We start from the raw sequence: 107,300 nt of genomic DNA, 5'->3' as shown, positions 1-107,300 counted from the left end.
AGAACAAAGGATTCCAACACCAAGAAGTCTGCAACAACCAACCACGCCCCTCCCTTACCTTGCCTTTAAAAGCGCTTTCCTGAAACCCTTCAGGGATTTGGGCTTTTCTGGGCACGAGCCACCCCCCACCCCTTGCGTGGCCCTGCAATAAACCTTTCTCTGCTCCAAACTCCGACATTTCAGTTGGTTTGGTCTCGACGTGTGTCAGGCACACGAACTTGCATTCGATAACATCTGGAGGCCAGACATCTGGGTTCTCCTTCCCTTCTGCAAACACTCTAGCTGCAGTGTTGCAGGAAAAGGTTTAGGAAGAGGAAACACAACTCACACTATTACCCCAGCCCCAAATGACCCACTGGAGGAGTGAATCCCAGCTGCTACATACAGAGAGGAACTTTCTGAGGTTCCTGATGACGAGGACACCACTCTACACCCATCTCTCTGCTGGCCTGGTATCTGGGCCCTGCTGGCAGACTAGGGTAGGGCAGGGAAGAATTCGTTTCCCCTCTACCCATCTTAGGTTCACTGGCTGGGGCCCACCAATCAAACTGATGAAAGAAAGATTAATAGGAGGACAAAATCTTTTAATTTCATACCTGTGCCCAGGAGTTCACAAAGAAAACTGTGGCTCAAGAAGGCAGCCAGATGAATGAGGCTTATGGAGCATCTTAGACAAAACAAAGGGATTTGGGGCTTCCCTGGTGGCGCAGTGGTTGGGAGTCCGCCTGCCGATGCAGGGGACGCGGGTTCGTGCCCCGGTCCGGGAGGATCCCACATGCCGCGGAGCGGCTGGGCCCGTGAGCCATGGCCGCTGAGCCTGCGCGTCCGGAGACTGTGCTCCGCAGCGGGAGAGGCCACAGCGGTGAGAGGCCCGCGTACCGCAAAAAAACAAAAAACAAAGGGGTTTGGGCTTTGGGGGATGGGGGCAGGGCAGTTACAGGGAAGTAACGGGGACAAGTCCAATGAACTAGAGCTGTTGAGGAGGGTTTGTTAGGCAGGTTTAAGGCCAAGCGTTCTCCATTAATCACAGTTATTAAGGGTCCTCCTCTTCAAATGATGAGACAGGGAGCTACCTTTACAGATAGAAATTTCCTTTGTGAATCCAAACGTCCTTCTGCGTCCTGTTTTCACAGCTTTTCCTGCATCTGCTGCTTCTTCATGGCCTTCAGCTCATTTGGGGGTGGTGCATTCCCACAAGCATCCTTAACCTAGACCTTTTCTAGCCAGGGCCCTCTTTCTTGGGGGTTCTTAGATAGGGGACAACAGGGAACCGGCCCAGAAAGCAGAAAGCCTGGGCTCAGCCCTGGGCTCTCCTGCGCCCCGGAAGTCACGGGAGCTCTCTCACCTCAGTGTCACCTGCAAAACGGGGCTGAGCGTCCCTCACGCCCACGCCTCAGCACTGCTGTGGACCAAATGGGAGACAGGATGGGAAGGGTGTGTGTGAATCGTAAAGAGCCCTATTCACGCACAGTCTGCTTATCTGAGATTCTCAGAAGAAATACTGGCTTTCTCCCGATCCGGTTTGAGATGAACATTCTTTCAGCAGCCCCTAACGGGCTAACTCAGGCACGTGCAAACATTTTTCGAACTCTTCATGTCAATGATATTTATACAGCTTCCTTGTATATGAAATCAATTAAAGCAGGGCTGTAGCACGAGCTACAGGCAGGCAGCCAGAGACTCACCCAATCCACTTATGCATCAAACTGACGGCAACAGCTGAGGCCTCCCCTCAGACCCCAGGGCTCCCAGGAACCGGGGGGGGGGGGGGGGGGTAGCTCTAGACCATATCGTGCCCTAAGGCTCATCCTTGAGAGACAGGAACAGAAGCCAGACCCATCTCCTTCTGGAAGTTCCTTAAGGAAGGACGTTGGGAGAGAAGAGAAAGCAAAACAGACCATTTATTTGACCACATGGTTCAAATCAGAGGGGCGGAAAGGGGTGTCACTGGGGGAGAGGACTCCGAAACGTCCAGTGGCCTGAAACGAGGCTGGCAACTTGGGCCCAGGTTGTAAAGGTCAGGTTCATGGCTCCCCTTCAAGTCCTGTCAAGCTCAGCCTTTCGTCACACGCTGCAAGCGAAAACTACCACCCAAGCTCTGTCCAGACAGCCCGCGTGGTGATGGATACGAGGGGAACGGAGGGAACTTTCCACGTGTTCGATTTTCTTAACCAGCCAACCAGGTGGAGAAGCATTTTGGCCCTGGGGCAGCCGGTTCCCAGGCCAGCTTCAGGGTCTTGCAGGTAGAGGACTGGGGCCCCATCCCACCCATGATGCTGACGTCAGGAGGCGAGCTAGCCTCGAAAAGGACCTGGAGCTACCCTGGGGGTCGCCCCTTCTGTCTGACCGGCCTCAGACTCGATCAGGAGACAACGGGTCCTAAACGTGAAACACGATCACAGCTCCTGGCCTCACATAATTAGCAAGGGCTACTAGCTCAGTCCCGGTTTTCCCCCAAACCGACACACCCTGTGGCTCTTGCAAAAGCAAGCTCAAAACAACTGTGTTTATTTCCTTGATTGTGTCACTGAACATTGCCAGATATCCAGTGTGGAGCTGAGGAAGATTACACCGGGGAAAATGTAAGGACAGTTCAAGTAGGCAGGCGTTACTGTACGGTAACGCAGCCTAGAAACACTGTTTCTGGGGACCCTCACACATGTCCTACCTACACCGCAGTAGGGGTGACTCATCTCCTTTTTGCAAACGATAAAACTCTGGCTCAGGGCTTCCCTGGTGGCGCAGTGGTTGAGAGTCCGCCTGCCAATGCAGGGGACACGGGTTCGTGCCCCGGTCCGGGAAGATCCCACATGCTGCAGAGCGGCTGGGCCCGTGAGCCATGGCCACTGAGCCTGCGCGTCCGGAGCCTGTGCTCTGCAATGGGAGAGGCCACAACAGTGAGAGGCCCACATACTGCCAAAAAAAAAAAAAAAAAAAAACTCTGGCTCAGACAGGTTATGGAACAAGCCGAGGGTCACTTGGTGGAGAGCTGGCAAAGCAGGAGAGGTGATAACTTCTGTGGTAGGGATTTTATACATGAGGAAACTGAAGCCCCAAGACAACTGTGACTCGCTCAGGACCACACGACTGGGACGTAGCAGAGCTGGGACTGGACGCCCGTTTTCCTGGTTCCCGGTCCTGAGATTTTTCACCTCCTCTGTAAAAGCAGTGCTAATAACCGGTGAAGCAAGTAGCAATTATTAAGGATGTGTTTGTCACTATTTCTGTTGTCTTCCTTGTAATTTTTTGACCAAAGGTCAGAGAATTTAATTGAGGTTGGCAAGCAAAGGAGGAATTGATCCCAAACACACACTCATTTTTCTTGTTTTATTATAATTCTGCCCATACATTCTGCCTGCAGTTCAATTTGGTCCTCTGCTCTCAATTTAAAAGTAAACAAAATCCCACCACCCCAGTTAGTTTCATCCACATTGGCCCGGTCCCCAGGGGCTCACAGAAACCCTGTGTTAGCCACTTTGACTGCAGTTCAATGAACCAAGAGGCAAATATGACCTCCATTCTCACAGACTCCACATTAAAATATTGGCTGGCCCGGCAAACACTTCTGAGCCTCGTACTCCAATGAGGACGTGTTAACAGGAGGCAAGAAAAACGGCTCACGTCCCCGGCTGAGCCGCCCAGATCAAGGCACCAGCCCAGGTTCCTGGACTCTGTTCACAGTTCACTCCAAGGGCAGTGGAGCGGGAAGCTCGGGGCCCAGGACGTTCCATCATGGGCTCTTCCCTGGCACTCAGGGAAGAGCCCAGCTTTGCCAGGCCTCAAGAAGGCTCTGCAAGGGGCCACTTTATAAGAAGCATTGCTGGTTTCCCAGCAGGGGAGCAATGTTGAAGAGAAAGTTGAGCACTCTGGGAACCCCATGGCCCAGTGAGAAAGACGAGCTCACCAAGCCAGCACGGGGTGGGGGGATGTCTCTGTCCCCGGTTTGTACGGGTCTGCTCCCTGGTGCTCTGTTCTCCACTCAGTCCGGAGGACCTGTCCTGGGGCACCCTCATCGTCCGGCGTAGCACCTGGCACTTGTCGCCTCCCAACTAGTCTGTACCCTTGTCCCCCCATGACCCGTTCTCCACAGCTGGTGATTGACACGCCTAAGTCCCTCCCTACTCACAGCCCTGTGGTGTCTCCCATACAATCAAGTCCAGTCCCCGTGTCACGGCCTGGATGATCTGGTGCCCGCCAACCTCCCCAATCTCGTCTCCCACCACTCCCTCCCTTACTCACTACGCTCCAGCCACACAGGCCTCTCCATGGCACTGAGATGTAACAGCCTCAGGACCTTTGCACTTGCTGTGTAAGGGGATGCTCCTTCTTCCCCAGATCGTCACACACATCTTGCCATTGGGCATCGACTCAGATGCCAGCTCTTCAGAGAGGCCGTCCCCAGTCATTCTTTTTTTTTTTTTTTTTCTTATTTTGGCTACTCCGTGTCTTAGTTGTGGCACACAGGATCTTCGTTGCAGCATGCAGGATCTTTTAGTTGCAACATGCAGACTTCTTAGTTGCGGCATGCAGACCCTTAGTTGTGGCATGTGAACTCTTAGTTGCGGCATGTGAACTCTTAGTTGCAGCATGTGAATTCTTAGTTGCAGCATACATGCAGAGTCTAGTTCCCTGACCAGGAATCGAATCCAGGCCCCGGGAGCACAGAGTCTTACCCACTGGACCACCAGGGAAGTCCCGTCCCTGGTCATTCTGCGCCATATCCCTCCCTGGGATGGAAAAAGTCCTCTACACCAACTGAAGGAAAACCCTGTTTGTCCAACTCAGGATGCTGGCTGTTCACAAAACCCTCCTGTACCCAGAGCCCTCCCAAATTATCCAAACTACCCAGCCCTCGGCAGCAGAGCTTACTCACCCTGCCTCCCGTGCCTTCCCATGAAAACCACAGTAAAGGACCCTGCCCACGCCTTCTCGCTCCTTTCGCCTGATGAATGTGGCGCTCCCCTGCCTAGCCCCCCATGGCGTGGTGTGCCCCCTCCACTTGGGAATGAGTAACAAACTCTATTTTTTTTCTTTTTTCAAGATTTATTATCTGTTTACTTATTTATTTATTTTTGGCTGCATCGGGTCTTAGTTGTGGCACATGGGATCTTCGTTGAGGCATGTGGGATCTTTCGTTGCAGCGCGCAGGCTTCTCTCTAGTTGTGGCGCGCGGGTTTCCACGGTGCGTGGGCTCTGTAGTTTGCGGCGCGCAGGCTCTACAGTTGAGGTGTGCAAGCTCAGTAGTTGTGGCGTGCAGGCTTAGTTGCCCCACGGGGTGTGGGAGCTTAGTTCCCCAACCAGGGATTGAACCCGCGTCCCCTGCATTGGAAGGCGGATTCTTTATCACTGGACCACCAGGGAAGTCCCCCCCAACTCTCTTTTCAATGGCCATCTTCTCCTGATCTGTTGGCCTCATCCTACATAAATAGTAATGAAACCTACATTTTCATGCAGTCTCCTACCCCCAAACACAGAGCCTGGCACTCAACAAACATGCCACGAAGATCACACGAGGGCAGAAGCCATGCCCACCCTGCCCACCGCTCTACCTCCAGAGCCTAGCGCACTGCCCACCCCACAGCGGGCACATGAGAAATACCAGTTGAATACATGAATAATAAGGGCGGACTAAGTGCCAGGAACATTCCCATCTGGGAGGATAGCACAGTGGGTGGGAGCACGGATCTCGAAGCCTGGGTTGAATCCTGTTCTGCCACGTGCTAGCTGTGTAGACTTGGACAAGTTACTTAACTTCTCTGTGCGTCCTCATAGGGAAAAGGGATAGGTAATAATGCCCTCAGAGAGTCGCTGTGACTGTTAAGTGAATTTGTTTAGGCAGGGGGTACAGAGCTGCGTGTGGCACGTGGGCATCACCACATATGTAATTACATGTCCTTGTTTTCTCCACCAACCAGCTCTGAGGACAGATTACTATTCCCATTTTGCAGAGAAAGACATTGAAGCGAAGAAGTGGCAGAGCTGTACCTTGACTATTCATCGTGTATTAGAATCCAAGGTTCCTCCAGTCAGGGCCAAGAGCTGGGCCTCCACCCCCCGAGGGCCCCCAGCCCGCTCTGGCTCCTCGCCCGCCCACCTCCTGACCTGCTCTCCTGAGTGCCGTATCTTGGGCTGCACACACAAGCCATTCGGAGCAATGACCTTGTGTGTGGATTCCGGGTGTTCAAGTTAAACTACAATTACGCCTGTGAAATCATGACTATATTATGCTTGGCAGAGAGGCTGTCCAATGGGACTCAGGCCATAGCCCAGCCCCACTCCCCACCAACAGAGTTTAAGCATTTTTTAGCTGCCAACAATGAAAACTTGTGAGATTCCACAGAAAACATTTAAATGTCCACATTCTGTTGAAAAATCAGAAGGTCTGGTCTTATCAGAGCTCAGAGACCCGCCTCCCCATTCCCACTGACCCTTTGTCCACCCTCACTCAGACGGTCACAGCCTCAGATGCCCCTGTTTTCACCCCCTCTAATCCTCCCTTGAGACATCTCCCAAAGAAGAATTTTACACCATTGCCCTTGTCACAAGAATCTTTTAGAAAATATCAATTGTATCAGGTCATGCCCTTGCTGTGAACTTCTGATTCTCTGTTTCTCTACAACTTCATATCTAAACTCCTTACTGGGGCATTCTAACCCGCTATGGCCCAGCCTCTGGCTACTTTTCCAGCCTCAATTCTTCTGGCTTTCTTCAAAGCCATCTTAAACTATAATCATATCCTAATGTGGAAGACAGACAATGAACAAAGAAAGAAACAAATGAACAAGATTATAAAAGAGATATGAAAGAGCTGAACAGGGCAGTGTGATAAATGGTCATTGTGGGTCACCTTGAGGTAGAGCCATCTGGGAAGGCTTCTCAGAGGAGGTGGCCTTTGACCTGAAACTCGCATGGGCAGAGTTATCTCCTGAGCGCTCCCAATGAATCTTAAAGGTGGATCTTCATCCATCCTTCCTCATGAAGGATTCCAGTCCTTTGTGTCTCCCTGTCTCCACACTCCTTGCAATGCAAATGTGCTGCCCTCCCACCAAGAGATATAGTCTATTTCCCTATTCCTTGAATCTGGATTAGCCTTGGGACCTGCTTTGGCCAACAGAATGCAAAGACCATTCTTTCCCAATCCAAATGCTTAGGCGCCTTTGTTGAAAATCAGTTATCATATGTATGTAGGTCTATTTTGGACTCTCTTCTGTTCCACGAATCTATGTGTCTACCCTTTACCAATACTACACCACTGTCTTGACTGTTCTGATATAGTAAGTCTTCAGACCAGGAAAAGGAAGTTTCCCAACTTTGTTCTTTTCCAAAATGGTTTTGGTTGATTCTAGGTCATCTGCATTTCCATATAAACTGCAGAATCAGCTCATCAATTCCTACAAGAGTACCTGCTGCGATTTTGATTGGGACTATGTTGCTCAATTTGGGAAAAATTATCTCAACAACACTGAGTACCCCAATCCATGAATATGGTATACCACTCCATCTATTCAGGTCTTCCTTCATCCTCTTATTGCAGATGTCTTCCATTACAAAAGTCTTGGCTATCTTTGGTTAAATTTATTCCTAAATTGTTGGTGATACTGTAATTTCTAAAAATTTCATTTTCTAATTGTTTACTGCCAATACATAAAAACACAGCTGATCTTGTTTAGCCTTAGCTGGAAGCTGCCTACATCTGCCCTGCACATGTATTTTCAGGTTCAGCCAGAGACATTTGGGAGAATACGGAGAATTTAGGGGTTCTCCCCTCCAGCTCTCTCCTGCCCAGGACTCCGTCACTCTCCAGTGGCCACAGTAGCCCCACAGAACCAAGCTCTGATTCCCAGCCCAGAGATATGGCAGGATTTCTACTGGAGTTTTAGCTACTGTTTATTTCACCATGACTGCACCCTACCTTCAAGCTAAAGCCATAAAAACTGGAAATTACTCAATGTTGGGTCCCTTCTTTCAAGTTTTCTCCAGAATCTACTTACTTTGTGCACTTTCCAGAGGCTTGAGGTCCTGGTTATATTTTGTTTTGTTTTTAAACAGTCAGCTTTCCTCTGGCTGACCTTTCTTCTTTTTCTTTTTAATAAATTTATTTTATTTATTTTATTTTTGGCTGCGTTGGGTCTTTGTTGCTGCACACGGGCCTTCTCTAGCTGTGGCGAGTGGGGTCCACTCCTCGTTGCAGTGCGCGGGCCTCTCATTGCGGTGGCTTCTCTTTTTGCGGAGCACAGGCTCTAGGCACATGGGCCTCAGCAGTTGTGGCTTGAGGGCTCTAGAGCACAGGTTCAGTAGTTGTGGCACACGGGCTTAGTTGCTCCGTGGCATGTGGGATCTTCCCAGACCAGGGTTCGAACCTGTGTCCCCTGCATTGGCAGGCAGATTCTTAACCACTGCGCCACCGGGTAAGCCCATGGTTATGTATTTTATTCAGTTTATAGTTGTTCTCTGAGGGAGGATCAGCCTGTCAGGAGCCTACTCTGCCATCCCAGAAGTGGAAGTCCTTGTTGATTTTAACATCTCTGATGGAACAAAGAATTTTAAAAGAAACATATCTTAAAAAAAAAAAAAAAGGAAAACAACAAGTGTTGGCAAGGATGCGGAGAAATTAGAAAACTTGTGCTTTGCTGGCAGGAATGTATAATAGCACAGCCACTGCAGAAAAAGAGTTTGCCAGTTTCTCAAACAGCTAAGCATAGAATTACCATACAATCCAGCTATTCTCCTCCTGGGCATATACCCAAAAGAATCAAACGCTGAGACTCAAGGAGACACCTGTACACCAATATTGAAAGTGGCATTATTCACAACAGCCAATAGATGGAAATAACCCAGTGTCTATCAACAGATACGTGGATAAACAAAACGTGGTCTATACACAAATGGAGTATCTTTCAATCATAAAAGGGAAGGACTTTCTATTACATGCTGTTTGCTAGAGCTGTCGTAACGAAGTACCACAGACTGGGTGGCTTAAACAACAGAAATTTATTTTCTTCCGTGCTGGAGGCTAGAAGCCCAAGATCAAGGTGCTGGTAGAGTTCGTTCTTGCTGAGGGCTGTGAGGAAAGGGTCTCCTTGGCTTTTTGGTGGTCCTCTTCTCCCTGTGTCTTTATATGGTCTTCCGTCTGTACACGTCTGTGTCCAAATTCCTTCTTCTGGTCAGGACACCAGTCATACTGGATCAGGGCCCATCCACATGACCTCATTTCAACTTAAGTACCTCTGTAAAGACCCACTCTCCAAATGTCGCTATATTCTGAGGTACTGAGGGTCAGGACTTCAGCTCATGAATTTTAGCAGGTGCGGGGAGGAGAGATACCAAATCCTGCTCTAACATGCAGCAGCATGGATGAACCTTGAAAACATTACACTAATAAGCCAGACACAGAAGGACAAATATTATGTGATTTCACTTATATGAGGTACCCAAAATAGTCAAATTCATAGAGACAGAAAGTAGACTAGAAGTCAACGGGGGCTGAGGGCAGGGGGAGTGGGGAGTTAGTACGGAACGGTTACAGAGATTTTGTTTGAGATGATGAAAAAGTTCTGGAAATGGATAGTCACGATAGTTGTACAACACTGTAAATGCTGCACATTTACAGATGTCACTGAATTGTACACTTAAAAATGGTTAAAATGGGCTTCCCTGGTGGCGCAGTGGTTGACAGTCCGCCTGCCGATGCAGGGGACACGGGTTCGTGCCCCGGTCCGGGAAGATCCCACATGCCACGGAGCGGCTGGGCCCGTGAGCCATGGCCGCTGAGCCTGCGCGTCCAGAGCCTGTGCTCCACGGCGGGAGAGGCTACAACAGTGAGAGGCCCGCGTACCGCAAAAAAAAAAAAAAAGCCAGGTCTTCCGTTTGACTAGCGGGGGCATCAATAACCTCGGGTGATCTACTTTATTTAATTTAAATAGTTTACTTGAACTTTCCCAGGGTGGCCAGCTGGGTGTCCCTTTGCCCCAGTAAGGTATCATCTTTTGGGCTACAGACTCAGAAGAATGATTTCTCTCGGTGTCAAATGGTATCGTTACCCACTTAGAACACAAAACGTCGTGGTCCTGGGAGCTGGACATGCAAAGACATACAAAGCGTGGACAGCACTTCCGGGGCAAGGCATTTTCACTTCATATTCAAAACCACCTTGAGAGAATTACAATAGTCCCCATAGAACAGATAAGAAAACAGGCCTCAGTCTTCCTTCGGGAGCCTACACGAGCCCTGGAAAGTCTATGTGTATTAAAAATTATTTGAGGAAAATTTGTATCCTTTCCTCTGGTGGTTCCAAAATAACTGCCTTTTCTTTTATTTTTATTATTATTATTTTTTTTACGGTACGCGGGTCTCTCACTGTTGTGGCCTCTCCCGTTGCGGAGCACAGGCTCCGGACGCGCAGGCTCAGCGGCCATGGCTCACAGGCCCAGCCACTCCGCGGCATGTGGGATCTTCCCAGACCGGGGCACGAACCCGCGTCCCCTGCATCGGCAGGCAGACTCTCAACCACTGCGCCACCAGGGAAGCCCTGCCTTTTCTTTCCACTGGACAAATAAGAGGGGAAGGAGGTGATGGAGATACATATATAATATACCTGTATTATAAACCTTAAATCCTTGCTCTATCACCTTATGAACCGTGTAACTTTAGGCAAGTGACCCCACTTCCTTACACTTAGTTTTTCTCAGCTGTAAAACGGAGATACTAGTGGAACTTGACCGAAACATAGGAAGCACTTAATAACTATTAGCTAGTATTATTACTGTAATGGTGGTTCTTCTTTTTTTTTTTTTTGCGGTACGCGGGCCTCTCACTGTTGTGGCCTCTCTCGTTGCAGAGCACAGGCTCCGGACGCACAGGCTCAGCGGCCATGGCTCACGGGCCCAGCCGCTCCACGACATGTGGCATCTTCCCGGGGGGCACGAACCCGTGTCCCCTGCATCGGCAGGCGGACTCTCAACCACTGCTCCACCAGGGAAGCCCATTGGTGGTTAGTCTTACGTTCTCAGCAGTATGTCAAGGGCTTTAAGCATATCATTGTCTATTGTCTCTCTTTCTACAGATAGACGTCTATCTATTAATATCCAGCTACCTCATTAAACCCATCTCAGCAACTCTGCAGAACATATTCTCTCATCCCCCTTATCGGAGGGAAAACTCAGGTTTTGCAACATTAAATAAACTTCCCCGAAGTTTGCAGTTTATTGGCTGAGAAGTTCAGGGTTTAGAAAATGCTGTGACTTGGAGGACCTGGTTCCGACACTGGTTTGTGATTGTCAGCAAGTCACTCTGCTTTCTCCCCAGGCTGTTTCCTCATCTGGAAGCTGGGAGTAACCGATCCCTGCATCCTCAGCGTCCTTGCTGAGACTGTGGCTGTGCAATCCTTTGTCGTGATGAAAGAGAACGCAAGCTGCCTGGGAAGTCTGCATCTGTTGTGTTCCTGATTGTGCTCCCAGTCGCTAGCACTTTGGATGGGGACGTAGCAGGTACCCAATTTAAAGAAGCTGGATGAAGGGGCAAATTAATTGTTTTGCTCAGAGCGGAAGTTTCCTGAATAATTCCCCAAATCCCAGCAATCCTGTGGTTCTCAGGACAAGAGCCTGAGAGGGTGATCACAACATCTGTCCCAGGTCTAGCTGTGATTCCAAAGAGGAAAAATCCAGGAGAGATCAGGACACCTTTCTGCCCGCAGCAGCTGTGCCAGAGGGAGGAACGGTCGGTATCCTTGCAAAGGCCGTGGCGCTTGTACCCCGCCTGCCCTCGGAGGCCCCCTCCACAGGGCGGGGAGAGTCTATGGGGCGTCTCATGAACCGAAGTTCACATAGAAAACTAAACGCCAATTTCACTCAGGACCTTATTTTAGCAGTTCAGAGCTCAGCCCCTGTTTCGAAGCCCACACTCAGGTCATGTAGAGAAGCATTCCAACTCTCCCACTGGCTGCCCTGTGGCCATCCTTGCTTTCAACTTGGGTTTTTCCTACTCCGCTCAGCAGAGATTAAATTCTCATTAGTTTTCTACTGTATCTTGAGGATGTGTATATCTGACAATGAATCATGCCTGGAAAAAACGAAGGAAACCCTCCAGAGGCAGCCATTTATTTGTCGTCAGATAAAGCTGCAAAGGAACCTAATTAAGGCTTTTATTTTTAATTTGGGTTCAATTTTGGAATGCTCCATTACCAAGAGTCCAGAGGAATCTACTTTCAGGATCCTGAGGGCTTGAGCAGCTAGACCAGAGGAGAAAGGAGCTGGGAGTCAAAGAAGATGCAGACCGCCTTCCAGGGACATCGGGAGAGGTCCTGGGGCTGAACAAGAGCCCCCTGCCTGAAGGAGCATGACCTTCCCGGTCACAGAGATGGTCATTCACAATATTATTACCCCCACATGACACAGCGGGCAGACTCAACTGCAAGTTCTTATGAAATGTTTCAGCTGCAAGGTGCTTAGCCCTTTGGGCCTCAGTCTTCTCATCTGTAAATGGGGATCATAATGCTTGCCTAGCTCAGAGTTGTTCTAAGCAGTCCAATGACATGCTGAGTGACAAGGCAACTTTAGAAGTGGGACCTTGCTTCCCCAAGTTTGGGCATTCTTTAACTGTCTCATGTCTCCCCCCTCTCCCACCCCTCCTCCAAAGAAACAATGAGCTCTTTCAGGGCCAGGTCCATGGCTTATCTAGCAGTGAAACACAGCTCAAAGTGAACAGGCTTTGACACAAGACATACCTGGGCTTCAGTTCTATCCCTGCCATATTCTGGCTGTGTCAACATGGGTCCATTTCTTAATCTGAAACTCTCACTGGATAAGGGGGGTCATAACATTTTCCTCCTAGGGTGTCGTGAGGATAAAATGAAATCAGGGATTGACAGCGTGTGACGCTTAGTAAAAGTTCCCGTGGAGGGTCATTCTCCTCTCCTCGTTCTTCCCCTAATACACTATCCTTATGACCTCACAGTTATCAGGGCAGGGCCTCTGCACATAGAGTGGGCAAATTAATGTTTGCTCCATAGATGATCGGTGTTTGATCAATACTTGTTCGAGACCAGCTGGCTAATTCACCCGACCTTGTCATGCAAAAAGAGTACTTTCCCATAAAGCAGCCCAGCCCCCAACCTACTACTCTCTTTGTGGGAAGCCCAGAGGGAACTAACAGAAGTGATATCCTTTCATCAGTTGATAAAAGCAATAAGCTAGATTTCAATGATCTGATGTGGAAATCATCATCATCACCGTCATCGTCACTTATGTAGCTCTAACTCCATGGCAGTCACTGTCCTAAGAGCTTTACAAATATTCATCTGCTCATCAGAGCAGCCCTATAGATGCCTGTGCTGCTATTAACCCCATTTTACACATTAAGTAAGACACAGGAGCCTTAAAGAAGGTCTCCTAGCATATGAAAGATGAAAGGATTCAAGTCCCAGAACTATGAAGAGAATTCCCAATTATGCACTTTTCAACACACACACATACATGTAAATTCACACACTGCGATGAGTATAAGTCAAATATAGAGTTAGAGGGCACTGTCCCCAAGACCACCTTCACTTCTGACACCAGCTGCAAACTTGGAGTGGTTCCCGAAACCCTCAGGTTCAATACTTTGCTAGAACCCACAGAACTCATGAAAGCTCTTAGACTCACAGGTATGGTTTACTGCAAGGAGAGGATACAGACTGAAATCAGCCGGGAGAGGAAGTGCGTAAGGCAGAGCCCATGAGAGATGCCAAACGTGGAGCTTCCACTGCCCCCTTTGCACGGGGTCATGGACAGTTTATTCGCCCGACGTTGACATGGGACGACATGCAGAGTGTCACCAGCAAGGGAAGCTCACCCAAGCCTCAGAGTTGAGGACGTTCACTGCGGCGCCATTAGACCCGATTGATTAATTGATTGACTGCCCCGTGGTTGGTCTAATCTTCAGGTCAACTGGTAGACTGACCTACCCACCCTAAATCACCTTGTTGGTCTTTCTGGAATGGCCAGCCCCACCCTAAATCACACTGTTACTGTCTGGCTGACCCAGGCAAACAAAGATCACCTCCCAGGAGCCGAGGGTAAAGGTCAGACCTCCCCTGGGGCAAGGCGAAACTCTTGACTACCTATACACACATGTATTTGCTTGTACTTACACAGATACGTATATAAATGCCTAGAAGAAAGACTGGAAGGAAACTTACAGACTGTGCACAGTCAGAATAGAAGGAAGTGTAACCTAAATATTTCACTCTGTTTTCTTTCTGCATCTCTCTATCTTTAAAATCTTTTCTGGTGAGAATATATATGCATATCACTTGTGAGAATAGTTACTTTTAAAACCTCAGAGAATAAAGAAAAAAGAGGAAAGAAAACAAAGTCCATTGTGGCTGCCAGGTCTGAAGTGCCTCATCCTATAAATAGGATGAAATCTGCTGCCTTGGCCCAGTGAGGAATGGCATGGGCTGACCGTGTCATGGAATTCGGAGTTGGGAAATGCTAATAAAACGGTGCACGGCCGGGACCCAGGAGCAAGGGGAAGGAAGGAGGTGACTCCAGGAGAGTAACGACCCTCAGACAAGGGTCCGTTTGACCTCCAGCGAACTGGCAGCCAGGCTGCGCTGAGTCCTGGGAGGAGATAAGTGGGGATGGTGGCTGGGATGGAGAACATGGAACTCAGATCTTGGCCTTGAAAACGGGGGAGGGAGGTGAAGGTCAGAGGAGCACGAGGATGTCCCCACTTTGACACTCCTCCACCCCAAACCCTAGACAGGAGGAGCCCAGGAGAAGTCAGTGGCGAAACCCCAAGTCCCTCCTGCGTGGCACTCCGTGGCACTGATCTGTCCTCTTGTCCTAGCCATGCAAAAGCTCTTCTAGCTCAGCACCCCGGGGGCGCCCTGATTTCCCCCAATCTCATAGCACAGGTCAGGGCAAGCCCCGGCCCACCTGTCACTGTCATCAGGACAAACTCCCAGACCTCTGCTCCGTGGCGTCCAGCTGTCCCAAACAAAGGCAAGGCCTGCATTTTTCTTTTGAGAGGCAGTTGTACTTTCCCCTCTGAAAAGACTCTAACAAAACCGAAGAGCAAAGAAAGGCCAATTTACAGTTACCTGCATAAAAAACACAAATCAGAAATCACTTCGAAACCGTAATTCAAGCACCCTATGGGATCTATATTATTCATGTTCTCCAACATTTTGTTTTCTTTTTAGAAGAGTCAGATTTTCTGAAAGAGCTCACAGTGTTATTAGAGGCATAAGAGTGAAGTTATAAATACAATGTCTGCTATATACCAGAAACTGCACTAACTCAATTAATCCTCACGGTTAATGCTGCAAAGTACTACCCCCATTTTACAGATATGGAAAACTGAGGCTCAGAGAGGTTAAGGGGCTCAAGGTCACACAGACAGTGAAAGGAAGAGCCACGATACAAACCCAGGACTGATGTGAGCATCTGTACTCTTTCCATAAGGTCCTAAGAGTTCCTGGCTCTCCCAGGCTCCTAGCAACCTAGGAGGTCCTGGTTCCAATTTATCACAGCGACCTATAGTTTATCAGGCTTTGTTCCCAAATTCAAAAGCATTCGGAATCCCAAAATGACCTGGGCTGACTTTAAGGTCACCTATTACAGGGACACATTTTCCAAACCAAAAAACAAGCTCAGAGTCTAACAGATGAATTTTATTCTCCTTCAAGCGTGAAGTCAATCTAGGAAGGTGTCATTTGGACACCAAAGTGTGATGCTTCCAAGGAGAGTTCAACGGTTTACGAAGACCACGGGACAGAACTTCAGACACTGGGATTACCCAGAAACCCCGCGTTCCCGTAGCATCCCGTGACACCTTGGGCCCGCCTCGCACCGGGTCATGGATGCTGGTGACTGACATGTGCCTCACCCAGTGGCCTGCAACCTGGAGGACAGAGGCATCTTGGGTGATGGCGAGTACAGAGACAAACTGTGCTGGGGGCGCTGGGGATGGGGGCGCTGAAAGAAAGGAGAAAAAGAAAAGGAAGTCAGGGAAAGCGGAAAAGGAGGGAAGGAGCAAGAAAAAATAAACCCGAGAAATGTGAGACCTACAGTCACTCTAGTTATAAAACCACTGAGTCCAACCCCTGGAAAAGGTTCCACACGTGAACAGACCTGCAGGCAGGAGGCTCCCTTTTCCCTGCATCTGTCACCCCCGACCCAGCCCTTCCTGGTGACCTCAGGCCCCAGGACCCACACAGGCGGCGGCTGTGTCAGGCTTGCCTCCCTCTGGGTTCCAGGGCCACCTGAAGACCTGGTCCTCCAGACAGATGGCGAGGGCTACCAGGAATAGCACAGCTAACCGTGCACAGGACGACCCCCTCCCTGCTTTAACACAACGACAAGTCACTTTGGTGGGGGTTATGCATACACACAGACTACCTGGTTCACAGCCCGGCTTCCCCAAGCACCCGTGGGTGGGTGAAGAAACGGGAGCTACTTGATGTCCGGCCTGTAAGGTGCTGAATGACCACCCAGCAAAAGGGCGCTGAATGAGGCTTCACCAGAGCCTGACAGGGACGCACGTGCCCAGCCCCACAGATCGTGTTTCTCAGCCACGGGGCGAGCACAGCCGCGTGCTCATCCATGGTGTGGACAGCACAGAGCTGAGAGGGGCTGCCAACCTCAAGAGAATTAGGACCCAAAAATATCCAGACGGCCTGAAGAGAATGAATCCAACAAGGCGAAACTTTAATGAGACAGACGCTTGGGAGCCCTGTACTTGGGCCCCGAAATGCAGCTGCCCAAATCCCAGAGGGGGCGGAGCACCTGACAGCAGCAGCGTGTGTGAGAAAGGCATGGGGGTTGCGCTGTGTGTCCAGAGCCGGGGTGTCTGCCAAGCAGGGCTGTGACCGTAGCTATGCGAGAGTGGGAATAAAGGAAGTGCCCGGCTTCTCTCTGCTCCGAGCAGCGCCTCCAGGGCCTCACGCTTTCAGAAGGACAGCAAAGAGCTGGTACCCATCCACAGGAAAATGATGAGGACAGTGGGGTGGACTGAAGTCATGTCATACGAGCGATGGCAGCAAGAGCTATGTTTAGTCTGGAGAAGCAGCTCAGAGGGGACAGGAGAGCAGCTTTCCAATATCTGAAGGGCTGTCACAATGAAGAGGGATTTTAGTGGGTTCCCTGTGGCTCCACAGGGTGAAACCAGGGCAACGGAAGTGGCATCAAGGCAAACTGGCCTGTCAGAAGTCAGGTTGGTGCTGTCTAGCACTTCAAGTTGTCTCCAGAGAGAATGAGTTCCCCGTCATTGGAAGTAATCAAGTACAAGAAGAATGACCACCTCCTTAGGGGTGTTGGGAAGGGTACTGGCCAGCCAAGATGACCTCTGTGGGACCTTTCATCTCCGAGTTGAGCCTTTCCTGGGAGACCTTGGGAGGGAAGACCTCTCTCTTGAGTGGCATGTCTCCAAAGGCCTTTCCCTTAAATTCCCTGGCTAAAGGCAGGAGCCAAGCACTTTCAACAGCTGCCATCCCACTGATTCCTTTTCCTAAATTAGGCTCCCTGGGGCCTCACACCGGCTGGAGACCAGAGACAAGGGCCCTACGTGCTCTAGAAAGTAATTAAGTCCATGATATCAGCACTGACTTGTCCCAAGAACACCGAAGCCCCAGGGGCAGGGCGCCAAGGGTCCTCAAATTACCATTCTTGTAGCAGATTTTGGCCTTTTGTCCCCGAGAGCCCAGGACCCTGTAAGGCGACCCATGCCAAACGGCAACCGAAATAGAGCTGAGTGCTGGAATACAGGCTGTCATCCAGGAAGGGGACGTCCAGTCAAGGACACTGGGGACGTGGCCTCCAACATCCCTGCCTACCTCTTCTCCCTCCACTGTTGTATGCAGTTGTTTTCTCCTCAATCAGCCAAGCAAAGTCAGATATGGGAGATGCCCCACAGCCAGGAGTAGGACGAGAAACATCCTGAAGTGGGGCAGGACTGGCGCGTCTTGGGCATCTGACCCACTCACCCAGCGGATGAGTGAGCACTCCCTACGTGCTAGGCATTCTGCTACAGTGATTCGAGTCTAACAGTAGGAAAAGAAAGGAATAACCAGTGAACAGATATTCTCTCTTGCCGCATTTGAGGCAACTACAGCCCAGAGAGGTTAAGTGACTTGGCGAGGGTCACAGAGCAGTGCTGAGGCCTCAGTCAATTCTTAAACAGAACTGTCAGCCCCACTAGGCCCAGAAGTACCAAGAAGGCCCTTCTACCAAGCAATCCACTGGCTCTCTCATCCCTGGATCCTCTTCTTCTTCAGGGGATCAGAATTTGCTGGGAATCAAAGTTCCTAGGCAGGTAAAGGAGGTGGGTGGGAAGCCCGCAGAGCAGATAACCCCCAGAAGAGCTTGGGGGTTCCAAAGACAAATCTACCTCCTTCCCAAATTCCCATCTTGGAATGACTATAAACCTGGGGGACATGAGAAAAAGGATGGAGACACGACACGTGGTGGGAGGAGAAGAAGCAACATGAAGGACCACGTTCAAATCCTCACTCAAGCAAACCAACTATACAGAAATATGTTTGTCGATTAGTGATTGCATATGGTTCCGTCTAATACTGTACATTCAGAAGTATCTGTGGATGAAATAACACAATTCTAGGATTTCCTTCCAAATAACCCAGTGGGATTAACAGAAGGAGGGAGGTGGTAAGAGATGAAACGAGACTGGCCCTGCGTTAATAATTGCTGAGATCAGGTGTCGGGTGCAAGGGGCTCATTATACTTAACCATTCTCTCTACTCTTGGATATGTTTGGAATTTATTCTAATTAAAGATTTAGAAAGGAGATGTTGCCAATATTTTGAGCATCACCGCTAATGTCACAGCCTAGAAAGAGAATCTGTAAAGGATGCAAATATTGTGCAAAGGTCAATTTTGGGGTCCGTGATTATGTTAGCGCTTATTAGTCTTTCTGGAAGGCATGTGAGCACATTCTGATTGAGCAGAACGGGAATTGAGAAAAGCGCTCATTAAAGACACGGCCAAAGCGTCGTTCATCCTCACTTCTCTTTTCCAGGAGACCAAGGTGCTGGTTTCAGCCTCCTTCATAGGAAGGGAGTACCTCTGGGGAAGCTCCTAGAAGATGTGGCGGGTCTCCCGTCCCTTTAATCGCTCCGTGGTGGTCTCGGAGCAGGGCTATTGCACCCTGGCTCCAGTGACGTCACCAGCAAGCCTGATTTGGAGATTCCAGCAACCCCTCCACAGAGCCTGGCCCATCCAAACCCAGTTGCTCAGATGCCTTCTCTAAATAGAAGGCTTGTGTGATGATGCCTCCCTTTGCCTGCTTGAGGAAGCCAGGCCGGCAGGCCACGCTGATTAATCCTGAGCTTATTTTTACCTGCATCCACCTGTCAATGTCAATTTCCAGAGGTCCTGAATCATGCAGCCATGTGGTGTGGTGATAGGACAGCCTGACTTCAGGACAGGACTGTCCCTGGTGTAGGGTGAATTCCACTGGCAGCTCAGGGATGGCTCTGGGTGGTCCACAGACCCAGCATGAAATGACACTCACACAGCAGGAGATTTACCATTCTCATCGTCAGTTCTCTCCAAATCATGCTGGTTACTGCAAGGAAAAGTCTCACTTTGCTGCCAGTAAGCCTTTAATTCTAAGAATAGTTAATTTCCCTTTTAACAAACAGAGAGCAAACCTCAGGTTTGGGGTCCTTGCAGACAACAAGATCTACCTAAGATAGAACAACTTTGATTTTCATCATGTCTAATTCTGCAGCCGCTTTCCATGTATGGAAATGATGCTGGCGTCCCATGCACAACCGTAAGACAAGGCAAAGAAATGTTCAGCAAATATAATTCAGGTGTTCTGCAAAGTGTGAAGAAACAGACAGAATTAACATGGAGCTAATGAAGTTTGCACGGGCCCCTCCAGCAGCTGCCCCACCTCCACCCAACGCAAGGGACAGTGCGCAGAGATCAGAGAGGACAGGGAAAGCATCTTCACTGACTGGGGTTAAGATATCCCACAGCCAACTTTTCAAATTCTACAAAAGCATAGAACCATCTGAATATATTCTATTTGGGTTTTATTTTCTCGGTCGCCAGGAGTCATCCCTGACTTTTCTTTCAAACCCCACTTGCCATCCCCATTCCTGTTATCACCATCATTATCACCATCACCGTCATCTTCACTAGCATCACCGTCAGCAATGGATGGCATCTACTGAATGCTTCCTAAGAGCCAGGCACTTATCTCAGTAAATCCTCCCAACACTCCCCAAGCAGAGATAATCGCATCCAGCGTATCTTAGAGATAATGAAACAGACTTGGAGAGGTTAAGTGACTCGCCCATGTTTACACACCAAGTAAGTGGTGGAGTCAGGATTTGAACCCAGGTTTGCCATCAGAGACCAAGCTCTTAACCATGACAAATTCCTGCCTTTAATGCAATCGATCACTGACCTAGCTTAGGCCTTTAGCATTTCTTTTCCGGTCATCAAAACTATCTAACCAATCTACCTGCCTCCTATCTCCCACCCCTATCCCCATAGGAACCAAGCCATCCACCGTTCGGCACCAGCCTGACCTATATAACACTCAAATCTGCCCCAGAGACTCCCCTGCCTAAAACCTTCCAAAGCTGTTTCACCACTAGATGGTATAAACCCCCTGCACCTATTGGGGCTCCTTGATAGAAAGTGATACAAAGATTCTGGGTAATTTAAGAAAGGAAGAAAGGCAAGGGCAGGGAATGTATCAGAAAGACACGAGGTAGCTCACTTAAGCATGGGGCCAAAGAGAAAATAAGCACTCATCTCACGTTTGCTGGATGGATAAATGAATGAGAGAATAAGAGAATGAATAGGGCAGGCTGCTTGGTGAACATCATTGGTTTTTAGTCCGATGTGGAATTGCTTCAAAAGCCCCCAGTGGATGAGGCTCTGAACCACACGTAGCCCCCTCCCCACTACTCCCATCTGTTTCTGAGTTGTAAGGACTCCCAGAAAACATTCACAGGTAAGATAAGTAAAGCGCCAGCCTGGAACCTGGCGATTTACACGTTAGTCCTGGCTCCACCACTCACTGGGTGGGCATTCTTGGGCTAGACACGTCCCCTCTCTCAGCCTCAGTTTCCACATCTGTAAGGTGGACACATCCAGCAACTCCAAGTTGCCGGTGCTCAGAGGGAAAAGTAATGGAGTGTAATTGCATAAACCCTGGATAAATCCAAACACAAGCTCTGAGAATCAACTTTCTCACTTGTATTTTGAGTTACTATTAAAATAGTAAAATAAACTCATTTTATTAAAATTAAATAAACTCGAGTTCATTAAAATGAACTCTACCCAGCCAAGAGAAACGATGGGGCCACGGCGGGCACTCACAGGAAGAGGGCTTTGTTCAGGGGAAAGGTGGCCCTGTGTTTCCATAGCTGCTACTAAGAATCCACCAAGTGCATCTACAGCACCAGGGCAGCAGGAGGAGGTTGAAAATTACAGGTGAGTGAGCTGGGATCTAGCTACTATCCGGCAAGTGGATTATACAACAGAACATACATTTTGTTTTCTTTTTTTTTTTAGAACATATATTTTGGACGCGTGTGTGCACGCACACATGCGTGCATGAGTGTATGTGCACTCGATGGAAAAGGCCCTAGAAACCCTTCCAGCACTAACCCACACAGGTGAGGAAACTGAGACTCAGGAAGTCTCAAATACCTGCTTTTGACGTGACCACTGATTTTGCACCAATGGTCTCTACAGCCCAGGTGTCCTGATTCCGCAGCCAGTGCGTGCCTGCTCTCTCATAAAACTCCCACCCATGAATTCTTTCTACAACACATCCCGCTGCTTCTCCTCCATGGGGATTGGCTGCCCCCTCAGTCTCCTGGTATGCCCGAGCCCATGGGAGGCAGGTGCAGACACGTTCTGCCACGTGAGCACAACATACAGTGTTTTTTGTTCTAAGTGGATTGGCACCAACCCACTCTCAACCTGCCAAAAATCTCCTGTGTTCTTTGGGCTCAAGCCCAAGGTCATCATATCACTTTCCAGGGAGCCATGGAATTGGCCCCAGAGAGAAGAAACATCTGGAAAGTAGAAAATGGATACGTATTACTCTTGGAAGCAGAGCAGCTCTCACCCACCGCACCTCACGACAGGCATTTGGCTCCCCTTCAAGACCTATGGAGGTGGGACCTGGGGGAGGTGGGGCTGGGGCCTGGGGGCGGGGCCAGGCCCTGAGGAGAGGTTGTACCAAATTCCCCATAGGCAAAGCCACCTTGAGACCTGCACCCTCCTGGCTGACAGGCAGTTGAAATGGGGCTAGTACAGCTCCTCTGCAAGGCATGACATCAGCATACAACAGGGGACTTCAAAAACGACATACAATGCTGCACACAAACTTTGTGTTTATCTGATTATTTCCTTCATTCAGAATTTAAAAGTGGAATGACGGCATCAAAGGCCATGAGCATATATATGTGTACTGAACAATATATACTACATATTCAACATATATTATATATTCAATATATATTTTATATTCAACATATATATTGAACAATATATATTATATATGTGCATATATAGATATCATATATATATGTATCTACAATAACAGAAAAATAAAAATTAGAAAAGAAAAAAATTAGATGCCTCCTGTCACAGGAAGAGTTACATAAACAAATTTTGTCAATTTATATGATATTTAAAATTTTTGAAAGCTTAAAAAATCATGTTTATCTATAATGTTTGCTCATAACACCAGGAGAAAGAAGAAGAATGCAAAGTTATAAGAACGGAACAACTACTTTGTGGAAGAAAAAAGCCTCTAAGAAATAAACCAAAATAGTAACTACGGTATGCCTAGGTGGTAAGATCCTGGATGATTTCTATTTTATGCTGTGCTTTTCAAATGGCCTGTAATGAATCTGAATTGCTTTTATAATCAGAAAAAGGGAGGAACATCTTTTCAGTCTCAGCACCGCAGAGCCCTCTGAGCTGCCCTGCCCTGCAAGCCCTGTAAACGCCCTGGCTCTGCCCCTCCCTTACCTGGGGGCTCCATTCTGGGTGGGTTTTTTATTTGGTTTTTTTTTTGTTTTGTTCTTTTGGCCATACCTTGTGGGATCTTCATTTCCTGACCAGGGATCAAACCCGGGCTCTCACCGCTGGACCTCCAGGGAACTCCCAGCGGCCCCATTCTGAATTTACGTCTGACATCTCCTCTGATCTTGGGCCAGGCCCCGTTTTCACTCCAGCTCCTTCAATGCTGTCTTCTACTTGACATGTAACCTTGAACCACTTAGAGCCTCAGTTTCCACATCAGTGAAATGACCACACCCAGCTAATCTCAATTCCCCACCCTCTGTGTCTTAAGATCCTGGCTGTTCCCAGCCTTCGCCAAAGGAGGACCACTCCATAATGGCCCAAGGGGTCCCAGCCTGGGTGACCTCCCGGAGCCACTCTGATGTTCTGTGACTCACATTTCCAAGTGACCATGGCCGCGAGGGGCAGCCAGGATGCCAGCAGATCCCCGGAGGGCTTCTGAATGTGTTTGCTGTAACCCAAGTCAGCTCTTCCTTCATCTGAGTGACCTCCTGCTTCAGCCTCTTGCCTGGGATGCAGAAGCCATCCCTTTACAAACCTCCAAGAGAAATGCACTCACCCCATGTGGGTTGGCCAGAGTCCCGGCAGGAAACAGCCAGCATGCTCTAATTAGGATCATTTAGGGAATGTTTAATTGAGGGAAATTTTACAAAGGTGTGGGCAGGGTGCAAAGACACCCCCAGGGACCATGTGCTTCTCTGTCATTAGCAACAGCCCACCCAAGGTGATGAGGATGTAGGAAAACAAATATCCCCCCTCATCGCTCTCCTCCTTCCCCCTGATGCCCTGACCAGATGTAAATGGGGACCCCCCACTGGCCGAACCCAAACCTCCCTGTTGGCCAAACCCAAAGGAAGCCAGAGGGCAAGGAGCCCATGCAGGCTGGCCTCCCGGGGCGAGGGGAGCAAAGAGAAGAGATGCTGCCCACCAAGCATTAGGAGATTTCTTAATAATTTCTAACGGCAGCGTGTGTGTTCACAGGGAAGGCCCACGTCAGCCAGCACACCCTGAGCTTCCCTTGGGAAGTTCCCCACCTGGCAGTCTACGTTCCTTAGGCCCCTCTCACCTCAGCAACGCTATTTCTCCCTCTCTCCTGCCCTTCCTCCACCTGGTGGCCAGTTTTGTAAACCAGTCGCTCCCTCCCCAGCTGCAAACCTCTCCCTCCTTCATCATGCAGAGCAGCTTAGAGAGCATCCTGCCCTCTGGTCCAAGGGGTCACCACGCCTGTCTTCCCGACCATACAGCGCTCTTCTCAGGAGGCAACCTGGCAAACTGTCTTCTCGTCTCATTTCACGTTTCTGTCATTCGCGCTGCACAGCTCAAACTCCTTATTTGCTGCAAAGCCTTATCTGGGGAGTGTTGCAAAACGTATTTTCCCTAATTGATCTGGATAAACATGTGTCTGTCGATACAGATCCCATCCCTTCACGGATCATTTGCTGCGTCTCCAGCTATACACCCCAGGGAAACGCCAAGCAGGCTCAGTGGATTTGTCTTTGAGAAAGTCCTCTGGAGGAACGAGAAAAATAAGCAGGTGCTTGGAGCTGGAAGGAGTTTCATGCTGGTATCATCAGATCTGGTCTGTCCCCTGCAAGAATCTAGATCCCCTGGCACCCACCAGGAGACACAGCCCCGGAGCCACCCGCCCAGCGCCACGCCACACTGGCTCTGCAGCCCAGCTTGACCTCATTCTGTCTCTAAGTGACAGCTGTCCTCAGCGCACCCTCCTCTTTCATCTCTGGGTATCCGGCCTTGATCTACAGGCAGTGGGATGTGATGGGCACGAGTCTGAGCTCAGCCACACGGTGGACAGGGGACAGCAAGCTGGGGGCTCCGGGACGAGAGCATGGAAGCTGGACCCAGGGATGGTCAGGGGTCAGACACCAGGAAACGAGGCTGGGGATGTCCAAAGGGGTCTGTGCCCTGAGAAGTGAGGCGAGTCTGGGCTCTAGGTCATGGCTGGCTCACCAGGAGTCATCAGTTACAAGAGGGGACAGAGCTAGAATCAGAGGCAGTGACCTCACGGGCAATCGGAGCGGCCAGGGTGGCCAGGGAGGCAAAGACGGGGAAGGAAGCACCATGCTCCATGGAGGCAGGAGCTTCTTGGAACACGCAAGCCTTTTGTTTTTGTGGCCATGCTGCGCGGCATGTGGGATCTTAGTTCCCCGACCAGGGATCGAACCCGCGCCCCCTGCAGCGGAAGCGTGGAGTCTTAACCTCCGGACCACCAGGGAAGTCCCAAGCCTCCTCTGGGCTTAAAGGAGCTCCCTTCAAATCCACACAAGGGAACTAGAAACCAGAAGACCTGGCCCCAGTCCGACCTGCCACGTGACTGCAGGCAGGAAGCTCAACCTCTGTGAACCTGTTTTCTCATCTTTGAAATGGGTCTTAAAGCAAATGGGCTTCAGAGGACTAAAAAGTGAATCAGACTGAGATGGCAGACAGAAAAACGTTTTGTAAATAGGCAGCTGGTAGCTGATATGGTTTAAAACGTTCTTTCCCGCCTAACAGGAGGGCCCCTTGAAGGAGCCGTCAATGCTTCATCCCAAAGTAGGAATGCATGGCGGTTGGGAGGAGGGACGAAGGATTCTGAGCCTGAGTACTGTGAATTTTAGATGTGACTGTGACCCTTACTCTTTAGGAAACCTGGAACAAGACGTTTTGGGTTTCTCTGCATCTGTTTCAACATTTTTCAAGTGAGAAAAAGAATTCCAGCTTTCCCTCAGATCTAGAGTGAGGACCAAATGAAGACAAAAGAATTCAGTAAAATACAGTAACAGAAAAAGAGTAGTACCTACCCTTTAATAAGCACTTGCTCTGGGCCAAGCACTGTCTCACCTACGGCCCACAGCAACGCTCCCAGATATAACGGTAGTAATAACGACAATCGCTGACGCTGGACTGATGACAGTACTCGTTACTGAGCACTCACCATGCACTAGGCCCCGTTCTAAGGGCTTTCCAGGTAATTCCTACCTCTAGCTCCCCCAGTGGCTCTAGGAGGAGTAGGAACTAATTAACTCCCCATCCTGTAGCTGGACAGGCTGAGTTCACAGGCATTGACAAGCCAAGGTCACAGGGCCAAGCACGGCACAGCTGGGATTCACTCAGATGCAGGGCTGGTTCTCCAATGTATCATATGTACATTGTGAGCGTGTGTGCTACAGCTATCATATACTGTCTGATACCTAAGTAATTCTAGTCCCGAGAGTGATGGGCAAGAGAAGGATGACACGGGGCTCTGTCAGTCACCTCGCCCGGGACAATGACACCAACAGGAAGCCACAGACAGGACCCTTATGTGCGTTCCAAAATGAAGCCGTTCCTGTGTAGCTGAAGAGGTGACCTGGAACCAACCCACCCGGAGAAACTTGGGGCCCAAACCTCTACCCAAAAAGAACAACTCACTTCCACTCAGCAGCTGCCCCCAGTCACCCCCGGGCTGCTCTGCCCACCCAGCCGAGGGCAGGCCCTAGACGGGGAGCCTGCTGTCGCACTGGCTGCTTTGCACATTTATCCCCAGGGGTGCCGGGGGCTCGCCCCTTCTCACACCCACACAGAAGCATACCATCTACACCGGCACACTGCATGTGTATGTGATAGCCTGGCTCTACGCCCTTGCTCTGTGACTTTGGGAGAGTGATTTAAACTCTCTGTGCCTCAATCTGCTCACCTGTAAGATGGGAATAAAAAAAGTCCCTCCTTGTAGAGAAAAGGGAACCGTCCTACACTGTTGGTAGGAATGTAAATTGGTGCAGCCACTATGGAGAATAGTACAGAAGTTCCTTAAAAAACTAAAAATAGAGCTACCATATGACCCAGCAATCCCACTCCTGGGTGTATACCCAGAAAAGACAAAAACTCTAATTCGAAAATATACATGCAGCCTAATGTTCACAGCAGCACTGTTTACAATTAAACAACACATGGAAGCAACCTAAATGTCCATGAACAGATGAATGGATAAAGATGACATGGTACATATATACAATGGAATATTACTCAGCCATAAAAAAGAACGAAATAATGCCATTTGCAGCAACATGCATGGACCTAGAGATGATCATACTAAGTGAATTAAATTAGACAGAGAAAGATAAATATCATATAATATCACTTATATGTGGAATCTTAAAAAATGATGCAAATGAACTTATTTACAAAACAGAAATAGACTCAGACATGGAAAACAAACTTATGGTTACTAAAGGGGAAAGGCGGGTACGGATAAACTAGGAGTTTGGGGTTAACAGATACACACTACTGTATATAAAATAAACAACAAGGACCTGTTGTATAGCACAGGGAACTCTACTCAACATCTTGTAATATCCTACAATACAGCAGAATCTGAAAAAGAACAGATATATGTATATAGGTATAACTGAATCACTTTGCTATACACCTGAAACTAACACAACCATACTTCAACAATAAGTAATCAACTTATTTCTGAAGTCAGTCAACTATACTTCAAGAATAATAATAATAAAGTTAGAGTTAAGGCTTTGAACAAGAGGACTGGTTTTCCTAAACAAACAGTACAGTTTAGGAATACCTTAAATAATCAATAGAAAGTGTTGGAGGAGTACATTAATCATGATAAAGAAAAACAACTCCCTCCTTCCTACAACTGTTGAGAAGATTTAGAGTCTAACACGTATAAAATGGTTACAGCAGCACATGATAAGCTTAGTAAAGTCTTATATTTGCCATAATTACTCCCGGTTGCAATCAGTAAAAAAGCGAAACAGGAACTGGGAGGGGTCACAGCACCTCCCAAGGCTAGATTAGACGAATCTCACAGAGCTTTGTAATATGACTGAGGTGGGAAGAGACAACAGTTCTGTCAGTATAACAAGGTTCGGACACTGGGCTGGGTCTCCTGCATGGAACTGCGATGACTGGCCACAAGCCCCTAAGGTGAGAGGCTTGGATTTCTACCAGGTACCTGGGGGCAGCCGAAAAAAAAAAAAAACTGAATGGGACTTCCCTGGCGGTCCAGTGGTTAAGACTTCACCTTCCAATGCAGGGGGTGCGGGTTCGATCCCTGATCAGGGAGCTAAGATCCCACGTGCCTCGTGGCCAAAACACCAAAACATAAAACAGAAGCAATATTGCGACAAATTCCATGAAGAGTTTAAAAAATGGTCCACATCAAAAAAAAAAAAAAAAAAACAAGCAAGAAGTAGCGTCTCTCTCCTTCTGATCTCTTGCAGGAACCCGCAGCGCCACAGGGAGGGCAAGGATCAGATTGAAGGGCTACCCGGCACCCAGGGAGGGGGGTGAAGGTGGGCAGCTAGTCACCGAGCTACCTTCCTTCACAAGATGAGAGCCCCACTGTCTAGCTCAGGAAGCCGTCAGCAGCAGGCCTGGGGACAAGGAGTGACAAAGGCATGAGTCTCCCATCATGCTTATCGCTAAGTCATGGTCACATCTCCCTCCCCCACCAAACAAGACAGAGCATGGGCTCTGGAGCCAGACTGCCCCTGTCCAAATGTCCAAATCCCTGCTTCTCCCCTCGATGTGGGACTCTGACTTAACTCCTCTGGGCCTTAGTCGTTCCTCTCTCAAGTGGAGGTCCGGTTCTTACTCCCCTTGCAGTACTGACATCAGACAACACGTCAGGAGCCCAGAGAGCATCTGACACGTGGGTGGTACTCCCGAAACGCTCACCATCATTTTGAACACTAAGGGTCCTCAAGGCAAGATCAGGGCCTGATCCACCTCTGCTTCCCCTTGTCCCTTAGATTTGAGAGCTAATGTGTTGACCTGAAGTCCTAACTTCCACTCCGGCATCTCAAGTCTGCCTTCCTAAATGTCACTATTGACTTCCATGGTGTCTTTTTGGAAGGATAAAGCAGTTTTAACTGCAACCAATGAATAATGGAAGATATATTAAATACACCTCTGAAGAAACTTCCTGGAGCCACCCTGAGTTCCCTGAGATGACCCAATAGCCCAAGGACCGCTGAGAGTGAGAGGCCCTCACAGGGTTCTGATTTTACTGGATAAGGCACTCCTCCCACGTGCGGGAGAAACGCTCTGAGGTTTCATGTGTGTGCACCTGTGGCACCCTGGTGGAGAGAGTCGAAGGCAGCAGGAAGCCTTGGAAACCGTGGAGGTTGTCTTTCCCACTCCTAACATGAAACATACGTGTGCAGTACTGTAGTCTGCAAAGCTCTTTCCCATTCCCTGTCTTATATGAGCCTTCAAACAACCCTGCAAGGGAGGTAGGACAGGGATTCTCCCCACTTCACAGATGAAGAAACAGGTTTAGAGAAGGTCAACCCACGGTGAGCTAAGAACTGAAATTTCAGGCTCCAAGTTCTGATTCCAAAGCTGTTTTTTGACTCCAAATGTCAATTTCCTGTTCTAGCCATTTGTAAGAATCATCTTGGGACACTGGGTACAACTACAGAATCTCAGCCACTAAAACCCCAGATACCTAGGGCTGGGACTGGGAATCTGCATTTTCGACAAACTTTCTAGGTGACACTAAGTGCAGTCAGGTCCAGATACTTTTGGACCTGACTGCAGATGGCTTTTGGAACACACTGCCTGATATCACACCACCTTAGACTCTGTGCTTAGACACCTTCTAAGTTTGTGTGGGTTGCTAGAACAGAGTATCATGGACAGGGTGGCTTACAAACAAAAGAAATGCATGTCTCACAGCTCTGACGACTGGAAGTCCAAGACCAAAGGGCCAGCGAGTCGGTGTGTGGTGAGGGTCTGCTTCTTAGTTCAGAAACAGCCATCTTCTAGCTTAACCTCACGTGACAAGGGAGCTCCCTGGGGTCTCTTTGATAAGGGCACTGATCCCATAAATGGCAGCTCTGCCCTCATGACCTAAGCATCTCCCCAAGGCCCCACCTCCAAATGCCATCACATTAGGGGGTTAGGATTTCAACATATGAATTTGGGGGTAACATTCAGTTTACAGCACCCTCCTTCTGCTCTACCCCCAATGCTAAGGGTCTATCTCTTCCTCCCAACACGTGCCTCTCCCTGGATCCCCTCATACTACTAACAGCCCAAATCCCTTGAGAACTCGCGTGCCATGCATACCCTGCACACTATTCATTTCGTCTCCCCACAGCCCTAATGGTCAGGACTCCCGTCTTACAGATGGAGGCCTCTGGGCAAGCATGAGTGAGCTGCAAGCTGTGAACCCCAGGCCGTGACCACGGAGACCACACTGTGTGGCTTTGTGCCACACTGTAATGCCCCATCCTGTGTCCCAGCCCCCTTAAAGTTCTGCCAGATTTTCTGATCATGGGACAAAAACAGATTGTCACTAAAATGACAGTGACTTATTCTGGCCTCAAAGATGAGCTCCCCATGTCCAGGTCCCATCTTTCTTTTAGCAGGAAACCCCAATTCCATCAGCCGATGGGGAAAAAGCGAAGACATGCCCCAGACTTGAAGACATAAAGACAAGTAGCAACACGCTCCTACAGCTTGGGGACCAGGCTAGAGGGAGGGGACCCCAAGTCTGGACGCCCCAGGGCCATTCTGCTCCAAAGTACAGGAAAGTTATCAACTGCTTAGAGCACCGCTAGACAGAACATTCTGTGGTGCCTTCCTCTACGCATGTTTCACTCTGAGGAATATACAATCAGAACATAAGCTCAGGTCAAAGGTTTAATTCTTTGAAGGAAAAAAAATAAAGACAGAGGAATTTCTCAGGATTGGCCTGCAGTCTGTTAGAGATGCAGCCCACCTCCCAGAACAGGAGGGAGAGGCTTGCCTGGCCGTGTCCCGTGGGCTCCCAGACGCCGGAGGTTGGAGGCGAGGAGGGGGCAGGTTCCCGGGAGGCCGCTGGGCCCCCCTCACCAACCACAGCAGCCCCACTTGATCTGTGAGCCGGGTTTATGTATCTGGGTCCCACAGATTTGCGGGAGAAAAGGTGAAATTTTAAAAGGAAAACTGGGATCAGATGCAACTCTCCAAAGTACACAATGAAAACTGAAGCCCCAGAGGGGCCTGAACGACTCGTTCAGGGCCACACAGCTGACAGGCCAGACTGGAATTAAAATCCGGTATTTTTTGTGTTAAATCAACGTGTGGCACCTCCTCCTAGCCCTTGGGTCACGCTTGGCGGTCATCACTGACATGCACCACTCTCACGTAAGGCAGTGACAAGCAAAAACCCAGCCGCCGGCCGGCCGGCCGGCCGGTGGTCCAGCGGAGGCCGAGACAAGGCAAATCAGGGACCAGTGCACGCGCATGTGCCCCGCATGAGCGCAGAGGAGGGGTCGCTGGATGCTGCCCACCCGAGGGCAAGGTGAAAACGACGCGGGGAAGTAGTTCGTGTGAGCTGAGCTGAAGGATGAGGAAGGGGAGCTGGCGGAATAGAGGTCACTCGCACTCACTCTGGTGCACGAGGGCCTGCTCACGGGTCACCTGGAGAGGCGCTGTGACAAGCATTCAGGCCCTGCCCGTCGCCACAAAGGAGGTTCCTTCTGGGAAGAGATGGCCTTTCCAGGTACTGAGCACCTACTGAGGCTGAGCTCTGCCCACCTGATCTCTCTTCAACCCGCCCTGCAAAGCAAGTGGTATCATCCCATCTCACAGAGGAGGTAACTGAGGCTCAGTAAGGTTAAGAGAACTGCCCAGTGTCACACAGCTGATTAACGGGCAGGGCCAGAATTTGAACCAGAGTGTATATGCTCTTTCCACAATCCCTGACTATGAAATGTAAGCAAAAGGAGACTGGAATTCAAGCTGAACGTCCCAGCCACTGAATCTAGAAGGGTCTTTCCTGCTGAGAAACGTAACGCCACAGTCCTGACTGAGAAAACACAATTCTCTCATCACGCTCCGTATCAAGGGTTGCACATGAACTAGAAATTGAAGTTGGCTGTGGTACAACAAGCTGATAGGTGTTGAAGGCCAGGGTATAGGGAACTAGAGCAAATGACAGGGACCAGGAGAGAAGGGAGGAAAACCAGGTGGGGGAGAAAGTCCCTCCTGCCTTCTAAGCAGTGATCCTCTCCCCCTGGCAAGCAAACACACACACACACACACACACACACACACACACACACACACACACACACACACACACACACACACACCCCATGCACATGCGACATGCAATACACACAAATACACACACATCGTGCATGCACACATACCATGTGCACACACATATACACATATGCTCATGCTCATGTACAAATGCATGCACACATATATACACACAGGCACATTCATACACATGCTTGTAACCACTACCGCCATCTTGCCTCTTAGGCATCCTCATCTTGTAAAGCCACCTGACTCACATGGATTCTTTCCTTATCCTCTGCTTACAGACAGCCTCTCCTCCCATCCTGTAGTCGCAGGGCAGAGACATCAGATCCGCGGGAAACCCTCACCAAGGCCTGAGCGGCTCCGGCCGCCAGGCAGAGGCCCAGCGTCTGCCAGTGACTGGTAAAGAACAGAGCTGGTGTTCTCCTTTGGCAGGGCCACAAAGAAACAGCCAGCCGCTTGAGGCTCACGTCCTTCTCCAGCAAAACTGAATCGGGACCAGAGCCACCTTCTGCAGTGGCCAGTTTGGGGGTTACAGCTGCCCTTGCATTCTGTTCTCTGCCCTCCAGGGACTCCAGCTGGGTCTGGGCTTACCAGCAACAGCCAACTCAGCCCTAGGATAACAGGCAGAAAGAGCAAATTAAGTCAGATCCTGGCTGCAGCAAAGGTCATAAAAACAGACAACACTGCAGGGGAAACCACGCAACAGTTATCAAACAGCCAGAGGACCCAGTAACCATCTGGGATTTTGCCAGAACCACCAGAACTAAGGGGCCCTACGGCTGGTGGCTCACTGAGGCTCAGTTAGAACAGTGTCCCCATGACCCACTTTATTCCAGCCAGATTTTCTTGCTGGGTCCAGTTCACATGCCAACAGCGTGTACGGGCCACGTGGCCTCAACCCTAACATACGTGAGGGTCCCTTTTTATCCTAAAATGACATTTAGACATAACCCACTTACAGACCATTTTTAAAAAGCAATTTAATGCCCAGACGGAAACATAAAGGAGAAATAAGAAGAAAGCAGTGTTTTAATACATGTATTTCAGTCTGTGAAGCTCAAGCGCAGCGGCCCGCGGAACCCCAACGAAGGCGCCACAGTTCCAAGTTTGTACGTGAGAGAAGGGAGAGGATCAGAAGCCGTTTCAAACAAGACACACCAGAAAATCAAACAACAGAGGCGAACACCAAATAAGAATCTGCACTGCATTAAGTAATAACCGATGAGACCTTGTAGAAGTAATTTCTCCGTGAGTGTCAGCGGGGTATCTGCCAGCCCTGTAACACGTGGAATGCCACTGCACTGCGCTGATGTCCCCGAGCACTGCTGGATGCCCCGCTTTCCTGGGCTCCGTCCACCAATGATGGCAGCAGCCAAAAACCGTCCCCTCCATTTGTACGAGGCCCCAGGGGAATGGCCTCAGACCACCCCTCCCCCACCTGAGCCTCCCCCAACCAGGCCTCTTATGTCCACGTGCTTCTACCCTATGGGGGACGAGGGCTGCAGGCCAGCAGGAGCTTGGGGACCAAGAGGGTACGGACTGGTCCTCCTGGGGTGTAGCACTCCCCTTCCGGGTGGGGGCAGGCATTGTAAGATGACAGGGACATCCGGTTACTCACAATCAGGTACACGGTGGCTCACGCAGCCCCCGAACCACCCCTCCAAAGCCAACCGGGCATTCAGTGTGCAGGGTGTCCCCTCCACCCACCCAGCCTCACTGCACCAGGTGGGAGTTCCTGCCTGGGACTGGGTACACAGGACATCCAGGTCACCTTCTACTCGGTGCGCAGGTTCTAAGGTCAGCACGTGATGTAAGAACCTGCATATACCCAAAACCACTCTCTAAAATTTACCCATGCACAGGCACCATGTTAGAGATTAGCATACACACCCTTGGTCTATCCAACACAGCGGGTTTGTTCTCCAGTCTGGGAACAGATCTCTCTTTAATTGGGGCACACGTGTGGGGCACTTACCCTGAGAGCCGCCATGCTGTGAGGAAGCCCACGCCGCATGGGGATGCCACACGTAGGTGTTCCAGCCGAAAGCCGCCATCGACCACCAGGTATCTGGGTGAACCAGGCTTCAGCGCCCCTGCCCTTGAGCCACCCCAGCCTTTGATACTTCCAGGTGAGGCACCAGACGTCATGGAACAGAGATAAGCCATCCCACCATGGCTGTGTCTGAATTCCTGACCCACAGAATGAGGAGTAAAATGGTGTACATTTTTGCCTAAGTGCACTATTTGGTGTGCATAAGAGGCAGCTAATTTCTGTCTGTCTTTCAACATTTCAGAATCACTCAGCTCCACAAAAGGCCCAGACTAGCAGAGACACACCAGAACTGAGACTGACCGAGGGAAAAGTAAACTCAACCCCACGCTCAATCAGGGCTTTAGTTCACAGGCCAGAGGCAAAGCCCCCACTGCTTATTTCTCCTAAAGCAATGTGTGTAGATGAATTCTTGTAGGTTAGACACGTGATAGATTCCGCCAGACAGGCTCCAGAAGGACTTGTAGCTTGACAGAGGAGCTGAATTCTCTGGAAGGACACACCAGGGTTTGCATGCAATTGTCCAGAGGAGCCAACAGTGAGTCAACTCAGAGACCTCGGCCAATCTCCTGGGCAAACGTGAGTGGCGGGCTCTGGGGGCAGATGTGCGACGTCAGATGATGGTGCAGCCACAGCAATACCTCTCGGGGTAATCCACCACGTACACCTTGTGGTCGGTGCCGTAGATGTAGTAGACGTACGTCTTTCCTTGGTACCAGTAACGAACTTCCGTGAGGGGGACCAGTTCAATGGTCTGGCGCTGAGGAAACAATTGGCCAAGAAAAACCTCAGGGTTCTGTTCAAGTCACTCGCCTGCTCAAGAACCTTCAGTAGCTCCCTACTACCTGTGGAATGAAGTTCAGGCTCTGGACTTGGCGTTTTGCCTCCCACCTGCCTCCCAGATGTATCTCTTACTACGCTCCTTCACATACCCTAAGCTCTGGCCCAAACCGACTTCTCATCTTTAACCACCACCTCATTCTAAGTTTCATGAAGCGGTGGGGGGGAGGGGGCGCACAGGCAATCCCCAGGGGAGTTGCAGGATGTAAGGAAATCCACCAGCCGAACAGGACATCTTCCAGAAGCGGTAATTTTTAGATGGGAGGGTGGACAGAGTGGAGTGGAGAAAAGTGGAGGACAAAGTCATTTTAAAAATTTTTCTATTAAAACAACCATTGAGATATTAGGGAATGTATTATGCAATTTGAATTAAATTTTAAGATAAAATGTTGACACCAAAGCAATTCCAAAGTTTGGTGGGCTGCTTCAGGCTATCTTCTCAGACGTTTCCCTCCCTGCACCAGAGTTTTGCATCAACCCTCCTTTGAGAAAAGTCTTTCTCAAGTTTTCCCCTCCTTTCACACATGGGGAAACTGAGGCCCATGGAATTTCAAGCTTGCAAGATCATCCAGGTCAAGTCCCACCTCCTGGCTGGACCTATTTCAGGCTCAAACCTCCTCCCTGGCATCCCCGTCTACTTGAGAGCCCTGGGCACTCACTCCCCCGCTGAAGAGGGGTCCTAAATCCCTTGTTCTCTAGCCCCTTCTCGGAGCACTTACTCAACAATCTTCCAGAATCACGGGGCAGTGAACAGGATGCCCTGCCGCCTCGGAGCTGACACTGACTCCTGCTGAGACACCCAGGTCATTGGATTTGCTACGGAAAACTACGGGTGTAACCCACAGAGCAAAGTGACTCCTCAGCCCCAGCAAAGCTTTCTCGGGACGCACCGTGGGCCAGGCTCGGCGCCCAAACCCTAAGTTCTTGTGCACAAGCTGCTCCCCTGTCCCAGACTCGGATGTGGGAACCCCAACCCCAGAGGGAGGTGGTGTGCTTGGCCCGGGGTCACACCCTCCTACTTGCAGGAAGATCCCCTCCTTGGGAAAAGAGCCCAAGTCCTCTCGTGGGAGATGATGGTCCTGAGGCCCCTGGGGAAAGTGGGGAACAGGCCGGGAGAGGATGTTGGGCAGAGGGCTCCCTACGCTGGGAGGTGCGGGTGGGAGGGGTGGCAGAGGGAGTGACACTGTAGCAGGAGGCGGGGGACTCAGGGTCAGGGCATGCACTTCCCATGAAGCCGTATGCGTGACCTCCCACTTCCTCTCTCTGGGCCTCCGTTTCTTCATCTGCGAAATGGGTACAAAAACTTCTATGTCATGGAGTTGCTGAGAAAACCAAATGAGACGGTGAGACTGAGTTTTCTCCGCGTGCCGGAGAGCGGCCTCCAAGGGGGATAACTACGGAACGAAAAGGTAGACGATCCCTCTTGCCATGTTGGCACAGGAGACCCAACATGGGAACCACGGGGCAAGAGGGGAGGGGAGCCAGCCTCTGCTCAGAAAGCCTGGGCCGCGGGTCAGACCACTCTTGTTTCCAAACTCTTCTACTACCCGACACAGAGCAAAACCACAGCAGCCCCACCCCACGTGCCTCCATTTGGATTCTAAAGGTCTCCAGGTTGGGGACATCAACGGCCATCCAGTGGTCATCTCGTAATCGGACGTGAATCTGCTGGATCCCCTTGAATGTGCCCCTGGGACGAGCAGATTCCAGGTCTGAGAGGAGGGGCCGGGTCCCCTCCCTGGATTCTACTCGCTAACTTCCCAACCCTGAACAAAATATCGGCATGAACCTTTGTCTATAGATCCTGGGCCCAAGGACGATTTAGGACAAAGAGTCACAGAAGTGGCCTCTTCTCCCTGTATGCTCCCTTTTAAAGAAACATGCACGTCTGCCCCTGGTGCACCCCTCCCTGCTCCAGGTCTGGTCCACAGATGGCTTGTGTCGCCCGAGACGGGGCTGTACCATCAGGGAAAGCCCGGGAGCCTCAGGGTCTAGACGGAGGCCTGCCGCCAACACGCAGTGTGATCTTGGGCAGGCACTGCCCCTCTGCCAAATGAAGGGTCCAAAAAGGACTCAAAATTGTCAGCCTCAGCAGCAGAAACGTCCCAGGAGAAGCACCTGTGTCCGCAAGCTGCTGCAATCCTGCCTCGTCCTCCGGCCAGTCCTACAGTAGTGCTACAGTACACAGCTCACTACTGGGCGGTCTTCACTGTAATGCCCACCAGACTGTACCAGGGCTGCAGAAGCAAGGCCCCTTAGAGACCGGGCTGGGGTCCTCCGTGGATGGGGCTGAAGAACAAACGTCAGCTCCAGGCAAACAGCCGCTGAGGTATGGGTGACACTCAGAGCGTCACTACCCTCACCGCCCCCTTGTCTGACCCTCTTCCTGTTCCGGCTCCCCCACCCCTTTACCTGTTTCCCCTGGGAGCCCTTCCTTAACAAATGTCTTGGGCTTCCCTGGTGGCACAGTGGTTAGGGAGCCGCCTGCCAATGCAGGGGACACAGGTTCGAGCACTGGTCCAGGAAGATCCCACACACCGTGGAGCAACTAAGCTCTGAGCCTGTGCTCTAGAGCTCATGAGCCACAACTACTGAGCCCATATGCCACAACTACTGAAGCCCGCACACCTAGAGCCCATGCTCCACAACGAGAAGCCACCGCAATGAGAAGCTCGCGCACCGCAAAGACCCAACGCAGCCAAAAATAAAATAAATTGATAAAAAATAAAACAAACGGGCTTCCCTGGTGGCGCAGTGGTTGAGAGTCCGCCTGCCGACGCAGGGGACACGGGTTCGTGCCCCGGTCCGGGAAGATCCCACATGCCGCGGGGCGGCTGGGCCCGTGAGCCATGGCCGCTGGGCCTGCGCGTCCAGAGCCTGTGTTCCGCAACGGGAGAGGCCACAGCAGTGAGAAGCCCGCGTACCGCAAAAAAAATAAATAAATAACAAACAAAAAATGACTTGCACACGGATCCTCGTCTCAGAGCTGCTTCTGCGGAGCCCAACCTAAGGTAAGGTCCAACCGCGCCCCTTTTACAGATGAGGACATCGAGGCCCGTGAATGGAAGGGCCAGGAGCCATGACTATGTGCCAGAGCTGGGAAGCAGGACATAACCTGGGAAGTGACTCGCCCCTGCAGTGTCTGCCGGGCGAAAAGGGCGCTGCCTCGTCCGGCTGATAGCCCTGCAAACCTACGCTGGCTTTCACAGTCGCTTGTGTGCCTTGAGTGCGGCAGATAATAACATTTCCCTTGGAGTTGGGAAATCTGAGTTCTACTCCTGGGCTCTTCCACTGAAAAGCTGTGTGACCTTGCCTAAATTACTTCCACTGTCTGGGCTTCCTCTGATTTATCGGCAAAGTCATGGGTTTGGACTAGACCAGGGGTAGCCGAGGATGCCCACAGGCCAAAGCTGGCCCAGCAGCCCATACAGTGCTCTTAGCATTTTTAAAATTTTGCTTTCAATATTGAAAAACTGGAAGATTTCATGTAAAAATGTGTATTTCAGAAGGTCTGAAATCTCTGCCCCTGCACTGCACAGAGCTGAGGGGAGGCGGGGCCCTTTGGATAACGGGGCCTCCTACCCACAGCACCCCCCACCCAGGCCTTTCAGTTTGCAGTGCCCCCGTTTCATCCTCTCTGAGGTGCATTCCAGCTCCAAGACGGTCATTATTAACTTTAAATTAAATGCATCCTTTTCTCTCCTGCAAACAGGGTAAGCATGCAGGAAGAGAAGCGGAATACTCATTGCAAAGGGAACGGAAGGCACAGGGACATTTTGAGCACCGGGTTCCACGCACTTAAAGCAAATGATCTCATCCCTACCAAGCCCTCTGAGGCGGTAGTAATATCTCTTTTTCACGGGTGAGAAACTGAACTTCAGGAAGGCGTTTGTAGCTGGCCCGGGACCACTGTGGGACGTGGAAGAGCCAGGATCTGCGCCCAGTTTGTAAGACTCGGACCCCCGACAGAGCCCTCACGGAGCTCAGTGGGCTTTCCCTTGCCAACCCCCCGCCCCATCTTCCATCCCCGTTTCCTTTACCCCCGGCCCCTGCCGCACACGCCCCGCCCACCGCGGCTCCCGGGGACGCGACGGGCACCACCGCCACCTAGTGGCCAGCAGGATAACAGCCGCACAGCAGCGCGGGCCGTCAGCCCTGCCCTTGGGGGCCTGGGATTTGGGAAGTGCCCCGGGGGGCCAGACGCTGGGTTCCAAACCTGCTTTGCACCCTATATCTCGAGCTTTCCCTCCCCTTCCCTGAATACCGGGGGGGGTGAGAATCGAAACGACACTGAGCCACATTCCTGCGTGAAACCCTGTAAGCTCCCTGTCGCTCGCAGAATATAACAGTCCAAACTTCTCCCTGAGACCTTATGTCTGACCAGCCCTGCTCTCTGACCTCCGGTCACTCTGGCCCCACGTCAGTGCCTAGTACCTCTGTGCTCCTCCGACTGGGGCTCCACCCCTCCCCCCCTTCCTTCTGCCCTGCCACTCTCAAGAAGGAACCTCCCCACAAAGGGAGGGGCCCGTTCCCTCCTTTACGTCCACGGGGACAGTGTCCTGGAGCCCCAGCCGACCCGGCACCTCACCTTCCACCAGCCCCGGTCCCCACCCCACCCCCCTCAGCTCACCTGCTGCAGGACGCGGGCTCGGGAGGCCAGCGCAGCGCTGTGCTCGGCGATACCCCGCTGGGAGGCCAGAGAGATTTCCCGCAGGGGGAAGTCCACGATGGGGTACACCTGGGGGGAGACGCAGACCACCTGACCCGGAGCCTCAGCACCTGGAGCCTTGGAGGGCTGATGGGAGCACGAGGCCGGAAAGGGACGGGCCCGGGCCAGGGGCGAGCGGGATGGGTGGGGCTTGTTAAACCCAAGCGGACCATTGATCATCCACCTTATAGCGTCGGGAACTCCAGCCAATAAACGAGGGCCGTAGACAGACTACCCGCCCATCCGGCGCGCCTTCCCTGCTGCCTAACTCAGGCTAGGATTGGACGCAGGGTTTCCTAGAGGGGTGATGCCTGAAGTGAGCCTTTAGAGAGCCTAGTGATTGGGGCAAAGAAAGGAAGCTGAGGACTATTATGAAGCCATAAAGAAGGAATTCCTGCCATTTTCAACAACATGGATGGAAGAGGGCATTATGTTAAGTGAGATAAGTCAGAGAAAGATACACACCCTATGATCTCACTTACATGTGGAATTAAACACAAACTCCTAGATACAGAGAAGAGACTGATGGTTTCCAGAGATGGGGATTGGAGGGGTGGGCAAAAGGGGTGAAAGGGGGTCAATTGGTACAAACTTCCAATTATGAGATAAATAAGTCTGGGGAGTGTGAAGTACAGAATGGTAACTACAGTTGATAATACTGGATTGGATATTTGAAAGTTGCTGAGAGTAGCTCATAAAAATGTCTCATCACAAGAAAAATCATTTTAACTGTGTGGTGATGGACATGAACTGGATTTATTGTGGTGATGATTTCACAGTAATATACAAATAGCAAATCATGATATACACCTGAAACTAATAAGCCAATCTGAAACAGCTACATACTGTTAAAAAAAAAAAAGAAGGAAGGAAGGGTGGGAAGAAGAAAGGGAAGAAAGCAAAACCAAAAAACACTGTCTGAGGATGTCCCAAAAGGCCAAATTCCCTTCCCAGGCCGACAGCAGGGAGCCACAGATCTTCTCTGTAAAGGGCCAGAGTAAATACTCACGTTTGAAGGCCATAGGGTCTCTGTCTCGACTACTCAACTCTGCCCTCGAAGCACGATAGCAGCCACAGACAATACATAAACAAGTGGGCTGTGCTCCAATAAAACTTTATTTATAAAAGCAGGCCAAGGGCCGGAATTTGCCAACTGCTAGTGTACAAGACCCTCCCTGATCTGGCTGCTGGCACCTGTCATGTCTTAGCTCCTTGCTCCGCCCAGCTCGCTGCCCTCCAGCCCCCTGCCCTCTGCCGCTCCTCGAGGCCTCTGTCGTGCTGCTTCCTCTGCTGGACACCCTGACTCCCATACTGTCACACCATCCACTCCCCCAAGGCACTGCTCTCCACCACCGACACCCTGCCCCTTCCTGTCTCTCTACCTCGCTTGTGTATTTCTCAATGGCTGACAGTGTGGTGAAAATGCTCTTATTACCCTCTCCCTCACCGACTGTGAGATGGGGGGCAGAGATTCTGTTTTATGGTATCCCCATGGCCTAGAATGGTGCCTGGTATAGGAGGAGGGTCTCAAGATTTGTCCAAGGGAAGGAGGGAGGAAAAGAGGGAGAGAAAATGAACAGGGGAAGAAAGGAGGGTTGAATATGTAAAATTCAAGACAGAAACTGCCCCATGGGGTCCCAGCAGCCTCTGTCCCCGCCCAGCCTTTCTGAATGAATGCATCACCTGCAGAACCAGAAGACCCGGCCTCACAGGTGGAGGAGGGACCCAGCTCCCTTTAGGGCGGTAGCAAAGCCCTCCTTACCATCGTGTTTTCATCCTTAAAGAGTGTCTCTCCTCTGGCTTTAGCAAGCAGGTCCCCAGGGCAGGCCAGCTGGTGCTCAGACACAAACTCAAACAGGCTGTTCTTCCTGGAAGTGAAGAGGATGAGAGACAGAGCCCGGGGGTCGGGTTAAGCCCTGGGTTTGGAATCAGGCAGATAGGGGCTGGACGGCTTGCCGTGCTACCGGTGGGACCTTGGGGAAGTGCTTTAGCCTCTCTGGGCCTCAGCATTCTCACGCGCAAGATGGAAAACTAGTAAAGTACGGACAGTTCTGTTCTAGCAAGGTACCCGATAGGAGAAACCCTTAATGCGTGGGAGCTTCCCTGACGTGGGGCCTTAGGACCCTGGGACTCCGTCTCTCCCAGCAGGTCCCTGCACTGTGAAAGCCCCAACCAAGTGGAGCTTCTCTGCAGAAACCAATCCAGGCCACGTCTCCCCCACCCCGGCCACCCCACCAGGCCATGGCATTGAGAGGTGCCACGGCATTGAGAGGTGCCACGTACCACACGATGACCAGCTGGAGGAAGTGCAGCAGTTTCTTCTCGCCCTTGCAGGTGGCACAGGTCTTGTTCCCCCTCCCTGAGCATGTGCTGCATCTGAGAGGGGCCCCATCAGTACCACTCAGATGGTCGTGGTGTCCCAGTGGCTCCGGAGGCCCCTGCCTCACATCCTTCCTCATAGAGGTGCACTGTGGTGGGCACGGATTGCTTCCGCGTGCCCACCATCTAGACCTCCCACTCCTCGTAGCAGTGCCCCAATCTCCCTTTGGAGACATGGTTTGTGGGCTTGCCCCCATCCCTTCTATGACCAGCTTGGGACCTCAGCCTGGCCAATCAGAGCATTCCATCTCTCTGGCCATAGTGGCTGATACAGAGATTGACACATGACCCAGGGGAGTGCACTGAGATCCACCCCACAACTTTTGCTGGAACTATCAGGAAAGGGCCATCCTTTTCCACTGAGGTCACCAAGCTTGGAGCTGCTGGTGGCCTCCTCTGGCACCACAGGAGACAGCCTGCCTGAGGATGAAGCCAACATGAAGGAAAGCAGAGTGAGGGACAGAGACAGATTCCTGGTGACATTGTTTAAGCACCTGGATCCAGCTGTACCTGAAGTCATCCCAGAAATCTATTCCTCGACTTTTCCATTACATGGGCCTATAAATTTACTCTTTTGCTAAAGCCAGTTTGAACTGGAGTTCTTTTACTTGTAAGTGAAAGAAATCAAAGTTTCTTTCCAAATCAAAGAGCTCCTTCACCAACCACAGGTGGCAGGTCCACCAAAGCTTCGCCATCTGGCTTGTTAGAAGGATGGCCTGGGACTGGATGAGCCACAGGTATCATTAACCCAACACAACTTTGAAGAGTTTCACTCCTCATGGCTTCTTGTTTCCCTTTAAAGATTTATAAATACATGAAAGGACGTCAAGCCCAAAGGGCAGCAACCCACTGTTTGCAAAGCCCTGTGAACAGGCACTTTGTTTAGTCAATCAACCAACCTTCCTTCACTCTTCCTCCATTTAGTCCCTGCAATGGGTTATAAATAAGGGTTTGCCCGGGCCCGGATCCTCAGAGAGATAAGAATCTCACCTTGGGTGCTCTTCTGTATTCACTTCCCCTCCACGTGAGCACGAAGCGGTCTCCTCTCTGAACCCATGGCCTCCCTTCCTCCCTGCAGACCCTCGTACCTCCCCCCGCCCCCGACCCACAGATTGCTTGATGGGCTCCACTTGGTCTCGAGAAACACTCACTGAGGTGACAGGGCACCTACAATGCACAGAGCTCTGGGGACACAGGGGTGACGAGATAGTGCACCCGCTTGCCTTCCTGAGGGCAGGCAGTAAAAAGCAAGACCGCCCGTGAGAGCACTCAGCTCGGGGCCGGGGAGCCCCGTCTTACCTCTGCCTGCCGGACCCCGAGCACATCTGACACCGCCGGGCGGGCCTGGCTCTGCGCTTGGCCCGGCTGCATGAGGGGCACCGCACCTGCGGACACACGTGGCCTCAGCCCTCACCCGCCTCCCGGGGAGCAGGCAAAGGGCAACCTGAGACCTGGCTCCAAGCCAGCCTGTGACCTTCCCCAAGCTGTCACTTCCCTACTTGCTCTCCCTGGGCCTCGCCCCTTGTCTGTAAAATGCAGTGTATCTTTGGACCCCTCCAGTTGTAGCTTCAGAGACTCTGCATCCTCACATCCCTGTTTCTCCTGAGACCTCAGCCTCTCCTGCTCTTCTCTCAACCCCATGACCCTTGGGACCGTCCCCTGACCAAACAGCCATGGCCGGGGCGGGGGGAGAGGGGCAGGCTGGCCCTCTCTGGTGCTGGAGAAGCCCCCAGAGATGGACCAGGCTATGCCCTCACAGAGGGCTTGGGGTGCGCTCCGGAGACATTCCAGGGAAAGCCTGAGGGACAAGGGGGGAGGAGGAGGCGGGGCGGGAGGGAGCAGCAAAGGCCACCAGCGAAGGCCACCGGAGGACACAGAGCGGGTGCAGCCACCGCGGAGCCCCACGGTGGGTGCGGAGCGGGCAGAGGGACGAGCACGCAGCAGGCGGAAGGTGGGTGCAAGGGCGCGTGGGCAGAGAGAGGACAGAGGAGGCCCGTTTACTGCAAGTGGTCAGTGTGTGTCCAAGGGGTTAGGCACAAACGGGGAGGTGGGGAGAGCTGAGAACACGCGAGGGGCGTGGCCTTACTGCCGGGAAGGCTAGTAGCCTAGAGGATCCTGCAAAGAACGCTGAGGCCACGAGGGCCTGGCTGGCGCTGAGGGGCCCGCGCGGGGCTGAATAGTATACGTGGTCGTCCCCGCCCGGATTTACATCTTCCAGGACCTCAGAATGTGACCTTATTTGGACCTCATCTTTGCAGATGTAATTAGTAAAGGTGAGGTCATACTGCAGAAGGGTGGGCCCTACATCCAATGACTCGTGTCCCTATGGGAAGCCCGTGAGGAGACAGAGACACACACAGACAAGCCAGGAAGCAACACGGAGGCAGAGATGGGGGTGAGGCAGCTATAAGCCAAGGACTGCCAGCCGCTGCCGAAGCCAGGAGGAAGGCATGAGATGGCTCTTAACCCTGCCGACACCTTGGTATTGGACATCCAGCCTCCAGAACTCTTAGGGGAATAAATTTGCTGCTTTAAGCCACCCAGTTTGTGGTCATTTATTACGGCAGCCCCAGGAAGCTAATCCAAGGCCCGAGTCTATCGTGTCCCTCAAAGGCCCTGAACTTCACTTCTCGGCCGGCACGGGCCCCTGCACTACAAGTGCTGGTCACTTGCCAGTCTGCCCCTCGGACAGAGGGTCCCTGTGAGAAGGACCCCAGGTCTCAGTCCTCCTGCACCCAGCAGGTACTCAATAAATGTTTGTAGGTGGAGGAGAAAAGGAGAGAAGAATGAAAATCATAAACCATCAAAGTGAAATAAGGTCAACAGAGACCACCCACTCCAACATTCCCATTTTACAGGTAGGAAGATGGAGGCCCAGAGAGGGAGGATGACTTGTCGGAGGGCCCACTGTTGGCGCAGGGAGCCCCAGGCTGCCAGCTCAGCCCTCCATCCCCACATGGCCCTGCTCCACATCACGTACTCACCAACGGCCACATGTGACTCACCGTGCCGGCCCCGTGGCAGCTGCTGCACTTGTAGCGCCCATGCCCGTGGCATTTGTGGCATTCCTGAGAGTGAACGCTATCCTTGGTCTGGTTTTCCAAGTACCAGCAGCTCCTGATTTCACCAACCCCACCCCCATGATGTCAGCATCCCACGTCGAGGTATAACAATCCAGGCCATGGTGGGAAGACGACCATTTGTGACTAGGCTTCCAAAGGGCCTTGAACACCAAGCCAAGGAGATCACATTACCACCTCCTCAGAGCCTCAGCCCAGTCGGTCCTGGATGCTAAGACGGGGAGACCAGGTCTCCGACTCCCATGTCCTAACTCACACTCCCAGCCTAAACCACAAAAGCCAGTATCCTTTGCCCATTAGGTGGCTAAAGTGGTCTTTGGGAATAGAAGCCATAAAAAAACAGAGGGTGCTTTTGCAAAAGGCAGTGAGCGAGCTACTGGAATTCAATGGCTGAATCAAAACAGCTTTTCCACCCTGGAGAACAGAATGAAACACTCTCTTGATCTCTCAAAGTCTTCTTCGTCTTAGGATGCTATGAAAACTCAGAGGGTAAAATGACACGCTTGAATCAAGCTCTAAAGTGAAAACAAGGCAGTTAATTAGATGAGCACATAACATAAAACATCTCAGCTGTGGTTTTGTAACACATTAGGTTACCCTCACTACCTGTCCTGATTATATTTCTGTAAAACAGCGTGGATGTCAAATTCTACTCCCGTAATGACTTCCATAAAAAAAAATCCCAGGGATGCTTTAATTTTATTTTATATGTTTCATTCAGCTGTTTCCCAACAGGTCAAAAAAATAAAAAAGACAAAAACCCTCAGATGGTCTAGGAATGTGAATGCTCGCTATTTAAATCTGGTGACAATGTCGTACCAGCCTGTTGCTATGTGAACGCTCCCTAATTTGCACGGAATTTCGTAGGGGACTACATCCCATACGCTGGGTTTTCTTAGAATTCTGCTTATTTGATGGGCAAGGAATAAACCACCAGCCTGGATTTTGGGTTTCCTTTTTAAAAGGATAAAGTTTGAAGAAACTACGGTGCCCGGAAAACCAGCTCCGAGAGAAGGGCAGAGACTCCAATGAACACATTACCTTGACCAACGATGAGTGAGGGACTTGGAACTTCCTGGTATCTTCCTGAAACATCGGGGGAACCTGGACCTTGATGTCCCAAAGCCTGGGGGAGGTCCCTCTTTGCGGCCCATCCACGGAGTGGTCTGACAGAGAAAGGGGCTGTTCAAAGAGCAGCAAATGGCTGCAAGGACCAGCCTTCATTTATTCACCAAATAGTACGGAGCCTTCACCTGGTGCAGGCGTTAAGCTAGAACCTGGGGCCGAGGGACTGGTAGGTAAGGGTCCCCTTAGAGCCTGTGGCTAGGCAGCCAAGCATCAGAGTTGAACAGACCCGGCTGCCTCCTGCTTCTTGTACTTCCTGGCTGCGGAACTCGACACCAGCTCCTCCACCTATATATACCTCTCTGCCCTGCAATCCTCTCCTCTCTAACCAGGGATAACGGTGGCACCCACCATGGAGGACGGTAGTAAAACTGAACAGCAGAAGGCGTACCAAAGCTTAGCCCAGGGCTGGCACATGCCGACGGAGCAATAAACCAGGACTGTCATCACTACTGTCACCATCCCCATCATCTTCTTTCTCCTCCTCCATCACAGTACAACAGAATATGACATGGGAAGTGCTTTGGACAAGAGCTGCATAAGGCGTTCTGAAAAACTCAGAAGACTGACTCATTCTGCTGGGGAGGGGACAGCAGGGAAGAAATCCTCAAAGGCTTCATAAAAGAGGGGACCCTTGAGCTAAGTCTCAAAGGATGAACCAGAAAACAGATAGGGCACAGAGCTCCCCAGAAAGAGAGCCTTAAGCCTCTAGGGGGTCCAGCAGAGGTGACATAGCGCACTGAATGGGGTGGGGATCTAGAGACTCGGGGAGGCGCTGGGGGTGGCCCAGGAGGCAGGTAGACGCCCGAGCACACTGGCTGCCTTTGCAGTCTGGCCCCGTGTGGCAGCACCAGCCTGTGGCCAAACGCAAACACTAGACTTTTGCAGGACCTCCTGCAAGCCACTCCCTGGACAGGAAGCGTCTGCTAACGTCAGCCCTGGAAGGTCTCCAGGAGGAAAGGCCACCCTCTCTTTTGATGGGGGATGGGAAACTGAGGCTCCGAGCAGCAGAGCATCTTCCTCGGGGTTGGCGGCTAAGTCAAGTCCTGACATTCTCCACCAATCCCTGCCATATTCACTCCGAATTAAACTGATTTCAGACAACTCACTTACTGGTAAAGGGCTGAAAAGTCCATTCACTTATCCTGGATTCACTGAAGGTTTCTAGTCGATACTACAAAGGAAAAATAGTGTGTTCACACTCGTGCCCTTAGGAAGACAGAGCCTCATGAGAAAGGATGAAGCTCCCCACCCCTGGGCTCAGCAGGGAGAACAGAAGTTCCCAAGCACGGCCAGCGCCCGAGGGCTGCTCAGAACAGGCTGGCAGCAGCAAGGACTCGTGTCGCAGATGCCCTGGGACATATCTGCCGGGGGTCATTCAGCCCCAGGAAACCTCCCCTGACAGACACACCACTGGGCACCTTCAGGATAATGTGTATAATTTCTTTATACACAGAAATGGTCTATGAGGCAAGTTCTGAAGCAAAAATTGCCCTCTGACAGATGGAGGCTGCTGGAGTCAGCCACTCCGAGCACCCCTGGGGGAATGTATCTGCCTGAGGTCGAGATCCTCCTTCTTGATCCTCATCCACGGGATCTCGGACATCGCCTGGCTCCTCCTTTTCCATGTGAGGAAAGGGATGCTCAGAGAGGTCAGGTGACTTTCCCAAGGTCACACAGCTACACAGAGACCTCGTACCTCAAATTCCTGCTCTGACCACTCCCTGCGAGGCTGATTTCTGCAACTGTGTGCCCTCCAGGGGACGGCTATGCCAGTGACACTAGGAAATGTGAACTTAAACTTGTCCCTGTCAAGGCAGAAGGTGACACAGGTGGGGTCTTGGTACCAAGCACAGGACCTCCCTGGAGCCTCAGGCTTGGGGGTGATGAATAAATACCCCTGGCACAGATGAAACTTGGGGGAGGCAGAGGGAGCTGGGATCAGGGGAGGAGACGGCCCTTTCCAGGCCACGCCTCCAGGAAGCAGGTAAGTTGTGTCTTTAAAAACAAGGCTTCGGTGCCCGCAAACCTGTGTTTGAATCCCAGCTCGGTCACTTCTAGCTGCGTGTTTGGGGACAAGTAACTCCACCTCTCTAAATGTCCAATTCCTCCTAACTGGTGACGATGATACCTACCATGAAGGGTAGCTATGAGGATTCGGTGAGACATATAGGTAATGCGCTATCCATGACGCCTAGGGCATTCGAGCTGTTCTCTGGTGATTGACAACCATGATTCCTCGTATTATAACTCACTACAATGTCACCGCTATTCACACGCACTGTTCCCCAAGACTCCTTTCTCCCCGGCCTCGCCAGGCGCCCTCCAGCCAGCCCTCACCCTGCGCAGGACCTGCTGCTTCAGCTCCAGGATGATGAGGTCACCGGCGGCCGCACTGCCGTAGCAGCACTTGGAGTCCACGAAGCTGAGGAGGGCTTCCCGGGCCACCTCCTCTGTCACCACGGGGACTCTGGTGGGGACCGAGCAGAGGGGCGGTGGGTCGGGGAGAGCCTGCGGGCTCACCCAGGCCAGCCAGCCCCCTCACGGTGCCGATGGAAACTAAGGCCCGGAGACAGGGGTCCCCCGGCCGTGTCCACAGCAGTGGTAGAGCCCTCGGGCACCCAGCTGGTGAGCGCATCTCTGGCATCAGGAACTGTGTGAACAGATGCCCAGTGGGAAAGTGGCAGGTCCTTCTAGAGGACAGCAAAACCACTTTAGCTGAGGTCTGGAGCTGCGGAGAAGAGCTGATGGGGTCTTAGAACTCAAATGAAAAAACAGAAACAAAAAACTGAAAGATGAATTATGCCACTTTACAGATAAGGAAAACTGAGGTCCAGAGATGTCACACAGCTAGGAGGAGGCAGAGTTAGGACTAGACGAGGTTCCTGCCCTCTGGGACCTTGACTTCAGCCAGAGGAGTTGTGAGTAACGCTCAGGGGAAGACCCCAGCCGAGAACCTTCTGACAGTGGCGCCCACAGAGACCCGCCGTGAGCCCGCTGGACGGCAGTGGTGCAGGCTGGGAGGGCAGACTAGGAAGGACCCTTTCTCGGCCCCCTCTCGGCCCCCTCTCGGGACACCTCTCCTCCTCCTGGAAGGGGACCCTGAGGCCCAACTGCCCTGTCCCTCCTCGGCAAAGCCCTCCCGCCAATGCCATGAGCCGAGGCCCCTTCCTCCGCCCTGGCCCCCATCTTCACATTCTTCTCCACGGCAGCCTGCCTCCAAATGTAAGCCCTCACCAACGCACGCTGTGTCGCCGACACCCCCGGCCCAGCGCACAGAGGGGCCCGTGTGCCCACAGACAGTGCCCAGCAGATGCAGGGCGTGGGCGCAGCAGTGGCCGGGACGACTCCACGGAAGAAGGGGCGTCTGCAGGCACGCAGGGAGGGCGGCCAGGGAGGAGAAGGGAGGTGGTCCAGGCAGCAGCGGGGCCAGAAGCACCAGGAAGGCACCCTCGACGGCAGGACACGGCCACCCTGGACCCAGCATGGGCACGGCTCCTCCTCCTGTCCGCACAAAGCTGGCCGGACAGCCGGAGCTCTGCCCCGAGTCCTCCAAGCAAGCGGACTTTCGGTAAAGGGCGAGATAGGAAATACTTTAGGCTTTGTGGGCCACGTGGCCTCTGTGTCACCACTCAGCTCCTCTGTCACGGTGTAAAAGCAGCCACAGACAGTAAGGAAACAAAAACACACGGCCGTGTGCCAATAAAACCTGATAGACAAAAAGAGGCAGTGAGCTGGATCTCGCCCGGGGGCCGCAGTTTGCAACCCCTGATCTAGACTAGAGTTTTCAACCCTGGCTTGTAGCCAAACAACCTGAAGAGCTTGGAAAAATACACACTCCCAGGCTCCATCCCTGGAGACTCGGATCCACTGGGTCTGGAGTCCTGATGCACTGTCTGGGTTGAAATCTGTGGCCCCTGAGATCCCCGAGGAGGGCTGTCGGGGGACAAAGGTGACCTGAGGATCATCTCACGTGATCCCGCGCAATGGCTCCATGGGGGCTGCCAGGGCTCACCTGTGCTCCAGAAACGAAGACCAGCACCTTTGTTCCTGGGGCCTCCCCGGGGCCTCCGAAGGTGGGAAGAATACCTGGCATCCTGGAGGAGAGGGGGGCAGTCAGGGCTCGACAGCCCGGCTCCAAGGCACAGGTATTTGTGGTACGAAAGGAGAAAAGATGGGCCAAATGTGAGAAAGGACAGACGAAGAATGAGGGTTCCAAGACCGGCAGCATCCTGGTCGTAAGTGGAGATGGACGTGGTCACGGAATGTCCACGGACACAGGGCCTATGCCCCGTCCTCCCGTGCCCTCCCGATGGCGACAAGGGGCTTCCCAGGGCCCCCAGGGGACAGGGGAGCTCTCCCAGCCCGGCCTGTTCCAGAGATGCCCGCACAACAGCATAAGCCCCAGGAAGAAGCTGCGGGACCCAAGCCCCCAGGGACACAGACTCACTGTCCCCTTGAAGAAGGCAGTCACAGCTGGGCAGCCTCTCCAGGAGTTCAGCCGGGGGCGCCAGAGGACTCTCGGCCTCGAAGCTGAGGTCCATCACACCTGGGGAAGAACGGGCAGTGCTGAGCCTCGGGGAGGAGGGGGTCGAAGGCGACTCCTGTCAGCTACCTGACGGGTGAGGGCAGGTGCGTCATAGAGAGGCTCACGGTTTCAGTCAGTCTCACTCCGGCCCCCTCAGGACACACAACATATGTGTAGGGCGACCAGCAATGGGGTTGGGGGTATGACAGTAGCAGCGGTAATAATAATGATGAGACAAACATTCGGAAGGGCAGCTCCTATCTGCTGGGCACCTACTCTGTGCCAGTCAGCGGGACAGGTGCGGTATAAACGGTATCATATTCCCCAGCCCTAGGAGACAGACACTGAATAACAGATGGGCACACTTCTTTGCTGCTCCTCTCATCAACAGACAGGTCTCCGTTTCCTCCCCTTGAACCTGGGCAGGCTTGTGACCGCTTCACCAAGGGAACACAGCAAGCAAAGAAGAGACTGCAGCTCCTACTTCTGGCCTCCTGAAGCCGTCCCTCTTGACGCCTGAGCTGCCAGGTAAGACATTAGACTATCCCACTGGAGAGGCCACGAGCAAATGCCCTGAGACTACGTGGGGAGGGGCCCAGTGGAGCCTGGCCTTCCAGCCACCCTGCCAAGCCACCAGGAACATGAGCAAAGCCATCTTGGACCCTCCAGTCCAGAGCAGCTGTCTGCTGAATACACTGAGGGACCCTTTCATGGACTGCATGTCTGCATCCCCCCAAATTCATATGTTGAAACCCACAGCCCCAGTAGAGCTGGGTTTTGGGGGGTTTCGTTAACACTTTAAAAAAATCTATTTATTTATTTATTTGTTTGTTTCTGGCTGTGTTGGGTCTTCGTTGCTCCACTTGGGCTTTCTCTAGTTGCGGCGAGCGGGGGCTACTCTTTGTTGCGGTGCGCGGGCTTCAGTAGTTGTGGCACACAGGCTCAGTGGTTGTGGCTCGCGGGTTCTAGAGTGCAGGCTCAGTAGTTGTGATGCACGGGCTTAGTTGCTCCCGGCATATGGCATCTTCCCGGATCAGGGCTCGAACCCGTGTCCCCTGCAATGGCAGGCGGATTCTTAACCCCTGCACCACCAGGGAAGCCCTTGTGAGGGGATTAGGTTTAAATGAGGTCTTACGGATGGAGCCCATGATGGGATCAAGGTCCTTATAAGAAGAGAAAGAGGCTAGGGCTCTCTCGCTCTCTCTACTATGTGAGCACCCAGTGAGAAGGCGGCTGTCTACAAGCCAGAAGTGGGCCCTCACCAGATGCTGGGTCTGCTGATGCCTTGACCTTGGACTTCCCAGCCTCCAGAACTGTAAGAAATAAATGCTTGTTGTTTAAGCCAACCCAGTCTATGGTGTTTTTGTTACAGAAGCTTGAACCAACACAGACCCTAATCAGTTACAACACGGAGCACCCACTGAGCCCTGCTGAAATTTCTGACCCACAAAATCATGAACTATATTAAAGTGGTTGTTGTTTTAAGGCACTAGGATGTGGGACAGTAGGTCATGCAGCTTCCTCCATCAGCCAGTCTTTACTCTGAGACTCTCCCCAGACCCACACAAGACTTTCTTGGAGTCACACCAGGGTCTCAGGCTCCCCTGCTGCCCCCTCTCCTCTCACAGGTGTCTGACCTACACTGTGGTCCAAAGACGGTCCCTGACTACGCCTGCCCCTTCTCCCCCTTTCCCTTCACAGGTCTCCAAGGGACGTCTGGCATGTCTCAGGCCATCCTGGTGTCTGCTTCCTGGATGACCCAAACTGACACACCAGCACAACCACATTCTGCCAATGTGACTCGCGCAAGATTGCCCAGCCGGTGAGTGATAGAGCTGGATTCAAACCAAGGTTCTTCTCTCTCCAAAGCTGGTGTTCTTTTCCAAGTACTTTTTACAAGGCAAACCCTATGGAAGAAGCACTGATTATATAACTGTTTTTAAAACCTCATCTTGATCTGTCAGGCTGTGACATCTATACATAGGGACGGAGACTCCAAGTAGGAAAGCATAATACTAGAACTGGCTCCTGGAAACTCAGGACTACTCACGAAGCACCTCCCACACCTGATGCCTCACCCCACCATCCCACCTAGAGGTGTGGAAGGCAGGGCGTCTAGCTCCACTTGACACGAGGAGTCTGAGCCTCAGAGAGGTTACTCCAGTACTCCTAGGGTGCACAGCGCTGGAGTTAGAGCAGGCCAGAGGCTCCTTGCTCCAGTTCCAGCCCAGTGGGCCACCTGTCAAACCTGTTCCGTGAAGTCCCCAGGCTGGGGGACAAGGATCCCTCAACTGTGTCTTTCTAGTGGCCAGCTGACCACAAGAAGTTGACTTTAAAGGGTGAGCTGATAAACAGTCAGTGGAAGGGGATTCTCTCTGCCTTAAGTCACTGAAGGCCACTTGGGTCAAACTTCCAGCTGATCGACCTCATCTCCGAGATCCTCCTCTTTTCTGCAGCTCTCTAAAACCTATAGCTCTTTATCACTACAAAAAATAAAGATATTATGTCCTGTTCTTTAGAGTTTTATAAAAGCAGAGGCCAGAAGAATAAGTAGATCTTGTTCAAAACCGGAACAGCTTAGGTTATCTGGAAGTAGAGATAAGACGCTGGACGGTGAAGAAGCCTGAGATTCTGGCATTCATGGCCGAGAACAGTGAGGGAGGAGGCGGTGTCATTGAAACAAATAAACAACCCTGCTCCACCACCCCTCCCCCATGAGGGGTGCACTTGTCCTCTGATGATAAGCACTACATATGCGTCTCTAAGGTTCTGTCTCCTTGCAGAAAACTTCCAAAGGAAGCTGAAATAGAAGAACGTTTGTGGATATAGAGAGTACCTTTCTTAGCAGGAAAGCTTATCTTTGTAAGCAAATGATTCTGCCAAGAAGCAGGTGAGAGGCCTGGGAGGCATGCGAGTGCGATGTAAAGTGACGTCATCCCAAAGCGGCAACGCCTGCCAATGTGTCCTGAAATCCCCAGGATGAGATTTCCCCCGGAATTATTCTTCGAACCTTGGTTCTCAATATTGTTTCGCTTCTAATAAGTTTATTAGCATTCTCTGCTACTCCAGCCACCAGGGACCCAGGGATCAGCAAACATTTTCTACAAATAGCCCGGTGGTAAACAGTTCAGACTATGGGCTGTACAGTCTGTCTTAGTTACTCACCTCGGCCGCAGTGCCCTGAAAGCAGCTATAGACAACAGACAACTGAATAAGTGTGGCTCGTTCCAATTCAACTACAAAACAGGCGGTGGGTCAGCTTTGGTCCGTGAGGCGTATTTTGCCCACCCTGACCTGACACCCACCTGTGCGGGGGCACTCTGAGGGAGATCCGGAAGGTGGCGGCTGGAATTTGAACCTGTCTGGGGCAGGGTCCATGCAGTGTCTGTGAGCGCAGTTAAAAGAATTAAAGGTGAGGGGCAGGGTTGGACTGCAGCCAGGGTGGGGATGGGGGTGACTGCACTCAGAATCCCTGGGCATTGTGTTTAGGAACCCGGGCTCCGATATGCTGCCGTCTGAGCCAGGTAACACATGGCACTGTGCCAGACACGCATCCTCCCAGCACTCAACTCTTCCAGCTGGGAAAGAGAGCGGGTGGTATTAGGGCCCACCTAACGAGACAATGTGTATACAGCTCTCAGCCCCGAGCCTGGCATGTAATAAATGTTCGGTCAGTGCCTTGGACCGAGGAGGGCGGGTCTTCCTCTTTCCTGGTGCTCCTTTAAGCCAGTGCACAAGAGTGAAAATGTCAAGCGTGGAAAGAAAGGCAAGGCCATCACAGCCCCCTCCCCTGGGAGGGCCCCCGCCTGCCCGGAAGTCTTGTCTCCGCTGGGGCATCAGTGCTCCCCTGGACAAGAAGACGCCACGTGGCTGCTCTGTCCTGCTGGAAACCCAACAACAGTGCAGGAAGACGGGAAGAATGAGAGGCGGGGCACTCAGAGCTCCATCCATCAACTGGGAGCCACAATGACCTCTGGCAACTCATCAGAGCTAAATTAAACTCCCCATTATGTTGTGGACGAAAATAAAGGCCTCCAGGCTGAAGCACGGGCAGACACGTCATTTCCTGGGCAGATCTCAGCGGGCACAACAGGAATGCGGACGTCACGGGACATTGTGTGGCGCCCAGCGTGGGGTGCTCCGATGGGGGCCACCAGCCGTGTCACCATTTCCACGGTGTTGGGCTGAGTTCCAGGGTGGCCGTCCAGCTGGACCACTGCCCCCTAATTCACGCACTGCCTCGGTGAGGGACGCTCCATGATCTCTCTTGCACCTCATGACAACCACTATTTTCCCCATTTAGTAGAAGGACGAGATGAGGCTCAGAGATGTGATTTGAGACAGCAAAAGCTCACAGGCGCATAGCAGAGACAGAAACAGTACTTAGAACTCAGAGCCTGACTCCAAGCCCCAAGGCCTTTCTACTCGGGTGAATACCCCAGTGCTCCAGGCACACACGTCGAGTGGTTGCCGAGAGAGCTTTGCAAAGTGCCACCCAGGTCGTGTTTCTGCTCACCAGACGCCAGCTATTTTTCTTTTGTATAGGAAGGAATTTTTCTGGTGGAGAAAGGCACAATTCGTGGTTAACCCCCTTATCTTTCTCTTTTTTTTTTTTTTTTGGCGGTACGCGGGCCTCTCACTGTTGTGGCCTCTCCCGTTGCGGAGCACAGGCTCCGGACGCGCAGGCTCAGCGGCCATGGCTCACGGGCCCAGCCGCTCCGTGGCATGTGGGATCTTCCCGAACCGGGGCGCGAACCCACATCCCCTGCATCGGCAGGTGGATTCTCAACCACTGCGCCACCAGGGACGCCCTATCTTTCTCTTTTTAAAATGCCATTCCCTTGATTTCAGGTGATCAAAGGAGTGCACGTCTCCTGCCCCTGATTAATCATTGTTAAAGCACTGAAATCTGACAGAGGTGGTGCTGAAAGTGACTTCCAAGTGGATGCAACACCCAGAATGTCCCTATCCATGCCTACTTCGGTACCAAACTATGTCACTGGAGGAAGATATTCTCTCTCTGAAGCTTCCCCACACTGTAGACTCAAAAACTAAGGGGACAACACTTTATTGACTGGGAAGGGTAACTCAACTGGCTAAAGTGGACAACCATCTCTCACCTAAGAAGGGACATTTAAATTATAGAAGTCAGGCTTCCCTGGTAGCGCGGTGGTTAAGAATCCACCTGCCAATGTAGGAGACACGGGTTCAAGCCCTGGTCCGCGAAGATCCCACATGCCATGGAGCAACTAAGCCCGTACAACACAACTACTGAGCCTGTGCTCTAGAGCCCGTGAGCCACAACTACCGACCCTTTGTGCCACAACTACTGAAGCACACACCACAACTACTGAAGCCCGTATGCCACAACTACAGAAGCCTGTGAGCCTAGAGCCCAAGCTCTGCAACAGAAGCCACCGCAATGAGAAGCCCACGCACCACAATGAAGAGTAGCCCCTGCTCACTGCAACTAGAGAGAGCCTGCACACAGCAACGAAGACCCAACACAGTCAAAAATAAACAATAAATAAATTTATTTTTAAAAAAAAGAAAGAAAAAGCTTTAAAAATAAATAAATAAATTACAGAAGTCCCATAGCAGGCTCCCTTTCTGAAACCAGGAGAAAACTTTACCTAGTTTCAGATTTCATCAATCTTGTTTCTAAAAACTCTCTGGACAATCTCACACCTTGCAGTAGACCCTAAATGCCGGCCTGAGGTTTGATTATGTTGGAAACCAGCACATAGGGTGACCCTACGGCAGAATCAGAGTTTTTAGAATTTTAAGGGAACTAAAAAGAGTTCACCTTCCTCTTACCTTGCTTACCAAAAAGCTTGATGCCAAAACAGAAACACCACGGTGGTAATATTTTCCATTAATAGCAGTTTAATTTTAAAGCTCTCGGGGACATAATCTGATAATTCTCTAGAGTCAACATTTACTCCATGCCTACTCTGGGCTGAGTGATATATTAGGCACTTTACATCCAATTAATCTTTTACCAGTTCTGCAAGATGACACCATCTCTATTTTTATTGGGGGAAATAAAGCTCAGAGAGGTCAAGTGACTTAGGCGAAGTCACCCAGCAATTAGAAGGCAGAGCTTGGATTTGAATCCAGATCTGACATAGCCCATGTCTACTACAACAAACTCCAAGAATAAACTGAAAGAATGCTAATGAGCAGTATTTTTTAAGAGGAAAGACTGCATTCGACTGTTAGTAGAAGCTTATCAGAATAAGGCTATGGATACACAGTTTCCAATATATCAGAGATCAGAGTCGGTCCTCCTCAAATACATGCTAAAATATCTAGGTACAGTCTCTCACTTCAATATGAAAAAGGACTCCAACAAAATTTAAACTGAGCTCTCTCAGATTAGCATGGGTTCATTTCATATCCCACTGCAGCTCTGAGGCTTAAAGCTCAGACACCCCAACATTAAGGACAGGAAAGAGTGTTGGGCCTGCAAAGGACCTTCAAAGTCACCAAGCTCGGTAACTCTGAAAATGTACTAGGGTCACGGGCCTCTCTGGGATTCAAGTGAAAGTTGTGGATGCCTTCCCCTCCCCCTCCCCCTCCCCCCCCCCCCACAAAGCCCACATACAGTATTTTGCCTTCACCTTCATGGTCCTCAAATTAAGAACTCCTGACCAATCTCCTTTTACAGATGGGGAAACTGAAGCTCAGAGAGGTTAAGTGACTTGACCAAGATCACAGAGCCAACTCACAGCAGGGCTAGGACTTGAACCCTAGCCTGCCAATTCCCAACCTGATACTCCCCACGTTGTCCATTCCAAACTCACTCTCCAACTTTCTTGTTTTAAAACACAGCACATTTCTTCTTAAAATACCACTTCCTTCTTCATCTCTTTAATTAGTTCTTAGATTCCATTGTATTTCCGTCCCACTAATGACAAGATGGGGTCACCTGGACTATGTTTCCTGAGCAGTAATGAACAAGTGAGCTTTTTGCTAGAGGGAGATCGTGCGTAAAGACCTTTCACTGACATTGCTTTAAAATTAACCTCATCTGGGCTTCCCTGGTGGCGCAGTGGTTGAGAGTCTGCCTGCCGATGCAGGGGACGCGGGTTCATGCCCCGGTCCGGGAAGATCCCACGTGCCGCAGAGCGGCTGGGCCCGTGAGACATGGCCGCTGAGCCTGCGCGTCCGGAGCCTGTGCTCCGCAACGGGAGAGGCCACAACAGTGAGAGGCCCGCATACCGCAAAAAAAAGAAAAAAAAAATTAACCTCATCTAAGAACTGATGCAACTCTGACTGAAATAAGAATCCTGAAATAAGAATCCAGGCTCACATTTGGCTTGGGCGGGGGAGGGGTAACTATCAATCGGAGAAAGGAAGGATAGAGAATCTAAGATTTGGACAGTGTTTCGTGGTTAGGGAGGAAAGTCCTCACCTTGGATTTCTACCTTCCTTTTCCACTGCCCCGAGGCACCTAATGGAAGAACAGCCTGCAGGCTGCAAACGGGCTTTACTGTGAAAGGAAGGAAGGAAGGAAGGGATGCTCTAGCAGCACAGACGCAGAACCAAGACAGTGCTGAGGGCAGCGGGGATATTTCAGCTCAGCCACCCACGGAGGGGGGCGCCCCTCTCCCTGACAGGCTGTACTTACTGTCACCGTCACTGAGATCCCTGTCCATCGTCGAGACGTCCAGCCAGGGAAGCGTCTGCCCTCCCAGTGGGCTCAGGCTGCTGGGATCTGAGGGACCACCCCAGGCCCCGCCCAGAACAGCGGGCCCATTGTTACCTGATCTGAATACAACAGAGGGAAACATCTGTGGGGAAGCCCCGAGGCCATCAGAGCGGCTGCTCTGGCCCCAGTCTACGGGTTCTTGGGGCTCCTCCTCACAAGACCCTCTACTTGCCGGGCTCGGCTGGCGCTCCTGATCACCTGCATCTTCACGCAGCCCTGAGATGGGCACTTTCATGGAACCCATCTTCCTGAGCTGGGATTCAGACTCTCGTCTGCTTGGCTCTCAGGTCAGAGCTCTCGACCCCCGTGCCACATGGCTCGTCTATAGGGAGGCAGGTTCCGGAGCGCTGGGCAGGCGGGGTGGGGGAGGGGGCAGAGAACGATGTAAAATGCAGTAACCGCAGGGAGGTTACGTCCCCAACGGCAAGGGGAGAGGCAGGTGGGAGCTCTCAAGTCGTGAGTGTCAACCTCCCGGGCTCGCTGGGGGAGAGTCGAGGCCGGGACGAAGAGGTGATGCTCCCAAGCTGCTCAGCACAGCATGGGCAGAGCCGGCTCCCAACCCAGGCTGCGTGGGCCGCTGATGTCACCACACCAGCCCAGCTCTCTGGGAGACATCTGTGGGTTTCTAAAGGCCTCTTCCTGAGCCTCCTGCATCAGGGCTCGAAACACCTGCAACCCCGACCCTTGCAAGACGACACAAGATCACCCCTCTCCTCTAGAGGAGTCTAAACCATGAGCACCTGGACCTGGGTCACCTGCTGGTGGAGGCAGAGGGCCCTGAGCTGGTACCACCTGCACCGCATCCTTGGCAGTGACGTTCACAGCCGGGCCTGGAGTTCTCTAGCCAGGACAGCCTCGCTCCGTAGGGCAAAGCATGTACCCTATGCCCTGCCTGCCCAGCCCAGCGATGCCCATGGGATGTGTCACGACGCCCACAGTGAAGACCGGCTGTCGCCTTCACCTGGGGAGTGCTGTGACTGATGTGTCCATGGCCTGGCTTCAATGGTCACACTGGGCACAGAGAGGGCTCCGAGGCGACCACAAAGCGCCCTCGGTCTCCCTCTGCTGCGCTAACCCTCCTCATTTACCGCCCGCCCTCAACAGAATGCTGGTGACAACCGTGAAAGCAGTAGTGATAATTTAACAAACGCTTCTTAAATACAGTCAGATGCTTCAACGCCCACAAATAGGTTTTTATGGTTGATCGGAGCACTAAATTCCTTAAACTTGAGAGTTATGTAAGTTTCATTACTGCATGTTCATGACAAAGACCGAGATCCTAATACAGCCTTTAATACCTTTAGACATTAAGCAATGATTTGAAGCCCTCGTAGAACTGTCCCCAGGTAACAGGATTACCATGGATGTGTATGCCTGGGTGTGTATTTTACTCTAAACATAACATGTGTGTGTGTCTATGTCTATGTCTGTGTCTGTGTGTATGTATAGTTGAGCCTAAACACGGTAGATGATAGATAAATACATAGACACATACATGGATAGACAGACAAACTACCTGTGGCTTAACTAAAACAATATACCACTATTACATGTTGAGTACTTTTTAAGAAACAATATATGCATGCCCAAAACCCTCCTCAGCATCTGAAAGAAAGAATCATAGGAAATTATTAAATGGCAAATAGAAGCACAGAATGTTAAACAGAGCTGAGCACTAAGGGGTCCGGAAGCCTTGAGGCTGCAAAAAGGCAGACAACCATGAGTTGTATCTTAGGAACCAGGGAGTGTTGATCAAAGGCAGTGAAAGTCCCTTGCTGCACACTAGTTAGATCACATAGTAATGGGATCATACATATCTCTTAAAATACATGGAAAGTGAACAAACCAACTGCTAGACCTTTCTAATCTTGCTTAGGCATCAAGACAGGAATGCTGTCTGCAACTACAATGGCACGCGTGAGTGGCTCGGGCCAAACAATGTAACCATCACCACCTAGTATTCAGATGTCAGGAGAAACGCGCATCATTCATTCTAGGCTCCAGGCCAGCATGAAGCTAACACTGGTTCCCACTTCCTGCTAGTATCAGAGGGGCTTCGGGGAGGGAAAGAGAAGCATCAGATGCGTTCCGGACACTTTACAGTCATTCTGTATCTGTGCTGTTGGTATCAAGAAGGGGGCGCTTTGAGCTCTTCTTCCTGAACCGGTCCACAGTAGTCCATGGATACGATCCATCATCACACTCTTCAGGTCTTACACATGGTTAAATACTCATGAGACATTTGTTGAATGAACATAACTGTCGAAGAGCTAACTCTATCCATTTACTGCTGTCTGAGAATCTCGTTTGTTCTTGGAAATAAAGGCTATTTGATCTCATAGTTTGGTCTCTGAGTCCTGAGGGTACCTCATGGCTGTGGGAATCATGTCAGGGCAGTATAGGGCTTTAGAAGAGAAACCAGACATCACAGTGCCTGGCTACAGCTGAATACGATGCTGAGAGACATTCCTAGAGGTCGGGCTCAGCCAGTACCTGCAAGTATTTACAGGGCTGTCCTGAGGAGGTGAGTCTCAGGACACTCATTCTACGAGCAGGCATGCTGGGAGCCGATCCAGGATGGGGGACCATTTCAACTTACCAGAGAGAAAATCTGTCTAGTGACAGATCCTTCCACTGGGTTGAGCCTCTCCAAAGAATATTAAAGCAGAAGCTTGCCGATAAAACCAAGTGGGCAGTAGTAGAACCCAACAGTTTATGACTTCAGAATCAATGTAAACTGGGTTCAAAATTCAAAGGTGGATGCTACAGCACGACAGTCCCTTTTTGGAGCATCCCCAGGGGACAGTGGAAGGAAATCCTCCTGGTGGGGAAAATTCTGAACAGTGCACCTGGCTGTGCATTTTGCCTGGAGGAAGAAATGGCCACAGATAACAGTCTATACCCCTGTTGTATAGCACAGGGAACTCTACTTCACTTCGCTATACAGTAGAAACTAACACAACACTGTAAAACAACTATACCCCAATTTTAAAAAAAAAAGAGTCTATACCAATTTATAGGCTATGGAAAATGGTTCTGCTGGATGGCCAGGAACTTTGGAAGGAATATCACTGGAACACTGATGACAAGGAGGTCTGGGAAACCCGTATATTGATAGATTTCTCTGAATGGGCAAAGAATACGAAAACATTTGTATCTCATGTTAATGCTCATCAAAGGGTAACTTCAGCAGAGGAGGATATCAATCATCCTTTAAAGTTGAGGTGTGACCCATCCCATGGGGACCAGTCAGGCTCCCTCTGCAGCCACTTCTGCCATTGCCTAGTGGGTCACAGTGGAAGGGATGCAGGTCATGCGTGGGCTCAGCAACATGGGCTTCCAATCACCAAGGCTGGCCTGGCTACTGCTGAGCGCCCAGTCAGCCAGGGGCAGAGACCAACACGGAGTCCCAATATGGTGACCAACCAGTTACCTGGTGGCAGGTTGATTACACTGAACAGCTTCCATCAGGGAAGAGGTAGTGCTTTGTTCTTCTGAAACAGACACTCTGAATATAAACGTGCCTTCCCTACACACCATACTTCTATCATCTCCAGAGTCTAGCAAAAAGAGCAGAGGCTGCATCCTCTAAGATGAAAGAAATCATCAGACCAGTCTGGATGAGAGACAGAGGTTTCTGGCAAGCAGGTCTCATGTTTAAGTCACCAGGAAGTTCACCAGATGCTCCTTCAACAGTTCAGGAAGTGCTTACTGTGTGCCCAGCCCTGAGAGGTAAACCAGGTAATTCCTGCCCTTGAGGAACTCCTGGTATTAAGTGGGAGACAAATTCATAACCAGGTACTTAAAATTCAGAGGCCCAAAGGCGGCAGCAGAGGAGCAGACAAGATGTTCTGGAACATCGAGGATCAGGTATTACGTGGGATACACACATTGGCACGGTAGTGGCAGAAAATGCACCGCCCACTAGGCACTCGTAACACCTCAACTGTCGGCTGAGTACTGGGTGAACTTCCTGGTTACTTAAACATCAGACCTCCTTGTGGGGGACCCTTGCCCCTCAGCCAGTCTGGGCGGTTGATCGCTTTGTATCAGAGGAGGCCGCTTCTGACAAGCACTGGCCCCTGCTTGCCTCCCCCTGTGACTACACCTCAGACCCCTGGAGGCCGTGGCTGGTTTTTCTCCCATCAACATGGCAGCCACCCAACATGGTGTTTGTCCCTGGCTTCCCAATTAATCTGCTGGGGCTGGTCCCAGGCTCTCGCTTCTCAGTCAATCAACAGGAATCACCAAGGGTCTTGTCAATATTACACATTCCCAGGCTCTGTCCCCAGAAATCCTGAGGTGGAAGCCTGGACTGTGTCTCCTTTTATAAGATCTCTTGATGATTCCAACTCAGGTGGTCTACACTTTAAAAACCGCTGACTTAAGCAACAGCAGAATTCAGCATCTTAACTTCCTTCTTACGAGTGTCATTTCAAGATACAATCAGTAGCAGATTAATGAGGCTACCCACCATCTACCTAAGATATTTTTCCTTTTGATGGGAGGCAGTTTCTTGGCCTCAAGATAAAGACATAATATTGGGTTAAGTTCTTTAGTGAGATCATTCTCCTATCAACCCACAGGTTTTCATTTTCCTCCCTCAAGGGCACAAATCTTGGGACTTCCCTGGTGGCGCTGTGGTTAAGAATCCGCCTGCTAATGCAGGGGACACGGATTTGAGCCCTGGTCAGGGAGGATCCCACATGCCGCGGAGCAACTAAACCCGTGCGCCGCAACTACTGAAGCCCGCGCTCCTAGAGCCCGTGCTCCACAACAGGAGAAGCCACGGCAATGAGAAGCCTGCACACTGCAACAAAGACCCAACACAGCCCCAAAAATTAATTAATTACTTTTTTTTTAAAAGGCACAGATCTTACAGGGGTAACAGCAAGCACCGCAGTGAGAACAGGTGAAGCTTTTTAGAATCACCGAGCGTTTTCAGATGTTCTCTCATTTGCTGGCAGCCTCAACCTGAAGCATCCTAGGACATTCAAGTACAGAAGCCCTACCTATTTCATGTCTCCTCTCCTCTTCTGAGCCCGGACAGCTGCCATAACCACATGGTGAGCTGATGGCATCAAGAATTCACCCAGAAATTCAAATTATTCAGGATTCAGCCATTCTACACGTAGATAAACAGAAAGGCTCAATTCCAGTCAAAGCAAATTGTTTTCATGAAGGTGGTGGTGGTTATACAGCACTTTAACTTTTTTATTGTGCACGTAACATAAAATTTACCATCTGAACCTTTTTTTTTTTTTTTTTTTTTTTTTTGCGGTACGCGGGCCTCCCACCGCTGCGGCCTCTCCCGCTGCGGAGCACAGCCTCCGGACGCGCAGGCTCAGCGGCCATTGCTCACGGGACCAGCCGCCCCGCGGCACGTGGGATCCTCCCGGACCGAGGCACGAACCCGCGCCCCCCGCATCGGCAGGTGGACTCCCAACCACTGCGCCACCAGGGAAGCCCCCATCTGAACCATTTTTAAGTGTACAAGTTCAGTGGTATGAAGTACATTCACATTGTACAACCGTCACCACCATCCAGCCACAGAATTTTTTCTTCATCCCCAGCTGGAACTTTGTACCCATTAAGCAGTAACTCCCCAATCCCTGTTCCCCACAGGGCCTGGTAATCACCATTCAGCTTTCCATCTCTATGAATCTGACTACTATAGGTATCTCACAGAAGTGGAATTGTACAGTATTTGTCATTTGGGGACGGGCTTATTTCACTTATCACGTAGGGTCTTTTTATTAAAATTTATTTATATTTGGCTGCATTGGGTCTTCATTGCAGTGCATGTGCTTTCTCTAGTTGCGGCGAGCGGGGGCTACTCTTCATGGTGGCGCGCGGCCTTCTCACTGTGGTGGCTTCTCTCGTTGCGGAGCACGGGCTCAGGCGCGGGGGCTTCAGTAGTTGCAGCATGCGGGCTCATTAGTTGTGGCGCACGGGCTTAGTTGCTCCGCGGCATGGGGGATCTTCCCGGACCAGGGCTCAAACCCATGTCCCCTGCATTGGCAGGTGGATTCTTAACCACTGCACCACCAGGGAAGCCCCTCATATAGGGTCTTTAAGGTTCACCTATATTGTAGCATGTATTAGAATTTCCTTCCTTTTTAAGGCTGAACAGTATTCCTTTGTATGTTTACACTACAATAATATTCCTCTGTATGTTTATATCACCCTTCCATGGACAATTGGGCTGCTTCCACCTTTTGGCTACAGCAAATCATGCTGTTAGGACCATGGGTGGACAAATATCTCTTCAAGACCCCACTTTCAGTTCTTTTGGGTATATACCAAGCAGTGGAATTGCTGGATTGTACGGTAATACTATGCTTAATGCTTTAAGGAACTGCCATGTGATTTTCCACAGCAACTGTAACATTCCCAGCAACAGTGCACAAGGGTTCCAATTTCTCCACATCCTCACCAACACTTGCTTTCTGTTTATACAGTACTTTACAGTTTACAAATTATTATTACCTCCACTTGACAGATATTTTTAAAAGGCTCAGAGATGTGACGTGACCTGCCCAGGATCACACAGTAAGGAGCCAGGCCGGAGCCTCCTAACTCCTGGTGCTACATTGTCCCCCTGCCACACAGCTACATGTGAGCACTGGCTCCAAATCCAGTCTCACTCTTTCCAGATGTGGGTCTTGCCCCACCAACTACAGAGCTCTCACCACTCACTCACTTGTCCATCCAGTGAATACTCCCTGAGCATCTACTAGGAGCCAGGCCCTGCCCCAGACCCTCTCAACAGCCCATGTAAATAAACCTGAATCCACCCAGAACCCCCGAGGGAGCCAAGACTGCCCAACAAAGGAATTCTACCCCACAGGGCCTGGCAGCTGCGATAACATTGTTCCTGGCTTATCGGCAGGCTGGGTGGATGGAGACCAGTGGTGCCCATGGCAGGAATCGAGGACGGAGGGGAAGAGAATGGTCTTGACACAAATAAGAAATGTGCCCACGTGGGAGGTTCCTGGAACACTGTGCCCAAGCACCCTCCTCTCCCTGGGAGCCAGGGAAATTGGCACATCCCTTCAGGGTCCAATCGTGAGCTCCCAGCTGCAGGGACAGAAAAGGGACTGAGATCGTTTGAAGCCTCCCAAATGCCAAGGATGAAGGGAGATGCTTTCATAGGTGTCTTCCCACCTAAGCCCTTACAGAAACATGTAAGGTAGATATTGTTCTCTTTATAGGTGAAGAAGCAAGGGCTCAGAGAGGGTGAGTGACTTACCCAAGGTCACACAGCTCATGTATGGCAGAGGCAGGATTTGAACAAGATCTGTTGGCACCAAGGCCCTCATGTAGACTACCAACAATTCCACACATTACTACCTGTCATTGTTAGAATCTGGGGGAAGAGAGAATGATGTGGTTTTCACTGACCTGGCTAGAAAATGGCTCCATCCTTGTAAGCCTGGCTACCCAATCAACCAAACAAGTAAACCACAGAGGAAAGTTTTCATGGAAGAAAGTGAAACTCTGAGGCTGTCAATTCCCTGGCCTTCAGAAGGTCACTCTTCCAGCTTCCCTTTTCTCACGGAGTGCTGATAATCTGAACCTCTGTCTCCCTGACAACAGAAGAGCCGTACTTCAACAAGTGTCCCTCCCTGGTCTTCCTGCAGGTTCCCGAGGGTCACCCACGATGCACTAATCCTCGCTGTGTGTGCTGCCCCTCGGCACCTTGGCCGGATGCCCCTGGGTTCTCCCTTCCACGTCCTCCGGGTCTCTGCTCACCATCCCTTACCATCTTGACTTAAGTGAGACCCCTCCTTCAAGTCTCTAGAACCGGGCTGCCTCACTTTACAAAATTCAGCTGCAGAAACTATGGAACACAAAGGAAAACCTAACCCGGAAGTCGGACGCATCACAGCTGCAGGGTTCCATCAACCTTGACTCTCCAGGGAACCCCAAACTCGCCAACTCTTGTAACAGACCCTGGCGTGCCACTGTCTTACAAGGGCCTGGCCACGTCCCCCAGTGGATGGGGGGTGGGGGTCGCTGCGCCGCAACCCCAGGTCCCTCAGGACTTACTCCCCAGCCCGGGGGCATCCCCGCTCAATGCCCAGAGGGAACCCTTCTGGAATGGCCCTGGGCAGAAGGGAGCTGCCCGGCCCCAGGGCATGCCCCACCCTCCGGAGCGCCCCAGGTCCAAGGACCGGTCCATGCAAGGCCGGCTTGCCCGAAATCGGGGCAACTCTGAAGGGACCCCCGACCGCGGCCCCTGAGGGAATCAGCTGAGGCCTTCGCTGTGACTGCCCTGCAGCTCCAATCCCCTCCCCACGGGCCTGCCGCCTCTGCTCCCTCCCAGGACCTACGGGATCCCCGGAGCACCGCCCTCAATCCACACACCACCACCCCCTGACCCCCTCCCCCACCCGTCTCTAACTCTGGGGGCCTGGACTCACCTTGTGTCCGTCAGCACTCACTCCTGGGTGACCTCATGTCGCTCCCAGACCACAACCGACTTCCAACTTTGCACCCTCCTCTGAGCTCCAGGCCCCTCTCCAGCTGGGACATGTCCGCTCAATGTAACAGACTCTCCAGCTGAACTCCTGACCCCTGTCCCCCCCACTCCCCGCCTGCCACTCCCCTCTGCTCCCCACAGAGCACGTCACATCTACTGTCCGGGTCGCGTCACAGTGTGGCCACTTGCTCCCACTGTGTACACTGCGCCCCTCCTCCTCCTCCCGGGGTCCTGCTGCTGCTGCTTGCCTCCCTGCACCTCTCCGAGCCTCTGCTAGACAAAGCCCTCAGACGCATCCTTCTATACCTGCAAGTCACGTGACGGCCCTCCTCTGTTCAACATGCCCCTGGCCGCCATCTCACAGGTCCTGAAAGCTGAGCCCTTGCCGTGGCCTGTGAGGGGCACCCTGCACCCCTCCACCGTCCCTGCCCTGGTCCCCACTATTCAGTCTCCTCCTTGCTCCAAAGCCACACCAAGCACAGTCCCACCTCAGGGCCTTTGCACTGGCTGTGCCCTCTGGCTGGAATTCCAGATCCCACAACTCGCTCCGTCACCTCTTTTAGGCCTTGGCTCAAATGTCACTTTCCCAGTGAGGCCATCCCTGGCCTGCTACTTAAAATTGGACACCCCTTGGGGCTTCCCTGGTGGCACAGCAGTTAAGAATCCGCCTGCCAAGGCAGGGGACATGGGTTCGAGCCCTGGTCTGGGAAGATCCCACATGCCGCGGAGCAACTAAGCCCGTGCGCCACAACTACTGAGCCTGCGAGCCACAACTACTGAAGCCCACGAGCCTAGAGCCCGTGCTCCACAACAAGAGAAGCCACCGCAACGAGAAGCTCATGCACTGCAATGAAGAGTAGCCCCTGCTCACCACAGCTTGAGAAAGCCCACGCGCAGCAATGAAGGCCCATTGCAGCCATAAATAAATAAATAAATAAGTTTATTAAAAAAAAAAACTGGACACCCTGACGCCACCCTCACCAACTCTGCAGCTCCCCAGTCCTACTTCCAGCTTTTGTGTTTCTTCACAGCACCTATTACTATCCAGCACTTTAACTATCTTACTGTTGTAACATCTGTCTCACCACCCTATACTCAGAATATAGGATCCATGAGGACAGATTTTCGTCTGTTTTGCTCCCTGCTGCATGCTTAGCACGCTGAACAGAGCCTGGCGAATACCAGGTGCTCCACGAATGAATGAATAAATAAAGGAATGAATGAATGAATACACAGTCAATATTATTATGCAGTAACTTCATCATCCCATTGTTCTGGGCTCTGAGAAGATTTCTCAGATGAGTCTGTTTCATCTATGGAGCAATAGCAAGACAAGGAAAGGAAAGACGACTAGTAATTTTTAAAGATCAGTTTGTATGACTTTCTAGACCATGACACTTTGAAAAACAGAGGACCCTGGTCTCACAGTGCCTCGTTACGAGGACAGCAGGAGGAAATTCACTGTGACCCTGAGGCTTCAATGCTCAACTAAGGATGTTTCCCCAGACGCTGGGAATGAGGAAAGCTCTGTCCCCACGGGGTCGGAACACAGACGGGTGACAGCTCGAGAGCCATCCCATGGCTACAACTCCAAAGGACATTTCTCACGGAGCTCTTTAGCAGGTCCAAGCAGATACGCCACCTGGGTGCTTCATATTCCACCAGCCAGAACCAGCTTCTGTGGCCTGGTTGCCATCTGCTCTCTGGGCTAGAACCTGGGGGAGGTTTTCACCCCTGGCTCCTGGCAGGCAAGGAGGACAGAGTGGTGTGTTCCCAGCAGAAGTCCCAGAATCGAATCTCATACCACAAGGCTGCTGCTGCCAGCAGTTCCCTCCCTGCCTCCTTCCTTCCTACCTATCCAATCCATCTGTCTCCACGACCAATTTGGAATTTTTAAAGGCCAATCTATTTGGTCACTTACATTTTCAAACACAAATTCAATTTGCCCTGTGAGGCGCCGCCAGCTTCCCAGGCCTCAGGACAGCTCCTCCCCCAGCCCGTGTGACCACAGAAGGGGCTTCCACCGTCAAGCCTCCAGGTCCCGCCTGCACCTCCCTGCACAGCCCTGGGTAACAGCTGGCGGGGCGGGGGGGGTGGGGGGGGAAGGGCGGTGGTCGTCATTGTTGGGAGTGAACACGTGTTGGCATCTCAGAAATCCTCTGGTCCTACCTCCCCACTGTACACGTGGGAAAACTGAGACCAAGAGAAGGGAAGGGACTTGCCCAGGGTCACGTGGCAGGGAGAAGCAAGCCAGCGACCAGGATTTCTTCCACGACAGATACGCCTCACAATTTGCCCTGTGGTCCCCCAGACATGAAGTGGCTTCTGCGGGCCACGCGGGGAGCTGGGAGCAGGGTGAGGCACTGGAATCAGGTAGGTACCTTTCACTCATCATCAGTAACAAGCTCCGACCCTTGCAGAGACCTTGGCAGGTGCTGGAGCCATTAAGTAACAGCAGACACGTCCAGCTGCCTCCCGCAAAGCCGAAAGTGGCAGAAATGATTTCTCCTCCACCCCCTGATGTTGGGCTCCCATCTTACGTCAGCTGGAGACACAGTCCTGAGGAAGGACAGACGTGCGGCCACGACTCTAATCTAATTGCCTTCCTCCCCAGGCCAGTCCCTCCCTCCTCGGCCTCTTCTGGCCCCATTGCTCCACCATGCCCCCCACCCCACGCCCACCCCCCGGCCACACACACTGGAAACCTCTAGCTTTCCTCATCTCCTGCCTCTCTTCGCCCCCGACGCCTCCTGCCCATCTCTCCTGCCCCATCTCGGCCGCACCTTCCTCATCCTGGCCGTCACCACCCCTCCTCCCTGGGGCCTGGGCCCCCGCTCACCTGCTCTGCAGCGCCAGCCCAGGAGCCCGTCTAAACCATGCGCATGTGCTCCGCGGTGACCCCAAGGGTGGAGGTAACCGGTCCACCGCCAGATCCTGGAAGGGAAACCGAGTGATCAGACGACCCTGAGTAGTTTAGGGTCTGGAGAATGCGACACAAGACGCTTCCCTTTTCCTGCTGAGTCACCCAAGTAGCCCACCTCAGCCCCTTCTCCCTGGTCTCCTCCCCAGCCCCGCACCACTACCTCCCTGACACCCGGCGGTCTCAGGTGCTCTGGGAAGGGCTAGGCAACCTTCTGGATCTGGAATGTAAATGACTTCACCGGCTCTAGATTCCTCCAAATAAAACCACCACAAGGCCAGCAAACCTTTGCGTCACTAGTAGCGGCCGCGTTCCATAGCATAAGCTCCACGCTTGTAGCATCTCCCAAGACTCTGTCTTTTTCTCCTACTGATGGGAGTCCCTCTCCCCGAAAGGAAGGATGGGAGAAAGGGGGGAAAGAGGGGGAAGGATTGGAAGTTCCTTTCTGCCACACTTCAGTCTGAATAAGTTTCCGGCTTCAAATCTTCTATGGCTCCATATCACCCACAGAATAGAGTCCAAAGTTTCAATCTGGCTCCCAGGAGCTTTCCCAGCTTCATCCCTCACACTTCGCCCTGACCCACTCACGCCCTGAGCTCTCGGGCACGCTACACTCCTACATGCCCCCAACAGCCAAGTCAGTCACAACACCAAGACTTTGTGCATGCAGATCCTCCCATTCCTAACGTTCTCCTCCTCCACCCTCTGCCTGTCAAACACCTGCTTATCCTCCAAGGACCATCTCAGATGCCCCCTCCTCCAGGAAGTCACCCTGATTTCCATGGGCAGAACCAACTCTTCTATCCTCTGTGTCTCCACAGGGCCATTATTTATGGATAGGAGCATGTGACTGCCTCCCTGACACCCCAGGACATCTCCCTGAGGTGTGTCGGGGGGGTGCCAAACTGGGTATCACTTCCAGAATGGCCATCCTGAGGCTCGTCCATGGCGACTTGCTTCCAAACATCAAACCTGACTTAGAGAAAGAATCCACAGAGAAAATTCAGGACAACAGCCACAGGAATGGACAAGGCTGAACACATTTGTGGGTCTAACTTGAGAACCACAAATGGAGATTTAGGGCCATACAATTCAAAACCTGGACCCCTGGAGGGGTTCAGCCTTAATCACAGACCCCAGAGCAGGAAGGGGGGACTTCAGATATCATCTGCTCCAAACTTCTCACTTATTTGCCCCTTTTATTTACCTTCCCTATCTATCTATCTATCTATCTATCTATCTATAAAGGAAATACCCTGATGCTGTGGGAAAAAATCAAACCTACAAAAGATTAAAAGTTAAAAATTAATAGACCTGCCCCACACATGAAAAAATGCTCAACACCACTAATCATCAGGGAAAAGCAAACCAAAACCACAAAGAGATATCACTTCACGCCTGTCAGAATGGCCATTATTAAAAAGACAATAAATAACAAGCATTGGCGAGGATGTGGGGAAAAAGAAACCCTTGTGCACTGTCGGTAGGAATGGAAATAGGTGCAGCCACTGTGGAAAATGGTATGGAGACTGCTCAAAATATTAAAAGTAGAACTACCATATGATCCAGCAATTCCATTCCTGGGCATTTATCCAAAGAAAATGAAAATATTAATTAGAAAAGATATATGCACTCTACGTTCATGTCAGCATTATATACAATAGCTAAGATATGGAAGCAACCTAAGTGTCCACTGATAGATGAATGGATAAAGAAGATGTGGTAAACATATACAATGGAATATCACTCAGCCATAAAAGAGAATAAAATCTTGGCATTTGCAGCAACATGGATGGACCTAGAGGGTATTACACTAAGTGAAACAAGTCAGACAGAGAAAGACAAATACTGTATTCTTTCACTTATATGTAGAATCTAAAAAACAAAAGAAATGAGCAAACATAACAAAACAGAAACAGTTATAGATACAGAGAACAAACAGGTGGTTGCCAGAGGAGAGGCAGTTGAAATAGGTGAGGAAGATTAAGAGGTACAAACTTCCGGCTGCAAAATACATGAGTCACACGAGTCACGGTATGAAATGTACAGTGAGGGGAACATAGCCAATTACTAAGTAATGTCTTTGTAATATCCTAACTAGACTTATGGTGGTGATCATTTTGAAATGTATAAGAAAAAAATCCCTATGTTGTGTAACAGGAACTAACATAGTGTTGTAAGTCAATTACACCTGAAAAACAAACAAGCAGACTCAGAGAAAGAGATCAGATTTGTGGTTACCACAGGCAGGGGAAGGGCGGAGGGGGAGCTGGATGAAGGTGATCAAAAGATACGAATTCCCAGTGATAAGTACTAGGGATGTAACGTACGACATGATAAATACAATTACCACTGCTGTATGTTAAATATGAAAGCTGTTAAGAGAGTGTTAAGAATCCCATGAGTTCTCATCAAAAAAAATTTTTTTCTTTAATTCTGTATTTGCATGAGATGATGTATGTTCACTATGCTTATTATAATAATCATTTCACGGTGTAAGTAAGTCAAATCATTATTCTGTACACCTTAAACAGTGCTGTATGTCAATTATATCTCAACAAAACTGGAAGAAAAACAAAGAAAAAATTAATGGTCCCCACCTCCAATGTCCATATATAATTTATATATAGATCTGCATATAAATGTACGTGACCTTAGAGCTTTTATTATATTTTTACTAAATGAGATACTATAAATATTGCTCAGCACCTTTTATTAAAAACAAAATATATCATGGATCTCCTTCTGGGTCAGCACACATAGTTTTACCCTGATCACTTTTTTACTGTTGTAGCAAATTTTACATTTATGTACACTTACCAGGGTTAAGTCCAGGCACCCGGCTTGATACCAATAACAGAGAAATGACTGAAATATTGTTCATGAGTCTTTTGCTTTTATTATTAATCATTTTTAGTTGGGCAGGTTTTTTTCTTGCTGTTTTATTGAAATAGAACATGCGCCATAATAATGCACAAATTTAAAACACACAGCTCAGTGAATTTTCACAAAGTAAAGGCACCCATGTGACCAACCGTCCGTTCAAGGACAGAATGTGACCAGATCCCAAAGCCCTCTCTCGCCTCTTTTTGGTAACCACTCCCCTGACTTGTAACACCAAAGCTCAGTTGGCCTGTTATTGAACTTTACACACTTGAATTTATACGATAGGGACTTAGCGTTAGTCATCTCAGGCTGCTGTCACACTAGCCTGGTGGCTTACACAACACACATTTATCTCCCACAGTTCTGGAGGCTGGCAGTCCGAGATGCGGGTGCCAGCATGGTGGGCTCTGGTGAGGACTCTCTCCCTGGTGTGCAGACATCTCCGCTGTATATTCACATGGTGGAGAGAGAAGGGGGGCGAGCTCTCTGGTCTCATCTTTCAAGGACACTAATCCCATTATGGGAGCTCTAACCTCATGACCTCTTTGAATACTAATCACCTCCTCAAGGCCCCACCTCCAAATACCATCACGTGAGCATGGCTGGTGCTTCCATGAACGGATCTGGGCCTCTTTTGCGTCTGGCTTTTTTTTAATTAATTAATTAATTATTTATTTGGCTGCATCCCGTCTTAGTTGTGGCGCTCGGTATCTTCGTTGCAGTGCAGGGGCTTCTCTCTAGCTGTGTTGCGCTAGAACACCCGAGCTTAGTTATCCCGCGGCATGTGGGATCTTAGTTCCCCGACCAGGGATAGAACCCGTGTCCCCTGCATTGGAAAGCGGATTCTCAACCACTGGACCACCAGGGAAGTCCGTGTCTGGCTTCTTTTACACAACATTACACTTGTAAGAATTATCCCTGGTATCTCAGCCCCATCCATTTTTAACACTTCATTGCATCCCGTTGTACGGATGTACTGTGATGTATTCAACCATTCTCCTCTTGATGGACTCCCAAACTGTTTCCTATTTCTTTTTTTTTTTTTTTTTTTTTTTTTTTTTTTGCGGTACGCAGGCCTCTCACTGTTGTGGCCTCTCCCGTTGCGAAGCACAGGTTCCAGACGCGCAGGCTCAGCGGCCATGGCTCACGGGCCCAGCCGCTCCGCGGCATGTGGGATGTTCCCGGACCGGGGCACAAACCCGTGTCCCCTGCATCGGCAGGCGGACTCTCAACCACTGCGCCACCAGGGAAGCCCTGTTTCCTATTTTTTGCAATTACGAAAAGCATTGTGATTTTTTAAAAATCCTTATACATATGCCTGCATTGGCGTGTTTCCACATGTTAAATGATTAGAAATAGAACTGTTGTAACTACCTCATTTCACACACAGATGCCGGGACTCGGGGAAAACGTGAACACCTCAATGTTTCAGTGGGTGACCTCCCCAGGTTCACTGTGGGTGACCTCTCCAAGGTCACACTGAGGGAGTAGTCTGTCCAAGGTCACAGGGAGTGGTGTCCCCAAGGTCACAGTGAGGGAACGGCAGAGGCAGGGCTCGCAGCACACTTCCCTAACCTCCCATGCCTGCCCCATGGAGTCCACACAGTCTCCGTGGACTTCATTTCATTGAAAATATTCACTTGGAATTATTTATGCACACAACTTCTTGGAATCTCAAACATGCCTCAGGCCAGTTTCCTGACTGACACTAGAGCTGACAGCGCAGAGAGAAAACACTGCTGTTCCTTTATTAAAAGCAAATCAGGCAGCCGAACAGTACAGCCTCTTAACCATTTTGCGTTTGTCCGACTTAATGCCTGACAGGATCTAAAGCAAAAGACTTGGATCTCTGGTTAATGGTAGGGGTTGAGGAGACAAACAGACATAGATGGAGATTCTGAAAGTTCACTGTGTTCCTTTTCAAGGTCAGGACATTGGGGATTTTTCAGATTTCTCCACTGTTTTTCCTTCGCCTCGCACCACTGTGGAGTAAGAGAAATTGAATTTCCAAGGGATATTTTTCTAACTAAACATAAACCTGTGCCACTATAAAAACAGGGTTGTTGGTTTTTGTTTCTTATTTTAATAATAATTTATGTCCCATTTCAGCAATGGTCGAGGGAATAAGACTTTAAGGGAGAGAGAGAGAAAGACTGGATTAGTGCAAATCTCAAACCAAGCACACAACTCAAAAGGCTTCATATTCAGACTCAGAACTGAGAAGCTCACATCTCTGGCAACACACACCCTCACCCCTTCTCATCTCCTACAGCTCATTTCCCATCAACAAGTCTAATGGGAAAGGGAACAAAAGGTCCAGCCCAGGACAAATGTTAGTTAGTATTTATTCCAACAACACCTGGGAAACCTCTTGGAACTCACTGCCACCATCCCTGTCCTGAGTCCCAAGGTCCCTCTGTTCAGGCAGCAGGGCTCTGCTGCTCAAGAGAGAAGGCACCTTCCCTCCATTCACTGGGAAGACACCATTCCAAAGCTTCCAAGGAAAACGAACTGGTTCCGGGAGCTGTGGAATGGTGCACGCAGACCAAGGTGGTAGGGAGTCTCCTGTGGAAAATACGGGGAATCAGGGGATGCAAAGAGCCGGCCCCATGGTGACCTTGCCATCCTCCGCCTCCTTGCAAGAGCAAAAGCAAGTAGATGAGCCAAAGTTTGGATCTGAACTTTAAACGTGACCCCAGCAGGTTCTGTCCTCCTGCTCTGGGCTTCAGTTTCTCTGCTTGTGAGGTAAGGCTTAGCTAGTCCAGGCAAAGGGGACCTCCAGAAACTGCCCCCTCTCTCCCTAAAAATGTATTATACAGACCAGGGGTAGGAGAGAAATAAAAAAGACTGATCAAGCTGAAGTTTGATGCAGAGGGTCTTTGGGACCATTCTGGCAAAAAGCCTGCTTGCGGATGGATCATTTCAACTCCCAGGCTCTCAGCTCCCCTGGACCAGCCACAGGCAGCCACTGCCTGGGACTCAGGGATGGAGAAACAGCTTCTCCACAAACAGTGATCACACCCCCACCATGTCCCTGCCTGTGAGGAACGAATGTGATAGAAAGGAGTGGGGGCCAGGTGCCTCACATGCATCAGCTCACTGAGTCCTCACTACACCCTAGTGAGGTGGGAACTACCATTATCCCCATTTTAGAGATAAGGAAACTGAGGCACAGGGAGAGAACTGACTTGATCAAGTCCTGCAGGTGGGAAGTGGCAGAGTATGACTCGAATATGGGTTTCTCTGACTCTCACAACCTTCTCATTCTTAGGATTTACCATCCTGTTTTATCTTTTCATAAATTTATTTATTATTTTTGGCTGCGTTGGGTCTTCATTGCTGCGTAGGCTTTCTCTAGTTGCGGGGAGCGGGGGCTACTCTTCATTGCGTTGCGCAGGCTTCTTGTTGCAGTGCCTTCTCTTGTTGCGGAACACGGGCTCTAGGCACGCAGGCTCAGTAGTTGTGGCTCACGGGCTTAGCTGCTCCGCGGCATGTGGGATCTTTCCGGACCAGGGCTCGAACCCATGTCCCCTGCGTTGGCAGGCGGATTCTTAACCACTGCGCCACCAGGGAAGCCCCACCACCCTGTTTTACAATTGCTTCCCTCATTACCAAGATCCTTTGGTACAGGCTAATGTCTCCCCACATCTCTAACACTGCACTCAGTAAGTATTTATTGAATGGGTGCATGGACAGATGGGTGGATGAGTGGGTGGGTGAGTGGGCTACATGGGTGGACAGAGGGATGGATGGGTGGATGGGTGGATGGGTGGATGGATGGATAGATAGATGGGTGGACAGCTAGGTGGGTGGATGGATGGATGGATGGATGGATGGGTGGATGGATGAATAGGTGGGTAGATGCATGGATGGGTGGATGGATGGGTGGGTAGATGGGTGGATGATGGGTGGATGGGTGGATGGATAAATGCATGGATGGGTGGGTGGGTGGATGGATGATGGTTGGATGGGTGGATCGATGATGGATGGATGGGTGGGTGGACAGATGAATACTTGACTCTGGTGCAGTAAGAAATCATTGAAAGTTTGAGGGCAGGGGAGTGATGTAAAGTGACATGTGACATAAAGAAGCACAAGATTCAGCTTCTACCCTCAAGCAGCCTTTAATCGAGTTGGGAAGACATGGCATGGACACTTGAAATGTCTCTTAACACTGAGAGGCCACTTTCACTGAGGTGCTCTATACTTACAGACAGTGGATGTGACAGGAGATCAGATGGGAGGGACCCCATACTGCTCTGGGTAGGGATGAAATCAGAGGTGGCTGCCTGGAGGAGGAGGGGCTGAAGCTGGGCACTGAAGGATGAGAAGAATTAGATGGATGGGGAGGACGAGGGAACAAGGGAAGACTCCAAAGACCAGGCTGCTACAGATGTCTGTATGCTGGCAGACCATCCAGCTACATCCTACCAGGAGGTGGGTCAAGAAGGGAGGGAGCGAGGGGAAGGGAAAGAGGGAGGGAAGAAAAGAAAAAGAGAGGGAAAGAGAGAGAGGGAGAGAGAAAAGGTTATGAGGAAGGGAAAAAGAGAAGAGGGAGGGAGAAAGAAAGGCAAGACTTCTCTAGGGTAACCCAGAGGATTCAGCTCTGCAGGTTTCTGACCCCAGGCCACCCCTCCCGCAACCCGAGCTCACTGGAGATTCAGGCATGGTGACTTGCTCACCCTCGCGTGTGCAGGGGTTCTGGGCCGACATCAACATGCTGCCGGCACTAGCTGAATCTCTGTCCATCCACCCTGCTTTCACGGCCCTCCGTGGCCAGGAGCACAAGCATTAGTTTCTCTGTAAAAACTCCCAGGCACGAAGGAGCCACTAACACGAGGTCTGGGTCAAGGGAAGACCAGGACAAAGGCCAGCTCCCCGGCTCCTTCCCATCCTCATCCCCTGACCGGCAGTGAGGGAGGCAAGAGGGGCACCCGGCATGCAGCCGGCTGCCTGGGGCCAAACAGCTTCCTAGCTGATTAACCCTGGGCAAGTGACTTAATCTCTCTGAGCCTTGGTTTCCACATCTGAAAAATGGGGCTATTCCTCATAGAAGTATGACAGGATACCTCTATATTACAAGATAAGACATGCCGCGTGTAAAGCAGTCAGCACAGTGCCTGAGACCCAGAAGACTCTAAGTGGAAGACGTTGCTATTTGCAGTAGTATTGCTTTTATTCATATTAGATTAGGGGATGAAACTAAAGCCTATTGCTTCTTGCCTGATGCCTTCAGAAACCCTCTGAGTGAGAATCCTGGTCTCCTAGTTCCGGCTGAGAGAAGGTTGGGGTGGGCCACTCTGGGACCTTCTGGGACACCTGGCCTCCCTGCCAGGGAAACTGGTCCCCAAGGGGCCCAGCGGTTTGCTTCCCACTGACGCCTCCAGGAGACCAGCCGGCCTGCGCTGGCGACTGTCTCGGGCTGCCAGGCTGGGTGGGGCTGGCTCGAGGCCTGTGTGATGCATTCTTGGACCCCCCAAGGTAAAAATAGTTTTGCTTTGTTAGACTGGGTGGTTACACACTCTTTGGCCTGACAGCCTGGCAGCCTGCCCGCTGGAAAGGCAAATGCCAGACTATTTCAGGCTGTATAAACAAGCCCCCAGAGAACAGATAGTAAGAGCCCACTAGCTCATTCTTTCAGGCCAGAAAAAAAAAGGAAAAGAAAGCTCTATGGATGCATGATTCCTCCTTCTGTTACCCACAATCACAGCAGCCAAAACCACTACAGACAATGCACATGACCTTCAAAGCCATGTTCCCCAAACAAAATGAAACACAAAAAGGTAGCAGTAGGAATCATCATCTTCATCATCTTCCAGCAATTTCTACACACAAAGCACTACAATAGGAATGTTGCTTTCATTCCATCATCCTTTCACGGCAGCCCTAGGGGGTACCTATTACAAGCCCCATTTTCTAGAAAAGAAAAAGGAGGCTCAGAGAGGTGAAGCAACTTGTGGAAGGTCACACAGTGAATAATCAGCGAGGCTGGATTCAGGTCTGCCTGACTCGGAAATCTATGCTCCTTCCTTCAGCCTGACTTTCATTGGTTTTCTGTGTTTTAAGTAAGAAACTCCACTGCGACATTTTCAAAGGCTTTCTGGCGCCTTCGAGATAAATTCCAAACTCCTTAGTGTGGCCTTCAAGGCCCCATGAAGTCTGGCCCCTCCTACTTAGCAGCATTTGTGTTCCCCCCCAATTCATATGTTGAAATCTCAAGCCCCAATGTGATAGTGATAGGAGGTGGAGCCTTCGGAAAATGATTAGGTCACGAAGGTGGAGCCCCCCTGATGGGATCAGTGTCCCATTAGGAGACACCAGACAGTATCCTATTCCTAGTGAGGACACAGCTAGGAAGAGGGCCTCACCAGACACCAGATCGGCCGGTGCCTTGATCTTGGACTTCCCAGCTTCCAGAACTGTGAGAAATAAATGTTAGTTGTTTAAGCCACCCAGTCTGTGGTATTCTGTCATAGCAGGCTGAGCTAAGACACAATCCTTCGCTGCCCAGCTCCAGCCCCACCTCCTCCAGGCAGCCTTCTCTGATTTCTCCCAGCCCAGAGCAGGGTGAGCCTCTTCCTGTCTGACCGCCTATCATAGCTGCTGTGTGGGTACTGGGCACCTCTACAGAGGTGGTCTTTGGGGGTTAGAGATGTCACATGTCCAAGTCCTGTATTCCCAGGTGGACTGGGAGCTGTTGTAAGGCAGAGGTTGCATCTGTGCTTCTGTTCCCATCATTTCCCTGTCCCCAAAACTTCAATGGCATAGGGCTTTATATTCACCCCTCTGTCCATGCATCATCCAGCCATACATTTATCCATTCACTCAACAAATATCTATTGTGTGCAGTGTGAGAGAAACAGAAATCAACTAGACACCTACAGTCAGAGGGGAGAGTGGGGGTAAGGAGGTAAGGGCAATGCAGCCTATCAAGGCCACGGAAGGGGAAGCACAGGGGTCCTGGGAAATTTTCCAGGGATGGGTTACCTGAGTGGACTTTACAAGAAGAATGGAGATTGACTAGGTGAGACTAGGAGACCATTCTCGGGCAGGCCTCACGACAGTCCCTCCAGGGTATGACCAGAAGTCCTCATCCCTGTCAGCCACTATATCAGTCACGTCCCAGCAGGGAAGACAGGCTCACTCGAGTAAGATCATAGGAGAAGTGTGTGTTCTCATGGGGACAGTTAACCACACAGGGGCAGATGGGGGAACCACGTGGTCGGTGTGGTCACCTGGCTAGTTGTCACGGAGCAGTTACCACCCGCTAGGCCTGAAAGGGTGAAGACGAGGAGAGTCTAGAGAAATCCAGGAGCAGACAGGTGGATAGAGGCCCCAGGAGAAGAACAGTGACTTATGCCGAGAAGATCCGTACCAACCTCACTCTCCTTTCACCTCCTGATCTCCCACCCGAAGCTCACATCGGCCAACCCGGCTAGAGCAAGGGAACTGGCCTGCCTCCCAAGGCACACAGCAGGGTGGAGAAGGGCAGAGGCTGACTCCAGAAGGGCAGAGGAAGCTGTCCAGCCCAGCCGGCCGAGCATCCCTGATGGCCGTCCCCTGAACCCACCTTGGCCTTCACACCTCCATCCCTTTGCTCACTCTGACCCCTCTGCCTGGAACACCCTTGCCCAGCTTCCAAGCCCATCAAATCCTCTGCCTTCTTCAAGCCACACTCACAGGCTGTATTCTCTGAAAGTCTTTTCCTTTCCTACTCAGAAAGCATCCATCTTTCAGTGCTTGTATCATTCTCTCAGGGGTCTTTTTCCCTCCACCCCCTGTAAGGGCAGGGGCTGCAGCTGATTTGTCTGTAAAACCCTGAATCTTTGCCTCCTCTAAGTCATGAGCCTAGAATCTCTCAAGAACTGTGAAAGGCCTGAGATTTGCCCTACTTGCCAGCTCACAAGTTAGCCTGCCAGTTTCACGGATGCTGGCAAAAGACAGGAGACTCCTGGATCAGAGACAAAGAACCGTATCACTCACAGCAGTAGCGGTAGCTGGACAATAAGCCTTTTTGCCCCAGTTTCCTGAGCCCCAATTCCCACAGGACCACATATAGAGAACCATGTAACTCCTGTACACGTGGTGGGTTACATTATAGGAGAACAACGCTGAGCTAAGGGAACCCAAATATTTTATAGTGGGCAGTAAGCTCTCTGTTCCAGAGGAAGACTCTCTCTCTTCTCGCAAGGATGTCTGCTATACAAACATCCTGGTAAAGGTGGTCCAGAATAAAGAACAGACAGGGAAGCACCAGACATGGGGAAACACCAGAGTCCATTGGAGAATCATCCCCCAACAGAACCTGAGACGTACCCACTGACTGTGATACGCCTGCCCTTGGTCTCACTCTGCCTTCCTGAGAGCAAACATCAGGACTGAGTATTCATCAGAGCCCTGACCTGGTCCTTTCTAGGGACCCCTTCCAGTGGATGCCAGGACTCGCAGTGATATTACCAAGAGAAACTGGGAAGGAGTTGGTGGGTAATAAGGAAGCTTACTGGTTCCCCCAAACCCACGGGACCCTCAGGCATGCATGGGGGTGGGGAAGAGAGGCAGGATCAAGGAGAAGCACGAGAGCAGGCTGGGTCCAGTCCTGCCTCTTACCAGCTGGTGCCTATGCAAGTCCCAGAATGCCCTTCTGGGCCTCCTCTTTCCCATCTGTAAGAGGGGTACAATAATAGGAACTAGTTCACTGGGTGGTTAGAAGGATGAAATGACTTCGTTCCTGTGAAGTACTTAGGCCAGCACATAGTAAGTACTATATGTCTCAGCAAAACAGAAAGAAGGAAAGAAGCCCAGAAAAGCAGAAGGAGGAGAAGGCAGGGCACAGGGACCAGACTGCCTGGCTCTGCTCTGGAACGGGAAGCAGAATCACAGCTGTGATGTGAGAGGTAAAGAACGTGATTACCCACCGACCCTCTTCCCCAGGCTCTGACCGGCACTCAGGTGGATGTAATTTCCAACATCACTGAATCTGGTCTCCATCCGCATCTTCACTCGCAGATGGGACGTGATGTGACAACATGTGACAACACCCATGTGGCGTCCATGAGGACAGATGGATCCGGGATCCATTGCTTGGGACAAATTACTACCCACTAGAAAACAGAAATGAATAAATCATGTTGGAATCTTCAAACGCAAAATAAGTACTGTGCCACTATTCCTATTCTCATTTAGAAACTGATTTGCTCTCTTCAGCAGCCAAGCTATGGACCAAATCATTGGAAGATCATAATGGCATGAAAGAAAACAGCCACTACCGCAAACACCGTATGCTAACGAACATGCCAGGCCCTGAGCCGGGGCTTTGCAGTGCATCTCCTATCTGACATTTCCCAAGGACCCCAGGGACAGCCATGATCATCATTTGACAGATCAGAAAGCTAAAGCTCATGGAGGTGAAATAACTTGAACTCAAGTTCTAAGCTCAGATGTAAACCCAGGCCTCCCGGCAGGGCCACACCATTACACTGCTACAAGGAGCCATGGGAAGCACCGCTCCCCGCACTTTTGACGTACAGAGGAGCAGCGGTCTGCAGAATAGCAATGCCACGTGCTGAGTCGGAGAACGTTCCTGCAACCAAAACGCATAACTCTGGATCCAAACTTCTGTCCCCCTGCTCCCATTCTTTGCTCTCTGATAGCTTCATCGGTAATTTATGAGAAACAAACACAAAACAACATAAAATGCAGAGAAAATTACGAAGGTGGGGGTGGAGCAGGAAAACCACAGCAGTGTGGCCGCAAGGGCCATTTCCAATTCGGCCAAGTCCAAGAATTCCGCGGTCAATTAGAGCAGTGATGTCCACCAGGGGGCGCTATGACTCTGAACTGATTAGAGGCTCAATCCAAAGTCACAGGGATGCCCTCGTCTTAACAAGGGTTTCCCAAGGAGTACCGCTGGAGATAACACGACGTAACTGTAAAAGGCACACAGATGAACTCGTAAAAATTCTTAATAATTATGCATCTTCTAAGAACATTTCGTTTTCTTCTAAACGCACTTGGCAAAGGAGGGATTTGCTTTCTGCCTGCGTATCAATATTTTCCTTGATTAGAAAGTGAGCGGGGCTTCCCTGGTGGCGCAGTGGTTGAGAGTCCGCCTGCCGATGCAGGGGACACGGGTTCGTGCCCCGGTCCGAGAAGATCCCACATACCGCGGAGCGGCTGGGCCCGTGAGCCATGGCCGCTGAGCCTGCGCGTCCAGAGCCTGTACTCCGCCACGGGAGAGGCCACAACAGTGAGAGGCCCGCGAACCGCAAAAAAAAAAAAAAACTGCTACCCCAGAAAGCACTCACAGGTCTGCGTTTCTATAAGGTGACAGCGATGGAGAGCCCATGTGTGTTGTTTTGCAGCTCCTGAAAAATGAAACTAGGCAGAGGCGCATGAGGCATGTTCCATCTTCTAAGAGCCTCACATTTTTCTCGGCAATTTTGGGTCATGGAATGCTTGTCCATGGGGAGCAGGCCGCCATGTTGCACAATTCCAGGGGCACGATTCCCATCACGGTCTTCATGAACTAAGGGTCCCCCTTCCCCTGCAGTTGTGGATAGCGCAGCCATACTTGGGGGCCCTGATTATAAGTATTCATTCATCCAACCACTCATTCATTAAACAATATTTCTGAGCACCTACTTTTTGCCAGATGCTACGGTCAGCCCTGCTTTTAAAACAACATAGAGCCAAAAGCGCCAAGTGCCAGGGGCAGGAGCATGGGGAAGGGGGGAAACAGTTCTGAATGGGGTTAATGCATCCCATTTTGAGAAACCAAACATTCCCATTTCATGGATGAGGAAACTGAGATCTTCAGAAGCAATTTGCACATTAAGGATGACACACCTAAAAAACAGCAGAGCTGGACTATAGCCCATTTGTCCCAGCTCCTCCCCATGCTGTGGCCTCCATCCCAGGTTGCCCCCCAGTTGGCCACGGACTCTCACAATGTCTCTAACCTGCAGGAAGGAGCCAAGATCATCGCTCCCATTTCACAGAAGAGCAAACTAAGTCATCCAGAAGACAACCTAGACAGGTTATCAAGATCAACATCCATCCAACTCTGAAACGTTTCTCAAGAAAGACACCTCCACCAGTCCTCTCCCCACTCCTCGGATTTTCTGCTCCATGTTCAACTGCGGGGATTCTTCTGTGTCAACGCTCTGGACCATTTATTGTCAAAAAGGTGAGACGCTGACTGCAAGCACTTCAGTTTGGGTGCATTTCAGTTGCCACAACAGGAAGAGGAAAAAAAGAAGAAAGAAAGAAAGAGGAACAAGAAAAAGGCATTGGAGGGGAGGGAAGATGATGAAGATGAAGGAAAGGGGGTGAAGGGGGAAGAAGAAAGGAGAAGCAAGGGAGGGGGAGGAAGCGGGAGGGAGGGTGTTCTGCTAACAAGGACCACGGTCGTCTATCAATTTCCCATCCTAAGGATCCAGAACTGCCAGAGACGCTGTGTCCATCAGCACTGTCTGTTCACACAGGAGGGTTTTCACTCTGCAGTTTCCATCCTTCAAGCCTTGGCCTGAGATCGAAGTTCAATGCGACTTTCACAACATTCCCCGGTTAAGGGAAAAGCCACTCTGACTTAGAGACAAATCTTAGCTAAGAAAACAAAAAAAGAATCTTACTATCAAAGCATGTCAGAGTAGGGCAAGATCACAGAGATCCCTACCGGAGCCCTCTCAGCTTCCAATCCATATGCCCTTTCCATTACACAACCCCCCAGAAAACAAACCCAAAACCACCTGGTTCCTTTAATGGCACTTGAAATCTCTAAACAGATTAAGTATCATTACTAAAAACAAAACAAGGCTATGGCAATTGTAGATCAAAACTATCTTTCCCTGCAAGGGAAATAGAGTCTTTATTTTATTCACATGCTATCAATCTGCTTGCCTGCTCCAGCTTTTCTCTCTTGGGTCAAAAGTGGCAACTAAGACTTCACCAAGATCCTTTTCAACATCCAGGCTGTTGCATGCCTTTTTTTATGTTGACAAAAATGGGAAACAACATACACCAATTGCTGACTTGTTTCCAGAAAATGAGAGAGAAAATTTCCCCCACCACACAAAATCTTTAAAGTCAATTTGATGTACGTTGTCTTGGCCACTAAGTGTCAAGCCTGAGTTCCAATAACACCTCTGGGAGACCTGGTAAAGACTGAATGCTTTTGAGAATGGGGCTCCTTATAGAGTTTCGAATGTGCTCTTCAGCCACAGTATCAGAAAAAAAGTGTAGAGTTGGTCCTTCATATCTGCAAAACAACCACGGATCAAAAAAATTTTTTTTATTTCCAGAAAGTTCCAAAAAGCAAAACTTGAATATGTCACACACTGGCAACTAAATTGTAGCATTTAAGTTGCATTCGGTATTATAACTAATCTAGAGACGATTTAAAAGATGATTTATGGGAGGATGTGCATAGGTTATATGCAAATACTGTGCCATTTTATATAAGGGACTTGAGCATCAGTAGATTTTGGTATCGGCCAGGGATCCTGGAACAAATGCCTTGTAGATATCAAGGGACAACTGTATAAACTGAATTCACCCTGCAGACACATTCAATGAAATGTTTTCTTTTTCCTTAAAAGCAAGAACGTCACCAAATTTAAACACTAAGAAGAAAATTTTACCACCAATATAATATACCTGCAGACAAATTTTGGCTATAATTTCTTGACATATGAAATACTAAGAAATGAGGTGGATGTTTATTTCCTAAAGTTTCACAGATCAAAGTATTCAGAGCTTCAAGTACGCCAAGTATCTAAGGTGGGGCTCCCAAGAAGCAGACCCTCGGTGAGGAGGCAGGGCCAAGGGGTTTATTAAGGAGAAGCTGTAATGGGGTGAGGAAATCAGGACAGGAAAAGGGGCTATTCAAGCAGGACCTGACCTTGGCCTGGTCCCTTAGGGACCTCTAGAAGATATTACACTTCAGAATTTGTCCCCCTGGCCACCTCCCACAATGAGAGAGCTGGACTTTTATACCCAGCCCTGCAGTCACCCAGCCCCTACGGCCACCCCAGGGGCTATAAATCCCTAGGAGGCACTTCTGCTCTGTGCCTGCGGGCAGAGGGCCCCAGCAGCCCGAGGGTGGTTCTGGAGGAAAACAGCAGGTGTGAGCGAAAGAAGGAAGCATGCAGAAGCTGTGAACCCGTGAATGTTGTGAACCCCTAAAAGAGACCCGGGGCCCCAGGCGAAGCACTGAGAGTGTCCGCTCTACCAAGCTATGTGGCAGGTGAACACTTTGGGAAGTTTGAAGACATTTCCCTGGGTATTCCAAAAACAGAGCGACTGTGACCATTCATTCCAACCAGGTTAATTTCCCTTTGGCAATAAACGAACCTCAGTGTTCTGGGATCAGAACTCAAATCTTCACACAAAAAGGTAAGTGATGACCTGATGCTCTAACACATTCTCTTTTACCAACTGGCTACCTGGACAGCCAGAAGGAGCTGCCCTCACAGAGTTTTCGACTCCCATGCTTGGCTGGGTTTAGACATCCTAAAATACGACTCTTCCCTTGGATTTTTGTCCCAAATGCTGGTCTTGAACCTAGCACTGCTGAAAGAGCATCAGCAGGCGCCCAATTTTATTTATTTTTTTTAGCTAAGCTCATTACCTCAAAGAATTCTGACAATGCTTCAGAGAGAGCATCAATTTAAGGGGCTGTCTCCAGGGCTAAGGACCACAGAACTGCATGTGTAAGCAAGCAACGAGCACAGTTTCCCTTTATTGATGATGAATTAACCTGAAATTTGATTTTCTCAGCAAAGCCCTCTTTTCAGCCTTTGACTATAAAAATCAGACACAACAATACTCTGGAATTTAGTCATAATTTTCTCTCCAAATGAAGTTTTGGCAACACTCAGGATTCATGGTTTTCATGATCCTCTTCAACAACATTAAGTTCTTGTCATTCTCTGTTTACATTTAAAAAAAAAAACCCTATTTCAGATGTTCATAAGCTAGGTAGACTCCTGATTCTATATTCTAGTACAGTGCAGCCTCACACGCTGAAGAGAATTGTGCCGTATAAAAAAAAAAGAAAGAAAAAAATCCTTCCCCCGTTAAAGGCTTGTCTGGGTAACTCAAATAAAGCTGAGATGCCTCACGGCTGGTCTCAGCATGCTCTCCCTTTCGAATGAAACAGCAGTTCAGCATAACAAAGTGGATGAAAAGCAATTTTAATTATTTCTACTTTGTTGTAGTGTTTAAATTATAAAAATAATATATCACGTCAAGGGGGCGTAAGAGCCAACCTGAAAGAGCTCCCACTAGCCAAAGCTGGAACGACTGGGGCAATAAATGAAGTAATATTTTATTATAACCCAATTAATTAATTAATTAAAAATGTCCACGAGACCAAACTCATTAAAAAAGACTGAATAAATAAATAAATGGGAGAGGAGTTATGACTCTTCCTTACAGAAGAATTCCAATTAACAAATGGAGAAGGAATGGGGGAAATTCAAGACCACCATCAGAGCACTACAGCTGTAAGGGCTGCAAGGTACACCAATGAATACTGAGATTAGAGGGTGAAAGGTGAAGAAGGAACAGGATATTTGATAACCTCAAAGAATCCCCCCCCCCCAACTATTTATTGTTTATTAAACGAGACATAGCTACTCTGCAGTGGAGGAGTGGCAGACACCACGTAACAAGGTGACCTTCAGCAGGAATAAACACACCCGTATCACATACCCCAATACTAGGCGCTGAGAAAGGCAGCTCAGCAATGTGGCATTCTCTCCCTAAATCCATCACCGCCATCTATCTCATCATGAGAAAACATCAAACCCAAATTGAGGGGTATTCTACAAAATACCTGACCAGTACCCTTCAACACTGTTAAGGTCGTGAAAGACCAGTAAAGACTGAGGAACGGTCACCCACTGGAGACCAAGGAGAGGTGAGAAGCAGATGTGGTGTGGAATCCTGGATGGGGGGTCCTGGGTCAGAACAAGGACGTTAGTGGGAAAACGGGGGGAATCTGAGTCACGTCTGTATTCTCCTCAGGAGCCTTGCACTAGTATTCTTAGTTTTCATAAATGTGCCATGTTAACATCGGGGGAGGCTGAGTGGTGGGTGTATCAGAACTCTCGTTGCAACTCTCCCGTAACTCTACAATTATTTCACCATTAAAAATTTTTAAAAGAAGAAAAAAGTAGAACATGGTATTGTAACAAGTCGAACCAAGTAAGAGGTAGAAAGGAAAACTTTGCCCTCCCCTCCCCACCTAGCCCACCCCTTGAAGTAACCAGTTTGCTATTAACTTTATGGTGACTTTTGCTCATAAGAATATACACATACACACACACACACACACACGCATATATATAATGTATATCCATATATACATTTATTGAGGTTTTCCCTTTGCTTTTTATTTGTTTTTAGAAGTGGGTTGCTGGGGAACTCCCTGGTGGTGCAGTGTTTAGGACCTGGCGCTTTCACTGCCAGGGGCCTTGGGTTCAATCCCTGGTCAGGGAACTATGATCCTGCAAGCATGGTGCAGCCAAAAAAAAAAAAAAAGGGTTTGTTATGAACAGGTTAACACTTACTAATTTAACCTTTACAGAAATCTCTTTAAAAAGCTCCAAATGGACTTTCTGTTGTAGGATGTCCATCAAAGCACAAGGGAACCCCTCTTCACCCTGATTTATTTCGGGAGCTCTTACAGTCCCTGTTCAAAAACCTTCCCTCTATCTCTCCACCGTATGCTCACCTCCAAGTTTCTAACCTGTGGCGATTTCCTTCCCTGTTTACTCATCTCACCACCACTGCCCCCTCCCCAGCCCAATAAACCACTTAATTTATGCCAGTCTTCCATGGCTATTCCCTTCTCTTCCCAAAGGAGCCAATTCCTGGCTCCTGCAAATGCCCCGGTCCACTCAGTGGCATGAGCTCCATCACCAGAGTCCAAAGCAAGCAGCAAAGGATCCTTCGAGGCGGCAGGGAAGCTGTGACTGTATCAATAACTTGGTCCTGCCACACTGTATTTGACTCAAATGGTTTTCAAGTCAAGAGGGCTATACGGTGACATTGCTCAGTATTCTTAGACATAATCCAACCCGAAGAAATTATATCCCATTCTTTGCGATAAACATGGATCCGTAGTTGATACAAGCCTTAGAAATTTAGGGAAAAGGGGCATTTCCTGCTGTAGTCCGCAGGCAGCACCCCCAAGAGAAGAAGGGAGGGAGGTAACAATGAGGAGAGGGCTGGCTGCACTTTGGGGGTGAAGAGTGGTGTCGGTGGTGACCTGTGGGGGGCAGAGCGGTCCCAGGAATCCAGCTATCCTTGGGACCAATTCCTCTCAGTCTCCCTGTACACAGAGAGCCGCAGCCTGTGTTCCCGTCCCGCTGTTTAATGGAACCTAAAGGCAGATCCGTGCGCCCTTATTCTGATTTCTTTTGAGGTAGAAGTAGGGGGGATTCTAACTCCTGAGAGGATGTCATCAAAATAACTGTTTTTGATACTCTATTGCAGCAACCACACACGTACACACAAAATTAGCTTTATCTGGCACCAATCAGTCCTGGCTCTGAATCTCAATCTTCCCACTTACTTGCTGAGCCTATTGTCCTCATATGTAAAAAGGGGGCTAATAATATTATCCACCTAATGTGGTTGCTGTGAGGGTTAAAGAGCTAATGTAGGTAAAGTACCTACACTAGAGAGTGGAATTTTAAAAAGCCTCCATCTTAAAAGGATAGATTACACAAACTATTTACTGAAATTCAATGGATAGACAGACAGAAATAGGTAGATGGATACGTATGGATTTGGCATTTAGAGATATTTTGGTGATCTGACAAGGTCACATATGTGAAAGTGCTCACTCACCCAGTTCTGCTAGAAAAGCAAGCAGATACTACTGCACTGCAAAGCTTCCGCAGGGGCTAAGCAGCGGCTGTAGAAAGTGGCGGGTGGCGCTGGGCTTTTCTCAGGGGACACCTGCAGCAATTCTCCAAAGACAGAATACGGACTGGATGTCACTTCCCATTTCTAAACCACCCCCGTGAGAGAAATGAGCTTCTTTTCTTTAAGAAACCGAGACAGGAAAAAAATACATATTTTGAATAAATATTAGAGGAAATCAGTATTTTGAATAAGTAATCTATCGCACTCGTACTCATCCATTCAGTCTCCTTGAATTAGTGGGAACAGGAGAAATTACATAGATCCTCCCAATGGTGAAACCCAGCCCAGGACTAAAAGGGAACTGCTGTGTGTTGAGTTCTGTCTTCCACCTGCTACTTGGATTATCTGAATTAATCCTCACAAGGACACTTTGAAGTAAGGACTATGATTACCCCCCTTTTTTAAAGAGAAATGAGGCTCAGAAAGGTACAATGCATAGAAATTGCCCAACAAAGAGTGTTAGCACGTAGTTAATAGATATAATGGCCACTGTTTACCAAGCTGTCACCGCTAGTTTGTGGCAGAACCAAGCTATGTCGAACACACACGTTTGCCTCCTCAGGCCTCCTCCTCGTGCTTCCCAAGACTTCGCAGAGTTTACCAGACCCCCTCCTTCCCTTCCCCCTACATTCATGTGACAAATCTTTTCTGAGCACCTACTGCATCGCATCCCCTACACGCCTGATTACTTGCAGGGCTTTCTCAATTTGACACCTCCTTTGAGTCTCAATCTTGGAAGGTTAGCAGGGCAGAAACTGCTCTCCTCATTATACATGTGAGGAAACTGAAGCTTGGGAAGGTTCTGGGAGGTGCCCAGAATTCTTAGGTACTCACGTGCGCCCACACACACACATCCCAACCCCCTGAACCAAGGGTCAGTGATTTTTTTTCTTTAATTTTAGAAATACTATGTATTGATTTACAAAATTGGAAAATCACCAAAGCTCTGATAAAGAAAAATTAAATTTCCAATAAACGTGCTCCTCAGAGAGAGCAGGTGTTGGCATTTTGGTGACTTCAAAAGTGGCAGGTTGGTGGATCAAAGGCCAAAGCCAAACGACCAATATTTTCATTTGGCCAAAACAGTATTTTAAAAAGCATAAATTAGTTGCTAACATTGAAAAATTAAAGGATTTCACATAAATACCACCATTTCCAGCTTCTTTTTAAAAATCTGAAGAGCTAGCAATCGTCTGCTAGGAGCCTCTTTTCCAGAGGACATGTTCTACACAATTTGCCTCAGTCCCCACCACTCCCTATTGTTTTACACCTGCTCTGAGCCACTAGTTTCGGGGTTTTTTTGGCCTCGCCACACGGCATGCAGGATCTTAGTTCCCCCACCAGGGATCAAACCCATGGCCCCTGCAGTGGCAGCGTGGAGTCTTAACCCCTGGACCACCAGGGAAGTCCCAAGCCACTAGTTTCTATTAACCACAGGCTCCTGTAGTCATCAAAGTTATAATTACTGAGCACACCTTTCCTCCCCTTCATCTATGCAAATAATATTTTACATTTGAGATCACCCTATATTAACAATTTTTCACTTGCTTTTTCAGTTGACCATCAGCAGTTTCCCACATCATTAGAAATTCTCTAAATATTACCACGTTGTACAGTTTTCCATTATAAATATATGTGTCTCTTAATTTATGTCTGACTTTTTGCCCTTATAAAGGTGATGATTTTTCAGAAGATATAAATTTGGATTTATTTTTAAACGTGTGTGCGCATCGGATGATTGGACTATCTCCCGTTTCAAGTCTCCAATTCTGGGATTCATCATTTTGGCCCCCTTTTAACGCCATCCATGACCTATGACCTTGGAGACAGTGGTTACTGCTTCTGAATAACCCACCACCAAGTGTCAGGACCCAGTTCATGGCCTGAAGAGGTTCTCCATGGAGTGAAGGTATTTACTTGCCGGTGGATGTGAAAGGGGGAATCACCCGGGCCCAGTGCTGCGGGGAAGCCGGGGAGCCAGCGTGGGCCTCCAGGGCCGCCCAGTCCCCGCGCACCAGGCCGCCAGGAACACGGGCAGCCCTGCAAGGGCCCATCTCAGCTGCCGTTCCTTCCCCCTCTTGGAGCCACACTTTTACACTTACCCCCTATGGTGAAGTGTCACTTAATCTGGGAATTTCACCTTTCAGAATATGACTCAGAATATAGAAAAGAGCCAAAAGGGCCTTGGCAAAGTCAACGCCATTGCCGTCACCGAGCATGTGCACCAAAGCCGCGCTCACCGCCACGACTCATACTCGAGACAGAATTTTAACAAGGTTAGTTATCTGATAGCCCAGATCCAGAGGATTAGAAACAGTGGCTTCAGAGGGGGCAGACACTAGAGGCAGCCGACAGTAACAAGAAGTGGCGTTGAAAGTGAGGAGAGAAATGGAAAAGCTATTAAAAGCAGCCAAGAGCTTCAAACACCACAGCAATCTGGGGTCCAGGGATATTAGAAGCATCATCTGGAGGGAGACAGGGCAGAAAGGAACGTGGAAAGGGGTGAGGGCCACCGGCAAGCTCAATGCAGAGCACAAGTTCACTTAGCACAAGTCTGAGCAGGATCTCACTGCCCACGGCCTGAGGAGACACCATCAGCAGGACAGACAGAAGACCAGGGGCCGACCCCTAGGTCCCCAACCACTGGCTACGGCACCCTGACCCTCTCCCCACACTCAGGGTCCTGTGGGAGGTGTAAATGGCCTGGGGCAGCCCGAGAGGGAGAAGCATGTGGAAGAGAGAGATGACATCCCAACCAGATGACCCTGTGGTCTGGGGGTCAGAACTTCCGCAGAGTCTGAACATGTCTCGGCCACGCTGAGCCAGCCACAAACCCTGGCTCTGCCCCCAGACATGGGCTTCACCCACAGCCTGATTTGGAGGAATTTCTTAACCCTCTAACCCCCATTCAGCTGTCAAGTGAAGATTTTCGTCCCTGTCCTACCTGTCTCGTGGGCCATCTCAATGGTTGAATTTGTTAAGATGTGAGAGAGCGTTAGAAGCTGTTACTGCCGTGTGTCTACCGCACAATGGTGGGGAGAGGACTGGAACCTGCTGGCTCCGGAAAGCGAGATCACGTTCCACACGGCACTTAGTCACCCAGCCAGCCTGTGGATTAGCCGGAAAGTTAGCACAGTGACAAACGGATGTGAGAGAAGCTTTGTTCTAGAACAGACCAAAAGAAAAACTACAAAATACACACTAGCCATTTCCTCGATCAAATAGGAAGCCTGGAGTTATCATTTTTGCCAGGCACTTTTATGATAAAATATATTACTTTTGCACTTACGCATCTCTTCTGAGAGTTGTAATCTTTATCAACGTTGCAATGTGATTTTAACTTAGTTTATGTTCAACCCAATGGACCCCAGTGGAGTTACTTTTGCTTTAACACTAATGAGGGCTGCCCATGAATACCATCCCCTCTCTGTTACGACAGGTCAACTGAGGACTGGATATGAAAACTGAGGTCCAAAGAGGTGAAGGGACTTGCCCACCAGGTGACTGGGTGACAAAGATGAGATTCAGACCCAAACTCTCTTTACTTCAAAGACTTTGTAAGCACGATGGAGGCCAGGGGCCTGAAGACTTGGGCAGTTTAACTGACACTGTCCAGCTAAAGGGAGGTGAAGATTGTACCTTCTTAATGAAGACCTAACTTTATTTGGGAAAATACCCCGATGAGACATTTGGGGAGAAGAGGAGTCACATGAGGCCACGAGGGTAGAAGAAAGGGAGAACCAAACACCATTCCTTGGAATTACCCACGAACGTGCAGACAAGGAAGAAGGGGAAAGAGAAATGGAGATGAGATGGCTGAAAGTGGGGCTCTAGAAATGTAGGACACGCTCTGTACAGTGCTGCAGGGGGCCGCCCAGGGGCTCGCGCAGAGATGCCCACCACCCACCTCAAAGTCAGGATACAGGAATCCAAGCCCTCCCCTCTCCTCACTCCTTCCACATCTTCACAGGGGAACGCCTACCACATTCCCAAACTGCCACGCGTGCACGGGATTTTGATTGGGAGAGAAACGTAAGAAGTTTTACTTCCAGGCACATGAAGTGCAAAATAGAGAAAGCAGGATGACCTATACATTAAAGTAGGAGCTCAGAACTGAAAGTCACCGTAAGAAGGAATCCCTCCTGGGAACTCACTAAGACTGAGGAGTTCAGGCTTCCACAGGGAATGATGGAGGCGGGGTTCCAAGTTAATATCACCTCCACGACAAGAGACGGGGTCCCCACCTGACACCGGGGCACAAGGCATTCTACAAAGAATGTGCTCGTCAACTCCCTGGATGATTTCAACATGCCGTAGAGGAAGCAAACACGTAAACCATCAAGTGAAATGGTCTCCCTAAGCATCGCGGACCCACACCAGCCTCACCAGTCAACGTGACTCCTTTTCAATTCAGTCAACGACTAGAATGTCTATGCTCTATGAATCGCTCTGAAAATACTGATGTAAAAGTCATTATGCAAGATGTAAGGCGGAGCCGACATTCAGCCAGTTTGCACTACACTCCCGTTCCGATTGCTCTTCTTAACCTCTCTGAGGCCGAGTCACCTCCACTGTAAACTGGGGATCAGACATAGAAAGCAGCTTCCTAGGGTGATGTGTGACTTCAGTGGGATAGTACATGGGACATCCTTTCAGCCGGAACACCTGAGGACTTTGCTATCATCCACACTCGTGAGATGAGGGGCAGGGGACCAGAGAAGTCGTCAGTGGCCCTCTCAGGATGCACAGCTAGTAAACACGGGTAGGAGTCGCAGCCAGGCTACAGACTCCAAGTGCAGTGCTCCTTCTGCTCCAGCACAAGCTCAAAGAAGGAAGGAGGGGGCTTCCCTGGTGGCGCAGTGTTTCAGAGTCCGCCTGCCGATGCAGGGGACACGGGTTCGTGCCCCGGTCCGGGAGGATCCCACATGCCGCGGAGCAGCTGGGCCCGTGAGCCATGGCCGCTGAGCCTGCGCGTCCGGAGCCTGCCGTGGAAGAAGGAATTGACGAACTGCCAAGAGGCACAAGCCAGAGAGTGATCATTCTGAAAGCTCCCCGCTAAGGGTTATTGTTTGCCTGACTCCCCACGTTCCTTGACCAAACAGATAATGGTGAGTAAACAGAGCCGGCCTTGCCTGGGGCCCTGGGAACCAGGAAGGACGCCTTGGGGAGGCATGGAAGTGTCCCAACAGGTGGTGAAGGGGATCGGGTCCCCAGGGTCATTTCTCTGGCAGTGACCGATGGTGGCAGCGAAGCTCACTGTCAACTTGAGGCTGTGCTTGTTTGGCTCCTCTTCAGCTAAAGAGTTAGAAGAGCTGAGAGGCAAAGGGGAAAACAGGGCAAGGGAGACAGAAAGCCCAGCTGCACAGGTGGCACCCACCCTGAGACATCAGGTACCCAGAAACCCATTCTTGCCTAGACTGAACCTTAAGCCAATTCATTTCACTGCAAATTAAACTTGCAGTATTCCAAGTCTCTGGCAACACCATGAATTTACCAAGCATCCTAAGTTAGAGGTACACAGAGGCACATGATTATAGGTCGAGCTGGGGGGTAAATGTGAACCATCAGTAAACAGACAGACCTATCAGAGAGTTAATATCTACATAAACAGCCGACACAAATCATTAAAATGTGAAGATGAATGGGAAGAAGGCATGAGGAGGAAATTTCCCAAGGAAAGAACAGAAATAATAAAATACCATAGAAAAAGTTGTTTGGTAACTGCATCACCAGTTACCAAAGAAATGTAAGTACAAACTATGATGTGTCACATGACATCTATTAAATTAGCAAAAGTAAAGAATAACAGTAAAGCCCAATGATGGCAAGGTTGCAGGAAAACTGCTAAGTTCAAATATTGCTAGTGGCAGAGTATTTTGGAAAGTAATTTGGAAACATATCTTGAGACAGAAAATTATTGATACCTTGTGACCGAATGATCACACTCCATGGAGTTTTTGCTAAAAGAATCCAAAAGTGTAAGGTCCAAAGATGCTAGTACAACAACGAGAAGTTTAAAAGCAATCGAAACGTCCACAGTATGGAAATAGGACAACAAATAATAACGTGTTCACCTAATGGAATATTCTGGAGCCATTTAAGATGACAATTGCGAGGATTGTGTAACAACTGAGAAAATACTTTTAATATACCTAGTGTGCAAAAAGAAAGATATACATTTGACCCTTAAACAACATGGTTTGAATGGTGTGAGTCCACTTTTACACAGATTTTTTTTCAATAGCAAATATGATCCGAGGTTGGTTGAATCCTATACAGAGGAATTGCATAGACTGAGGGTATAAATTATACTCAGATTTTCAACTGTGCAGAGGGTTGGCTCCCCTGACCCCCGTGCTATTCAAGGGTCAACTGTATAGAGGTAGGGTTACAATTATGGAAAATTTCTATTTCTAGGGATACAAAAATAAAATAGGTTCAGAATAATGAAAAGTGCTCTTAACTCAGTAGGGTCGTGGGGAGTGGCTGATTTTCAGTGCCAGTTTCCTCATCTAGGAATTTCAGCAGCCTCTCTCTGCCTTCCCCTCCCCCTCCCCCTCCCCCAAATAAGGAGAGAGGCCTCTGGCCAGCACCGCTCACACCCCACGTGCTTCTGTCTTCAAGCCCAGTTTCCCAACACGCCCTGCTTCCCTCACCCCACACTGTTCTGGTCAATAAGGGACTCAGGCTTTCAGCACCCAGAGGTTAGTTCAAAAGAAAGAGAAACCACCAGAGCCCCCAGCAGGAAGGAAGCCTGGAAGTCACGAGGTGACCCACACTCCCTGAGTTTCCAGTTTATAAAGCAGCTCTGAAGTTCTGATCTCCCCCAAGACTCACAAGAATTCCCTGGGAGGAGGTACAATCGGAGGATATCATTTGAGTTAGAAACTGAGGCTCAGAGAGGTGAACCACCCTTTCCAGGGTTTCACAGCTTGTCAGTGGCACAGATGGCAGAACCCAGGCCTGAGGACTCCAAAGCCCATGTTCTGTTGGCTAAATAGGGAGGTTACTGGCAGAAGCTCAGCTGCCCTTGAAACCTTCATAGCAAGAAGAAATTTTGCTTCAGCAGAAACCTCCCACGAGAAAGAACACTGGTTGTCGAGAGGTTCCTGAACTTGAGCTTGTGCCAGGACCACGTGGAAGGCATCTGAATACGGATCACTGGGCCCATGCTGGTCTGGGGTGAAGCCCAAGAACTCGCATGTCTGACAAGCTTCCAAGGGATGCTCATGCTGCGGGTCCACAGACCACACCTGGAGAACCACTGGTCTGGAAGTCTCGATACGGGCTTGAGATTAGAGGTGTATTTGGGGCAGCAGAGGAGAAACGGTCTCCATAAAAACCAAGGAGAAAAACGCATCCTTCTGCTCCCACGAGGGAAGTGAAATGAGAAAAGAAGATGGGAGGGAGGCTGCGGGTCTGAGACGTAACCTCGCTTGCAACTCCACCACCAACTTCCATTAAAGCCACCGGAACCACGCGTGCTCAGTGTTAGTGGTTTAGTGCGTTGGAGGGTATGGAAATTGAGGGGGCGAGTGACTGAGTGTCGTGTGGGAACAGGGGTGAGACACACGGCCAAAGACAGCCAGATGGACAGGCTGGCTGTCTGGATTCCAGCCACCTGGAAATTAGGGGAAGGGCTTTCAACATCCGAGGCTGTGGTATCAGAGGACAAAGCTCCTGTGGGCAGAGCCAGCTGACATATAAATCTGCTGAACTCATGATGGGGCTGGCCTATTGTGGCCTCTATCATGCACCGGCATGAGATTCCTGTCGTGCATTTATGAATGTGATATGAATGCAATGGTCTCATTCAGTGGCTGCACCCCTCCAAGGTGGGGGAGGAGCCTGGGCACGGCGACATGAGGATGCAGAAACCGGGCGATCACCCTGAATCACAGCGGCTGGCGTGAAACCCAAGATCCTACCACCAGAGATTAATGCCTTCACGGAAGGCTCTGGCATCTTCCAGAATACTCTGCTAAAATGTCCTTGGAAAGTTGACTCACCCGTTAGCTCAACAAATATTTACAGAGTTTCAGGCAGATGCCGGGCGATATAAAACCTTTAGACAGTCATGAGCTAATGCTTTAGTGGGTGTTAATTGGCAACCAGCCCGTCTTGTTTTCAGGTAAAATAGTCAGCAGACTGGGGCTGGAGGGCGGTGAGAAGCAACCTGGTGACTTGGGATTTACATTCCAGGTGTCAGCAGGCTGACGCTGTTATTATGATCAGGGCATCTATCAGAGCAGCCAGCGTGCTCCAGGGCAGTCCATGGGCTCCTGACTCATGCCAAGTGTCAAGCTGGAGAATGGAGGAGTGTATCAGTGGAAAGGGTGGGTGAGAGACAAATTGGGAGTTTGGGATTAACATATACACACTACTATATTTAAAACAGATAACCAACCGGGACCTACTGTACAGCACAGGGAACTCTACTCAACACTCTGATAACCTATATGGGAAAAGAATCTGAAAACGAATGGATACATGTAGATGTATAACTGAATCACTTTGCTCTACACCTGAAACTAACACAACATCGTTAATCAACTATACTCCAATATAAAATCAAAATTTTAAAAAAAAGAAAAAGAAAAGAAAATGCTCACTCTGACAAGCGCTTCAGAGAAGTGCGTGTAGGATGAACTCCAAGGTGGTGGTGGCGGATTGGGGTGGGTTCTTCTGGAAGCCCACCCAAGACATCCCAGAGGCCTCCACTGTGAAAGAAAGCACGTTTGCAGTCAGTTTGAGAGTAGTCCTGTATGTCTCATTGTGCTTAAAGGAATTCAGAAGCCAACCTATAACCCCGAGGGAAGAGCTCTAGGCTTGGAGTCATGAGCCCCAGGTTAGAATCTGGGCTCTGCCACCTATGGGTTGTGAAAACTCAGCGAAGTCATTTCCCCTTTTGAGCCTCATTTTCCTCACTCATGAGAGAAGCGCTAACACCTACATCCTAGTCTCTGAGAGGCCACGGAGAACAGTGATTAGAGGCTGTGACTCTAGAGCCCGGCTGCTGGGATTCAAACAGTAGCTCTGACACGTACAAGCTGTGTGACTTCTGGCAGGTTACCTAACTTCTCTGTGCCTCCACTGCCTCCTCTGTAAAATGAGGCTAATTATCATTTCTAACAAGATTCCTTGTAAGAATTAAACAAGATAATATGTGTAAAGCACCTAGAACAACTTCTGGTATTTACTGAGGGCTACGTAAGTGTCTGTTTCAAAAGCGGTCAAATAGGATATTTAATTGTCAAACCCATCACCTGCCACTACCTATGGAAGGGAAGGGTGGCGATTTCTGAAGGGAATTTGCTGCAGGTGCAGGCACCATGGGATCCTTTCCAAGCCCAGTGGGGGGAGCCTGGGAGAACCATTTGGGTATGCTCAGGAAGGCTAGCAGGATGAGCATAGACAACCCCTCCCTGGATGATCTCTGCTGAGCTGCAGAATCTCAAAGGCCACCCTGAGCATTAATGGAGTTCTTCGTGGCACCTGAGGGGAGGTCCCAGGACTTTGGGGGGTATGCAAGGACAGGCCTGGTGCTGGCCCCTCAGAGAAGCCTCAGGTGTCAGCTGGCAGAAACACCCTACAATAGCAAAGCAAGAACAGCCTGCATGCATGGTGGGCCCAGGGCTCTGGACTGAGTTGTGTCCCCCACCCTCAAATTCATATGTTGAAATCCTAACCCCCAATGTGACTATTTCAAGTAAGGATGCAATAAAGGTTAAATGAGGTCATAAGGGTGGGGCCCTGTTCTCAGAGGACCAGTGTCCTTTTAAGAGGAGACACCAGAGAGCTCACTCTCTCACTTCTCCGTGTAAGGACACAGGAAGAAGGCGGCTGTCTGCAAGCCAGGAAGAGAGCCCTCACCTGAAACCAAAACAGCCAGCACCTTGATCTTGGACTTCCAGTCTCCATAACTATGAGAAATAAATGTCTGTTGTTAAACCACCCAGTCTATGGCATTGTGTTACGGCAGCCCAAGCGAAGGCACCCAGGATGGCTGCATGTCCCCAGGTACCCAGGGGACTCCGGAGGGCTGCCTCCAAAGTGCAAAGTGCACACCCCAAGGGGTGTACACCGGGGCAGGACCAAAGGCAAGGCAAGGAGTGCAGCTGGTGAGACCAGGGCAGAGGCCCATACCAAGCATTCTGCAGAGAAAGCATAGGTTAGGGATCTGCCATTTGTCCACCCAGAGGGACAGCTATATACAGCACTAGAAGGGGCATGGGCATCACCTGGGCGCTTCCTCAGTGAAAGGAGCCACTAACATCTCCCAGGTGTCTCTGATATTGCCTGGTATTGCTGGATGCCAGACCATCTACCTCCATCCCCAAATTTCTGGGACTCACCTGAGGAAATCTGATCTATGTCCCCAAAAATGTTACCATCAACCAACACCCGGGCTCTGCAGGGCTGGTTGTTTTTATGGTTGTTTAAAGTTTAACTCCAGACACCCACTGGCCACTGCTGCTGCTCTATCCCATGACTCTCCCCAGCCCCAGGGTCACCCACCAGAGTCTCCCTCCCCAGAGTTTGATACACACACAGCTCAGACACAGTGTGCCGCCTCCCATGCTGCTGACCATGTTGGTGTCAGCCCCACCCATCAGGACATCTCCCCAGCACCTCCCCTCCTGGCTGCAGCCCCAAGGCAAGCCCCATGATCTCCCCACCCACAAGAGGGATTGACTCATTAAGGTGAAGGTCTAGAAGGAGCTCACACAATCAGACCCAGGATCTCCTATGTCACACTCCAAGCCAGGACCCTCCAACCCACTTGCAGAAATAGTCCCAGAATCCATGTGTAGCATCTCTGCAGAGGCAGCTCCCCACTCTCCACCAAAAGCCCATCTTCAATTGCAAACCATAGGTTATCCTATTCTCTTTCAAAGCACCCTGTAACTAGAGGGAAAGCTTTGACATCACCGAGTTCAAATCAGCACCACCACTCAGCAGCTGTGTGACCTCTGGCACATTACTGCACCTCTCTGAACCTCAGTAGCTCCCACCTTCTGAGTTATGATGGAGATCCAATGAGAACTAACAAATGTTACCCCTCCCTCCGTTTGGAAAAGCATTACTACTATTGATTAGCAGTAACAATAACTCATATATCAAGCTCTCTCCATGTACCAGGCACTACGGTGCTTTTCCATGCCTTAATTCATATGTTCACTCGCTTAATCCTAGGATTTAGAAAACACAATTACCCCATTTTACAGAGGAGCCAACTGAGACATGGTGAGATTAAGTAACTTGCCTGAAGTCACTCTGGGTATGTAGCAGAGCCAGGATGAACCTGAATTTATACAGCCCAATTTATATCTCCTCTTCTCAAAAACACACATCTCAAGATTTCCTGTGCTTGATATTAAATGTCAATTCAAAACTACTCGGAATCCAGTTGAAAGCTGCTCAGATATCTTGACTCAGCTGTGACATGAGTCATTCTGTGCGCATAACAACAGCCACTCCTAACAGCTTCCAGAACTACGTAAAGCCTTGATTTGCTGTCAGCTGCTTCCCTCCTGGTGGAGCAGACATTCAGCTTGACTGGAGCTGGACCCTCGTTCACAATCCTCCCCTTCTGTCCATGGAAAGCCAGCCCAGAGATGCCAGGGTCCTAGACCTGTGTATGTCACATGAACATTTTTAACAAAGTATTTTTTTCTATCATCTGTGAAAATTCATTCGCAGAATTTTCTGGCTGAGCATTTCTGCTCTTCTTCTCTTCCCAGACATGAATCTGCGTGGTACTACTTCCATTTATTCGCTCAACAAATATCTGTACAGCTCCTGCTGGGTGCCAGGCGCTATGCTCCAAACAGTTAAATTCAAAACAACAACTTATTCCCAGTTCCTATTCATTTCCCATGAATCAATTTCTCAGTTAATTCCTTAGAATCTACGTTCAGAAACCTTGAAAGTCCTGTAGGCTCCACAACTCCAGGTAACCTGACTTGATTAAAAGAAAGATTGTCCTGTTCCAACCCCTTTAGATAAATCCACCCCCCACCCCCCCGACCATCCCCAACACACCCGTCCCGGGCAGCGTACGTGCATGCGTACCAGGCCACTGCTTCCCCTCCACACTTCTCTCCCTCTCTGGCTCCATCCTCCTCTCTGAGTTTGCAAGCTCTCTCCCCCCATCTCCCTGGGTCTCCTGCCCCACCTCCAGAGCCGCCTTCTCCTCAGCACTGCTCCAGGGCAAGATGCCCAGTCCCTCCCTCCAGTGTGTGTTTTGCCCCCAACACCAAGCAGTTCTGCAACCCCAGCTGGGTGTCCGACAATTCAACTGGGCTTCTGATCAACTGGCTATAGACCGGAGGTCCCCACGACCCCAGCCTCGCGTTTGGTTAATTGGCTAGAGCGGCTCACAGAACTCGAAGAAACATTTTACTTACTAGATTACCAGGTTTTTGGTTTATTATAAAGAGAGACAACTCAGGAACAGCCAGATGGAAGAGATGCACAGGGCAAGGCACGGGGGAAAGGGGGCACGTGGGTGCTTCCATGCCTTCTCTGGGGCACCTCTCTCCTGGGACCTCGCCGCGTTCAACAACCCGGAAGCTCTCCCAGCTCCACTCTTCGGGTTTTTATGGAGGCATCATTACATAGGCATGACTGACCATCACTGGCCACTGACCACTGCTCAATGTCTGGCTCCCTCCCCTCCAGGGAGGCCGGGCTGTGGGATTATGCCAAGAAGGGGGACAAAGGCCACATACGTATTTGTTATTATACATCACAGCGTCACGCTGTGCTGTGTGCCCCTCTCCCACATCCCAGCCACCGCCTTCTTCCCCAGCTTCGTTGCCTCCAGGGAACCAACCAAATGAACCACTCTTTGCCTGGTCCACTAAATGGGATAACACTGAGGTCTATAGAAAGGACGTCCCATTTTCCCAAATTAGACTAGCTCTGCCTATGCCACGGTACACAAACTGTGGATGGAAATATGCACGTTGCCTAAAAGTTCTCCTTACAAGCCCATGCCAGCGCTGCGGCACGTGAAATGAAGTCCTATAGGGCCCTCCTCACATGACTGAACGAAACAAAGCCCTTGCCTGCCTGAACACAGTCAGGCCAGGCTCTAACCTCAAAAGCTCTATTCCAGTAAGAACGGCTTTTATTTACCTGGCAGAAGTGCCAAGTTCATCAGATAATGCAATCTAATGAATCCGTCTCCTCGGCTGCCTCAGTTTAATGATCCTATTAAATGTCCCCAAATGCTTTTTCCAGGGGTGATCAAGGACATTTTTTTTTAACACTCCATTAAACTTCTGACAGTCATTTCCCAAACAGCCTATTATCTCTGTCTCCTTTGAGCCAGTCAAGGTTAAATTTTAAGCCAGAGTTTACCAAGCTCATAGCGGATGGGACATTTTAGTTCACGTTGGATCCTCAGCAACTAACCCTGCGCTTCTAATGCTGACACCGGCCACTTGCTCCGCAACTCCTGAAGCCTGTCTTCCTAATTTCCAATCTATCAAGATCCTTTCTCACTGTAAACATACATTGTGTCTGAGATTTGAAAAAGTTTATACCGTTTCCCGTAAAAGACCAGCCACAGCTAAGCAATTTCACAAGAATGCTGGCCTTTCGTCCTCAGGCAGCTGCCCTTCTTATCTGCAAGAGCCGTTTTAGCCCACATCATTTTAATACTGAACTCGGCCACTTCCTCCAAAGCCCACGATAACAGGCTCGTTGGGACATGTGAGGCTTTATAAAGACAGTGAGGGGTCACAGGGGAAATCACACAGCCGACAGCACTCACCCCCAAATCCCCACCACAGACCCCTTCTCTCCCCCAGTCTCTCTCCCTGGCCCCAGTCACCAGGGGGCCCCATGGCCATGTCCTCTCCCTCCCCACTGCCAGACTGCTGGTTCTGAAACTGGGAACCACTGACCTCAGTGTTCACAGCAGCACTATTTACAACAGCCAAGGTATGGAAGCCACCTAAGTGTCCATCAACAGATGAATGGATGAAGAAGATGTGATATATACACACACACACACACACACACACACACACACACACACACACACATATACATACAATGGAATACTACTCAGCCATAAAAAAGAACAAACTTTTGCCATTTGCGGCAACACGGATAGACTTGGAGGGCATTATGCTAAGTGAAATAAGTCAGACAGAGAAAGACAAATACTGTATGATATCACTTGTTTGTGGAACCTAAAACATACAACAAACTAGTGAATATAACAAAAAAGAAGCAGACTCACAGATATAGAGAACAAACTAGTGGTTATGAGTGGGGAGGGGGGAGGGGCAGTAATGAAGTGGGGGACTGAGAGGTACAAACTACTCGGTATAAGAGAGGCTTGAGGATATATTGTACATGGGGAATAGAGCCAATATTTTGTAATAACTGTAAATGGAAAGTAACCTTTAAAAATTGTATAAAAATTTAAAATAATAAAATAAAGATTAAACGTATGTTAAAAAATAAAATAAAACTGGGAATCACTGAGAGAAGAGCTCTAAAAACTGACTGGTGCCAGGTTCTAACCTAGAGATACTGACATAACTGGTCTGGGTGTGCTCTGGGCATTGATTCTTCACAGCCCAGGAGGACTATAGCCCCAGACCGCGTCCACTCAGCCCCTCCTCACTTAGCCTGAGCCATTCAGCTCCATCCTCAAGCTTGAACACCCGCCTCCTCTGTGAGGCAGTGGGGCCCGTGAGCTCCAGTTTTCACAGTCCCCACCACCCCCTATCAAACCCCACACTGAAGCTGAGCTTCCCTTGGGTAATCATGAATGTTTGCCCCATTAGTTTCCCTACAGCTAAAAAAGAAAAGGGTGTGCTTCTTGTCCCCAGGTCTTATCAAAAGAGAGATGTCCACCAAAGCCCTGCGTTTTTTCCACCTGGCCTGCTTTGCTCACTTCTCTTGAGGGCATTTAAGTCTGGGACCCTGGTGTTGTCCTCGTTTCATCCTATTATCACCATTCCTATGTTCTAGGGGAGAAAACTAAGGCTCAGACTCATACAACTGGTAGATCCTCTCAGATCAACTTGACTCAGAAGCCCAGGATCTTAAGATCTACAGGATTCTGCCATCTCTGGATGAGCTGTCTTGGTACACCACCCTACTCTATCCCCAGAGGGCTCTGGCTGTTGGAAAGTCCCTCCTTATGTAGAGTCCCAAATCTGCTTTTCATCTGCAAATAGTAACATGCATATAAAAAAAGAGGGACGGCAGGAGAGTCTCATATAAAAAAGAGGCAGGGAAGCAGAGTCTGGGAGCTAGATGCATTTTGGCTGACTGGTAGGTTCTGCTCAGCTCGGGGCCAGCTGAGCCTCTGCTGTCTGGAAAGGCTGCCCTGGGCTGGGGGGCCCAGAATGCCCACAGAGCCAGATGCTGAGGGCTCCAGAGGGATCTAGGTGCTCATACGCTAACAGGCGAGAAGCAAAGCGTTCCAGGAGACCAGAAGTGTGGGGTTGGAGGGGGGCACTGGGTGGAGGCAGCACAGAGGGGAGGAGAGGGCCTGGCACACAGGCTCTGATTTGGAGCCAAGGTTGAAGGGATGCAGGGGCTCAAAATCAAGGAACACGTGGGGCTTCTAGAAGCTAGAAAAGGCAAAAAAAAGGACATTCTCCCCTATGGCCTCCAAAAGGGACATTGGCCAGCTGACGCCTTGATTTTAGGAATTCTGACCCCCAGAACGGTAAGAGAGAAATTTCTGTGTTATTTTAAAATAAGTTGTGGTCATTTGTTACAGCAGCAAAAAGAAAGTAATACAGTTAAAGGTTCGGGTCCTTCTACCCCACTAGTTGCCTAGGGCTGCCGCAGCAAAGTACCACAAACAGAACGGCTTACACAGCAGAAGTTTATTGTCTCACAGTTCTGGACTCTACAAGTCTGAGATCAATGTGCCTGCAAGGCCACATTCCCACTGAGGGCACAGGGGAGGATCTGTTCCAGGCCACTCTCCCAGCTTCTGCTAGGTCCTTGGCTTGTAGCAACATAACTCGTAGCTTCACATCACATCCTCCCTGTGTGCACATCTGTTCCTGTACCCATATTTCCTTTGTATGAGGACACAGTCCTTCAGGATGGGGGCCCACCCTAATGGGCTTATCTTAACCTGATCATCTGCAAAGACTATTTCTAAATAAGGTCACATTCACAGGTACTGGGGGTGATGCCTTCCACATCTTTCAGGGGGGGCACAGCTCAACCCATACACAATATTACTCCTAAAAGCTGCCCTGCTTTAAAAAAAACCCGGGGCAGGAGGGCAATGATTCCTTCCCGGCAAAAACAAGCCGTCCTCACTTCCTCCAGCGGCTCTGCTGACCCCACAGCAATGGCCCAGGAGCAGAGGCCGGATGCTCAGGTAGAGTGTCCACCCACAGTTCCCTGCAAGTTCATCACACTCCGCGGGGTCTGCAGTGCTGCGGGGCCTCCCGCATCCCCTACCAGGCAGCAAACTCCTCCAGGCAGGGACCACGGGGATCCCCACCCCCCACAGCCTCCAGGACCCGCCGCCTGCCCGCCACGTGCCGCTTTAGGCCGGACCCTGCATTGGTCACTGGCTTTTCGTGTCTACCTCTCACGGGAACTGTGCAGTCGGCTCCAGCTCCTGGGTTCTTCTCCGCTGCGTCCTCAGCACCGGCCATGAGCCAACACACCCAGTAAGCGTTTGCTGAGATAGCGGGTCACTCATCTGCGGTCACCATCCACTGGGCACAGCGAACACCCCAGCACCAAGTCGCTCCGTGTTGAACGAAGAAATGGCCCCAGGAAAGCTTCCCTAGATGCAGAGGAGCTGAGCTGGCCCGGTTTTAAACGCTGTCCGTGAGGTGGGGGCATTCTCTGAATCACCAGGGCTTGCCATGCAGCTCGCTTCCCAAGCTCAGGTGGAAATTACGGCGGAGTGGATTCTTTCCGGAGCAGAGACCCGATCCTATAGGAGACAAAGCAGAGATGGGGCGAGCAGAGGCGTCTCTCTCTCTCTCATCTTAGCCCCTCGTGATGTTCCAGATGGAAACATCTTCAGGGCATCCAGTCTCTGGAACATCAGAGGGGCTCTGGACCAGCCACCACACAGCTCCAAGGCAGATGCAGAAATCCCTGCCTGCAGAATCCCGTCTGGACAGCAGGCCTCCCTATTAATGAAGCCACAAGGCCCAAGGCCGAAGCTCCGGCTGCTCTAGGGTATCAGGGCCTGCTCTGGGTCCGAAAGAAAACGGTGACTGCTGTTCCCACCACGTGCACGCAAACCCTCCCCCAGAGCCGCTCCAGAGTGGTTTCTGAACAGCGCTGTCACTGCTGGTCCTTGAGGCCGGCAAAGGTTCATCTCTTTTCTCTCACCTGGAAGCCAGGTGGGCATCACCTGAGCAACGGCAGGGGCCAGTCTCCCCTATTTTGGTAACTACCCTTGCAAAGGAACAGGGCGGCTTATTTTTATAAATAAAGTTTCACACAAACATGCTCCTTGATTTACGTACTGTCTGTGGCTGCTTTCAGGCTTCGCGTTGCAGAGCTGAATCAGTGTGACAGAGAC

At 50.3% G+C, this 107,300-nt stretch overlaps 1 protein-coding gene across 1 annotated transcript; it reads right to left on the bottom strand.

Annotated features, from left to right (window-relative positions):
- Positions 1-33,122: 33,122 nt before the first annotated feature.
- SSUH2 (ssu-2 homolog) lies at positions 33,123-101,878 on the bottom strand. Its single transcript, XM_082848904.1, has 15 exons — positions 101,819-101,878; positions 98,368-98,475; positions 81,740-81,921; positions 69,854-69,948; positions 50,738-50,836; positions 50,303-50,384; positions 48,628-48,757; positions 47,401-47,461; positions 46,204-46,328; positions 45,088-45,150; positions 43,382-43,467; positions 41,987-42,079; positions 41,466-41,571; positions 39,626-39,733; positions 33,123-34,915 (listed from the first exon to the last, which is right to left on the bottom strand). Exons 5-15 carry the CDS (start codon positions 50,829-50,831, stop codon positions 34,769-34,771), a joined length of 1,095 nt encoding a protein of 364 aa, XP_082705030.1. The 5' UTR covers positions 50,832-50,836; positions 69,854-69,948; positions 81,740-81,921; positions 98,368-98,475; positions 101,819-101,878; the 3' UTR covers positions 33,123-34,768.
- Between the last annotated feature and the right edge of the window lie 5,422 nt (positions 101,879-107,300).

The sequence above is a fragment of the Leucopleurus acutus genome, assembly GCF_964270905.1.
Source record: "Leucopleurus acutus genome assembly, chromosome: 10".
In the NCBI taxonomy this organism is placed as follows: Eukaryota; Metazoa; Chordata; class Mammalia; order Artiodactyla; family Delphinidae; genus Leucopleurus; species Leucopleurus acutus.
The sequence above is the reverse complement of the archived record's forward strand: the minus strand, read 5'-3'. Positions and strand labels throughout refer to the sequence as shown.

Coding starts and splice junctions, on each gene's coding strand:
- SSUH2 (XM_082848904.1), bottom strand. CDS start 50,831: ATGGACCTCAGCTTCGAGGCCGAGAGTCCTCTGGCGCCCCCGGCTGAA. Junction 48,758..50,302: donor TCTTCGTTTCTGGAGCACAG/GTGAGCCCTGGC, acceptor GGTCCCCACCAG/AGTCCCCGTGGTGACAGAGG. Junction 43,468..45,087: donor GCTGCCACGGGGCCGGCACG/GTGAGTCACATG, acceptor GTGTGTCCGCAG/GTGCGGTGCCCCTCATGCAG.